Genomic DNA, 144,179 nt, shown 5'->3' with positions numbered 1-144,179 from the left:
ACACAGTTACACTCAACATACTAATTTATTTTTATACAGATACACTCAACATAGTAGTTTGTTTACACGGACAGACTCAACAAGCTGGTTTATGTACACAGATGCGGTCAACACTTCAGATTCAATATTCATCTTTAGTCTTTCACATTACTGACTCATTAATTCACAATAATTCCCAACTGAGTTTTATCAGGTCCATTACCATTGCTAGGACTAATAGTACTAACAAGGAAACATAAAACAGTACTATAATATCATTATGATTATATCTTTTGAATACACAGACTGCAGTGTTATCTTTCAGTGTAATATGTTTTCTGTAGTCATGTCTGGCATTTGCAGGAGTACTTACCCAGGTGGTTTTTGACGGGTATATGTGTTCGAGTTTAGCGTAGACAGAGATGAGGCTCTGTATGTCTGCGATTCATGCGCGTGTGCCACTTCTATGAGTGTGTGAATGTGTGTGTGTGTGTGTGTGTGTGTGTGTGTGTGTGTGTGTGTGTGTGTGTGTAAGTAGAAACAGCCTCTTTGTTCATATGCGTAGGAGCAGAACAGCACTGGGCTGAATCATCTCATACATGTATGAAAACACAAATGCACACACACACTCACACACACACACACACACACATACACATGCAGGCATTTAAACATGCATATACAAACACACACATGTACACACATTTCCATGCACACACCATGACTGTAGGTGGCAGTGTGCACTTGTATTTTGCTTTAAAAAACACCACAGTGTAACTCACAAACCCAACAAAACAAACATTCTCTTTTAACTAGGACCATCCAGACTTCATACTGGACAAAGACCACTCAAAGACCCCAAGAATGAAGTGGTTTAGTATCAGAAGTAATTATTATTCAGCTGAGACTGATTTGACTTTAAGATCAAGACTGTTTATAGATAGCTCAAATTCTTTTATGATTATACAGGCCAGGAAGTAATAAAAGTTTTAGAAAAGTTATAGAAAACTATGATTTCAAGATATATATATATATATATATATATATATATATATATATATATATATATATATATATATATATATATATATATATATTAGTGGTGATATACATTTTATACATTGTCACGTAGGGCAACGCCCCCTCTTGTAGCTGTCACTCTGGGTTCCCTCATGTCTGTGTTCCCTGCCTGTTTGTCCCGCCCTGCTCGTTTATTTTGATGATTCCTCGTTTGTTACCACGCCCCTGTGTCATTGTAATCACCTGTCCCTAGTTTGGTTCTATGTATATAAGTCCCGTCATTCCCCAGTCGTGTCATCCGTGATTTTGTCTATCCATTTGTTCATGCTGTCGGTTTGTGCTTGCTGTTCGCTGTTTTCATCTTGCTCGTGAGTTTGTCTGTGTTCCCCGTCGTGTTCAGTATGCCTGTGTACCTTTGTTATTCGGACTGCCCTCCTGTGATCGACCCTGCCTGGCTTTCTGACGATGAGTATGGTATTCCCTTTAATAAATCTCGCTCCTCTCAGCGATTGTGTCCGTCTCCTCGCTCCGTAGCGCGAGCTACGTTACATACATATTATACATTTTATTGAGCATGTTTTTTTCCTTCAAGTATCAAAGTAGAACAGCTTTCTCGAGCAGTCATTGATGCATTTTGGAAACAGGAGATGAGCCCCTGGTCTAATGCACCCTCTGTATTAAGAAACCCTATCTCAAAGACTGACTTTTAGTCATTACTTGGGTAGCACGCATATGAGCCATTTTAATATAGATTAATCTAGATTAATTTCAAGATTTCAGTGAGATTAATCTAGATTTTAAAAATTATCTATGCCCACCCCTAATATATATATATATATATATATATATATGTCACATTGTGGGGGGGCCCCCTACCGGTCGCCCCCGGTTGCAGCGGTCCTGTTTTTGGTCACGTGATGTTCGTCCCTCAGGTGGGCGGGACCCGTGATCCGTCTCACCTGAGGGTCGTTTGTTCGTCTATATACGTCTTGTCTTTGTACCAGTTGACTGCTGGTTATTATTTCCTTAATCTGGAACCATGCACGGGTTTTTGGTTTGCACACTTCTATTAAACCATCCTATTTCCCTGAGACTTGGCGTGATCGCTTCCTTTTCAGTTGCTCACACCTGCACATCACTATATATATATATATATATATATATATATATATATATTAGGGGTGGGACGCGATTAAAAAAATTAGTCGAATTAATCGGAAGCTTTATAATTAATTAATCGAAATTAATCGCATTTCAGTATTTAACATGAGAAATATTAATTTAAGTTTGAATGATGAATGAATCAATGAACATAATCATAAACTTCAACATCTACTACACAGACCAATAGATGAGTGCAGAAAACAGTTCAGAACACTGGAAATTCTGACCAAAAATGTTGTTTAATTTTGGGAGTTTTGCTCAGGATATTGGAAGAATTGAAGTAAATCAGAAGATGTTTTTTAATACCATTTTAGATGGTATATTTTTCTTTAATTTCCCAGGCCTCTGCCACAGGCATCTCCATAGTGCCTAGAAGTGGTCTTCTGCATGCTCAAAGCAAATGACTGGATCTTCATCATCTATAGATTAATCATCTATAATTTGAGCTGTCATACCAAGATAATTCTTGTTGCTAACAGAGGTCCACTGATCCCCAGTCAGAGCCACATTTGTGGCGCTCTTCACAATAACCTGTTTTACTTCCCTTTCCTCATCATACAGCTGCTGGATTTTCTTCGACATTGTCTTTCTGGGGTGAGTTTCCCAAAACGTTCTTAGCGCTAAGTACTTCATAACCTCGTTCTTACGTACGAGGTTAAGAAGTACCTGGCGCTAAGAACGTTTTGGGAAACTCACCCCTGGACGGTAGTTCGTAACTTGCATCAGTTTACACAATGTGCAGCGCTTCTTGTAAGCCTTTATCTTCGACCACAGAGAGCGAACAACACTGTAAATAATGTGACGCGTCATTTATACCCAGTCAACATGTCCATGCGGGCCCCACATGGGTTTGAAATGGGCTGGCACATGGGCCCTTTTTGGGCAACCCAGCTGGGGCCCACAAAGATTTGTCCATCGGCTCCACATGGGCCCCATGTGTGTTAGCCCATGTGGGCCAATATTGGGGTCAATGTGGGCCTCAGGTGGGCCCCGTATGAGCAATGATTCACTGGCCCTACATGGGCCCCTTGTTTGTGTGGGATAATGACGGGGCCAGTGTGGGCAACAAGTAGGGCCCTTATGGTTAACTGCAGACACCCACTTCAGCCCCATTAGGGGCCCATGGGCAAATCTTCATAGGGCCCATATGGGTTATGCAAAGGGGGCCCAAATATCAGTCCATCACTCACTAGAATGTCAGCTTGCATCACACATTTGGAGCACAATTACTATAATGCTAACTTGTGTCATCCAATGTGGGTCCTTATGGAGTCATGGAGGGCTTCAGGTGAGGTCTCTGCTGTACATACCTAATGTAATATTCAGTTGCTTTTCTTACTTTGCAAAACTGTTGTATAAGAGCACAGCACTAAAGACTGTATTATCATAAGTAATTTCAATCAGAGATGAGCTGTTTATAATAATACTTACATTTAAATGACGACAAATGCTTGATCAATCCTAATAAAAATGTTTTATTGAAAACGACAACTCATTAACAATTTTAACCATAAATGTCCATAAAACATATGTTAAGAGTCTTTAGAATCCTTTACTGTGCGTTGCTGAGTTGTGTAGTTTCACATCTTGTAGAGAGAGAGAGAGAAGAGGGGAGGGAGAGACAGACAACAGTATTAATTAAAGCACACAACAGTAACACTGCAGATTATCTAAACCACTTTTAGCAATGATAAACATCCTTCTCTAGGAATCTAAAACATGGTAAAGCATAAAAATCCTGTTTGTACTATTGAATTAGCACACTAGGCCTGTATTTTCTGCACCACCTGGGTCCTGGCCATAATACACTGTACAGAACTCTATGAAGGCTCTTGCCAGCTTCTAGTTTGCACAGGATAATAAAATTCTGACCAGTACTCCTTCAAATATACTATACAATTCATTAATTTGAGCTGCTGCAGTTACTCAAAATTTCCAAAGACACTGATGTCTAACACTTTAATCACCTCTTGGGGGAGATTTTACAAAGGCCAAGTGATGTGTTTACAAGTTAGGTGAACATAAAACATTTAAAAACTCCAATATAGGAGCTGTCAGAGTTTTGGAAAGTAAAAATGACAATGATTTTCACATGCCTTCATAGTCACATTATCACAAACGTGTAACTCACTATTGATTACTTACATCTGTTCTGCATTCCTTTTTTGAAAGTCTCTCTGCGCTCTCAGTGCACGGTTTCCATCATGGTCACGAGCATTGGTAAACCACTTTGAGACAGCTCTCTCAACATCTTTAGTTAATTCTGAAGATAAGCATTTTGTTTTAGGGCACCTACAAAACAAAATTTAAAATTCAGATAGAATAAACTGAGGCAAAAACAACCACCACATGTTACTTTACAGAGCACCAAAACGAGAAAACCGCTATCTACAGTTGTGATCAAATTTATTCAACCCCCAATGCTGCGAAGGGTTTTATGGAATTCAGTGCACATTTGTAATTGTGTTCATAATGAAATCTTACAAGGACTTGTTAAAGAACTAAATGCAACTAAGATAGCATCAATTTTTTTTGTCATAAAGTATTAAATGGCCTTTTTGTGATTTCTTCATTGACACAATTATTCAACCCCTTTACGACTACCACTCCTAAGAACAGAGGTTCATTCCAGTGTTTTCCATCAGGTATTGAAAACATCTGTGGATGTCAACGAGCAGCAATCAAGCATGATAAGCACCAATTAGGCAGATTTAAAAGGACTGTGATACTCAGCTCCTTCTAGACATCTACTGGTGTGTTTCCAAGCATGGTGAAGGCAAGAGAATGGTCCCAGAAGACAAGAGAAGAGGTTATTGCTCTTCACAAGAATGGCAATGGATATAAAAAGATTGCGAAGTTGTTAAATATTCCAAGAGACACTATCGGAAGTATCATTCGCAAGTTCAAGTTAAAGGGCACAGTGGAAACGTTACCTGGTCGTGGCAGAAAGAAGATCCTGACCGCGACTGCTGTGCGCTACCTGAAGCGTAATGTGGAGAAAAATCCCCGCGTGACTGCTAAGGAACTGAAAAAAGACCTGTCAGATGTGGGCACTGAAGTTTCAGCTCAGACAATAAGGCGCGCACTGCATAACGAAGACCTCCATGCCAGAACGCCCAGACGCACCCCCTTGCTGACTCCAAAGAACAAGAAAAGTCGACTGCAGTATGCCAAAAGTCATGTGGACAAGCCACAAAGGTTTTGGAACAGTGTACTGTGGTCAGATGAAACTAAATTAGAACTGTTTGGGACAATGGACCAGCGCTATGTTTGGAGAAGGAAGAACCAGGCTTATGAACAAAAGAACACCTTGCCTACTGTGAAGCATGGCGGGGGGTCAATTATGCTTTGGGGCTGTTTTGCTTCTAATGGTACAGGAAAGCTTCAACGTGTGCAGGGTACCATGAATTCCCTTCAGTACCAGGAGATCTTGGAGGAAAATGTGATGGAGTCAGTCACAAACCTGCGGCTTGGGAGACGTTGGACCTTCCAACAGGACAATGATCCGAAGCACACATCCAAGTCCACTAGAGCATGGTTGAACATGAAAGGCTGGAACATTCTAGAGTGGCCATCGCAATCACCAGACTTAAATCCAATTGAGAACCTCTGGTAGGACCTAAAGAAGGCAGTTGCAGTGCGCAAGCCTAAGAATGTGACTGAACTGGAGGCTTTTGCCCATGAAGAATGGGCTAAGATACCCATAGGTCGCTGCAAGACACTTGTGTCAAGCTATGCTTCACGCTTGAAAGCTGTCATAACTGGAAAAGGATGTTGTACTAAAAAATAATGTCACTAGGGGGTTGAATAAAACTGATAATGATGTGAGCACAGTAAAGACATTTGTGGTTATTCCATCATAAATATTATGTTATGTTTGTCTAATTTATAAGTGCCTCTTTGATATATTTGTAAATAAGATGACTGAAATGATCAAAATCAATGTCAAACTGGCCAAAACACTTTATTTCAGTGGGGGTTGAATAAATTTGATCACAACTGTAAACTGTACGCGCTCTTGTCTTAGCCAAGTCATGCTAGACGACTGAGTCACGTAGTTAGCTATGCTGCACCCTACATGTCGGTTTGCTCTGTTTAGCGCAGTTTCATTAGTGTTATGCAGTTGCATCTTGTTCTGTTCACTAGTTCAATCAATTTCAGTTTTTCACGAGTATAGCCTGGGATTCCACTTCATTTCCTGTCAGGTTATATTCCTACCTATACAGCAACAATGATGGGGAAAATTTTAAATCAACTGATTTCAATTTTTTTTTCATGTATTTTCTATTTCGCGATCGGTGATACAATCGTCTACAGTTAAGCAAGATATGTTTATGATTAATATGTACAATTTCCATTATTTTTAACATGCAGTCATGCATGCATCAGCCTATGATAGTTATGAAGATAGATGCCTATGAAGATGAAGTTACAAAGTTGTGTACCAGGCCTAAGATGCTAGGGCCACGTCTTCTTTGTGAATGCATTCCAGGACTATGTTGATGCTGATGGTCACAGAATCCTGTCTGACTTGCAGCCATTGGTGAATTACACACATATTATTCCATGCAGCACAGCTGAATGTGAGCATGGCTTTAGCCACATGAACATAATTATTAGTGGCACACACAGTAAACTGCTCATCTCAAACATGTCATCACTGCTGTTCATTAACACTAGAAGCGCCGCGCCTCATTTACATAATTGTGCCGAGGGCCGGTCATCTGACCGCTTTCACCACCTACTACTAGCGCCGTGTTGTTTTCACCTACTTAAAGCGCACCTTTACACAGGGGAGCTGGTACTGACACATAATTAAGGCTAGATGGCGTTTTGCACAAAATGAAGAATGAGCCGCCCAAACAAAATATTCGTAATCGTGACATTTGCACGTAACGTCAATATGTTAACAAATTAATGTGACTAAACCTTTTAGAATCAGTGCCTTGTGACCTTGTTCTCAGTAGCTTTCCCATTGTCAGTTTTGTTTAGTTTCATATTGCATTTCCTGGTTTGTGCGAAAACGTAAATGCAAAATAATGTTTCAGTTTTGTTTCTTGGTTAGTGTAATAGTTTGCTTGGTTAGTGTAATAGTTTGCTTATTTGTCTGTGTGTTATTCTGTTGGCATATATGTCAGTAGATTATCATCTTCGTACAGCACACCACTATCCCACTGGCCCGCACTCCCCACTGTGAAGCGTTAGCGTCTTTTGTCTTGCTAATGCAACAGACTGCGCTGGAGCCTTCAACCCCCACATCCACAGAAAGCTTGTTCAATACTCAAAGTAGCAAAGTGATTAAATGATTAAATCTATTTCTGGTAATTCTCATTCAGGAGAGCTTCCCTCTAAGTTAGTAATTGATTCTAGTTTAGTGTCAGATAAAGAAGAGATGCTCAATTGTTTTAACAAACACTTTGTTGCTTCAAACTCCTTGGTTCATGACACTTTTGGAAAATCTATGTCTACCAGTTACTCCTCCAGTAATCCAATCTCTGGTCTGTCAGTGAGGTTTGTAGGCAGCTCAAATGTTTGGATATAAAAAAAAATCAGCTGGCCCAGATAATCTCCCTCCATACTTCTTACGTTTAGCTGCTGACATTATAGCTGAACCAGTGACATATATTTTTAACTTGTCTCTTCAAAAAACTCTATTCCCAGTATTTGGAAAACTGCCTTTGTTTTACCTCTGTTAAAACGTGGAGATCCTACAGTCCTACAAAATTACAGACCCATTTCAAAACTGTGTGTTCTAGCAAAGCTTTTCGAAAAGATCCTAAACGAACAGATTAAGCAATATTTGTATTCAAAGAACATTTTGTCACCCTATCAATCTGGCTTTAGAAAACAACACAGTACAGTGACTGCCTCATTAAAGGTCCTAAATGACGTTATTGAAGCTTTGGATGCCAAGGTTTATTGTGCTGCCCTTTTTATAGATCTGTCCAAAGCCTTTGATACAGTTGATCATACAACGCCAGGAAACAGCTGGTTTCTCCTACTTTTATTAGTCTGTTAGACTATGGGGTTATTGTGTATATGAAAGCCTCAGCCTGCTCATTGCGAATGTTGTATGCTGTCTACCATGGAGCTCTTAGATTTATCACAGGCACTAAAGCTTTCACACATCATTGTACGTTATACTCTTTAGTAAATTGGCCTTCCCTACACAATCGTAGACTTCTACATTGGTACACATTTATTTTACAAATCTATCTTGGATATTTGAGCCTTGTGTGCCCCATTCTCTTGATATTGCCTCGATTATGGCTCATGCTTCCACATCATCTATTTGCTCTGAGTGTATCAAACTGTCTCAGAGGGTGGCGGAACTTCAGGAAAGATTCCATACCTTACATTCTATAAGGGAGGATGAGGAATATCTGGACTCGATTCTTGCCACACAAGCTGCTGATAAAACCGTCCCTGTAACTGGCAAAGAAAGAGACGTTTCTCTGCATTGTCGCTGGGATGTACTGGGGGCAAAGCCTAAGCTCATCTTGGCCTCAACTCCTAATCCCATTAACAACAACAATGATAAGGGCTGGACTCTTGTTCGGGGGAAGGGACGTTGCAGAAACCAGCACAGCAGCGGGGGCAAGCCGCTATCTTCAGAACAGAACATTCCTTTAGATAACAGATATGAAGCTCTTGCCTCAACTGAAGTAGCAGGAATAGAGCAGTCTCACCACAACATACTGCCTCCCTCTCCAGGACATCAAGGACATCAAACACACCCCAATCAGCATCACAGAACCAACTCCAGTCTGGCTGCTAAGCAACAGCAACAGCATGCAAATAACTCTGGCCATTCGCGGACCAACCACCAGGCTGCCAACTGTGTTAGCCAGCAGCATGCTAACAAGCATGCTAAGAGTCGTCCCAACCACCAGCCTGCAATCCGTGCCAGTCGACGGCTAACTAATGAGCATGCTAATAGGGTTGGCCATCGGGATGCTAACCATGTTGGCCGCCGAGGCATTAACGGTGAAAGGAGACGAGGAACACCGCCACAGCCCAAAACGCTGCTAATTGGGGACTCAGTCATCAGAGATGTATGGAGCAACAGTATTAAGGCCATTTGCTTTTCTCGTGTTACTGTCTGTGAAGTGTAACCCATGATTCCACGCATATTGCAAGACCATCCAGCTACGGAAAGACTGATTGTGCATGTCGGCTCTAGCGATGTTTACAAACAACAGTCTGAAATTCTGAAACAGGATTTTAACCATCTGCTCTACATTCTGGAGTTTTCCCAGTGCGAAGTGTTCATTTCTGGACCGATACCTACTGCACGTCGAGGCAGTGGTCACTTTACCAGACTGCTGGCTCTAAACAGCTGGCTCACTACAGCCTGTGCACATCGGAAGGTAAACTTCATTGACAATTTCAACATCTTTTGGAGGCGTCCTGAGCTTTTTAAACCGGATCAGCTTCACCCTAACAGGGCTGGGACTCAAATGCTTGTGGATAATCTAATGCATGGAATCACTCACATGTGGAACCTGCACCCAACCGCCAGCAGTAACGTCAGTAATGTCAGTCAAGGAGCCAGGAGCCCACCATCTCCTGTCAGAGAATCTGTCCACAGTCTCAGAGGTAAACTCCAGGAGATTGATGAGGTTCCGCAACACTACAGTCTGCAGTCTTGTAGGAACTCACTTACTTCTCCTGCACACTCAGTGACTCAGGTCTGACACACTGGAACCCATGCTCCTAGTCAGTGCTACATTCCAGTTATTTTAAATAGCCGGTGGCATGGCTCTCAGAATCGAAATAAAAATGTAATCAGAAGAAAACACAAGGGCACAAAACATTGTAACAAACAAAATTTGATCCCAGTGAAATGCACAAGTGATGTAAGTGATGCCGATCAAACACATCAAGTCTTCAAAGTCTCCTTACTAAACGTCCGCTCACTCACAAACAAGTCTTTTATAATAGCTAAATTAATTGAAGATTATTGTCTGGACTTTCTTTTTCTAACAGAGACTTGGCTTGATAGCAATGGAGCAATAGTGCTAAATGAAGCTTCGCCTCCTGACTTTAACTATTTTAATGTCTCTAGAGTAAATAAGAGAGGTGGTGGTGTTGCATGTTTTTACCATAAAGCATTCCGCTGTAAGCAGATCTCATTAGGGGAACATCCTATGTTTGAATATCTGGCAGTACAACTCAACAGTACTTATTCAGTTCTTTTGATTGTTATCTATCATCCTCCCAGACTACATGCAGAATTTCTTGAAGATTTTGAAGAAATGCTCTCAAGGATTTTAATTGATTTTGATTATGTTTTAATTGCTGGGGATTTTAATATTCACATGGATATATCCACAAATCCAATCACTTCAGAGTTCATGAGGATGCTTAACTCTTTTGATCTCATACAGCATGTATCAGGCCCAACTCATAAGCATGGCCACATTTTAGATTTGATCATTTCTAAAAGCATAGAGGTTAATAACACTGAAATTATTGATGTTGCAATCTCTGACCATTTTGGTGTATTTTTCAATATGTCATTATCTACTAGAACACTCAGTGAAAAGCGCACAATAACCAAGCATTATCTCAGTGCTGGCAGTGCCGTGGCCTTCACAGACATGATACAGTCCCTTCTATTGTAAAATTTAGGCAAGATTGTAGGCAGGCTGAGAGACGTTGGCGAAGGTCAAAATTGCAAGTACATTTTGATATTTATAAAACAACATTGCACAATTACAACAGTGAAGTGAAATCAGCAAGGAAAAACTATTTCTCTACCTTAATCAATTCATCAAATAATAACTCGGCTGTCCTGTTCAGAAGTATTGATCAGCTAGTAAACCCCACCTCCTGTGTCTTCCCTGAGACTGTTTCAGTTGAAAAATGTGATGAGTTTGCAATATTTTTTAGGGACAAGATTACTAGTATAAGGCAGAACATAGCAACAAGCACTAATAGACTATCAAACCTTATATCAGTTACTCAGCCTAACTTTAATATGTCTTATTTCCAAGAAGTTGACATGGTAACACTACTTGATGTGATTTCATCACTAAAATCCTCTACTTGTGAACTGGACCCTTTACCTACATGCTTTTTCAAGCAGGTTCTGAGCTCATTAGCAAATGAAGTTCTAACGATTGTTAATCAGTCTCTGCAATTGGGTGAATTCCCTAACTTTTTTAAAACAGCAATGGTTAAACCACTATTAAAGAACAGAAATCTTGATCCCACAATTCTCAATAATTATCGACCTATATCTAACCTTTCCTTTCTTAGCAAAATCATTGAAAAAGCTGTGTCAATCCAGTTGAATGATTATGTAAAAGTAAATGACACTTTTCAATCTGGTTTCAGAGCTCTCCACAGCACTGAAACAGCCCTAGTTAAGGTAGTAAATTACTTGAGATTGAATAAGGATGCAGGCAAACTCTCAGTCCTTTGTCTGCTGGATTTAAGCGCCGCTTTTGACACGGTTGATCATGAAATTCTTCTTGATCGACTACAGAGTTGGGTAGGCCTTAGTGGCTTAGTCTTAGACTGGTTTAGATCGTACCTAACTGGGCGTGATTACTATGTACAGGGTACCCGCGGGTCCTTAAAAAGTCTTAAAATGTCTTAAATTTAGTTTTCCATATTCAAGGCCTAAAAATGTCTTAAAATGTCTGGAATTTTATGAGGGGAGGCATTAAATTATTATAAGTGTGTGTTGTTCAGTTGTTCTGGCGCGATGTGAACTTTGCCGAATCTAGCTCTAATGCAGAAAATAACCGCTCCAGGGTCCTAGTGCTAGATTCCTAGCGTTGGAGTATACGGCCTCAACAACGTCAACAATTTTCGTTCGCCAACCCCCCCCCCCCCCCCCCCCCGTCAACAATTCTCGTTCGCCACACACACACACCCCCCCCGTCAACGATGTGGAACACACCTGCATCCCCAGTACAAGTATTATTTTTTCTTGTGAGAGGTATTAAAAAGGTCTTAAAAGTCATTGAATTTGAGATTTAAAAATGTGCAGATACCCTGTATGTAGCATTAGGTACCTCTTCCTCCACACGTCAAAAAATAACTTGTGGCGTCCCCCAAGGATCAATTCTTGGGCCGTTACTATTCAACCTATATATGCTTCCGTTACCACATATCATTAATAAACATGGTATTAGTTATCATCAATATGCAGATGACACTCAACTTTACATTTCTCTAGAACCTAAGGCCCTAAAATCAATTTGCTCACTGTTTGACTGCATAGATGATATACAGACATGGATGTCTGACAATTTTCTGCAATTAAATAAACAGAAGACAGAGGTTCTTGTTCTTGGCAGTGATTCACAAAGGAATGATGTCCAGACCTATTTAAATCAAATGAATCTGAATGCCAGACAATGTGTTAAGAACTGTTGGAAATTATATATTTAAAATACATTAGCATTACAGTTAATCATACTGCTTAAGATCAATATTGTAATCCCTTTATATTTTGTTTACATTACAGTGTTAATCAAATTACCTTTTATCAAAAGTATCTGAGAATATGCTTGTCTGCCCTTTTTAAGTACGTGCAGGAGAAAGTTAGCTAAAAAAGAGAAAGCTTCAAAATAGCCTCTGTAGGTCCACTTGACATTTGCAAACCAAGAAGTGAAAACATCGCTTTCACTTCTAGAGAAGAAATGTATGTTGTGTTTGACGTCTGTAACTTAGGTGCAACCCCAAGTAGTGAAAGTTAAGTGGATTACAACCCCAAGACGTGGGGCCTCTTTCACCTTTGTGATCGCTAATTTGTGAAAAACATGTAGGATTTAGGGAACTAAGATGGGCTCATCTAATTCTGAAAGTGTTAGACAAACAACTTTTGGAGAACATGCAAAAACAGTTTTTGAGCAATAGGCAGACAAGTTATCAGACATAGGGAGACTCCATCGCTGAGTTGCAAAGGTGGGGGCTTATACCCAGACCACACTATATAGGACAGGAGGAAAAGTGTCTGAGTTAGAGAGACCTGCGCACAATGCTATAGGGTAGAGTAGATAGGGTTTTGCATACTCTCTCTCCAGAGATCTCTGTATTTTTACTTGCTTATAATAAAAGGTTAAAGACAAGACTGGTAATGTTTTCTCTTGCATCAACGAACATGCTGCGCTAAGGTGAAAGTGGAACCAAGCGCAACAGAACCTGGGCGTCACCTTTGATAATGAGCTCAGCTTCAAATCACACATCATGACTACATGCAAGACAGCTTACTTTCACCTTTGAAACATTGCTAAGGTCCGAGATATGCTCACTCCTGCTGACAGTGAAAAACTTGTCCATGGATTTATCACATCAAGGCTAGATTATTGTAACGCTGTTCTATCTGATCTTCCAAAGAGCTCTATTTCGCACCTACAGCGAGTTCAGAACGCGGCTGCAAGGGTTCTGACCCGCAGGAGAAATAGAGATCATATTACACCTGCACTCCACTCACTGCACTGGTTACCTGTCAGCTTTAGGATAGATTTTAAGGTTCTAGTCATGGTTTTTAAATGTCTTCATGGTCTTGCCCCTCTTCACCTCAGTGAAATGATGGTTAGATATGTTCCAGTCAGGTCTCTGAGGTCTTTAAACAGTAATCTACTGGTGATTCCTAGATGCCAATTAAAGATTGGCGAGGGTGCTTTTAGCCACTATGGCCCAAAGCTCTGGAATTCTCTTCCTGAAGAGCTCAGAGGCATTTCATCCCTGAATAGTTTCAAGAACAGTCTCAAAACTTTCCTGTTTAGATTTGCTTTTAGTTAAGAAACTCTAGTCTATTATTTTATAATTTGTCACTTTATTTAATTATTTCTTTTTATCTTTAATTTTAATATTTTATTTTTATCTTCTTATATTTACTTATCTTAATTAGTTTTACTTACTTTACTTTTTTATTATATTGTTTACTTTACTTTTTTACATTTTATGTTATTTTACTTTAATTTCTTCTAACATTTTCTTTTTGTCTTCTCCTTTTTATGTTTCTTTTATTTATACTGTAAAGCACTTTGAGTTGCATGTATGTATGAAAGGTGCTATACAAATAAAGATTATTATTATTATTATTATTATTATTATTATTATTATTATTCTGCGTCTGGTACCATCATATTTGTCATGTTATTTCTTATGTAAACAGCAACATCATAGCCTTCGCTCCCAAGACTTTATTACATTCAGTGTTCCGTCGGTTCATTCTGAACTTGGCAAAAAGGCATTTTCTTTCTCTGGTCCCTCCATCTGGAACATGTTTCAGCTGAATTAGAAGCTGTCCAGTTTGGTTACACTTGGCAAGTTTAAAGTTATATTGAAAGATCTGGAAAATACATTTATAGGCACTTGCTTTAAATGAAAGTTTATTCCTTGACGATACTGCATGTAAATTGTAATGATTTGTATGTATATGTATTTTGTATAACTTTTTATATTGTTGTTTTAAAAAAAAATAGGTCTCTCTTGTAAATGAGTCTGTAAGCCTCAAGAGACTATCCTGTCTAAATAAAGGAATAATTAAAAAATGAAGCCCGTAGACTGAGCCAAAGCAAGTTTATTTGTACACTCAATGTTACGCCGTTTCAAGTTTTCATGTCTAAAAGTTGTGTATGTTAGTGAATTGTAGGCTATGGTGAACATAACAAATCTACACATAAATGTCTATAATGTTTTGTGTTAGACAAAGAACAAAAAGCACAAATAGGCAAAATTAATTACAAAAATATCATTATAAAAGGTAGGCTATGTGCCTTTTTAGGTTTTGCCTGGCTCCATCAGCAACACAATATTTTCAGACAACCGTTGACCAGCCGGCCTGCTTTCATCTTTCCCTAGATAGGGAATTGCATTCAATATATATTTTGTTATATATATATTTGTGTGTGTGTGTGTGTGTTTGTAAAATAGAAACATCAGAACAGTTCCAACATGAATCTTACTGTGTGAAGATTCCACTGGCATAATATTTCTGAACTCTAAAAATGTTTACAAGACAAAAGGAGGCTTTTTGGGGATGTGGGTGGTTGCACATGTGTGCGTGTGTGTGTGTATGTGTAAGTGTGTGTGTTCTAGGTGCACCCTGAGAATGAGAACTGGACATGTTTTGAGCAATCTGCCTCCTTAGACATCAAATCCTTCTTTGGTTTTGAGAGCATGGTGGAGAAAATTGCCATGAGACAGTACACAGCCAACATTCAGAGGGTCAGTACACCTGTCAGTCTTGTAATGGCGGTGGGCATGTCTGCTCTGTATTATGGCCGTGTCCTGGCTGTAGCATGGGTATGTCCTGGCTGTAGTATGGGTGTTCATGAATTTGTGAGGTAAGAGAGAAAAACAGAAATAGAAAAAATGGATAGACAGACAGGTACGCATAGTCAGCCCCGTCGACAGGGGGGGACAACCGGGTCTGTTGTCCCAGGGCCAGGGGGGCCCATCAAAGAGCTCAGCAATTTATTTTTTATTTAAAGTCTTGTTACGACCCTGCGTGGTCGTTTGTGGGTTATGTGTGTTTTGCAGGTTTGGCTCCGCCCCTGATCATCTGTCAAGTCGGTCCACCTGGGTTACGAGTTGGCTACGTATGCAAGTTGTTCCTGATTGGCCTTTGGCCTGTATAAAGCCACCAGAGCCCTGGATGATGGTGGCGCTTATCCCGCCCCTTGGCCAGACTTGCTTTATGCTGGGAGTTTGTTTATATTGTCTTGGTTGCCCTTGATACAATTAGATACACAACTATATTTATATCTATATCCATTTCCATCTAGTTATAATTATAGAGTGTATTAGGAGAAGGGGGGGAGTCGGTGCTCTCTTTGACGTTTGTTTTATTGTTGTATTGTTGTAGGTAGGTAGTTAGGTGGGTTTTGTGTTTTTTTGTGTGTGTGTGTAGGTAAGGTATTTTGCATTGACGGGAAGGTTTTGTTGTTTTTGTTCTTTTGGAGCTGCCGATTTCCAACGCCACAACCCCAGTTGTATGTACGCAATAAACATCCCTTTTATTCATTTCATTACCCGTTTTTCTTTGCCGTTATTTACAATGTACTCCCTCAGTACCTAGATGGTGGGGGACCGTAACAGTTCTATAATTTTTTTATAATCTTGAAGTCTTTCATTAATATAAAATTCTGTACTCATAATAAGCTCAATGTCTAAAATATATATGTTTTTTACCTATCTGCATATTTTCCATTAAGTGCATACACCCCCGCCTCCCTCTGAAAAATGGTTTGATCCAGCACCGACCGTAACCGGCTGGTACCCGCCCAACAGTGGGAAATACAGTGGTGGATAGTTAAAGTAAACAGGAATCTGTAGTGCAGAAAAGAAAGGAAAACATTTACCTGACGAATTTTCAAGTTGCATTGTGTTCCAGGTTTGAAAAGTGCTGGAATTTAGGCTAAAGTACTTGAAAATGCTTGAAATTGTAACTACTTCGTTTCACAACAAATAGCTGTCTGACTGAACAGTTCTCGTGAAGACGTTAAGATTGGGCGTTTTGAAAATAAACAACCATTAAATAATGTGATAAAAAGCAAATTATTTCGAATCATTTCGAGTATATGTATAAATATTTAACTTAATTAAGTTTAACATGCTGGGAAATATTGAACTGGACCTTGAAAGTGACGTACAAGTGCTTTTAATTCCACCTTATAAAGGTGTATGAACCCTGCAAACACGACTTTGTTCCTAGCGCGGCGCGCGAAGTTACAAAATTCGAGAGGTGCACGACCTCGCGAATCGACAGCGCGTGAGGTCCTCGCACACGGGCGGTGCCACTGCGATTACGTCATTTTCGCGCGAACCTTCGCGCCGCTCGCGACGCGTCAAGTATAAACCAGTCAGCTGTCAGAAACAGCTTTGATGTGTGGCTATATTATATACTATATGCCCTAACCATTGACTGTATATATACAGTCAATGGACCTAACACAATGATTGTCTGCTACAGAGGAAATTCAAATGACGTGCGGGGGGGGGGCACATGAAACTTTCTTGTCCCGGGCCCCAGCAAGACTGTCAACGGGCCTGCGCATAGTCCTCGTATACTGGTACATACACGTGTGTACACACACACACACACACACACACACACACTGTGGATCAATATCAAATCAATGAGTGCTTACAAAACACAGTCATATGCTACAATTAAGACATACACAAGACACACGACATACATACAAACACACATGTACTTGTGGAAATGTTAAGGAAAAGAAAAGGCTCTATTAGAGTGAGTGTGAGTGTGGGTGTGCGTTTGTGTGTGTGGAGGTGTTTGTTTGCAGTCACTGGCGAGACCGTGGTAAAACTCTAAAGAGCTCTGTGTTTACTTGCTCTGTGCTGCAGGTAGACTACATTCTGGAGACATTCTAGCTGCCTGCAAGAGTACTACACTGGGGGCTGGCACCACCAGGACAGAGAGGGTAGACCACTGTACATTAGGGGTGTATTCAACTAAGGATTTTCATAGTCGAATCTGATTTGTCAGCTTTTCCCTTTAGTCGACTAATAGTCAAATCTGATTTATTTTTATATTTTTTATTTAGAGCACCTTAAACGGGATCCCGTTCTCATTCAGGACTTTTTTCCTCTTCGAAGTAAAAACCTAAAACACTCAGATAAATGAATAAACACGGTAGGTTGGCTTTTTTCAGCTTTTATTAATTTACTTACTTTATAAATTTTTTAATGAAACGTTAGAGAACATTAACCGTCAGTGCGCATTGCGTATATCGAACTGTCAGACAGGCACTGTGCAAAATGTCAAATATATTTTAAATAAAATATGCCTGCCTGAAAATATTTAAAAAATTGCCACACAACAGCAAAAATATATAAGGAAAGGTTAAAGTAACGGGGTATAAACAAAAAATTTTTATAGGCCTACTTGCCGAGACGCACCGCGATGAGACAAGATGACACGACTGAAACACTGTCACTGACCGAAACAACAAACTGCTGAACTGTTTTTTTTCGCCTTACGTGTTTTAAATGGTATGCCATGTTGGTTGTTGTTGTGCGAAATGAAAGACGTTGATGACATAACTTGCACTGTAATTTATTTGATTCATCTTTATCTTTTTCAAAATACTTTAGAAGTTTTTTAGTAGCCGTTATAAACTCAGCAGATGCTGCGTACTCTGTAGCGTGTTCAGCTCCGCTCATTTGGATTGTGCAACTGCAGGGTGTGATTTATTAATGTGTAGTAAGGAAGATGCCTATTGTTAATGCGCAAACATCATTTAAAATTATTTATTAACAGAAATTTGGATGATTTAATTTGACAAAAGGCTATATATAATGAAAACAAAGACATGTCAGGTAACAACTAATGCTTAGCTGCATCCTTGGGCACACCCATGCAGTTAGAATGGTACATTCCACTATGACGTTCATAGTCGACTAGGGGGTATAGTTGACTATAGTCGAATCAGCGACTATTGCAGGTCACCCCTACTGTACATACTGCGACTCGGACACATGGACACGAAAGGACTGTTAAAATCTCTGGGGGAGGAGGACCTGCTCAGACATGTGAGACACTGACACACACATACACACACACACACACACACACACACACACACACACACACACACACACAAACATTGTCCACTTTCAATCATGTCCTCAAAACCTTAGCCATCAAAAAATGTACGATAACATTACATTTACATTTATAGCATTTACCATTATTTGCTTTGTAGGCCAGCACCAGGGTTTTATATTTGATGCGGGCAGCTACCGGAAGCCAGTGGAGGGAGTACAGCAAGGGAGTGACATGGCTGAACTTGGGAAGGTTGAAGACAAGCCGAGCTGCAGCGTTCTGGATCAGTTGCAGGGGTTTGATGGCATGCATAGGAAGACCAGCCAGGAGGGAGTTGCAGTTGTCCAGTCTTGAGATAACAAGGGACTGGACAAGGACCTGAGTGGCCTCCCTAGAGAGAAATGGCTGAATTCTCCGAATGTTGTGAAGGGCGAATCTGCATGATCGTGTTGTGTTAGCAACGTGGGCCGTGAAGGAGAGTTGATTGTCGACAACTACACCAAGGCTACGCGCTTCCATGGATGGAGTGATCACGGTGTTGTCGAATGGGATAGAAAGATCACGATGAGGACTGGCTCTTCCAGGGATGTACAGCATCTCCGTCTTGCTTGGGTTAAGCTTTAGGTGGTGAGCTGCCATCCAAGAGGCAATGTCTTTTAGACATGCAGAGATTCGAGCTGAAACCTGTGTGTCAGAGGGTGGGAAGGAAAAGAAGAGCTGGGTGTCATCCGCATAACAGTGATAAGAGAAGCCATGTGCAGAAACTGTCTCACCCAGTGAGCGGGTATAAAGGGAAAAAAGAAGTGGACCCAGCACTGAGCCTTGTGGAACACCGGTGGAGAGTTTGCATGGCGTGGATGTTGATCCTCCCCATGTTACTTGGTAGGAATATCCCTCCAGGTAGGATGCAAACCACGTCCATGCATTGCCAGTGATACCAAGGCCTGAAAGGATGGACAGAAGGATCTCGTGATTGACTGTGACAAAGGCCGCCGAAAGGTCAAGCAGAATCAGAACTGATGATAGTCCAGTTGCTCTAGCCGCATGGAGTTTCTCATTTACAGCAATGAGTGCAGTTTCCGTAGAATGTGCTGGCTTGAAGCCAGATTGGTTGGGGTCCTGAAGCTGGTTCTGTGAGAGAAAAGAGGATAGCTGGTTGTGTACAGCCCGTTCAAGGATCTTAGAAAGGAATGAGAGGAGAGATACCGGTCTGTAGTTGCTGATGTTGGTGGCGTCAAGGTTGGGTTTCTTTAGGATTGGCACCACCCTAGCCGCCTTGAATGATGATGGCACAATTCCTGAAGATAAGGAGTTGTTGATGATGGTCGAGATGAAAGGGAGGAGATCGTGGGAGATTGTCTGGAGGAGTGTGGATGGGATGGGTCCAGAGGGCATGTGGTGGGACTGCTGGATGTCAGCTGAAGCTGAAGCCCCATCTCAGCTGAGAGAGGAGAGAAGGAGGTTAGAGAAAAGGGAGGAGTAGGAGGGGACACAGTGAGCACAGGGAATAGGGAAAAGGTGCTGTGAATCCTATTGACCTTCTCTTCAAAGAAGGTGACAATCATCTGCAGTAAGAGAAGTGGGAGTTGGAGGGGGGAGGGTTTGAGGAGAGAAGATTTTGAACATCTTGCGTGGATCTGATGTAGATGCCTCCAGCTTCTCTGTGTAGAATGATGTCTTGGCAGCAGTTGGTTCCATGGAGAATAGCGACAGGAGAGACTGATACAAGTGAAGATCAGACGATCAGAAGATAACATGGCTAATGTTTGTAATCAAAGACACAAGGGCTTGTCATTCAGAGGACACTGACATGTCGTTCTGATGACATTAATACTTACTTTTGGGACATGAATGAGGGATCAATTGTTTTGATGAATGCACTTACTATTATGCAAATGTTCATGGTGATTCGAGTCCTGCGCCAAAGCGAATGAGAAAATCTGTAATTGTAAATTTGTACAAATCTGTGCATGTTATCTTCCTACAAATCAACTGTATGACTGATGTGAAAATTGTGCTCCTTGGCAAAACTGGATCAGGAAAAAGATAAAAGACAGTTCAACTGTTCTTTGCTTTGTAGTACTAACCAAGTGAAACTGAATTTGTTTGTCTTGTATGAAAAGTAAACGTAATATAATCAGGTCTAGCTTACCTACATAGCATTTTCCTCTAGCAATACTGAAGCTTAACAATTTAAAGCACGTGTAACCATTGCCTTATGCTTCTCTCTCTCTCTCTCTCTCTCTCTCTCTCTCTCTCTCTCTGCATGTATGTATGTACAGCCAAAAACTCACATCTCAGACACACTGACTGAATCTATCAGCAAATTGTGATGGTTAAGTGAATCTTTATTCTCCGTTCTCCCTAACTGTTCAAGTCGAGTGTAAATGAACACAAAAGCTGACAATGCAGCCGTATTAACTCAACCCGTTAAATTGAGTGCAGCACCGATGAGCTGAGCAGCACAGCTGCTTGGCACAGGACAACTGGTAATGTGCAGCAGGGATGGTGGGTACATGTGGGCTTAAATAATACAAATTTAACGCCGAAGGTGTGGAGCAATTACAAGGTGGTCACATTCATGCAGGACAGCAAGATTTTTAAGGGCAAATCCATAAACAGTATCAATAGAACTGTCCAGAGTCATTGAATGAGGGGATTCAGAGACAGACATATCAAACATTGTCACAAGACATAGACATCGTAGGTGAATGGTTAGTCTGAAAAAAAACTTGTGGTTGCAGAAACAAGTGTGTGACCTTTTCTTCACCTGAACATCCTCTTTTCTTACATACAGTTCCTCTCTCATAACTACAGAAATGACTTAGTTTAATATAATTAAATCAACACAATTATAGCTAAAGAAACACATTATTTTGAATAATTTCCTAACATTTCCCCCATTTATACTAAATATGGAGGTATTTATTAATGTCACATAAAAGTAATTAAAAAGCATGGCATCAGAGAGATGAAAGGCAACAACCTACAGACTGGTACAAACTCTCCCTATCCTCCCTCACTGACCAAAGGAGCTCACCTGAGCCCTCACTGTTATTTGTACAGTGCACATACAGGACATCCTCAGAATTCAGCATCAGTACTCCGGCATAAGCCAAAATGACCATCCCTCTAAATCAGGCATGTCAAACTCAGTTTAGCTGTGGGGCCGGATCCAGACTTTCTGTTCTCAGGTGAGCCGGATCAGTAAAAGAACGTCAACTCCAAATATTTAGCTTTGTTTTTCAGTACTATGCTTTATCGTTCAGCCTATATTTTTAGCCTACCCTACATATTATAATCATGGATGAAAAGGGATCTTTTCTAAGCACAACACATTAAAACAATGAAAAAAAAAAGATTTGAAAAGAATGCAGTTTTACACATGAAGCAACTCACCACATTAACAAACTCAAGTGGGAGCTATGAAAAAAAAAATATTTTCACCTTAATTGTCATACTGCTTTGAAATAAATAAAAAAAGAAATACAAAATAAAAGTTATAGCAGTGCAGTCAAACTACTAGGCTGGGCCTACTGAAGCTGAGAACATACTGCACAGTATTAATTATCTTTAATATGAAACCAGATGAATCTTATTATTAATTATCTGTATTCATGAGTGCAAACAAATTTCGTGTCATCACACTTTTTTTCTCTCTCTCTCACTGCATTGCTGCAGTCTACTTGCTGCTGCTGGCTCCTGTAACTTGGCATCTTTTTGCCTTCACAAGTGCATCGATATTAGGTGTCAAATCCTGAGTAGCAGCACATTTAACAATGTCATTTAAGTGTTTATTTGTTAACCTTGAGCGCTGCTTTGTTTTATTATTGTTCATTACGGAGAACACATGTTCACAAAGATAAGTAGTCCCAAACATGGATAGAACTTATGCAGCCATGACTGTTAATTTGGGGTAACCTGGCACGAGATATTGATAAAACGTATTCAATTTCACGGACCCAAATTTATCCTTCGTAGCGGAATCGCATCCTGTGACTGAAGCCTTAACTCGTGTCAGTGCTGCATGCTGTCATTTACTGCCCTCTAGCGACTGGAGAGAGCATTTGATTTGTATTCATTTTTTTTGAATCACAACTTTTGATAGAAATGAGCTAGAGACTCGCTTCTTTTTTTGACATACTCAGAAATTTATGCCGGGCCGTATTAAATCATCCAATGGGCCGGGTCCGGCCCGCGGGCCGTATGTTTGACATGCCTGCTCTAAATTATTTTGTATATTATACATTTGACTCAACGTGGGTTTTCACATGTATCAATCTTAGTCGTAACTATATCTTGACGAGTCATTAGCTTGGACTTGACTGCAGCACTTCTTAAACAATAGAAAAGTTAGGCGTATGTGGACACTTCACCCTCCTTCACTACCATGTTAGGTCTCACTGTTTGTGTCAGCAAATATACATTCACCAAAACCAAATGTGCTACTGGTGTACAACTGCTGGACAGTTTTCAAAATGCTCTTCCCCATTCTCACAGCTTTATTGAGCATGTCTGATCTTCTTTCTAAAGACAGGAAGATGTTTTGCTGTGTTCTCATGAACAAATAGAAACAACCTACACCAATGTGTGACACAGGAAACCCTGTGGTTAGGTATGTAGTAGCTTACCTAGCAACAAAGTTCTTTGCAGAATAAAAAGATTCTCCCCTGCTCTTGGACGCCACTTTTGAAGTTCACTCAAAGACTGCATGCCTGTCTTAACTGTAACTGTCATAAATTTTTTCATATTTGGTTTATAATTGAAAATGTCTTCAAACACACTGAACGATACTGGTAAGTACTTTGATGTAAATTAGAATAATAAATTGATTTGCTGGGTGTGATCTCTGAATACGTGACGGTAAATGATCTTTTAATAACATTCAAATGAAAAGAATTGAAAGAGTTGAAATGTTATATATGTGTATAATTTATACAAAATCTCTTGTAAGAAAAAAAAAGCTTTGTCATCCTACACAGCAACCCCACCACATTATGGTGTGAACTGAAAGTGTACTAAAAGTCTTTATCTAACTTCTGTTTTAAATTTAATTCTTTATTCATTGGAGTGTTGTAGTATATGTGTAGTATAGAGTGTGTGATTGGTTGTGTAAGACTTGCACCTGTGTTAAAATTGTAAAAGCGGCCTTGGGTATCTTGAAAGGTGCTATGTAAATTGAACATTCATTCATTTATATACTATATAATAAAAAAATAAAAAATAATAAATAATTTTCAGTTTATTTTATTAAACAGATGCTGTCCAAAGAATGTTAAACTATATACAGTAGTAAGGAGCTACTCAATATTGTGACGCGAGGATTGAGGCGGCAGCAGGCTGCATATCTAACTCTTTATTGTCCAAGAGGTAACATAAACTGTATTCAGAGCTCTATATGTGTCCAAGTCCGTAGATCCGAATGCAGTAATGACAACAGGGAGAGAGCAGGTCCAGAGATGCGAAGCAATGTCTCCATTCAATGTGCAGCACTGGACTGCAAGGCCTGTGGGCATAAGAAGGTGAAAACAGAATAGGCTACAGGTGTCAGTACTGCGGTGATTGGGACCTGGGGAGTGGTTTGGTGCTGGGGGGCGTGTGTAGTGTGGGTGTACGTGTGGGTTCATGCGCCCTTTGATGGTGGCCCGGCCTCCCCACCATGACAAATATGAATAATTATTTACAAATTAATTCGTTAATCAAATTAATTAATCAAAGTCATATATATGTATATAGATTCAATAATTTGGTTAATTTATTAACCAAAGAGATGCAACATATTTGGTTAATTTGTTGAAATGTGAGTGTGTTGATGAAACAATGGAAAATAAAATGTAGAAAATAAATACTATGATACTATAAATAAAAAACATAGATACAGTACTATGTTTCATATATTGCTCACCACTGGGACCAAGCTATTCTTGTAAACATTTTTGTACACAGCACATGACTAGAGCACTCCAATAAATAAATAACAAAATTAAAAACAAGATTGATTTTCACGGTACAGGACCTGACTCCTCCCTCAAACATTTCTGTGTGTGTTTACATCTGTCCGTGTCCACGTCTGTCCATCATTATGTGTGCACTTTTGCACATTTGTGGGTTCATTTTCGTCATTCGTATCACCTGTTCCTTGCCTTGTTAATGGGATTTTAGGTTTGGGTTCATGTATTTAGGTGTGCAACTTGCAACTAGCATCTTTGTCTTGTTTTTTGACTGTGGTCACGCTACGTTGCATTTGTATGTGCATTAGCATAACTTTGCTAATGAATACTCGATATAGCCTGCACTCGCCTTTGATTCCTGCTTCACCTCACTCGATATTAATTCACTGAATGAATACTTACAAATATACACTTTTAGCGGAAGGTGTTTAAGACAGTAGGCTATCTTACAAAAATTGCAGAATAAGGTGGGCATTAATTGATTTTCTCCAAATCATGATTTCACCAAATCTCTAAAAAAAAAAAAAAAATTGCATGTGTACTTACAAAATGACTATTGGAAACACTTGGAATATTGTGCAACAGCCCATTGTTGAAGTTTGGTGTATTCCTTTTTCCCCACTTTTTTCTATGTGCACATGTACACAATAGCTTTGATATTTCCTTGTCAGCAATAGGAGAATCTGGTAGTGCAGGTTAGGCACAGGAAATATAGAAGTACATAGCAAAAAGTAAACTATGCAGCAGGTTGGGAAATACAGTGTAAGCCAACAACTGCAAATGGGAAGAGGGAGGAACTCAGAATACAGGCAAACTGAGCAATGCAGGGAGAGACAGAGTAATTAAACAGTGGAACACGGACCCGAGCCAGAGAAACAGAATCATAACTGAATCATAAATAAAGCATAACTATTATGATCAAAGCATCACAACCAATTACCAATATGAACCAACAATGAACAGGTAGAACAGAATGTAATGGAGGACAGGTAATATGTTAAAATAGCCTGACACACTGCCACACTGACAGAGTGATACACTGACTCACAAACATACTGCAGCACTGATACACTGACACATGGACACACTGCCACGCTGATACACGGACACTCTGATACACTGCCACACTCACACAGTGAGACACTGACACAATATTACATTGATTCACTAACACACTGATGCATTGCTACACTGACATACCGATACACTGTCACACTGATACACTGCTTGTAATGTCTATGGCGTCTGGGAGCGATAGGGTGGACACAAACACTGAGAAGAATGAGATTTATTGTACGACATTCTAAAATCCGGGTCATTTAAACAGGCTTGGGTCAAATTCGTAAGAGAGTCAGAACAAGAAACGAAACCAACACGCAAATACATAATGCACACAAAAAGCAAACCGTATATAAACTTACAACACACAAACACAAGAAGCTGTACCAGTACACATTCCACATTCGACAATGACCAGTAACAGACAAGACCAAACAGAATATAAATAGAACAGACTAAATATGAAACCTGAATACGATAATGAGGGGGCCGGGTAACAAAACACAAGGAGGGACTGGAACGCGCACATGGCTTCCAAAACAAAACATATATGAATGACAGTGTAAGTGTGGCAGTGTGTTTGTTGGTCAGTGTATCAGTGTGTTTGCCACACTGATACACTGACACACTGCTTGTGGGTTTCTTTCTCTCTTTCTTTCTGTCTTCTAAATCCACAAGGCTGAATTTTTAAAATACAGTTTTGGTTTTCTTGCAGAATATTTGCTTCAAAATGATGAGAATTCAGAGGCCTCATCCGGTGAGTATTCAATAAAATATGGATCAAATTCCATATCAAATTATTTAAGATTTAAGATGCCTGATTACCTGTGGCTATGGGAGGCAGGATGTAAGCACAAATCAAAATCAAGAACAAATCAAGATGTTTAAACAAAAGGCTTTTGATAATACAAATGTAAAAGCTGAAAAAGCTGAAAACACAGCTCAAACACCTAACATATTCACAAACAACAAGTCCACGAACAAAAGGGTCCATAAACAATAACCAACAAGGTCTAAGACTAGCACAGGGATAATTATACTGAGGAAGGAAGATGCAGGTATGCACTAGAGCTCACCTGTTTCCCATTATTACTTCCCTATTATATACCATATCTTGTCATCTCCACTTTGTGAAGTATTGCCTAAATTGTTGTAAGCATACCGAGCATTTTCTATTGCAATGCTTTTTATGGTTAAGCCTGGTTTGTTTGTTTCACCTTTTTGAATTTGCAATTTTGGACCTGACCTGGACCTTTTTTAAGTCGGCTTGACAAAGCCAACTTGCTGTTCTTATTCTTCTACTTATTATTCCGACTCCAAAAAATTTGTCCTGCTATTTCATCCACAGCTTTTAAGACAGAACCACCAAACTTTGTAGGAACCTCCGGCCTATATCAGAATAGTGTGCTTGTGATTTTTAGAAAGATACACCACCTGCATGCACTCTTTTTATGCCTCCAATCGAGCTACTTTTCCCATAGACTTTCATGGGGTCAATTTTCAAACTGCCCTCGTTTTGTCAGATTTCAAGGTAAATCCACCAAACTTGATATGCATGGTCCAGTGATGGATAGAAATAATGCAACCACTTTTCACAACTATATCCCTCTTTTATCCTTTTTTATCCCTCGTTTTTCCACCCATTTTCACTGCCTTCTAGCTTGTATGATTTATATGATATTACCCCCAAAATCACTATACAACTGGTCTGATATCAATAAAGGTCCAAATATTTTTTCACCATTCATTCTTTATTCATCCTTTTCATCCCTCCATCCTCCCATAGGAATACATTGACTTTATACCTACTGTGTATATCAGCTGTAATGATTCAGTTGTATATGCTAAACATGGTGTTATATGGTCTTACATGGTCTAAAAGAGCATTTTATTTTCTTCTATTCATTCTTTTTTCATCCTTTCATCCCTCCGTCCTCCCATAGAAATCCATTGATTTTCTAATTGCCTTAATTTTCAAGATACAGTGATCAAACTTGGTGAAATGACTCAGTAGATGATGCCTAGCACTACACTGAATATCATATTGATGCCATTTGTCTATTCCCCCTTCTGCCATTTCATTCATCCCTCTATCCTCTCATGGGAATCAATTAATTTCATAAATCCCTTAATTTTCAAGACACAGTGATCAAACCTGGTGACATGACTCAGTAGCTAATCCCTAGCCCTGCACTGAATATCATATTTATGCCATTTGTCTATCCTCCCCTTTTATTTTCATTCATCCCTCCATCCTCCCATAAATACCCATTGATTTCATCAATACCTTAATTTTCAAGATACGGTGATCAAACTTTGTGACATAACTCAGTAGCCGATATCGAGCACTGCACTGAATATCATATTGATGCAATTTGTCTATCGTCTCCTTCTATCATTTCATTCATCCTTCCATCCTCCCATAAGATCCCATTGATTTTATAACTCCATCAGATGGGTAGACAGAAAAACTAAATCTGCTGTACTGACTCAACTGTAAATATACTATACATCAGCCCCGGTTCTGGACTGCTTTGCTTGGGGGGGGGGGGGGGGGGGGGGGGGGCAGTAAAACATAATGAGGGGGCATGTTGATAGTCATGTTTATGAAGCCAGAAATATATTCAAGGCCTGATTTGTGCATGAATGATGACTATTGATGCTGGCTTAAAGTGATGTATTAGGTAAAGAAATAAAAATGCACATTTTCGAACTTAAAACCTAAAACACAATGATAAAAAAATACATGTTGATTATGTAAATGGAGAACAAAGATTATCTAATTGTATTTCATTTCAATATGCCCCCTTAATTAAATTGCCATTACTAATAGAACTCAAATTTGTATTAAAGCCTTTCAAGAAATAAAGTCAAAGCTGACAAACGTACCTACACACAGACTGAGAATATTCAAACATGGAAATAGGAATGAAAGAGAATATTTACATTATTGAGAAATTAAAATATAAAGAAAACAAAAGAATACAAATTCTGTTTAAAAAGGGGGTGGGTATTCATCACATTTCTATTTTGAAAAAAAAAAAAAATGAAAGTACATAAAATAGGAAATCTATCTACTGCACATTAATGGTAAAAAATTTGGTAAAGTATTGAAGTTTTTATTGATGTTATGAAACGTACTGGTACAATGCGGTATTTATGCACAGTATAACAATACTGGCTGTGATGGCGAGGAATCGTTTAAACCAGGGATGTCAAAGTCAAATACACCGAGGGCCAAAAAAACAAATTTGCTACAAGCCGAGGGCCGGACTGGTTCAATGTTTATTAAAACATATTGAAATGATTGCACATAGCTTATTGAACCAAGACCTAACACAGTGTATATTATTTAATGTTTAAATGAATAAAGCAATATTTTCTTATGGATCTGTCAGTAATTTCAAGTGAAAACAGGCAAACAGATAAAAGCAAACTTCCTTCAAAGAAAAATCACATGTCCTGTACATTAAATGAATAATGCCTGAAATTGTAACTACCTTATTTCACAACAAATATCTGTCTGACTGAACAGTTCTCTTGTATTACATTAGCCTCTTGTAATTCCAGGACGAAGCATGAGAGAACGTGAAGACGTTAAGATTGGGTGTTTTGGAAAAAAAAAAAAAAACAACCATTAAATAATGTGATAAAAAGCAGATTTTTCCGAACCATTTCGAGTATATGTATAAATATTTAACTTAATTAAGTTTAATGTGCTGGGAAATATTGAAATGGACCTTTAAAGTGACGTACAAGTGCTTTAATTCCACCTTATAAACGTGTATGAATCCTGCAAACATTACTTTGTTTATTGCACTGAGGTGCAAAATTCGAGAGGTGCACCATTGATCTATATTAATATAGATCAGTGAGGTGCACGACCTCGAGAACCGACAGCGCGCGAGACCCTCGCACACGCGCGGAGCCACTGCGATTACGTTATTTTCGCCACGTGGACCCTCGCGACGCGTTGCACTGCAGTGACTTCGTGGGCTACCGTTGCATTGTGGGGAACGTAGTGCGTGCAAAACACCATCGGGCGGCTGTGGCCTGCGAGCCGGTTCTAATTGTAATTAAATATCATCCAGGGGGCCATAGATAATCAATTCACGGGCCGGATCTGGCTCGCGGGCTTTGACTTTGACATATGTGGTTTAAACCATGAGCCGCGACAGCTTGCTACAAAAGAGCACAGTCAGTTAAAGAGGGTTTTGCGCGCTGTCGATTCGCGAGGTCGTGCACCTCTCGAATTTTGTAACTTCGCGCGCACCGCGCCTCAGCGCGATGAGAACAGTCACGTTTGCCGGGTTCATACACCTTTACAAGGTGCAATTAAAGCACTTGTACATCACTTTCAAGGTCCATTTCAATATTTCTCAGCACGTTAAACTTAAGTTAAATATTTATTAGTGGTGGGCCGTTAACGGCGTTAACGGCGGTCGTTAATTTGATACTCTTATCGGGCGATATAAAAATTATCGCCGTTAATCTATTCTTAAAGTTGGGTTGGGAACTGGGTCAAAATGGGTAAGCAAACTATGATGACTTTCAACTTGATAGTTTAGCTCGGTTGTATTCCTAACCAAATTGCACAGTAGGGGCGAGGGCCGAGTTTTTAAACCTGTGAATTACAAATCGTACGTGTTTTTACATGGATGCAGCCACGAAGTCGCCAGGTTTGCTTCATGGAAAATTCCTTTTTAGGAACGTAAAGTGTTACTGGAGCGGAGCTCGGAGCGGTCGTTTTCTGCATGGTCCTAGCGCTAGATTCATCGCTATTTAAATAGTTCTTTTTAACCGTTAAAACTACAGAGGACCAAAACTGACTTTGAAAATTACGTCCATGAGGTTAAATGTACTAAATGTTGGCTTACATTTCAAATATCATGTTTAGCTGAATAAACATGTTATTTAATGTACAGTATGTAGGCTTACAAATTCATGTTTAACTGAATAAACTGTTGAACACGAGTAGCCTACATTTTATTGAGCATGTTTTTTTTTCTTCAAGTATCAAAGTAGAACAGCTTCCTCAAGCAGTCATTGATGCATTTTGGAAACAGGAGATGAGCCCCTGGTCAAATGCACCCTCTGTATTAAGAAACCCTATCTCAAAAACTGACTTTTAGTCATTACTTGGGTAGCACGCATATGAGCCATTTTAATAATAATCTTTAATAATAATAATCTTTATTTGTATAGCACCTTTCATACATACATGTAACTCAAAGTGCTTTACAGTATAAATAAAAGAAACATTAAAAGGAGATAAGACAAAGACAAAAAGAAAATGTTAAAAGAAATTAAAGATAAAAATATTAAAATAACAAAAAGTAAAAAGTGAAGTAAGATAATAAAAAGTAAAGTAAATAAGATAAAACTATTAAGATAGAGTTTCTTAACTAAAAGCGGATCTAAACAGGAATGTTTTGAGACTGCTCTTAAAACTATGCAGGGATGAAAATATATAGATTAATCTAGATTAATTTCAAGATTTCAGTGAGATTAATCCCACCGTTCTTCCACCACAAAACTTCCACCGTTCGCGCAGGTTTAGGAGAACCAAGTTAGCCTAATCGCTAACGGCTAATAAAATAATTTAAGCAACACCTATGTAAGAGGTAAGTAACATTACAACAACGAAAAACCACAGTTAAGCAAATATTACCATGTGGAAGTCAGTTTAAACTCAGAAGAGTGTTTACCAGTATACCTGCTGTTATGGGCTGACCTTTCCTACCACCTTAGCCCAAGCGTGTTCGTTTAGCTGAGAGAGAGAACAAGAGCCAATAATCAAACAGTTCAATGCTATAACAAGGCTTTTATTAGATCAAAGATATATATATCTTGGGAAGTCTCCAAGGCACAAGTGAATTGTCTGTGCGCCAGAGAGTTCCGAAGTTACAATGGTTCCAGGCAGGGTTTATATACTGTTTTCCCCGCCTCTAAACAGCTTGCTCTTCTCCAAAACGTCTGTTCATGGTATTGCGGTTTCTGTACCCAATGCTTCCCCCTTTATGTCATCTATCATGCATGTGGTTCTCTTCGCTGGATGCTCCGGTCAACAGGAGGTCACCATACATTACTTCTCTGTCCCCCACCTTTGGGTTGCACAATCATCTTCCCTTTCTCAGTTCAGACAAAGAGGTTTCGCAAGGCCTCTTATGGAATTCATACACGTACACATTTGAACAGTGGTTACATACAAGTCTTAGATTATATTTAGATTATGCTATAAATGTGAGTAAAATACTTTTATTGCTAATGCTATAGGTAAGCAAAAACCCCAAATCACAACACTGCCTTTCACTCAGAGGTGGGGACTCGAGTCACATGACTTGGACTCGAGTCAGACTCGAGTCATTAATATTAAGACTTTTGACTTGACTTGAAAAAATATTCAGAGACTTAGACTTGACTTGGACTTTTACACCAATAACTTGGGACTTGAATTGGACTTGAACCTGTTTACTTGCAAAGACTTGATTTTTTTTACCCCAAATCTAAATTTTAAAACGCATATTAATATTTATAAAGTGCGCCCCATTAATTTCATTTCCGTCCTTCTGACGCAGACCAGTCCTCTGCTTTTCCACACTCTGTACGTGTGTGTGTGCATGAGCTGCAGCACAACCAATCAAATGGGGGGTTGGCGAACGTAAATTTTTACCGGGCGGGGTGTAAAATGGACACAAATTAAGTATTATATCGCGATCGATCGATCGCCAGTGGTTGGTGCCAGAGCGAACTAGTAACTCATTGAATCATAGATGTGGATCAGAGGTAAATAAACTAGATTTTTTTCCGTCGTGAGAAATCGGATGTGTGGTGTGAGAGCGTGTGAAGACGATCAAATGCGTGTGTCTCACGCTCAATGCGTGAGAGTTGGCAACCCTGGGTTCTGTATCTGAACTCGAAGAAGAGAGTCTCTCTCTGTCACCATCATAATATCCAGTTCTATCTCAGCATGGATTGTGTATTTGAAGACATCTACGTCGAGAAAAAAATATATTGACAAAAGTGGAGCGAGTTTTCAGCTATGGGGACATCATTCATCGTGCACAAATGACATACAGACTTTTGGCCAGCAAATGCAATGCAGAATAGTTTACTGAAATGTCTAAAGTTGCAGATTCCTGTTAATTGTTCAGTTCTTATATTTGTTTGTCTTGTGTCACTCACACATGTTCTCCAAGAAACCAGATAAGAGAAGAGAGGGAAAATGCTGTTATGGTTCTTTGTATTGTACTGTGAAAATATCAGCACTTTTTATTTGAACATGGAGTTCTACTTATGACTTTTTCACAGAATATTTATTTCTGGAAAATTGTAGTTTAAAAGTATGAATATTTTTGCAGCTAAGTTTAACAAATTGAACTGTGCAATAAAGAGGTGTAATTTTAATTTTTTTTTATACTTCGTGTTTTCAGTTGCACATGTTTTATCAAGATTTGAGGAGAATACAGATTTAAAAAAGAACGCATGTCTATTATTTACATTTAACAACATTGGTAAAAAAAAAAAAGACTCGAAAGGACTTGAAATTCCAAGTTTCAGACTTGGGACTTGACTTGACTGTTGCCTGTCTTGACTCGAGACTTGACTTGACTTGAGTGTCTTTGCTTGAGACTTGACTCGGGACTTGAGGTATAAAGACTTGGACTTACTTGAGACTTGCAAAACACTGACTTGGTCCCACCTCTGCTTTCACTCATACTAACAAAACACATACTACAGAACTGAACCGTTTGGGGCGGTCTGCCGATTTTTATATGACTCAAAGAGCCAATCAGGAATAAGCAAGGAAATATCTTCACACTGTAAAGCAAAATGCATTTTTGTGATTGGTTCAGAGATAATTAAAAAAAGCCGTTGCTTGTATTGTGCTTGGGGGGGCAAAGACACAATTTGCCTCCCATAGAGTTAATTTTAACAGTTTTTGAGGGTTTATATAGCTCAATATATACACAATATATCAAAGTTTAACTAAAACATTGTGAAAGAAGGTACACTGTACAAACTTTCATCTCTAACACTACATGAACTTTGAATATTAAAACCATTGTAGAAATTAATCTCAGATGTGATCAGTAATGGTGCGCAAGTAAAAGAAGGACGTGATCACACAGTCTCATTGAAAATGTAGGAGTTAATGAATAAAGTGAACCAGCACAAAACCCGTGACATAATCCAAGTAAAGGATACAATAACCAGAAGTCAACTGGTACATGCTATTTAACACAACTAGTCCCCGAACATAACATAAGTTGAACATTCATTCATTCATTCATAAGGGGAGCCCTCACCTCTCATGGGGGCTCTTCAAGACCTGCTCACCCAGATCCATAAAGGTCCAGAAATACTGCTTTCCATCTGTGGGGAGAAACACCTGCAAAAATGGCGCCGACTTCCTCCAGCTGAAGTGAAATGCGTGGGCGGAGTTTAATTATGTCTTTGTGGGAGTCATTTAGTTGAATTAACACTGATTTGATCAACTCTGTCAGATAACCCGCGACACTGAACATCATTTAAATCTAACAGTGTTAAAATTACTCTTTGGGAGTGAAAATCAACTCGGAAATCAACTGAAAATTTAACACTCCAGTTTTTGCTGTGTATAACAATGAAGTGGAGAGCAAACAAATGACAGTGGTTGATACTCCAGTACTATTTGATACATCAATGACAAAAGAAGAACTGAAATCTGAAATAGAGCAATGTGTGTACTTGTCTGTTCCTGGTCCTTGTGTGTTCCTGGTTGTGATCCGTGTGGGAGTGAGATTTACAGAGGAGAGGAACACTGTGTTGTGCATTCAGGAAACTTTGGTGAAAATGCCTTACACTATACCAGTGGTTCCCAAACTTTTTCTGCCGTGCCCCCCTTTAGTAGATGAGAATATTCGTTTCAACAATAAGGATATGGGGAATCACACTCAGATCAAAGAGCTGCTGCAGAAGATAGACAAAATGATGAAGAGTAATGGAGGGAAGTACTACACTAATGAGATGTATAAAAAAAGTGCAGCGCAAAATCAAAATGAAACAAACAGCAAAAGATGTAGTTATTGGTGCAGGAGCGGTGCTAGGTGGAGTAGGAGCTGTGGCAGGAGGGGTGGTGCTGGTCGCCACAGAAACTGTCATACTGCCTGCAGCAGCAGTGGCAGCTGGGGTGACAGCAGTGACAAAGCTAGTTTATAATAAATGTATAAAGGAAAATGAGACCTTCACTAAAGGAAAATGTATAAGTGTATGTATGTGAACAACAGCTGGTGCACTAACTCTAGGACTATAAGCAGCCATTGTTCTCCGGACCTGGAGTATGTGACTGTCAGGTGCAGGCCCTTTTATTTGCAGCGGGAATTTAATGCTGTGATAATATCGAGGATATAAATTTCACCAGATGCTAATGCCAGCTTGGCCCTGGGACTCTTACATTTCATTGTTAGTAGTCAACAGCGTAAGCAGTTCATATCATGGCAGGAGATTTTTATCATGCTGATTTAAAAACAGTTCTTCCCAGATTTCATCAGCATGTAAAATGTGCTACAAGAGGAGGAAATACGCTGGACAAGGTATATTCCAATATAAAGCTAGGATATAAGGCTAAGCCACTGCCACATCTGGGCCAGTCAGACCACATGTCCCTGCACCAGCATATGCTCCTCTCAGGAAAACTGCCCCTACCACATTAAGAACAGTTAAGTCCTGGCCTGTAGGTTCCTCTCAGCAGCTGCAGGACTGCTTCCAGTCTACAAACTGGGACATTTTTGAGCATCAAGATCTAGAGCAGTACACATCAGCTGTCTTGGGGTACATAAAGTTCTGTACGGATATTGCAACAGTGGATAAGAGCATTCAGGTATATCCAAACAAAAAACCCTGGATGACCAAGGAAGTGCAAAGCCTGCTCAGGTACAGGAACACCGTCTTCAAGTCTGGGGATGGAGAATTGTACAGCACTTCTAGAGCCAACCTGAACAAGGGCATCAGAAAGGCAAAGGCTGCATACAAGAGGAAGACTGAGGACTGTTTCCAGAGCAACAACCACAGGGAAGTATGGCAAGGGGTCCAGCACATCACCAATTATAAACCCAGCAATCTGGTAGCCAAGGAAGTGGGGGTGCCTCACTGGCAGAGGAGCCGAATAAATTCTTTGCTCGCTTTGAGGTACAGGTTCCGGAGACGACCCTGCATCCTCCACCTCTGGGCAGCCATACCTTCATGGTGGCTGAGCACCAGGTGAGACACACGCTGAGGAGGGTGAACCCAAGGAAAGGGTTCATTTTTGTGTTTTTGCCACTGTGTGTGTGTGTGTGTGCTTTAACATTGCACTTACTAAGTATCTCGCATCTTATTGTGCCAGACTGAGCCGGCACTTGGGTCTGCCTCTCGGTATATTCACGCAGTGGTTACGTCACCATACCCGCCGCGTTACACATTTCCTCTTCAGCATATGGCAGCATGACTTCTTTTAATATCCTGTATGTACTCAATTGATCCATGATCCCTGGTGTGTGATAAATAGGACCAACACCGTAGTAGGAGAAACATCCCCATATCATGATGCTTCCACCACCATGCTTAACCGTCTTCACTGGGTACTGTGGCTTGTATTCTGTGTTTGCAGGACGTCTGACGTACTGTCTGAGACCCTTGGACCCAAAAAGAACCTTTCTTTCATCAGTCCACAAAATGTTATGCCCTTTCTTCTCAGGCCACTCAATGTGTTCTTTGACAAATTCTAACCACTTCTGCACATATCTTTTATTTAACAGTGGGACTTTGCGGGGGCTTCTTGCTGGTAGGTTGATTTCAACAAGACGTCTGCTGATCGTACCTGTACTCACAGTCAACTGAAGGTCTTCCTTCGTCCTCTTGGAGCCGATCATTGGCTGAGCCTTTACCAGTTTGGCTATTCTCCTATCCATTCGAGGAGTTGTTTTTCTTTTTCTTCCACATTTTTCTGGTTTTTCTTCCCATTTCAAAGCATTGGAGATCATTTTAGCTGAACAGCCAATCACTTTCTGTACTTCTTTATAGGTTTTCCCCTCTTGATTAGTTTCTTGTTTTTTTTCAGGACAAATGCACAGCTAGCATGTCAGTTGCCTTGCTTCTTAAATAAGGATCACCTGTTAACACCCTTTTTCCCCAGAATGCCCTCCCTAATTGAACTCACCACTGCTATTGAACACACCCTTTTCAGTTAATCATTCAATTTCACAGAATCTGCAGTATGCATGGGTGGCCTGTTGGGTTTGTTGCTTTTCTATACCCTTATTATACCCTCCAAAAACTTACTTGTGGTGTAGAGGTTGAAATTTTAACAAAAACATTGATTTATCTTGCTGCTGTTGGGGCACTGCTATTATTTTGAGCACAACTGTATTACTGTATGTAACACTGTACTACTGAAATTGATATGTGCAGCCTTGTCCATTTTCAAGCATGTCCTCAAAACCTTAGTCATCAGAAAATGTTTACAGAGATATGACAACATGGCTAAATATTTAAACTGCCATGTTTGTAAACAATGACACAGGGGCTTGTCATTCTGATGACACAGACATGGTCATTGACAAATACTTAGTTTTGGGACATGAACGAGCATTTTGTGTGTAAAGCAGTGGACTTCACAAAGAATTCGGGTATTTCGATGAACAAAAAACCCAGGTGCCTATTCACGCAGGCAGGTAAAGTAATAAACTCACCAACAAGCAAGAAATAAGAAACATCGCAAAGGACAGTGAAGGGAGGGAGAGAAAAAAAGAAAAGAAAAAGAAACTCAACCGTGGAGAAAATGCATGGGAGATAAATGTGCAAAAGAAAAAAGCAAAAATGCATAAAAAGAAAGGGAAAAAACCTAAAACCAAACCAACAATGGACACCAGAGGAAGTCGCTGGATGCAGGCAAACGCAGAACAACAAAAAAAACCCCTTTCCAAAATAAAACCAGAAACATAAAGGAATAATAACAGTGGGAGGAAAACTTGAGATTGGCTAAGAAGCAGCGCAGGAGGTAAGTACTCAAATAGCAAAGAGAAAATCAGAAGCAGAGTGGTGGCGAAACACCAAACATGACTGGAGACACAGAGAAAATGGCTGGGAACGAGCGGCATGGAAACCAAAAGATTCAGCAGTGACCTGCTACAACTCTCTCCCTAAAGTAGGGATGGAATCAGCTGCAGCAAATCACTGCTGATTGCAAGGACTCCACTTGGCCCCGACCCATGGGCTCCTCCTAGCGGCGGCCGGAGGAACCACACTGGAGTCAGGCCTGACATTTTGAGCAAGTTATCAGCTTTTGCTTGTAATCCACTGTGTGGTGCTGTTTGTACTGTTTTCAGAAGTGCACTTACTATTATTCAAATGTTTATAGTGATTCAAGATCTGCAAAATAGTGACTGAGAAAATCTATAATGATTGTAAATCTGTACAAATCTGTGTATGTTATTTTCCTACAGGTCAACTGTATGACTCTGATGTGAAGATTGTTCTCCTGGGCAAAACAGGATCAGGAAAAAGTTCAACAGGAAACACAATCCTTGGCAGAGAACTGTTTGAGAAGTCTTGTTCCCCAGAGTCTGTTACCACAAAGTGCAAGCAGTGGTTTTTGGAAATAGGGAGAAAACGGTTCTCAGTCATTGACACTCCTGGTATATTTCATACAACCATGTCTGAGGAAGAACTGAAAACTGAAGTAAAGAAGTGTGTAAGCATGTGTGGTCCTGGACCCTGTGTCTTCCTGTTAGTCATCAGTTTGGCCACAAAATTCACAGAGCAAGAGAGGAATGCTATGAAGTGGATTCTGGAGAATTTTGGAGAATATGCTTCTCTCTTCTCCATCGTTCTCTTCACCAGTCCTGATCTGTTAAAAGGCAAGACAGTAAATGGTTACATTAAAGATAGTATAGAAATTTTTGGAATCATAAATAACTGTGGGGGCAGATTTCATGTGTTAAATAACAGGAACAGGGCAGATAGCTCTCAGGTCACAGAGCTACTAAAGAATATTCAACAGCTGGTGAAGAGAAATATGAATCATTGCTATGACAGAGAGCTCTACGACCAAGCACAAAACAATCTAAAAGAGAAAATGAAGAAGGAAAAAGAAAAAAGTTTCACTGACCGTTTGAGAGAAGTAATGGAGAATCAGTTGCATTTTCTTCAAGAGAGAGCAGTTTCAGCTTTCAGTGGAGTAGGATTAGGGACTGTGGGAGCACTCATGGGTGGTCTAGTACTTACTGGAACTGTAGGGTATGCTCTGTTTTTAGCAGCAATAGTTTCATGTGCTGTAAGAATTTACTGGCATATGGGGAGACAATAAAAGCTATCTAACCTGTTCTTTAATTCAATGTTTAATGTAGACATATTTTGGCTTTCATTTCTCATGGGAGGAATACTAATAAAAAACAATTTATTTATTTAATGATGTTGCTCCACAAATTTTATTCATTGCTTTGAATTGCTTTGAAACTAAATGTCCTCATTTTTCATGAATGTTCAAGAGGTTCTTAAGCTTGCTAGCTTTCTAACTGTGTTGCTTTATTTAATATCTTAAATAATTTTTTTAATAAATGATTAATATCAAATATTACAGATTTTATCCAATATGATTTAACTAAACTTGGTATGTGGGTAGTTTTTACTGATTTTGGTTAAGATAGGACTGCAGGAAGTCTAGGTCTGGAGATGTAGAGCTTTCAGAGAAGAGTTGGAGTGAAACTGAGAGAGGAGCTTGGAAAACTCTCTATCGCCCTCAATTCATATAGTATTTTGTATGTTGCATTTGTATTATTTGTAATGTCACGTTCCTTTTATTTGGCAATAGTTAAAAAATATTCAAACTAATTCAGCAATTGTAATCTATGGCATTTACTGCACTAATAAATGTGTTACCTTGAACTCACATGAAGCTCATTTTTACAGTGGCCAAGAAAACCCATCATGCTGCAAATGAAAAGGTGCTGCAAATAAACAAAGCAAATTCATTGTGTATGCTACATGTCGGAAACGCGCTGCAAATTTAAAAACGCTGCAAATCCAGCCACAACATAATGGAAGTGTTTCTGGATGAATTATTATAAGTAGAGACTCTGTAGGTTTTTAGCTAGAAGCAAGAGATACAGTATGCCATTACATTGAAGGGGACTTAGGTAGTAAAGCTCTTTACATGTAGCTAGCTAGCTAGCTCTTTAGACAGAAATTAAGTTGTATTCTTAGGATTTTTAAACATTAGTTTCCAAATACCTAGCTAGTTACATTGAAAGAGTATTTACGTGATATCCATTTAGCACAGATCCATGATATAAGCAGCGACTACCAAGTGAAAAGTAGGTGATTTATCACAGGTAAGATAAATGATGCAGTATGTCTCAAACACTCTGTGGGGTTTTAGCTAGAAACAAAAGTTTCTCTCTGGGGTTTATAAAGTAATCTATGATGTTGAACAGGATTGAATGAGTAAAGCTCTTTTAACACTAAAAGCGCCAAAGCGCCGGTCACATTTAACGGCATTTAACCGCTGTGACGTCTACTACAAACGCCATCTCAGTTCGACCTACTTATACCTAGAAGTGCAGAGCACCGGTTACTGTGACGTTCGTGGGTCGGTGAAGGACGAGACAGAATTCCTCTCCAGGATGAACGTTACATTTTATTAACACACACAAATAGCACAGACAGCGCATGTATAACAATGAACGTGTTGAAATACGTAGACTCAGACAACGACGAGCATAGGACACTGCGCGAATGCACATTAAATAGACAAACCACATAAACCACATGTGATGACGAGACGAGCCACAGGTGAGACAAATCAGCACAAGACGCAACCGCACCCACGGAGATCCACTGACGTAGACGACGTAAACACACGCCCAAAGGGAGGGGTCGGGGACCTCAACGTGACAGACGCCCCCACCAAGGGCACTACCCGTCCCGGGGTGCCAACAGGACCAAGTGCCCTGAACCCACATCGATGGGCAGATCCGACGCGCTCAGTCCTGCGTCGGGGAGGTGACCGCCCTCGGTGGAGAGTCCGCCACGAACAGCCTAGAACACCCTCCCTGGGAAGACAGGGGAAAACACATTAGACACACTCAACGGAACGTTCACAAACACACAAACAGGTACACTGACACATAGAGGCACGAAAGGGAAAAAGGGATTCGGCAGACAGACGGGAATACATACGAACACCGGAACAGGCGCCAGGCTTCGCGCCAGGAGGAGAGCGGCTAGTGGGGAGAACACAGGAGCTGCGGGAGCTGCAGGAGCTGCGGGAGCTGCAGGCGCTGCGGTGGGCGGTCCTCCTCCCGCCCTCGCCGCAAACCCTCCACCGGGTGCAGCGCGGCTGGCGGACGCGTCAGGTGCAGCGTGGCTGGTTTCTCCCGAAGCCCACGAGGGGCGCGCTGCAGGATGACTCTGCCCGCGCTCTCTCTCTCTTTTTGGGCGGGCCTGCTGGAAAGATTCCCTCCGGGTGTGAACCTTCCTAGCCTGGCAGTGGGAGCGCTGTTGGTGACCTCCATCTCCTCTTCCTCCTCACTGCCCAGGCTCCAGCTCAGTCTCTGCCGGGCTCTCACCCCGGGAGCAGTCCATACGTTGTTCAGAGATCCCCCTTCGCCAGGGGTGTAGTGGGGGGGAGGGGCGCGGGGGAGCCCGGCAGAGACTATGAGAAAATTTTGATTTTATACCACCTGAGATCAAAAGATTTCAGCCGACCAGCGGTACCATCATCATCCCGCACCAGCGACGCCGGAGACGGAGAAGAGAACGTAAACAAAAACCAGGCAAGAGAAGCGGCCTACGTGCTAAGCTACAGGCTAAACCACACAGACCGGCTCTACCGAGTTTGTTTCTCTCAAACTCCTGGTCACTCGTAAATAAGATGGATGAGGAAGATAGATACTTCCAAAGCTGCGGGGCCGGACAAGGTTTCAGGCAAAGCACTAAAATTACGTGCGGACCAATTAGCAGGTGTATTTCTGGACATTTTTAACATCTCCTTACAGCAGGCTGTGTCCATTTTAAACCCCTCCGGTAACGTTTTACATTCGCCACCCCCCCAAACCTCCCCCGCTCAACAACTTATGTTCGCCACCTCCCGTCAACAGATTACACTCGCCACCCTGTGTCAGTATGACAGTGTCCTTGTTTTTTGTCAGACCTAGGTGGAAACCCTAGACGTAACATTTTCGCTCGCTTCTGTTCCACCATTCATAATAAGTTTTGGGTACAAAACAAGTAGCAAATAGAAGAGCAGCAAACTGCAGAGTGTGTGGCATAAAAATACAGGACGCTGGTTCCACCACATCTACTTTTATTCGCCACCTGAAAACCCAGCCGGAAAGATTAGTCACTGCCTGAAAGGTTATTAGCAATATTGCAATATTGGTATTGACTTGCCACTAGTGCACCAGTAGAGAGGGTGTTCAGTCATGGAGGCCTCAAAATGTGGCTTGACTTGGACTTGAGAACAAAGACTTGAGACTTGACTTGGACTTGAGGTCAAAGACTTGAGACTTGACTTGGACTTGCAAAAAATGACTTGTGAGCATCTCTGTTGGAAGGCCTCCAAACACGGGAGTTGGGCCGCCCGACTGGGACACACACTTGATAAATGAGCCACTGCTGCAGTACTGTGTGATTCTGCACAAGTCTCTTTCTGATGTGTCTAAGCAGGTGAAGGTGGTGCTTAATTAACAGACCCATATGCGAGATTGATAGGTTAACAGGTCAATTATACAACATGTCTCACGCTATCATTCACAGTGGTAAGGTTCCTGATTGGGTAGGTGATAATGTTGCAAGTCATAGAAATGACAACTGTGAACCGAATGATGAGGTGTCACGAGTCGGCATTCGCAACATGACATTTGACACCACCCCTGTTGAGGGAGAGTGGTGCCTCTGCTCAGAGGGGGCTTTGAAAGGTGATCCATGAATAGGACACACCAAGTGTCAGGTTGATTTTGTAGCGACATCCAGAGATGGATCAATATGCACCATTAGATTAAATAACTCGTAATATAATCAAATAGCATCGTAAACCCAGTAACAGAAGGGGCGATGATGTGGGCATGCGGAGAGAAGACCTATTCTGCTCTACCTGAGAAAAGAAATCATACAGGGGTCAGTTTTCAGTTCGCCTGGGGAGGGTGTTGTACTCCGGTTTTCCTCACTCCCCAGTGTTAATTTATAGCATGCCAAATCGTGTCCCACGGGAGGCCTCAGTGGAGGGGATCCCGAGTAAGTTCAAAGGTTACGCGTTGGCAGACCCCTGGTCTACCCCAGCAGTTGCTGTGGGATGGTCACTGTTCCTTGGAGAAAGACCTGCAACAACTATAAATAGGATTAACGGACTTGCATGGCAAGTTCTGAATTTGGTTTCTCGTACTGAGACTGCCCTGGACCTATTAAACAAAGAGGTGAAAGAAATTAGACAGGTAGTGGTCCAGAATAGATTAGCTTTAGATCTCCTTGCAAAGGAAGGAGGTGTGTGCTGTTACACTTTTAACCTTTCCTTACCTTAGCGCAGCATGTTCGTTGATTGCAAAAGAAAACATTACCAGTCTTGTATTTAACCTTTTATTTACAGAGATCTCTGGAGAGCTCACAAAGCCTATTCGTGTCACCCCATGTGCAGCTCTGAACCTGTCTGGTTCTCTTCCATTATATGTGCTTCCCTGCTAAACGTAGGAGCTGCACATTCCATATGTTAAACATACACCTGTCCCTCATATTTTGGAAGCGAAGTCTCTCCTCCTAACCTTACCACATAAGGCCACAGTGAGCCTTCTCTTACACATCCCATTTTAGCCTACTGCACACGCATAGAGTATTGGAAGTGGCACACAAGCGCTTACACTGCCATTCTTACTAACAAGCAACTTGATCATTAATATAATGTAAGCAAAACATATAGTGATTAATATTAGAAATTTGATTAATACTTTAAGACTAGTTAAATTATATATGGATTATGATAAGCTGTTAATTTAATACTGTAATGTAAACAATACATGAAGGGATTAAAATGTAAATCTCAACAATTCCCCCTTTTTGATCTCTAAATAGATCAAACTTTAGATTAATCCAAAACTACCTTCTCATCTTCTGACTCCAACTATGACATCATACCCAAACATCTTTGTGGTTCCTGCTTCTCAATCTTACTGCTGATTAAGCTTCCCACTAAGCTTCTTCTGCATTGGAATACAACAACATTCACATGTAATCATAATAGCCAAAAGTATGCGAGTTAATTCAATTATCTGCTGTCGCTTCCATTTAGTATAATCTGATACATGAATGCCTTATATCTTAATTTCTGATGTATTGTCCAGTGTTGGTCCCAGTGTTGGGGCAGGTCTAAACCATGCTATGTTTATCCTATTTAGGCCTAAGGGGTCTTAGCCCGATTGGCCCACTCCTATTACTAGATATACGGTACGTGACCTGTACTAGGGATGTGCTAGTACTCCAGATGAAACATACCAATTCTATTGATAGAGTAACTAGGTTCTTGGTAAGATGTGTGTCTCTCTGAAAAATAGTGCTGACCTTTGAATTTTATTCTTGCTAAATGGCAGTTCCAGCCAGCCAGTAGTAGGATTATCAACTCCTAAAGCTTTATGTGAAACTCTCCAAGTGATCTCAATTACGCAGCTACTATTAAAACAATATTGGCCTTGACCCACCATGGACCCACATGCACAGGGGGCAGTCCCCTGTAAGGTCCTGGTGACCCATCACACTGCTACTACTTTCAATGATAATACAAAAATATATAGTCAAATATACAATGTTACACAAGGCCTGTAAAACAACATTATAAAATATTAAGTTCTCTCGGTGTCTTTGAATGGACTGGTCCACCTGGGCTCCGACCACTTCCTTTGATGACCTTGAGCAGGACCCATTTGGTGACGGGCAGGTCTGCTCATGACGTTGGTCCTGACTCCTCTCCTTGTACCTGGACAAAATAAGCTTCACAAATTGCTTTTTTAGTTCATTGTAACCTTCCTTGTACGACCCCAAGTGTACCTGTCAGGTTTCGCAAGCGCATTGTGGGACCCCCGAAAACTTCTCACTGTCATGAGCTCAAACGAAGTGAATCCTGTAACAAAATTCACTGAAGATCTTCTGGCCAACCATATAAATACCTTTGTGCACATACCTTTACCATTATACTTACCATTTATAATCTCCATTTTAGCCTGAGATTGAGAATGATAAACCAACCCATATTTGTGTCTCAAACCCAAATTTTGTTCCACAAATTTTAGCTCCTAGCTAGTGAAGTGCATCCCATTATCTGAGCATACTTAATTTAGTAAACAATGGTGCAGTATCCAGTAATTTTATCAACATTCTGCAGACTGACCTCGAGTCATCTGCCCTGGTGGAAATGCTTCTACCCAACCTGAGAATTTATCCTCAGCCACTAACAAATACCTTAATCCCCGTATTGGTATTACCATATCCATGTAGTCAATCTGAACTTCATCTCCTATATTTATTGCATTTGTACATAATCTTACACAAGTGTATTTCCTTACACTATTCTCTGCTGCTGTACCGATGCAAATTTCCCCACTGAGTGATTAATGAAGAATTATCATATCCTATCTTAGCTCGCACGTTGGAGTTTTATTTATTGAAATATCTTCTCAGGGCAGCATGACATACGATTGGCTCTGGGAAACAGCCAATCGGAACATAGGGGGGCGTGGCTATCAGCAATTTGTATTTTGCGCCAAACGGCCGTTGCTACGGAGCAGCGAAGCAGAGAGGACCACGAGAATTCAAGACAGTGAAAGAAAATCCTTCAAATAAAGTGGTAAGTGCAGGCGTAATGGCAAGTTGACATGTTTTCCTCTTGGTTATTTTAAACAGGAGAACGCATAGCGGTTGAGAAGATATTCCACTGAGCTAGCTAGCACAGCTGATAGCTGACTGCCTGCTTAACTTTACCTTGAAATTAACCACAACGTGCTAACATGCTAATCTAACTTGCCTACTAATAGTTAGCTCCTAAAGCAGCTTGTGTTGGTTATGTTTATATTCTGTTCTTGGAGCAGCTTATAGTGGAGCTCCTCTACATTCTGCTCCTAAAGCAGCTTGTGGTGGTTATGTTTATATTCTGTTCTTAGAGCAGCTTACAGTACAGCTCCTCTACATTCTGCTCCTAAAGCAGCTTGTGTTGGTTATGTTTATATTCTGTTCTTAGAGCAGCTTGTAGTGGAGCTCCTCTACATTCTGCTCCTTAAGCAGCTTGTGGTGGTTATGTTTATATTCTGTTCTTAGAGCAGCTTACAGTACAGCTCCTCTACAACCTGCTCCTAAAGCAGCTTGTAGTGGTTATGTTTATATTCTGTTCTTAGAGCAGCTTACAGTACAGTTCCTCTACATTCTTCTCCTAAAGCAGCTTGTAGTGGTTATGTTTATATTCTGTTCTTAGAGCAGCTACAGTTCCTCTACATTCTGCTCCTAAAGCAGCTTGTAGTGGTTATGTTTATATTCTGTTCTTAGAGCAGCTTACAGTACAGCTCCTCTACATTCTGCTCCTAAAGCAGCTTGTAGTGGTTATGTTTATATTCTGTTCTTAGAGCAGCTTACTGTACAGCTCCTCTACATTCTGCTCCTAAATATTCTATAAGCATTTTTTATTCATTACATCCCTTTCCTATGTTAAGAATATTCTAATGTGTATGCAGTCGACATGACGTACATTTGCTTTTTCCTGCACATTCATAATATTCATTGTTTTGTATATCATTTTATTTTATAATATGTTTAGATATATTAAAATCTAGATTTAGTTCATTTAAAATTTCATTATGGCAAGTTATTAATATCTCTAATTGTGTTTCTTGTAGACAATGCAGAAGGTGTGGCTTGAAGGAATAGCAAAAAATCTGAGGAAGTCCAAAGATTCCAAAGTAAATACAGAAGTCCAACTCATTAATGGAAATGAGAAGGAATTTATGGACTCTTACATCACCAAGATCCAAGAGGAAAGGAATTATTTTTTCCATGCACCCAAGTCCACCTGCAAAGACTATTATTTTTATGCCTGTGAAAGATCAAATAAGGCAAAAGGACAAAGCAAAGGGGAGTCCAGTAAAACAAGAGCCAATTCATGCCAGGCTTATGTTTCTTTTAAAATGGTCAGGGAGGCTGGATACAACGCTGTAATAATTCGACACATGTTGGAACATACTGGACACAATGTATCCAATCCTGAAGAGCTAACGAAGAACCCAATTGATCCTGAACTATTAGGGTTACTTTGGACTGAGATGGTTTAAAAACTCCAGCAAGTGTATATTTGGATGTTGATTCTTGATATGAATGTTATAAATGTAAATAAATTGTTGATTATTTTGTTTTTCAAGCTTTGTTTATAAAGTCCTACAAGGAGTGACAAATTATATCTGCCAGTGTGATTAATCATATCTAACTAAATCAAGTATTCAATTAATTTCAACTTCATCATTATACCAATCAGGCTGTTCAGTATGACGCCACAGTTGGACTACTTTCAAATGCAGTGATAGAAATATATAAACAAACAACAAAGGAAAGAAACAAGATATTCAAGAGTATGTATATTATTCAAATTTACAACATTTAGCAGATGTTCTTATCTAGAGCAACTTATACAAATGCTTAGTGTTCTGTCAGAGAATGTCTAGTTCAAATTGGTCAAAAACTCCAGTTGAGATACTGCCAGAGCAAATGATAAAAAAATTATAAAAGGAACACCTGGAAAGATAAAAACAGAATTACACAAGTGCTATGCCAATGAATACCTAGCAAGTACTGAGACCTAGAAAGAAGATACACATCCTGATTTGTGGTACTCCCCCTAGCTGTTTAATAGAAGTGAACTGAACAGAAACCAACAGCTACACTGGCCTACTACAGATAAATTTGATCACCTGCATCCAGAACGTTCAGACATTTGCATTGACAACCCATTGGGCATAAAAGCTATCCCGTCATAGAATTGACTTCAGTTTGTGCCAAGCAAGGACAGCCAGATGACACAAATTTTGAATAAATTTCAAACTTTTTAGCATATGCATTATATATTTGAACAATGTGCAAACAACCAACCAAGCTGATCAGCTTCTGTTAATCTCTTCTAGAGCAGTCATTTTTGCAGTTAGGCACTGTTTTATCAAACTGAACATCACATGGCTGACACTGGGCCCAAGCGTGTGCGTGACCTTGTTGTAGGTCTCAAAGTGTTCGTTAAGGGTTTTCTCCACTTCTTGTAGTTCAGCACTGCAAACATACAAAAATACTTCTTGTTGAACAAGTCATCATTTGCATAGTGTGAAACATGTACTCAAAAAATTCAATTCACACTGTTTTCTGCCTGTATATATAAATGCAGTGGTACTTTTTGCCGCATGTGTGCGTAACATATGGAAGACATAAGGAAACTAGAAGTATAAGAAATTTATCTCAATTCTTCAACTTTTACAATAGCAGATGGTATATTTTTGTTGCCCTCAGCCAGTTTTTTCCCAGTGTCCTCTGCCAGACTTTTGCAATCATCTGCGATGTACAACAACAATTAAAAACTGTCTATCCATTTACTGAAACACTAAAATATCCTAAACATCTAAAATATTCTAAACAATTATGTCCTTGACCTAAATGTTTTCCCTGACAAATATATTACTTCAACATTACGTGAAGAAGGAACTATGTACTCAGAACAGAAGCACAGTTTTTACGATCTCAGAAAGTACTGCCTAAGCCTAAATGTTACCTTCTACCAGCCGGGAGCACATAGTAGTGTTTGCTGCATATTTAGAAGGTTGCACTCCTGCCTGTCTCAACTGCCCTTCTAACTCCTTTTTCTTATGTTTTGCCTTCCTCAAGTATGTGACCATAAGGTTGGCAGAGTAGTTTTCTGGGGCTGAGCATCTCCTCTGTAGCTCTGCAACTGTTACAAAGTGCCTGCACAATCAAATCAGCACAATCATTCCTTAAATTATCGGAGTTGCAGAATGTGGTAAGTTTTAAGACACTTTTTTGCCTGCATTTCCTGGATGATAATTATCAGGAAAATGTATCCGTTACATATACAAATTTATCTTTATTACTTATGCAAGACCAAGTTGATGTATAAGCACTCTGTATGTACCTTTTAACTTTCTTGGAGCTTGCAACTTTGAGAAGGCTCTCAACATAGAACCCATCTGCAATGTCAGTAAATTTACACATTCAAACAGAGTACGATGGCAAGGTACAATGAGTTATTACAATTTAACATGACCTGTGCAAGAACCACAAAAACAACAGATGTAAAGTCATGTGTAAATGTTTCATATCCATGAATTATAAGCAGTTTACACAGACACTGCATCTGTATTTTGTATTATTACTTTATAAATACCTTTTCTTTCCTCCTCAGGTGGCTCCTCCTCAGGTGGCTCCTCCTCAGGTGAACAATGATCCTCCTCAGTTTCACAGCTGACTGTATAGAACAGACAGACATGTAAAATGGTGAGATTAACATTTGTTTTGGCAAACCTTCCAAAAATGCAAACCTATACTGGTTTAAGCTGCTCTAAGAACAGAATATAAACATAACCTGTGAGAGAAATTATTGATTATTGATTAATCATCATTGATTAGATCATGTTTAGTTATTATAAGAGATCATTATGAACTTTATGATTTAGTATTTGTCCATTCTGACTAAGCAGAAGGACTACAATAATGAAGTAGTGTGATTCAGTGTAACCATGTATAGTTCATATTATGCATGTGTGCTATACTGTGACCCAGGTCAGGGAGAGTGCTGAGGGTAAGAGCACTCTGTTAACTGGTAGTCACTAGGCTACTAGTCTTGGGTCATTTAGCTTTCTCTGTGTTCAACTGATACATCAGTTGCTTCTGCTAACTCTAGGGAAGTCCATATTAGGAGATACACACATGTGAGACAAAGTAGCCTGCTGGACGCTTATGTTTTGGAACATGCTGTGCTAAAGATAACCTGCTGTTAGAACTGCTGAATTGTGTTTAAGATTGTATATAAGCAGGGGGAGCGCCCCCCTGCCTTCAGAGTTGTCATGCTTGAATGAGACTCTCATGTCTGTGTCTGTCTTGTGTCTGTCTTTGTCCTATTTATATATATTTATATTTTTGTAATAAATTAATCATTTAACCACGTCTGAGTCCTCATCCATTTATTAGAAAATTTCCACGACATAAGCTGCTCTAAGAACAGAATATAAACATAACCACTACAAGCTGCTTTAGGAGCAGAATGTAGAGGAGCTGTACTGTAAGCTGCTCTAAGAACAGAATATAAACATAACCACCACAAGCTGCTTTAGGAGCAGAATGTAGAGGAGCTCCACTATAAGCTGCTCCAAGAACAGAATATAAACATAACCAACACAAGCTGCTTTAGGAGCTAACTATTAGTAGGCAAGTAAGATTAGCATGTTAGCACGTTGTGGTTAATTTCAAGGTAGAGTTAAGCAGGCAGTCAGCTATCAGCCGTGCTAGCTAGCTCAGTGGAATAACTTCTCAACCGCTATGCGTTCTCCTGTTTAAAATAACCAAGAGGAAAACATGTCAACTTGCCATTACGCCTGCACTTACCACTTTATTTGAAGGATTTTCTTTCACTGTCTTGAATTCTCGTGGTCCTCTCTGCTTCGCTGCTCCGTAGCAACGGCCGTTTGGCGCAAAATACAAATTGCTGATAACCACGCCCCCCTATGTTCCGATTGGCTGTTTCCCAGAGCCAATTGTATGTCATGCTGCCCTGAGAAGATATTTCAATAAATAAAACTCCAACGTGCTCTTAGCTCCTTTGGTCCAGGGAGCCTGCTTAGACCTTTTCTTAAAGCATGACAGCTGTTCTGCACAATTCAAATGTCACATTACTCTGTCCAGTCTGCTATTACGTCAGTATAGGTGCCATCAGTTAACCAAAATTTTGCTTCATTTATTTTTACCCACGTGCTACCCCGTGTGCCTCAGTTAACACTGGTTTGATCAATAGATTCTGTAAAATTAGTTTCCCATTTGGTCCTTTCTGTGACGATACGGGGTGAGCGAAGGACGAGACACCGGATCCTTGCTGTAGACGTCACTTTATTATGAAGACACAGAGATTGCGCAATAGCGCACGAAAAACATACGACGCTTACACAGAAACGTGTAGACTCTAGACAACGACGAGCACAGGACACTGCGCGAACGCACATTAAGTAGACAAACCACGTTAGCCCCACGTGATGAGACGAGGCACAGGTGAGACGGATAATCACTAGACGTAACCACCACCACGAATCTCCACAGACGCAGACAATGACACGTAGACTACGTAAACACATGCCCAAAGGGGAGGGGCCGGGGTCCTCAACGTGACACTTTCCAGACTTCCTTATTTCTTACCATATTTACTCAGCAATGCTATTTTATTTTAATAATAAAAATTTTATTTAAGTAATCCTGTGGTCTGCCCTGCAAACCATCTAATGGGCTCCTACTTGCTACTGTCTCTCAGCTTACCTCCTTTTGTTATCATGTGTTCATGCTGTGTGTATGGTGTTATCTAACAGGTGTATCTCGCCCTTTACTGAAACACCATTCAGGAATGTATTTCAGAAACTTCTAAGAAGAATGATAAGTTTTAATCAGTAACTGCTAAGTCCACTGCCTGTGCCAATGTCTGTTTTTGTTTAATGAATTGTCTTTCTTTGTGATGGAAAATACTAGTCAAATGAAGTTATTTTAATACACTAGTTATTACAAGATTTAAATTTGCTCACACTCAGAAAGTTAGTTGTTACCCGATGCCTTGTTGTACTGGTCTTCCTTATCATGCTTACCTACTCCTTACCCATGTGACCAGGGTGTGAAGATAATTAGATTTGTGGAGTGGCTGAATCTCCCATTATCTACCAGCACTGTTGCGCATGTCTCAGCTTTGCAGGATTGCCGCCCCCCAGGCTCCAGTACATAACCTAGTTTACCTGATCCAGGCCCTAGTACATAACCTAGTTTACCTGATCCAGGCCCCAGTACATAACCTAGTTTACCTGATCCAGGCCCCAGTACATAACCTAGTTTACCTGATCCAGGCCCCAGTACATAACCTAGTTTACCTGATCCAGGCCCCAGTACATAACCTAGTTTACCTGATCCAGGCCCCAGTACATAACCTAGTTTACCGCAGAGTCTCTTTTACTTTCTCCTTCGTTCGTGGTCATGTCTCGTGGTAAGTGTTTGTCTGCGTGGTGTTTTGTGAAGAGTTCCGCCGTGCTTTTGTGTTGTGTTTGTGGCACGGCGTGGACCAGGGCTGTCTGCCCTGGGAAAACTCTTCGTGTCTGTTGTTTCTTTGCTTGTTTGAAGAGCTCCGCCGTGTCTGTGTTTGTGGCACGGCGAGGACCAGGGCGTCTTCCCTGGTAGGCTCTTCATGTTTCGTGTTTGTTAAAACGTGTGTTTGTCGACGGATGTGTGGATCAGTGTGCGTGCTCGTTATGTTTAATGTTGCGTGTTTTGTGTGTGTCGCGGTCGCCGCTCGTCACCGTCGCCTCGCTCCCCGTCGCCTCGCTCCCCGTGTGTCTTGTGTTAAATGTGGGGAGCGACTGCGACTCTGAGCGGCGCGCGTCACTGTGTGTTTATGTCGAGCGCGCATGTGTAGGTCCCGTCTGTCGGTCTGTGCACCGTTTTTGTTTGCTTGTCTAGTCTTTGCGTGTGTGTTTTGTCCTAGCGTGATGTCAACTGTTACATGTAATTCCACGCATGCTCCTCCCCTTAAATGTGTGTTTGGGGGGGAGACCGGCTGTGGTCCCGTGCCATGGGGTGTGGCACGGAGGGCGTCTTTCCCAAGGGAGGCCCTGAATAGGGTAAGGCGCGTTTGTGTTTCCGGTTTGTATATGTGTGTGGTGTGTGTGTGTGTGTGTGTGTGTGTGAGGTTGTGTTCTTTGTGCAGGTGCTTCTCCTTGGCAGTGTTCCTGGACCTTGTGGGGGTCTCCACCTGGCAGGAGCCCCCTTGTGTTGTGGGGTGACCGGAGCCCGGTCGTGAAGAGCCCCTCCCTAGAGGGCTGGGGCCCCCGGATGTTTGGGGACCATGGGGCTCCGGTCTGAAAAGCTCCTGCTGGGGATGGAGATCCTCCCTCCTGCCCGGGGTGACCAGGAGGCCCTTGGGGCTGCTCCCTAGCCCGCGTCGGGGGTGCTCTGGGCCTCGGTCTCTGGCGCTCCTGGGTTGGGTGGAGGAGTCCACCTTGAGATGAGAGGCCCCGGGAGGGGTTGGCTCCCCAGGAGGCTGGGGTGACCCCTAGCAGAAGGCAGGGGTCAGCTCTGGGAGGAGGTAGGTCCAGGAGGTGAAGTAGCTATGCCTTGGAGAGGTAGCCTGCACACCCACACACACACACGAGGGACGAGAGGAGCCGTAGGCCCTCGTCCTCACACCCGTGGGGCTTACCGGCTGAATGCCGGTTAGGGCGTGAGGGCCCTGTGACCGACTGGGGCGTGGTTTTGTGTTGTTAACGGCCCGGTCGGTCCAGGGTCCCGCCCGGGGAGGTGAGCTGCCTAATGTTTTGTGTTTTATGTTTCAGCTCCCGGACGGAGTTGTGTTCCTGCCTGTCTCTGCCTTCCTGCCCCTTCATGTTTTGTGTGCAGCCGCTGTGTGCCACACACCCAGTGGAGGGGAGTGCGGCTTGGTGGGGGGGTCTGTCACGGTGAGGCTGCCCCCTACCGGCCGCCTCTGTCCACAGCGGCTGTTGTTGTTGTTGTCTGGTGACGTCATGTGCGTCCCTCAGGTGGGCGGAGCCCGTGATCCGTCTCACCTGAGGGTCGTTTGTTTGCCTATATATGTCTTGTCTTTGTACCAGTTGACCGCTGGTCATTATATCCTTAATTTGGAGATAGTGCACAGGTTTTAGGTTTGCACACTTTCTATTAAACCATCATTTTTCCCTGAGACTTGGCGTGATCGCTTCCTTTTCGTTGCTCACCCCTGCCCGTCACAATTATTATTATTTCCTAGTGACTTTAACTGGCATCAGGTTCCTCATATTAAACTGACAACACACAGACCCATTCCAAAATTAGGAAAACTTGGAAACGTTGATTATTATTCAAAAAGTTACTTTCCTGGATTATTTTTTCAGGTCCCACAGTGTAAACGATTTCAAGTATTTATTTTTATTTATTATTATGATAATTACCACCACTCCTCTAAGTCTGCCAGAGGCAAGCTCTCTCCTGCTGTCAGCTTGTCCAGTTTTAGCTATCCAAATACCTCATCGTTTCACTCTGACATTTCCAACTCACTCACTCGCTTCACTTACTCCGGTGTGTGTGTGCTATTTATAACTATCTCCATACAAGTCTCTTTTAAAACGCAGTTAAAACTTCACCCCACGGCCTGAGTTCCCTTTTTTAACCTTAAGTACTAATATCCAGTGTCGAGGGTAACTCGCGCGTTTTAAACTCCACGTCGTAGATTTTATCTATTTGTATGGTTCCTGCTTTTTACATTAATTCCTGGATAACTTAGTGGGCGTTACCGAGTTTAACTCATAAGCTAAATTTTTTCCACGTTTGATAATTTTGTGAGTTAAACGTGCACACTTTAGCCAGTTGGTCTATTTTGCGATGATGTAAGGATACTCGGTTAAGAGGCGGAGGCAATTACACGAATGAAATTTAACTTTTAGAGCGGCGGAATGCTTGTCTAGGCACACTGTCCCTACGCGACAGGTGCACATGCTGAGGCATTTCTCAAGACGTTCAACTAAGATTGATTACTTATACTAAATAGAGAGGAAGGACAAAACCAATACAATGTACAAACAATGCTAATTTCAATATTAAATGACATAACCTAGCGTTAAGAAATAAGAAATTATGAGGAAATTAAATAACCCCACTTACAATCAAAACTAGAACACCTCAGACAAAGCACAGACTACGCTATTTATTAAACTATGAGGGAAGAAATTGAACAAAATAAATATAAAATAGGCCTATAAACATTTTTTGTTGTTGTTTGCTTTTTAAACCCCCTTACTTGAACCTTTACTTATATATTTTTTTGCTGTTGTGTGGCAATTTTTTTTTTTTTCAGGCATATAAACATAGGCATATTGGCATATGCGCACTGCGATCTGATGGTGACTTTTTTTTGTTAATGTTCTCTAATGTTTCATTAAAAATAAGTAAATAAATATGATAAGTAAATAAAATTTGGTTGAATAAAGCCAACCTACCACGTTTATTCATTTATCTGAGTGTTTTAGGTTTTTACTTTGAAGTGAAAAAAAGTCCTGAATGAGAACCGGATCCCGTTTAAAGGGAACTCTAAATTATTAAGACACGTTGTAAAAAATCACAAAAAGTAGCAGATTTATTAGATTTTCTGTAAAATCCCGCTGCACGTAGGTCGCCATTTTTATAACTGCTGACAGGCGCAGCAGGTAGTGACGTCAAATGGTTGTGTAACGTATTGAACAGGCAGAGAGGGATCCAAATGCGGAAAAACACCGCTTTTATTGAAATGAGACGCTGGTACAAACACAGGCAGGTGTATCACGAGCACTATGACTAGTAGCAACTGCGTTCTCTTGGCGTGGTCAGGACGGTCCAGGGTCATACCGGGGGAGCAGAAGTCAGGAGGTACAGAGGGACTAGGCAGGAGACAAGGTCGGGGATGTAAGCGAGGGTCGGAACACAGGAAAGCAGACAGGTAATAGAAAGGCTTGGTACGCGGCATGAGTCGGCAATACTTCGCGACTAGGAAGTGGAATGTGGGCATTTAAGTAGAGATATAGGGGGTGTGGTGATGAGCGTCAGGTGAGGCTGGTTAGGTGTAGATCAGGTGGCATTCCTTACAGTACCCCCCCTCAAAGGAGCGGCTCCTGACGCTCTACGACGAGCCGGGGGTCTACCGCGGCGCCTGGGAGCGGGAAAGTTGGGGTGCATTGCGTGGAAATCTGCTATCATGGTAGGGCAGAGGACATCCCTCGCCGGAATCCAGGCCCGCTCCTCGGGGCCATATCCTTCCCAGTCCACGAGGTACTGGAGTCCGTTCCTTCGGCGCCGAGACTCCAGAAGCTCTCGGACGATGTATGCCGGTCGACCGTCGATTTCCAGGGGATCCGGAGGGCCAGTGGGCACAGGGGGAGTGGTGAACGGACTATAGTGAACTGGCTTAAGGAGAGAGACATGGAAGACAGGATTGACACGATAATGAGCAGGCATAAGGAGCTTATACGAGACAGCGTTGACTCTGCTGAGTATCTTGAATGGCCCGATGTACCGTGGGCTAAGCTTTTTACTACGCTGTTTCAAACGCAGGTTTTGTGTCGATAGCCATACCCTCTGTCCCGGATGATAGATTAGAGCAGGAAGACGACGGCGATCCGCGTTGAGCCGGCGTGTGTGCAGGGCGCGGCGTAAATGGACATGTGCCATCTCCCAGGTGCGGGCACTGCGCTTGAGCCACTCGTCCAGGGCCGGGACGTCAGCAGGTGTCTTGTCCCACGGGAAGAATGCAGGTTGATAACCATAGACACATTGGAAGGGTGTGAGTTTAGTTGCGGAGTGTATGATGGAGTTGCGGGCATATTCTGCCCACGGGAGGTATTTGTGCCAGTCATGTTGGGAGGCACAATACTGACGGAGAAACCTCCCTAATTCTTGATTGTATCATTCTACCTCTCCGTTAGATTGGGGGTGGTAACCCGAAGTCAGACTAACTGTTATGCCTAGAAGCTTGCAGAACTGCCTCCAGACCCGAGATGTGAATTGTGCTCCTCTGTCTGAGACGATATCTTCAGGTAAGCCGTATATGCGAAAGACATAATTAAACAAATCCAGCGCGGATTCCATAGCAGTAGGTAGTTTGGGGCGAGGAATCAAGCGGCACATTTTAGAAAATCGGTCTACGATAACCATAACAACTGTGTTACCTCCAGAAGTGGGTAGATCTGTGACGAAATCCACAGCGAGGTGAGTCCAGGGCCGGAGAGGAACAGGTAGAGGAAGGAGTTTTCTTGCTGGGAGAGTACGGGGAGTGCGGGATTGGGCGCAGACCGAGCACGCTAACACGTAATCCCTGATGTCATCTTCCCAGGACTGCCACCAATAACGTTGTGAGATGAGGTGTCGTGTACGTGTAATACCTGGGTGACCCGTGCCTGCCGTGTCGTGAGCGAGTTGGAGGACACGCCCCCTAAGGGGTACGGGGACGTACTGTTTGCCCTTGGGGCATTCCACGGGACCTGGATCGGTACGCAGGGCTTCATCCAACTCCTCCTGAATCTACCATCTGATGACTGCAAGGAAACAGGAATCCTGTAGAATATAATCGGGTTCCTTAACAACAGTGTCCTTTTCATACAGTCGGGAAAGGGCATCCGCTTTGACGTTCTTAGATCCGGGTCGGTAAGTTACAGTGATGCGAAACCGAGAGAAGAATAACGCCCATCTGGCTTGCCGCGGGTTCAGTCGCTTGGCAGATTTCAGATATTCTAAATTCTTGTGGTCTGTATAGACTAAGAAGGGGTGTGTCGCTCCCTCCAACCAATGACGCCACTGTTCGAGGGCGAGTTTAATGGCTAGGAGCTCTCGGTCACCAACGTCGTAATTCATCTCGGCGGCTGACAGTTTCTTTGAGTAATAGGCACAGGGATATAACTTCGGCGGGTTTCCCTGACGCTGCGAGAGAACAGCGCCCACTCCCACCTCCGAGGCGTCGACCTCCACGATGAACTGGAGCAGGGGGTCAGGGAGATGTAGTACAGGAGCCGACGTGAAAGCCCGTTTAAGGAGTGAAAACGCTCGGTCTTCCTCGGCAGCCCAGATGAATTCCCGTGACTTTCCCCCTTTAAGGAGATTGGTAAGAGGAGCTGCCAACTCACCAAAGCCGCGGATGAATCGGCGACAGAAGTTGGCGAAACCCAGGAATCGCAGCAGTTCTTTAGTAGAACGGGGGGTTGGCCAGTCCGTGACTGCCTTGACTTTATCTGTATCCATGGAGACCTGACCAGGAGAGAGCGTACATCCGAGGAAGGTCACTGTGGAACGATGAAACTCACATTTCTCAGCCTTTACATACAGGTGGTGTTCCCGCAGGCGCTGCAACACTGCTGAGACGTGCCGGACATGTTCAGAGACAGACGGGGAATAAATTAGGATATCGTCAATATAGACAAACACGAAATCATCAATCATATCACGGAAGATGTCATCCATAAACGCCTGGAACACGGAGGGACTATTCGTCAGTCCATATGGCATTACGAGGTACTCATAGTGCCCCCTGGCAGTGATAAAGGCGGTTTTCCACTCATCGCCCTCTCGGATTCGAATCAAGTTGTACGCACTCCGTAGATCCAACTTCGTAAAGAGGTTCGCCCCCATCAGACGTTCTTGTGAGTCGGTGATAAAGGGAAGAGGGTAAGCGTACTTCGATGTGACTGCGTTAAGGGCACGGTAATCAATACAAGGACGTAATCCCCCTCCTTTCTTTTCGATGAAGAAGAAGCCAGCTGCGACAGGAGAAGTGGATGGTCGGATAAATCCCTTCTGTAGGGCTTCGGTGATGTAGGACTCCATCGCCTGATCCTCGGGACGTGAGAGAGGGTAAGGTTTCGTCCTACGAGGTAAGGGGGCTCCTGGGAGGAGGTCGATTGCGCAATCACATGGCCGATGGGGAGGCAGACGACAGGCACTGTCTTTGTCGAACACGTCAGCGAATCCACGATACTGTACGGGGATGACATCAGACAGGGGTGTATCAGGACTTTCTACTGAGGAGGACCGGAGTGGTAAGTGAATACAATTTTCGAGACAACGGGTTTTCCACCGTACTAGCTCTCGTCTCTTCCAGGAGATTTCCGGGTCGTGAGCCGATAGCCAGGGAAAGCCTAGTATGAGAGGATCCCGGGGCGTGGATATCAAGAAAAACTCCCGCATCTCGCTGTGGAACAGACCTACTCGTAGCTCCACGGGGCAGGTACGAAGTGAAATTACACCCTCGCCCAAAGGCTGTCCATTTAGCGAGTTAATTTTCAAGGGAGGATCCATAGGGACGGTGGGAAGGTGGAGGTGATAGGCTAGGTCCCGGTCTATGAAATCGCCAGCCGCTCCTGAATCCACTAAAGCTGACAGGTTCGTGTCTATGCCCCCCCAAGATACTAGTACTGGTAGGTTAACTTGGTTTTTCCTCTGGGTAACCAGTAAGGGTTGGTAAGTGAGTGGGGACCTGCCTAGCCGCATGGACTCATCAGATTCATGGGGGTTCTGTTCACATACACGGGGAGATGGTGCACAGGACATGAGAATGGGAGTGTCATCTATTTCGGAACGGTAGGGCCTCAACAACTTGTCTACTCTTATCGCTGCCTGAACGAATTCAGTTAAAGAGAGTGCTTCTCCCCGACAGGCGAGTTCGACCTGCACGTCGGTCCTCAGACCCTGACGAAACACGGTTCTCAAGGCTGAGTCGCTCCAACCGCTCCCTGCTGCCAGTGTGCGGAACTCCCTATCATAATCTGCTGTGCTCCGTTGTCCTTGCTGGATGTCGTAGAGTCGGTCTCCGATGTCGCGACCGTCAGCAGGGTGATCGAAGACTGCTCGGAGCAGCGCTGTGAACTGGTTCTCTGACTGGAGGGCTGGGTCTTTGGTGTCCCACAAAGCGGTGCCCCAAGTACCTGCTGTACCAGTGAGAAACGAGAGAATGAAGTGGACCCTTGGCAACTCTGCTTGGAATCGAGCGTGGTGGTACGTGAAGTATATTGAACACTGCATGAGGAAGTTACGGCATCGTTCGGGAGACCTGTCGTAACGTTCGGGTATGGCTACGGGGACGCTCACGGGTGTGGAGGTTGTCGTTGTGACGAGACGAACGGCTTCCTGGAGTGCTGCCACTTGGAGACCTTGATCTCGAACTATTCCCACGAGTTGTTGGACCGTCTCGGTGAGTGTCTTTAGTGTATCTTCTGCTGGATCCATGGTTTGGCGAAGTATTTCTGTAACGTATTGAACAGGCAGAGAGGGATCCAAATGCGGAAGAACACCGCTTTTATTGAAATGAGACGCTGGTACAAACACAGGCAGGTGTATCACGAGCACTATGACTAGTAGCAACTGCGTTCTCTTGGCGTGGTCAGGACGGTCCAGGGTCATACCGGGGGAGCAGAAGTCAGGAGGTACAGAGGGACTAGGCAGGAGACAAGGTCGGGGACGTAAGCGAGGGTCGGAACACAGGAAAGCAGACAGGTAATAGAAAGGCTTGGTACGCGGCATGAGTCGGCAATACTTCGCGACTAGGAAGTGGAATGTGGGCGTTTAAGTAGAGATATAGGGGGTGTGGTGATGAGCGTCAGGTGAGGCTGGTTAGGTGTAGATCAGGTGGCATTCCTTACAGGTTGCAGTGACTGGCCATCGCGCTTGAGCACAGCTAGCTAGACCTGGCTACTGTTCAGCCTTTACAGTTTGAGCCAGAATCTAGCCAGAATCGTATCTAGTAGATCGTCAGATTTATCAATGACCGCTAATGCTGTACCTTCAAGTTCAGGATCCGCAAACGAGGGAGAAGCAGTAAACTTTACATTCTTTTTATAGTCTTTTCAAAGGCTTATATATTATATTATATTATATTACATGATATAATATTACGTTACTATATTAAACTTTGAAAGGTTTAAACGGTAAAAGGTCCAGCGCATGTTTATGTTCACGTTTCTTTGTGCGGTTCTCGCTCCACATTCTGGGACTTTTGGACTTTGTGTGGGAAACCTGTGGGCACTGCATTGTGTTTTAGTCTACGTTTAAAACCAACAGCATCCGTCAACTCTCTCACCAGTCGGGCTCTACTGAATGACTCAAACGCACCGGGACTAGTGTTGCCATATGTCATATTTTGTTGTCATATGACTTCACAATCCAATCGGTACAGGCGGCTCCTACAATTAGTGAATCAGTGGCTCTGCTATAGCGTCGTTTGAGAAGTTTAAGAAACAATACAGCGGTTGAGATGGGTGGTGAAACAGAGGATGAGTCTGTGCCTAGTAACTAACCTCTACTTATCATGGTGTGCGACATGGCCACAGCTACCTGTCCACTGACTGTGGGAACAAGGTCAGTGCGAAAATATTCAGTGATTCTAATATTGCAACCACAGGGTTGCCAACTCTCACGCATTGAGCGTGAGACACACGCATTTGACCGTTTTCACACGCTCTCACGCCACACTTCCGATATCTCACGCCGAAAAAAAATATCCAGTTTATTTACCTCAGATCCACATATATGATTCAATACGTTACTAGTTCGCTAGCTCTGGCGCCATCCACTGGCGATATAACACTGAATCTGTGTCCATTTTACGTTCGCCCCCCCGCTCAACAAAATACACTCGCCACCAGCTCCAGGTTAAAATCTCACTCCAAGCAAACGTCAAAAGTTGGCAACCCTGCAACCAAGATGTCATGTGGCAGAACTAAGAGTGAGGCCTTAGTTGAGAATGTGTTAGCACCATTTAGTCACGATAGATTAGCTGCTGAATTGAAGAAAGCACACTATTTTGCAGTGTGTTCTGATGCATCCAATTCTGGCCACACAAAGCTGTTCCCATACCCAGTCCAGTACTTCTGTACATCCGAGGGTGTGAAATGTGGATTGCTAGATTTTTATGAAGACCCAGATGAATCCAGTGAAGCCATATTTAAACAGATAGTGTCCATCACTGAAAAAAGCGGACTTTCAGTCAACCAGATTAGTGCATTTAGTGCAGATAACGCATCAGTTATAATTCTGGTCGACACAATTCGGTTTTTCAAAAACTGGACATTTGTGGGCAGTGCTTCTGACACAGAACATGTGGATCATATTATGGCTGAATGCATCCTGGCATTTATGCACAATGTGATGCAGGAATTTGATTCCTCTATCAGGAAGCTAGAGAGTGACAATGCTACTGTCATAGATGTTTACTCAGTGATGAACCGATGAACCAACCAGCTGAACGCAAGGCGCACCGACAGATTCTATGGAAGTAAAGCAAAACAAATAATGAGGAGTCTTTCACCACAGCAACAATATCTCTTCAGAAGCCTGGTAGACAGATTCTATGAGAAAGCAGTACAGTATATCGAGGACAAATTTGACTTCACCGACCAGCTTCTTGCACATGCTGGCTGTCTCAGACTTGATGAAGGTCAGTCACTCCAGTGGTCTGAGCTGAATCATTTACTGGACAAACTAGCCCTGGATGTTGATGAAGACAAGCTATATGGTGATGTGGTCATCCTGAATGAATTATCAGGCACCATTCCAAAAGACCTTACTCTAGACAAAAAATGGGCCTATTTTTTCAGCAATGCAACTGAATCCACTGAGCTGATGAAAGTAGTTGCTTTTGTTTTTTCCATACCAGTCAGCAATGCCTACACAGAGCGAGTGTTCGGTCACATGGAGGATATTTGGTCTGACAAAAGAAACAGACTGTCGGTTTCAATGGTCAAGTCTGAGCTTCAAGTCCGTCTGAATCTTAACTTGTCATGCACCGAGTTTAAGTCATTAATTGAAGAACAGAAACAGCTGGTAGCTGCAGCAAAGGGGAATGCCAAATATAAATGGAAAACTAGGTAAGGAGAGGCTTGCTTATGTGCAAAGAGGATGCTTATGTGCACTTTCTTATCTTCAATCTCTAAAGGTTATGTTGAGTCTGATGTGCTCTCCCTCCTTAATCTTTTAGCCAAGAGGGTGCAAAAGCAAGCACAAGCAAAGCTCACACCAGTACTTAGATAAGCAGGTAAGCAACAATTCTTTCTCATACTCAATGTATTGAGAAAGTACATTTAGTATAACTTACGTTCGCCACCCCCCCCCCCCCCCCCCCCGCTCAACAGATTACACTCGCCAACAGTGTCCTTGTTTTTTGTCAGACCTAGGTGGCAACCCTAATCGGGACTGAAGTGAAGAGAGCAGAGCTGCCGGTCTTTTGGTAGCTGTGTTCGTCCACACGTTGCTTCCCAAATTTTTCTCCTCTTTTTATCTTTGGGAAAAATGTGAAGACTAATATCAGTCTTCCCACTGCCTTTCGACTGGAAATAACATCCAACGGCAACACAGTGTGGCCTGGTTTTCTTTAAGGTAGCTCAGCTAACTAACATTAACTCCTTCCAACCGCAGTCAAGTTTAGCGCGCTGCGACCATTTGACGTCATCTACCCAGCAGGCATTGCGCGTCAGAAAACATGGCTGCGCCCATATGTCAAATATTTTGAATAAAAGCGTTGATTTGTAAATAAATCTGCTGCTTTTGTGATTTTTTTACAACATGTCTTAATAATTTACATTAATTACAGCATATTAAGTGTTACCAGCCGGGGTTCCCTTTAAAGTGCTCTAGTTAAAAAAAAAAAACCCCGAATCGACTATTAGTTGACTAAAGGGAAAATCTGACAAATCATATTCGACTATGAAAATCCTTAGTTGAAGACACCTCTAGTAATCATAGAAACACTTTCTAATATTGTCCAGCAGCCAGTTGTTGAACATTTTGCTGTATGTCCACATGTACACTTTAGCTTTCATTTTCCTTGTCAGCACCACTGACTTCTGTATTCAGATCTGAGGTTGAATGATTGCACAGGCGAACAGGGCAGTGCAGGGGAAATAAACATGTACATGTCACACAGTAAACTACATAGCAGGGAGGGAAATACAGTGTAGTCAGGCAGATAAATACAGTGTAGTCATGCAGGGAAATACAGTGTAGTCAGGCAGGAAAATAGTGTACACACATAGACATACAGCACAATCTCACACTAACACACAGGAGACACACACACACGACCAATTCATGCAGGCACAGACACACACACACAGACATATAGCGCAGACACATACACAAAACATACAACACAGGCATACAACACAGATGTGCAACACACACACCTTTAGCAACCATCCAACAATCAAACAAGTAGTCTTAACATTAATTCACTGAAGTTCGTAACATGGAATGTACATGGAACTGGTTCGAGGGAAAAGAGATTGAAAATTTTTAATAGGCTAAACGACTTACAAGCAGATATTGTCTTTCTACAGGAAACACATATGTCCAAAACACCTACATACACACTGACCTGTCCTCAGTTTCCACACCTGTACTCAGCCTGTTACAACTCAAAACAAAGGGGGGTGGCCATATTAATTACCCAAAGGATAAGCTTTTCCATTAGCAACAATATAACAGATCCAGATGGTAGATACATAATACTTAACCTGTCCATTCTAAATATGCGTTTATGTATTGCTAACATATATGGACCAAATGTTGACGACCCCTCCTTTTTTCACAGTATTTTCACTGCACTCTCTGATCACTCTGACACCAAACTAATAATAGGAGGAGACTTCAACTTGGTACTTGATCCAGATATCGACAGGCTCAGTACAGCAGTGAGTCAAAGGAACTGGCAGTCTATAGACACCCTAAAACAATATATGAACGATTTTGGGCTCTCTGATGCGTGGCGTTCACAACACCCCACTCTCCGGGACTACTCCTTCTTTTCGGCAGTACACCACTCACATTCTCGTTTAGACAACTTCTTAGATAGCAATTCTATTATGACAGATGTCACAAACACCCATATTCATCCTATCACTATCAGTGATCATGCACCGGTCTCTCTCTCTTTGACACAGAAAAGGACCACACCAGCAACTAGGAACTGTTATTTATTCTCACTAATCCCAAATAAACCCTCTGCCGCTTGGTTTAAATCCTTAGACTCAAGCATATCAAAATTCCTATGGAAAAACAAGCCATCAAGAATAAGTCTGAAAACCTTGCAAAAGCAAAAACTCAATGGTGGCTTAGAACTACCAAATTTTTATCAATATTTCTTAGCCAATAGATTACAGTACATTTTAAAATGGAACAAATACGACTTAATAGACAGCCCATGGTTGGACCTAGAACAAGCATTCTGCGGGAAATTAAAACTCTCAGACCTCCTTTACATTAGCCCTAATATTAAGCGTCAGGACTGTTTTAAAAGCCTCAGTATAAATACTTCACTGACAGCCTGGTGGGAATTCCTTAAATTAACTCGGTCTCCACTCACCCCATGCAAACTAACACCCATTTGGAACAATCCAGACATCTGTCAGAACAAGAAAGTATTACATTTCACATCATGGCATGATAAGGGAATAAAAAATTTAGAATATATTATTAAAAATGAAAACTTTGTCACATTTCAGGAACTTATATCAGAGTATGGTATAAATAACAGTAGATTTCTTGAATATCAACAATTAAAATCCATCATTCAACAGAGATTTAACCGCAATCAACTGAATTTACAAATATCAGCATGGGTAACTGAATTTTTAAATCTAGATACTCCTAAATTATTATCAAAACTGTATAAATTATTGTTAAAATTTGATGATTCAATAGCCAAATGGGAACGAGATCTATCTATTAATCCAGATCAACATTTTTGGACAGACGTATGCACAAACATTTTCAAAATAAGTAAAAGCCCCAACTTACAACTTATACAATACAAAGTCCTTCATAGAACACATTATACAGGACAAAGGATGTTCCAAATGGGCCTAGCACAGTCAAACATATGCACCCACTGTACAGGCAATGTAGCCAATAACTATATGCATGCTATATGGGACTGTAGGCCTGTCCAGGAATTCTGGCAGAAGGTATGTGTAGACTTGTCCATGTGGTTTAAATGCTACATCCCAACGTCACCCAGACTGTGCATCCTAGGAGACGTCAGTGAACTGGCTATAGAGGCAAACACATCACACATAGTTCTTACTGCCCTATGCATCGCCAAGAAAACCATTCTTATCAATTGGAAAGCAAAAAAGGACCTGCATATTACTCATTACAAAAATTTATTACTCGATCACATCTGTCTGGAGAGAATGTCTGCTTCCTCTAAAGACCAGTTGGAAGAATTTAACTCTCTTTGGTTCCCACTGATCAGTTCCATTAGCTAGTCGGGGAGGCTGGCTGGGGCCACGACTCCCGGATGGCCGGTTGGTGGCTGGGGGTCGACTCTGGGGGGACTGCTCGTGCCGGCCACTTTCTGGGCTGGGGGGCCGGGGCTGCCGACCTGGGATGTTTGTGTGTTTGTCCTGGCGGGCGGTGGGGGGGGGGGGGGGGGTCCTTGGATTGCGCTGCCTCTGGGCTCTGGGGTGCGGGAGGAGCAGGTGCTGGACCCAAGGGGGGTGGCTGGCCTCCCCTGCGGGGCCAGGTGGCGGGGCCCGGTGCCTGGGGCCACCCGACCCCGTGCTGGGGCCCTGCCCGCACGGGGTGGCCTGTGCCACTGCGGGCGCACCGCTGGGGGGGGTGGGTCGGTAGGCCTTGTGTTGGGGCGTCGGGTCTGGGCCTTGGGGCTCTGAGGGGCCTGGCTAGTGGGGGTGGGGCGGTGGCTGTCGGGGGTGTCTGGGGCGGGCCGGGGGCGCTGGGTTCCGGACTCAGACCAGCTTGTCTTCAATCCTGTGGATGTCTGCTGTCATTTGATGTGCGATTGGTATGGCTGTGGGTGCTTATAGGTGTGTTGTGAATATGGGACAAGGTGTGTGGGTGTATATGTGGGTGGAGATATATATAAGAGATGAATGTGTGGGTGTATACGTATGCGATAGAGAATATGTGTTTAGGTGTATGTGGATGTCCAGACCGGCTGTCCTCTGTGGTGGGGGCGGTGGGGATCTGGGCTTGGATGCGGTGACGGAGGGAGCTGCCTGCCCGGTCTCCCCGGGTCGACCGCTCCCTGCCTCGAGTCGGTGGGGCAGTGAAGCTCGGTGCTCAATGAGCCAGCTAGCTGGCTCTCCTTTTCCAGAGGACCATTTCCTGTGGACCTACGCATTTCCACCCACCCACTCCCCACACATATACACGCACGCACACACGCACACAGTCCTTGTACATTTAGGATCCTGGGGGGCAGGCGTGTAACCAGAGGTTGACGAGGTGGGCCTGCTGCCATGGTTCACCCGTCTCCTCACCACTGTCTGTCCCTCAGTTTTTACTGCACCTTAGACATTGAGGGCCTTTGAGGGGACGGTGTGGACGAACACTGGCCAGTGGGCCGGGGCTTTGTACACGTTGGTCCCAACACCTGTCCCCTCAGTGTTAACTGCACCAAAGTATCACACACTACCACACATGCATATACACCAATACCTACACACAACACAGCACTGGGGGTGGAGGGGTGGGAAGGCCTTCCTTCACCTGTTTCCTGCTCCCTGCCGGGGCGGGGGTGGGTCGCAGGCGCGGGGCCGGGCTGGTGGCGTCCTGGAAACTACTACCGATCCTTGCTGGTCCAGCCATTTGCCCCCGCCGCGGAGGGTGTGTTGGTTTGGAGGCATGTGTGTCTTTGTCCTATCTTTTTATACAGGTAGGTGAATGAGTACATGTTGGGGGGAACATATGGGTATGTGTGTATATATTGGGGTGTGGGCACATTTGGGGGTAGGTCCATGTGTGCAAGAGTGTATATGGGAGTGGTCGGATGTGTGGAAGAAGTCATGTTGGGATGAATGTGCATGTGCGTGTAGGTGTATATGTGTGAGGGTCTACATGTGAAGGTGAGTTTGGGGGCGCGTGTGTGTATGTGTATGGGGATGGGTCAGGGTGTGTGCAGGGTAGGGGGGTATATAAGGTGTATAGGGGCAAATGCATATATGAGTTGAGTGTAGGAGTGAGGACGGCTGGTTCTGGGTCGGGGGCTAGTCGTGCCCGGTCCACTTCCGGCTGCTACCGGCCCACGGCGGGGGAGGCTCTGTTTCCTCTGGTTCCCCGGGACCTGCACTCCTTGGCTGTGGGGGCGCGGTCCGGGGTTCTCACTCTCCCGCCTGTGGGGGCGGGCATGCGAAGGTCACTGGGAAGTGCTGCCCTGGGGCTCCACAGCTCCTGGGGGGGCCGAGGGCGGGTGGGATTCCCGGGTCTTTCTCTGCCTACCTCTGACCTCTGGGGGAATGTTGTCGCAGCTTTCTATCCTTGCTGGTAAGTACATTCCGTACATTTATCCTATGTTGCACAACTAGGTTACACATAAACACACACTCACACATACATCACGTCATTTGTGCTAAATGTCTATGGTACACTTTCTGCTTTACTTTGCTGTGGTCAGCTGGTTGGTGTGGTGGAAATTTGGTGATTTCCATTTATGTCAGGCTTTCTTAGTATACATTAAACACATTAGGGATAGGTGTTAGAGATCTTTTACATATAAGTGTGTTGATCATGGCACTGAAGCCATTCTCGTGACTTCAGTAGGCCTCTGTGCGTGTGTTCTCTGGCCTCGGCTGAGGCCTAATCTGATGTTCCTCTGGTGTTCCTAAACTGACCTCGCTGGAGACGCCTAATCTCTACTTGGAAGGGACTACGGCGACACTCAGTCTGCCGTGACATCACGAGGATGCTGAGCGTGGAGGGGACATGCGTCATACGCATCTGTCAAATCAGTGTTAATTATTTCATGTATTGTCCAACCACATTTGGTTGATCACCTTGTGTTCACCTCGTGGACACCGTGTGTATTGATAATTAAAAGTATAAAAGATGAGAGCTCAGAAGGGGGAATTAGCTCTCTCTGTGACAGATACCTGGTGTGTTTGTAACGGAGATCTCAGGGGTTAATCCATGCTTTGTTGAAATAAATCATTGTACTTTATTATCTAACCCAACTGCTTCTGACTTTCATTGTGCTCACCATTTAAGGGTTTCAGAATTTCTAACACATTTTGGCACCCCAGATGGGACTCCACGACTGAGGACGGCACACCTGAGGGGGAGAGTAAGCGCTTAGTTCCTGAAGACCTTACTTCAGTCAACCAACGACAAATTTCGTGGGGCAGGACTCGCAGGTGTTTGCCTCCTCGGCGTCGGAGTTTTCCCGGAAACAGACGAACAGTTAAGTTAACTAAACCCTGGTGAGTACAAAGTGTTAGGTAAACTTATTGCAGAGTTGTTACTTCTCTCCTGGTACGTGTATACACGGTGACGGTTATCGGGTGGGGTAACTAAGCAATTGAGTGTTTCACCCTCGGCTGAGAGTCGAGGACCAGAGTATCAGGGAGAGTGAGAGTCAGGTTCTGCGTGAGTGTGTTGTCTTCAGAAGCAGCAAAATGGGTGGATGTAATAGTAGTCGTACTGGCGGCGAGGTCAGTGAGATACTGTGTGAACATCCTAGAATAAGGTACATGAACGAACGGTATGGGTCCGAAAGTCTAAAACAATTTCACATGTGGGTTACTAAATGTGATTTCCCAGAGGGAGGGAGTTTTAACATGAACCGAATTGCAGCATTAAAACGAAACCTAGTAAAAGAACAATATGATGGGTTTAAGGTCAACTGGGAAGCTTTTGACTTGTGGGAGAGGTAGGCGAAACGGCGGGATTATAGGTTGCAAACAAAAACTAAACTTGAGGTTCGAAAGGAACTTTAGAATCTCCAGTCTGTTAAGTGTGTTGCAGATCCAGACCTGGACGGATGTCCCAGGCGACCCCCAACCGCCCAGACGGCCCCACCCAACCCCATCGACGTCAAGCCCCAGAAACCAGTCAGAGGGAACAAGCCTTCTCCAACACGTCCAATCAGCTCAGTGGCTCTGCACACGAGATCGCGAGACGGGCAAGACGCAACAGCCGGACCAAGCCAAGGACGCATGGTCCACGTCAGCGAGCCGGACCAAGCCAAGGACGCATGGTCCACGTCAGCGAGCCGCCCCTGCCCCCACCTCCAGAGGAGAAGTGGATTCCAGAAACGACCAACAATCAGGTGATGTGCCCGATGGTGGAAGTGGCGGGTCAGGATGAACCTATGCTTGTTATGAGAACATGGACTGTTGCAGATTTACAGGAAGTCGTCAAGCAGCTCAAGCACCCTGGTGACATTGGGGGGCGTAAGTTTGCAGATGAACTGGACATGATTTGCCATGAGTTCAGGCCGACGTCACATGAGTTGCACCGACTCCTGGGCCTGAAACTGGGAGTAGAGGTTGCAAGGATCCAGATGGACTGGTCAGTCAAGAACATTCAGCTGGTGAACAGCAAGTGGTCACATGAAGGTAACGAACCGTATTGGACAATGTTACATGACTTGTGTTCAGCAATACGGGATGCTTTTCTCCTTGTGATGGATTTAACCAAGATAGCTAACTGCAAGCAGGATGACAGAGAGACTGTGCAGGAGTACCTGTGTCGGCTCACCCAGGTGCATGATGCTCACTGCGGCATGGACAAGCCCGACAGGATGGACAATGGGCCAGTCACACCTTATGAGGCTCATTTGCGGAATGCTTTCATCAATGGTCTGAGATATCCGAGAAGCTGAAGGACACCTGCATCACTTGGGAGACAGCCAAGATGGAGGTGATTGTGCAACATGCTATCCATGCGGAAAAGCGATGGAAGAAGGTGAGTGCCTGGAAGCAAGACAAAGAACCGCGACAAACACAACTTTCCATGGTTCGAGTGGTGAGGGGCGATGGAAAAGGCAAAGACTGGAAAGGGCAGAAGAGGACTAAGAAGGTGAAGAACCGCAGGAGAGATGATGACGACAACGCTTGTTACATCTGTGGAGAAGAAGGGCACTGGTCAAGGGAGTGTCCACAAAGGCGAGATAAGCGGGAGAAGCAAGGTCAGCATGGTGGGGACTGACGGTCGGAGGGGTCGACTGGTGATGTTCCGGAAGGGTCAGGTAAGACACAAACTTTTCCAATGCTTTGCAATGAAGAAACGCTTCCGCTAACGCATACTGATGCTGTTTTAAGTGATATCATTGATAGTGATGAAATGCTTTGCAATGAAGAAATGCTTTTGCCTTTAAACGTTAATGAGAGAAGTGAACTGTCATGTGGGGGGACATATGCTGTTTATGAGACAACTGCTGCTGCAGATTTGCCTACGTTAAATGTTATGGTGGGGGGCACTGAGATGACATTTTTGGTGGATTCTGGCGCTGGCCATTCTGTTATTAAAGCTTCTGAGTTTAGCAGGCAGCCACGCATGAGTGGCAGGTATCTCCAGTCGGTTGGTGCGTCAGGTGTTGTGACAGCTGAACAGTTTTCTGCACCCCTCTCTTGTACATTGCAGGAGACAGGGACTAAATTTAGGTTTAGTTTCCTGATATCTAGGGTGTGTCCAATAAATCTGCTTGGTAGAGATTTAATGTGTCAGCTAGGTATTCAGATAAAAAGCAGGCCGGACGGCCTGAAAGTTGAACTACCTGATTCGGTGCAAGCTGTATGGCTTGCTTTAGGGCCGCTCTGTTATGGGTACGAGTGGCAGCTGGGCACCTGTCCCACTGGGGATATTAAGACAGAACTGATAACAATTGCACAGAATGCTATTAACCCCACGGGCACTGTGTTTATGGACCCGTGTATGTTGCATTGCACAGCTCACACACATGAGGGAGGACCAGATGTAGGTTATGAGAAAAAATGGTTCAGAAAGCGTGAGCAGGGTGAAATGCTGGTGCTAAAGCGGATGTTTTGGGGTCAACACATAAGCGCGGTGGAGGTTGATTTGAGCAGAGCAGAGCAGGCTATGTTTCAAATGGTAAACAGTGTGGCACATGTTCCTTTGGCCAAACCCACTGATTGGCAGTGGGATGATTTGGGGGCATGGCTGGAGCGAGTGTTGTGTGCGCATGACTGGGAGCGTGGGTGTGATGGTGTGCGGTACAGTCCGTCAATGGACGTTTTTTCTAAACCACTGAATTGGGTAGTCAGGGTAGGGAGAGGAGTACAGCTGCATCTGGGCAAGCTGCCAACATTCCATTGTCCAAAGATAGAGGGTGTGTGTGTGGGACTGGAGCAGGTCCCTGAGTCTCTGTGGTCCAAGGGCAAGTGTGATGTGGGCTTGATCAAGGGATGTGAGCCTGTGAGAATCACACCTAAGTCGGACTTCAGGCCTCGTAAACCACAGTATCCCTTGAAGCGGGAAGTGGTCAAGGGGATACGACCAGTCTTTGAGGCATTGTTGAAGGCGGGGGTAATTGTTTCATGTGCTAATTCACCAGTGAGATCTCCTATTTTTCCTGTGAGGAAATCTCGGGGGCCTGGCGAACCGGAGGAGTGGAGATTTGTACAAGATCTCCAGGCGGTAAATTTAGCTGTGGTAGCGAGAGCCCCGTTGGTTCCGAATCCCTATACGATTCTTTCACAAGTTCCACCTGACAGTAAGTGGTTTTCAGTTGTTGATTTGGCTAATGCCTTCTTTTCTGTACCGGTACATGCAGACTCACAATTTTGGTTTGCTTTTGAGTTTGATGGTCGACCATACACTTTCACTCGCCTATGCCAGGGCTACTGCGAGTCGCCAACCATTTACAATGAAGCACTGTGACACAGCCTAGAGTCGTTAGAACTGTCTCCAGGTACGGTTTTGCTCCAGTACGTGGATGACTGCGCCCTCTGTTGTCCAACAGAGGAGCAGTGCACACGTGACATTAACCCTCCTATCGTCCTTGGGGTCAATTTGACCCCATTCAATGTTTATCATTGAAAAAATAGTAGTTGACTTTTTTTCTTTTACTTCATATTTCATGACATTTCCTAATTTGATGGGGACAAGTGATAAAGCATAAAATTTTCATGATGACTTTTTTTCAATGTGCTGAACACATATTGCACCCATCGGTGGTCCTCAGGGGTCAATTTGACCCCAAGCTGTTTTAACTAGATTTGTATGAAAAATTCAAGATAAATTCATTCTAATTGAAAAGTTTGGCCTGATGGTGGCGCTAGAGGACAGGTCAACTCACAGATTTTCAAGGGGCTATTTATGTATTCAACAAATAAATAAAGTGCCTGTCCAGGGCCGGTGTCAGGACATAGGCTATACAGTGGGGGGGGGCGTCAGAAAATTTTGGGGGTGGCGAATGTAAATGGTTGACCTGGAGGGGGGGGGGGGGGGCAATGTAAGTTGTTGACCGTGGGGGGGGGGGGGGGGTGGGTGGGGGTGGTGAACATAAGTTGTTGACCGGTGGGGGGGGGGGGGGGGGTAGCAGGTGAGGGGGCGCCATATAGCGATTATTGTAAAATAAATGGGTCTTATTATTTACATTGAGGGGACGGAACACATCGCCTGGGGGTGGGTGGGGTCAGGGAACGTAAGTTTTTGACCGAGGGGGGGGCCGAGGGGGCGCCGTGTAGCGATTGTTGTAAAATAAATGGGTCTTATTATTTACATTGAGGGGGCGGGGCACATCACCTGGGGGGGGGTTATAAATTGTTGACCGAGGGGGGGAACGTAAGTTGTTGACCGAAAGGGGGGGGGGGGGGGGGGGTGGCGAACGTAAGTTGTTGACCAGGGGGTACCGGGCAGGTGAGGGGGGTGCCGTATAGCGATAAATAAAATAAGTAAAACAAATGGGTCTTATTATTTACATTGAGGGGGTGGGACACATCGCCTGAGGGGGCAACGCCCCCATTTGCTCCCCCACCCCCACCCCCCCTGTGGGGCCGGCCCTGTGCCTGTCCCAAAAATGTGGTCAACAATATTCTGTAAATCATTTTCTAGAGTCAAATATCCCTGGGGTCAAATTGACCCCAAGGACGAATCGTGTAGTAGTATATTTGAGGATAATAGGACAGTTAAGCTATTACAACACCTCGCAGCCGAAGGGCATCGGGTCAACAGGTCCAAATTACAATTTGTACAGTCAGAGGTCAAATTCCTGGGTCACCTGATATCTAGCGCAGGTAAAAGGTTGGAGAGCAGCAGGACTGCTGCTATTCAGAATATTCCAAAACCCAGGACCAAGAAACAGTTGATGTCATTTTTGGGGATGTGTTCTTATTGCAGAACTTTTATTCGGGACTATGCGTGTCTCGAAGCTCCATTGAGTGCCATAGCTCATGGACAGGGCCTACAGGCCCACGGTGTACTTAGCTGGACACCGGTTGCTGAACAGGCCTTCAATGCATTAAAACAAGCGCTACAATCATCCCCAACATTGGGCTTGCCTAACTCTGAACTTCCGTTTGTCCAAACAGCAGATGAGAAGCAGGGGTGTATGACCTCAGTGCTGCTACAGCCGCACGGAGGGAAACTGCGGCCAGTAGCCTACTACTCTGCCAAGCTGGACCCTGTGGCTGCAGGGCTTCCTCTCTGCCTTAGGGCAGTGGCAGCTGCTGAGAAAGCAGTGAACGCCTCGCGTGACATCGTAGGTCACAGGTTTTATATATTTTTTATTTTATTTTTATTTTTTTCTTTATATATAATAATTATTATTATTATTTATTTATTTATTTATTTTTCCCCCTGCCCTTCTGTCTTTTCCCTTTTTATTCTTTCTCTCCCCCTCTTTTCTTGGTCCACCTAACACCAATAATTATCACTTTGCATATTGTTATAATTGTTATAATTGTCATTTGATCTGTACATAAAAACAAAGTTGTCCTCCAAAGATGGGGGGGTGGAGGTGGGCCATTAAAAAAAAAAAGAGAATTACTCTGCCATTGTCAGACCCCTCACTGATCTCACTAAGGGCTATGCTCCTACACGGCTTGGGCGAGAGCGGTCTACAGAAAAGGCCAATGCCTATCGAAAAGAGTCAGAGCAGTTCGGTGAAAGGTGGGACTCCGCTTGCACTGAGGCCTTTCAGTGTATAATTCGTTGTCTCACCGAAGCCCCTGTGCTAGCATTTGCTGATGCCAGTAAGCCATATTTCCTTTACGTTGATGCAAGCTTAACAGGGCTCGGAGCTGTTCTGTACCAGGATCACCCGGAAGGGTTAAGACCAGTGGCCTTTGCGAGCAGGAAGTTGAACCAATCAGAGCGGAATTACACCATTCACCAGCTTGAGTTTCTAGCATTAAAGTGGGCTGTTGTAGACAAGTTCCACGACTACCTTTATGGGGCCCATTTTACTGTGCGCACTGACAATAACCCGCTTACCTATGTCTTGACCACGGCCAAACTAAATGCCACTGGGCACCGTTGGCTTGCTGCCCTTGCTAACTATGAATTTGACATTCAGTACAGGCCCGGGAAAGCTAATGTCGATGCTGATATGCTGTCCCGTAAACTGCCCTGTGACGAGGTCAGTGAGGAATGGGAGAGTATCCCACCCACAGGGGTGAGGGCTTTATGCCAGCGAGTGGTCACTGGAGATCTACAGGATCCACACCCTAGACTGGTGGAGCAGCTTGGTGCTACACCCCAGTGTATACCGGATGTCTATGCTTACCCGACCCACCTGGACAGACACCCTGCAGAGATGATCACCAAAGATGAATTGGTTCAAGCCCAGAAAGAGGATGTTGTCATTGGCCGAGTGTTGGAGTTCCTAGCTGATGGAGTATGGACCGCATGCAAATCTAACCCTGAACTGCTGTTGTGGAAGCGAGAGAGGGAGAGGCTGGTCATGAGAGAGGGACTGCTTTATCGGACGACTAAAAACCCCTCTGGTAAGGAGAGACTTCAACTGGCATTGCCTACTAAGTTCCGAAAGACAGTCTTACATGCCCTGCATGATCAGATGGGTCATCTAGGAGTAGACCGGTCCAGTGATCTGTTGTGAAGCCAGTTCTATTGGCCCAGAATGGGCATAGATGCAGAACGCTATATACGTAATTGTGGAGCATGTGTGATCCGTAGGACACCCGCTAAAAGAGCAGCTCCCCTACACCATATCACTAGTGATGGACCAATGGACCTGGTCTGCATCGACTTCCTCTCTATGGAGCCCGACTCAAGAGGAGTCAGCAATGTCTTGGTGGTCACTGACCATTTTTCCCGCTATGCGCAAGCTTTTCCCACCAGGAACCAGACAGCCCTCACTGTCGCTAAAACTTTGGTGGAGAAGTACTTTGTTCATTATGGCCTCCCAGCAAGAATTCACTCCGATCAGGGGAGGGATTTTGAGAGCCGCCTAATAAGAGAGCTACTGAAATTGCTAGGGGTGAACAAGTCCCGCACTACCCCTTATCACCCCCAGGGGGACCCCCAGCCTGAGCGGTTTAACCGTACACTGCTCTCCACAACCTCAAATAAAAAAACAAGCTCATAATCCACCAAATAGACAGCTCCGCTCGCGAGCTCATCACCAGCAGGAGCTCCACCCACCCTCCACCACCGTAAAGGAAAATTGATATCTTTTGGGTCCGTGCTGCTACAGTGTTGATATCAGCGGTACATATTTTCAAAACAAGCATGGACCCTGTGTCCCAATTATCTCTCCCATTCCAGTTCTTATCAGAAGCAGAAAGAACAAGGAGTTTAGGTCAGATACTGTGAATACATCCAACCTACAGTATGTTAGAAGTATCCCACAGGCTTTGAAACAAAATGCACAGGTTATTAAGTTAGCTCTACTAAATATCAGATCTATTACAAATAAGTCTTATCTAATTAATGATTTAACTACATCTTATGGGCTTGATTTCATGCTTTTAACAGAGACATGGTTAAATTCATATAGTGCTGATATTGTGCTAACTGAGTCGGCTCCACCAAACTTTAACTTTTTAAATGTTTCTCGCAATGGCAAGAAAGGTGGAGGTGTAGCAATGTTGTTTAATGATACTTTCCAATGCAAGCAGTTGTCACTTGGTGATTTCACATCTTTTGAATATTTGAGTGCAATTTTAAAAGGGGTACAAAGAATATTACTAGTCACTGTCTACAGGCCTCCTAGGTACAATGCTAATTTTACTGATGATTTCACAGATATGTTATCTTTTATTTCTACTGGATTTGATTATTTTGTCATAGCTGGTGATTTTAACATTCATATTGACAATCCCAATGATAGTTATGCCAAAGAATTCTATGATGTACTTGAATCTTTTGAACTTTCTCAGCATGTGACTGGAAGCACGCACTGCCATGGTCACACTTTGGATGTGGTTATCTCAAAGGGTCTTAACATTTCAGCCTGTATTAAGGATGTTGCATTGTCTGATCACTACTGTGTATTTTTTGAAATGTGGATTTCAATCCATAGCAATGCCAGGCAGGTTAGGTTAAAGAAAAGACAGATAAATGACAGGACTGCTGCACTTTTTGTTACCAAAGTGTGCTCTGCACCTTGCCAACTATCAGGCTCTGTTGATACTCTGCTGGATAGTTTCAACTCAAAAACTGCCAGTATCTTGGATCAGATTGCACCAGTTAGAGTTAAAACCATGCAATGTAAGCAGAAAGCTCCATGGAGAAATGATCCTTCAGTTCAGCACCAAAAAAGAGAATGCAGAAAGGCTGAGCGCAGATGGCGTAAAACCAACCTTCACGTACATAAAGAGATTTTCAAAGATAGGCTGCGTGATTACAATATAATAATGTGTAAAGCTAGACAATCCTTCTTCTCTAGCATTATTAACAATAATGTTAACAATAGCAAAGTGCCTTTCACTATGGTTGACAGACTAACAAACCCACCTACATATATGACCCCTGAGCTAGTTTCAATTGAGAGATGTAATGAGTTTGCAAAATTTTTTAATACTAAAATCCACAATATCAGACAAGCCATCTGTACGCCTACGTCCACTAACGAGCCGATTTTCTCTCCAAAACCACGCAAAATGTTCAACATGTCCCAGTTCAGTACTATTAATGAAGAAGGTTTAATTGATACAGTGAGTCATCTCAAATCATCCACTTGCAGCCTTGATACATTACCAACCAAGTTTTTAAAGAATGTCTTTCCTGCAATATCTGTGAACATTCTTCAAATAGTAAATTCCTCACTCATGTCAGGTGTATTTCCGAGTGCATTAAAAACTGCAGTTGTGAAGCCTCTCTTGAAAAAGAAAACCCTAGATACAAGCTTGTTGAATAATTATAGACCAATTTCTAATCTACCATTCATTGGAAAAATAATAGAAAAAATAGTCTTCAAGCTAATTATGCACTTTCTGTCCACAAATAGCTGTCTAGAGCAATTTCAGTCTGGCTTCAGACCTAATCATAGTACTGAGACTGCACTAATTAGGGTTATCAATGACATTCGGCTAAATACAGACTCAGGAAACATGTCTGTTCTTCTACTGCTCGATCTCAGCGCTGCCTTTGACACCATTGACTACAAAATTCTCATAAATAGACTTGAAAACTGGGTTGGACTCTCAGGAACTGTCCTAAAATGGTTCAGTTCATACCTTAAAGGAAGGAACTTCTTTGTGGAAATGGAGGGTAATGTTTCTGAGACTGTGCCAGTGACCTGTGGTGTACCCCAGGGTTCAATTCTTGGGCCACTCTTATTTAATTTATATATGATTCCTCTGGGTGAAATCATGCATACTTATGGGATATCTTACCACAGCTATGCAGATGACACTCAGATCTACATGGCTCTCTGCCCAAACGACTACGGTCCCCTAGACTCACTGTGTAAATGCCTTGAGCACATAAACAAGTGGATGAAACACAACTTTCTGCAGTTAAATAAAGATAAAACGGAGATTATTTTATTTGGGAACAGCAATGAAAGACACAGACTAGCTGCCTATCTAGATTCGAGAGGCCTAAAATCTAAAGAACTAGTACGTAACCTTGGTGTACTAATGGACTCTGATCTCACCTTTAGCAGTCATGTCAAAGCTGTCACCAAATCAGCTTTCTATCACCTCAAAAACATCAACAAAATCAGAGATTGTATGGCTAAAGCAGACCTGGAGAAACTCATCCACGCCTTTGTTTCTAGTAGGATTGATTACTGTAATGGGCTCCTAACTGGACTCCCAAAAAAGACAATTAAACAGCTTCAGCTGATTCAAAATGCAGCTGCCAGAGTTCTCACTAGGAGTAAAAGAAGGGAGCACATCACTCCCATCTTTAAATCCTTACACTGGATACCCGTATGTTACAGGATAGACTTTAAGGTACTATTACTGGTCTATAAATGTCTTAATGGTGTAGGACCAGTATATTTATTGGATGTGCTCCAACAATATGAGCCGAGCAGAACTCTCAGATCATTAGGAACTGGTCAGTTAGTGCAGCCTAAGGTAAAAACTAAACATGGAGAGGCGGCGTTTAGCTACTACGCCGTTCAGAAATGGAACCGGTTGTCAGAGAGCATTAGAAGAGCCCCAACACTAGATACCTTTAAATCCAGACTGAAAACCTTCATGTTTGAGCAGGCCTTCAGCTCAGTTTAATTACCTTTACTCTGTAACGGCACTTTTATCTTCATTAATTTAACTTCCTTTAAATCTACTGTTTTAATCATGCTTCCTATTTTAGATTTTATTGTGTTTGTTTCTTTTTTTTATGTTTAAGTCTAACATTTTTTTTTACTGTTCTTATCTTTGCTCCCCCCCCTTTAGATCTTATTTACTTTTTATTATTTTATTTACTGTACTTTTTACATTCTATGTTATTTTATTATATATTTTTCTTTATATATGTGATTAATTTCTTAAATCTATTGTTTTACACTTTTCTGTGTTTTCTTTTCATTTGTAAAGCACTTTGAATGACCGTTGTGTATGAAAGGTGCTATATAAATAAACTTGCCTTGCCTTGCCTTGCCTCTATGCTCGGTACCCTGGGACTGGAAAAAAGGAGAACCTGGAGTCAACATGTGGCGTATCTAGTGCACGCCTATAACAGTACTAGGGCAGTCATGGCCTAGCGGTTAGGGAACTGGTCTTGTGACCGGAGGGTCGCAGGTTCGATCCCCAGGCCATGACTGAGGTGCCCCTGAGCAAGGCCCTTAACCCTCAATTGCTCACTTGTATAAAAAATGAGATAAAAATGTAAGTCGCTCTGGATAAGGGCGTCTGCCAAATGCCGTAAATGTACTAAGAGCGATGCCACTGGATACTCCCCATACTATTTGATGTTCGGGCGAGAAGCAAGACTGCCTGTGGACCTTCGCTTTGGGATCCCACTTGATGGAGTTGCAGTGAAAGATCATGTACAGTATGTAAAGAAGCTCAAGAAAGACCTGCAGGAAGCCTATCAGTTGGCTACTGAGGCTGCAAACAAGGTGCATCAGCGCAACAAGAAGGCTTATGATGGCCAAGTTGTAGGTCAAGTCTTGGCTGAGGGGGACCGTGTACTACTGAGGAATTTGGGCTTGCAAGGGAAGCACAAGCTTCAGAGTCGCTGGAAACCCATACCCCATATAGTGGTGAGGAAACTGCCCAACTTGCCAGTCTATCGGGTGAGACCAGAGGGGCATTGTGGTCATGAGCAGACACTTCACCGTGACCATCTTTTGCCTGTTGAGTCCACTGTGAGGCTAACTGAGCTGGAAATGTCAGACAGGTCCCCTGTGCGTCAGGAAATAAGGGCCAGACCTAAAAGACTCAAAGGTGTCCGAAAGGTGACCCAGCCAAGGGAAAAGTCTCAAGAGTCCACAGTCTTCCTCTGATATAGATGGTGGTCAGCTGCGCAGTCCATATAAAGCCTACCGAGAACACCTACGAAAGCTGTCAAGTTACAGACGGGATGATGACTCCAGTGAGGGGGAGGATGGTACAGAGGAGCATCCGGCCCAGAGTAGTGTGTTATGCCGAGACAGTAGTGACCGCCAAAAAGTCAACAGTGAATCCGAGTCTGACCATCAATTGGAAGTGGACCTGTGCATAGAGCATAACCATAATGGGAGGTCTGACTCCCAGCCAAGCCCATTAAGAGCAGATGGAGACCCAGTTGTCCTAAAAAGACTAGTGAAACCAGTTAGAAGGCTTACTTATGATGAGAAGGGTAGGTCATATGATCAGCCCCTTACCATAGTACACAGAGGGATAACTATTCAGTTGGGAACCAATCGGGACAACCTTAAGTACTCTAAGGTTTAGGTAGTGATCTTAGCTCTTAGCTAAGTAGTTATAGAGTTCAATATGGTTATTTGTGTGTCCCTAAAAGCGTCTGATGAGGACATCTAGACATTTAGCGGGGGGAGGATGTAGCCCTGGGGAAATTGTTGATGTTTATTTATTTATTTTATTCATACTGTTTGTGTTTAAAATGTATAACCTTGTTATAAACTGTTTAATATGATTTGCAGTTTAATATTGGGCGTAGGAAAAGGTTAAACGTTGTGAGTGTAAGAGGTTAATGTAAAAAAAAAAAAAAAAAAAAAAAAAGCATTCTGTTTGGCCCGGGGTGAGTGTTTTTTAGTTAGAGAGGGAGACTCGAAAAAGAGAGAACATGGTGAGGAGGGAGTGAGTAAGAGAGCTATGAGACAGAAGCTTGAAATATAATGCACAACGCATTGTATTGTGTGCCGGTGTAGAATAATAAAAGTGCGGGGTTGTCAATTAAGAGAACCCGATAGTGAACTGTTTAGCCCTGAGTGGGGTTGCGAGGGAGTGTCTCCATGGCAACGTTTACGGTGGACCTGGAGTGTTGCTGCGGCTAGCGCGATGCTCGGTTAGCTTAGCCCAAACGGCTGACATCCCCAAGTTTAGTTTAAGTTTGCTTCCTCGGTGAACCGAATCTGAGGGACTTGGCAGAGGGATCTTCTGCACTTTCTTTGTCTGCACCAGATAGCGGTCTGAGCTGCCGTGAGGCTCAGACTTCCTCTGGCAACGCGGGATTCTCCATCGCCGACGCAAGATAGCGTCTCTGCACACCCGTCCTCCACACCAGGGAGTGAGTCTACATTATTATTTTTTGTTTGTTTGCGCCGATGAGCGCGAAACGGCCAGTTTAGTTTGTGGCCTCTACATTACCAAGCAGCGAATCAGGCCTGCACCAAAACACACACACACACACACACACACACACACATACACACAAAAACACACTGACAGAGCGGTTAACATTCAGTACGAAAGTCGGTACTGTAAAGAGTTATACTTGTCATCTGGGTTTTCTTTTTATATTTTTTATTTTCTCATTTTATGCACTTGTTGCTGGAGTGTAATGTCTTTAGTTGAGAGACTGAGTTGAGGGAAAGCCTTTCTAGGTTTTTATGGTTGAATAAACACCTGTTATAAATTCAGACATTTCTGGAAATTTATATATTTTAATTAATATATAATGATTCATTATTGCTATTAATAGGTATTTTATTATTCTTATGTCTATGATAAGGGGATAGTTCTTCAAGATTAAAACCCCTTTGCTAACAGCTCATAAATTACTTAAGATAGCCCGAACTCACCTAACTCATATCATCTTGAGTATAGGGGGCGCTACATGTTAGTTATTAATTAAGTGATAAACCTTTACAGTTAATAGTAAGTCATGTCCTGAACAGAACAGGCATTAAATATACCAAATACAAATGACTGCATTTCTAAGGTAGAGCTGTGTAGTATTAATCCCAGTATGAGGGGAAAAACAAATGATCGTAGTCCTAATCTACCATAGAAAACCTTGTGTATAGCAGAAAAGAGTATTGTCTTACGGATAAACAGCTACTAATCATTCTTGTAATGGGTCTAAGTTACAGTTGTGATCAAATTTATTCAACCCCCACTGAAATAAAGTGTTTTGGCCAGTTTGACATTGATTTTGATCATTTCAGTCATCTTATTTACAAATATATCAAAGAGGCACTTATAAATTAGACAAACATAACATAATATTTATGATGGAATAACCACAAATGTCTTTACTGTGCTCACATCATTATCAGTTTTATTCAACCCCCTAGTGACATTATTTTTTAGTACTTAGTACAACATCCTTTTCCAGTTATGACAGCTTTCAAGCGTGAAGCATAGCTTGACACAAGTGTCTTGCAGCGACCTATGGGTATCTTAGCCCATTCTTCATGGGCAAAAGCCTCCAGTTCAGTCACATTCTTAGGCTTGCGCACTGCAACTGCCTTCTTTAGGTCCTACCAGAGGTTCTCAATTGGATTTAAGTCTGGTGATTGCGATGGCCACTCTAGAATGTTCCAGCCTTTCATGTTCAACCATGCTCTAGTGGACTTGGATGTGTGCTTCGGATCATTGTCCTGTTGGAAGGTCCAACGTCTCCCAAGCCGCAGGTTTGTGACTGACTCCATCACATTTTCCTCCAAGATCTCCTGGTACTGAAGGGAATTCATGGTACCCTGCACACGTTGAAGCTTTCCTGTACCATTAGAAGCAAAACAGCCCCAAAGCATAATTGACCCCCCGCCATGCTTCACAGTAGGCAAGGTGTTCTTTTGTTCATAAGCCTGGTTCTTCCTTCTCCAAACATAGCGCTGGTCCATTGTCCCAAACAGTTCTAATTTAGTTTCATCTGACCACAGTACACTGTTCCAAAACCTTTGTGGCTTGTCCACATGACTTTTGGCATACTGCAGTCGACTTTTCTTGTTCTTTGGAGTCAGCAAGGGGGTGCGTCTGGGCGTTCTGGCATGGAGGTCTTCGTTATGCAGTGCGCGCCTTATTGTCTGAGCTGAAACTTCAGTGCCCACATCTGACAGGTCTTTTTTCAGTTCCTTAGCAGTCACGCGGGGATTTTTCTCCACATTACGCTTCAGGTAGCGCACAGCAGTCGCGGTCAGGATCTTCTTTCTGCCACGACCAGGTAACGTTTCCACTGTGCCCTTTAACTTGAACTTGCGAATGATACTTCCGATAGTGTCTCTTGGAATATTTAACAACTTCGCAATCTTTTTATATCCATTGCCATTCTTGTGAAGAGCAATAACCTCTTCTCTTGTCTTCTGGGACCATTCTCTTGCCTTCACCATGCTTGGAAACACACCAGTAGATGTCTAGAAGGAGCTGAGTATCACAGTCCTTTTAAATCTGCCTAATTGGTGCTTATCATGCTTGATTGCTGCTCGTTGACATCCACAGATGTTTTCAATACCTGATGGAAAACACTGGAATGAACCTCTGTTCTTAGGAGTGGTAGTCGTAAAGGGGTTGAATAATTGTGTCAATGAAGAAATCACAAAAAGGCCATTTAATACTTTATGACAAAAAAAATTGATGCTATCTTAGTTGCATTTAGTTCTTTAACAAGTCCTTGTAAGATTTCATTATGAACACAATTACAAATGTGCACTGAATTCCATAAAACCCTTCGCAGCATTGGGGGTTGAATAAATTTGATCACAACTGTAGGTAGTTTTTCCTTGTCATTGTCGCCTTTGGCTTGCTCATTAGGGAGTTGGACCCATAGTATTATTAACCTTGTAAATCCTGTAAAGTGCTTTGTGACAACATGTGTTGTGAAAAGCGCTATACAAATAAATTTTGATTGATTGATTGACTTTAGATGCCCTGGGCCCTGGCTAAGCTAACTAGTCAAGCTACTGCAGTCCAGTCCTGACTCAGGACTCCTGGGATGAGAGTATAGTGTATAAATTACAGGAGAAAATAAGCTTCATGCTACTTACTTGTTGGTAACACAGAAATTTGAAATGGAGCATAAACTTCACGTCTGACCATAGCGCGCGACTCCACACACTGGGCACAAACCTGAGCGAACGGCAGAAGCGTTTATACTCGGTGCATCGGCACATCTTTGCAGTGTTCTCCGACACGATTTGTGGTAGTATAAAGAAATACCCCTCAAAAACAAGGGAAGTGTAGGAAAAAAGAAACTTAAAGGTGAAGCAAAACTTAATGTTTTCCTGAAAGACTTTGGAAGAGCAGAAGTGAAGAGGTCACAGTGGCCTTGATAAGAACAGGATGAGCTCATTCAGTACAAGATGGAAGGTAAGCAGTGTTTAGATAAGCAGGCAGGCAATTAGAGAGGAGCAGGTGGGTTTAGATGGAGAGCAGCGAAGGTGGGGGAGTTATCGGAACTTAGAGAAAAAGAGTATGAAAGGGAGCACATGGCCCAGGACGGAAGGCTTCTTCGCTCGGACGCTGCTGAGATCCACTTGAGTTTGGTAGACTTCTAGGCAACTAGCACCAGTGCACTGAATAATTTGTACCACGTATACTTTGGCTATTTTGTACTCACTTTTATTCTATATAAATTGATCTGAAAATAACTTTTGGTGTCAAACTTTGCTTGGGTCACTCAGTCAAAACCAATCGGTTCATCGGGGCAGTGTTGGGGCCTATCTGGGTCAGGAGAAGAAATCACAACAGAAGGAACACTTACCTGATGAATTTTAATGTTACATTGTGTTCCAGGTTTAAAAAGTTCTGGAATTTTGGTTCAAGTACTTGAAACTGTAACCATTTAGTTTCACAACAAATAGCTATCTGACTGAATCGATCGATTATTTTACGTTAACAAATACAAGCCTCTTGTAAATCCAGGGCGAAACATGAGAGAACGTGAAGACGTTAAGATTGGGCGTTTCGAGTATGTGTATTTGTATAAATATGTAACTTAATTAAGCTGAAGGTGCTGGAAAATATTGAAAATGGACCTTCAAAGTGATGTACAAGTGCTTGAATTTCACCTTGTAAAAGGTGTAGGAACCCTGCAAACAGGACTTTGTTCACTGCGCAGAAGCGCGGCACACACAAAGTTACAAAAATCGAGAGGTGCACGAGCTCCCGACGCGATGGCATGGGCGGATCCACCGCGATTGCGTAATTTTTGCCGCACGGACCCTCGCGCCGGAAATGCCAAATGCTTTTATTTAAATGCTTTAAATTTGTTGCTTACCAAGAAGCCACCCATCACGCACTCTGCTAGCTGGTAATCTTAACCTAACCATGCTGTTTGTATGAATGTACAAATCATTTGGTTGATCCAGGCCAACGTGCCACTACATTAGCCACTACATTTTTGCATCACAGATTATTTGCACGTTTATGAAATTAAAGTGCTTTCTATTCACATAAGCAAATTCCTCCTCAGACGGTGCCTTTATAGAAATGTGTGTGCAGTCGATCACGCTGATTACATTTGGGAAAGTGGCTATCGCTGCATTTGCACTTTAATGTTTACCTAGTTCATATGGCAACTTTATATACCTAGCTGACAGGTGATCCCATCCAAAACAGCTGGCATGGGACGGCTCAAAGATGACTGGAATATCCCAGACTGGTCTGCCAGTTCTCTTTGAAACGAGCCAGTCGCCAGGAAGCTGACCGTTGTCAGACCTGTAAAGGAACTGGCAATATGCGACTCCTCGCCGTTTCTCCAAAACTGGACCCAACACAGCACAGAAGTCAGCTCTTGGAAATCTGAAACGGCTTATAAGCCAGTCATCATCATAGGCCAAAAAATCATTATGGTCACGGAAAACGTGCTCTCTGCGAATTCGGCCATTAGCAATATCTTCCAGTAATGCCAGCGCTGCATCTCCCAAGAACTCCAGTGCAACATTTCATGCATGTTTATATAATCTAGGCTAAGTGGAAACACGTTGAATTATTATTTCAGTAAGGCAATGAAATTGTCTGATTAATTTACTGTTTAATTGTCTGATCAATTTACTTTATTTTACACAATAAGGGCTTACTACAATGTGTGTCAAGTTGTAATTTCATTGCATCACCTCTAAGTGTCTCTAAATGACGAAAACACATTAGATGCATACGCCTGAAGTGAAAGTCAATCAAAGTCAATCAAAGTTTATTTGTATAGCGCTTTTAACAACTCAAGTTGTCGCAAAGCAGCTTTACAGGGTTTACAAGGTTAACAATACTATGGGTCCAGAACCCTAATGAGCAAGCCAAAGGCGACAGTGGCGAGGAAAAACTCCCTATGATGGTGGGGAATAGGAAGAAACCTCGGGAGAACCAAGACTCAAAAGGGAACCCATCCTCCATTGGGCGGCCCGTTAACACACAAATACACAAGTCACACATAATTCACACAATCAGACTAGGTAAAAGGTAGAATTGAAAGTTCTGGGTTTTGATATTGTCACTGTAAATGTCTGTTGATGAATGCCAGGCTTTCATTCCGTGTCGGAGCAGTGATGCTGGTATTGTAGGCTCTGACTGCAGTGTTACTCCCCAGGTGAACCCCGGTATCAGCACATCCACCGGCAGCCAGACCATCCCCCAGGTGCCTGCAGGTGCCTGTATCCAATCGTCTTGGGTAGAGCCATGCAAGAAGATAGATAATACAGACTGAGTGGACATGAATTTAAACCACCGTTGATTTAAATGTACGTAGCTCACGTGCCAGTGATCAGTATGTGGCTCCGGCAGACTAATCTATAGCAGCATAACTAAAGAGAGAGGTTCAGAGGTGACCACAGGCATGAGGGCTCACTGAGACATTGCTTTCCAGTCAAGTCATAGTCACAAATAGAGTGATGCCAAGACACAGCTGGATGACAGCATCAACATCTCAGATCACCAGAAATCTCAATGTCTGGGGGCCCCCAAGCCCCTACACCTTACAAGGGGAATTTTAGCTGAAGGCTTGACTAAACAGGTGAGTCTTAAGTCTAGATTTAAAGATTGGAACTGTGTCAGAGTCTCGGATTGGAGCTGGAAGGCTATTCCATAATTGAGGGGCTTTAAAAGAGAAAGCTCTGCCTCCGGCTGTAGTTTTACTAATTTTTGGAACTACGAGAAATCCAGCATTTTGGGAGCGCAAAGGGCGAGATGGGTTGTAGTAATCAATGAGTTCACTCAGATATTGTGGGGCAAGACCATTTAACGCCTTATAGGTTAACAGGAGAACTTTAAATTCAATGCGATATTTAATCGGCAGCCAGTGTAGTGCGGCGAGAGTGGGACTAATATGATCGAATTTCCTAGCCTTGGTTAGGACTCTAGCTGCGGCATTTTGTACAAGTTGTAGCTTCTTTATGGACTGTTTAGAGCATCCAATTAGAAGACTATTACAGTAGTCCAATCTCGACGAGACAAAAGCATGAACTAGCTTCTCTGCATCAGCTAATGAAAGTAAGTGTCTCAGCTTGGCAATATTACGTAAATAGAAAAAGGCAGCCTTAGTGACATTGCATACATGTGTGTCAAATGAAAGATCAGAATCAATAGTGACACCTAAACTTTTTGCAGTAGATTTTGGTGTTACTGAAAAACCATCTAGGGTAAGGGGAATATCAGCCCAATTGCTTCTAACAGCTTTAGGCCCAAGAATCAGTACCTCAGTCTTGTCAGAATTTAGTTTAAGAAAATTAAACGCCATCCAGTTTTTAATATCCTGGACGCAGTTCTCAATCTTGAGAGTTGTGGTGGTATCATCTGGATTAGAAGATATATACAACTGAGTATCATCTGCGTAGCAATGGAAGCTAATACCATGCCTACGAATGATAGTGCCCAGTGGTAGCATATATAATGAGAATAATATGGGGCCCAGTACAGATCCTTGTGGGACACCATACTTTACTTTAGAATGCTCAGAGCATTCGTTATTTACTAGCACAAATTGGTAACGATCTGTCAGGTAGGACCTGAACCAGGAGAGTGCTTGACCTCTTATGCCAATGAGTGTCTCCAGTCTATTAAGTAGAATATTATGATCAATGGTGTCAAAAGCAGCACTGAGGTCTAGCAGTATGAGAAACGAAATGTGTCCTTTATCAGAAAGTGTCATGGGGGTACACACTTTCTCACGTTCAAATCACATTTAGTACATCTGACCATTTGCGTGAAACATAGCGTACGCAATGTTTTTGTACGTACGCACCATTCGTACATGAGGCCCCTGGTGTGTAAGTTGTTCCCTTTCTCTCCAGGGAACTCCTCCTTTGCTCCTCTTTCCTTGGTTTCTCCCCTCTTGTGTACACTGTTATATCAGTTCTGTCTACCATAGCTCTCTGTTGGACTCTATCTCTATTCCCCACATTTGCCTTTGTTTCTTCTGAGCTTAGTTATTTGTGTTATGTCTTATTTCTAGAAATTATATGGTTGTCTGTTTCATGTGTTGTCTAGTCTTTAAAAAGTAGTTAGAAATTGTTTCATGGTGTTGGTATCCGGTAATGTTTGTAGTAATGTTACTCAGTGTTCTCTGGTTGTCTTTATTTTCAGTTACATGTGTTGTCTACTTGACTTAAGTTATTTAAGTATTGTCTGCCTGTGTGTCCTTGTGGCCTGTCTTTTGCTTTCCTTGTTGAATCTCTAGTTGGGTCTCATTAGATTAGTCTTTCTACAGTTTTTATGTTAATATGCCTTATTGATTCAGCAAACCTGTGTTGAGTATTTTGGTTGGTTGTTTATCTCTCTATCCTTCTCCCAAATGTGTTTTCCCAAGTTTACCTTAAAGTTTACCTTAAAGTTGCTGTCTCTCAGCGATTCTGTCCACCCCCTTACAATATTGCTGTTGCAATGCACCATATTATTGTAATCAAAATGGTATTGCATTTACATTTGTTAATGTAGTACTGTTAAAACGTGTTATTCACACTCATTAAAATGTAATACTTAAGCCACACAGAAATTGGCGCGATTAATCTCACACACGTTGCACACACACATGCTCGTTTGATTAATAAAGGCTAAAATGTTTGATCATTACCCAGCACTAGTTTATACAGGCCTGGACTGGCCCGTTCAGCTAAATTATGTTCCAGCCATAGGCGTGACTTGGCTGTCACGCCTTCAATCAAAATGCTCTTAGTACCCCATGGAAATTCTCTCTGACCAACTATATTTTGTCTCTCTTTCTAAAGACCACAAATGAGATAAATCAACAAATTATAGTAACCAAAGACAACTATAAATACTGGCATGAATACTGATGACGATTATCTATGTCATGATGTGGCATTGTAAAATAAATCTTGAAGTGACTGCTAAATGAAATATTCTATGAAAACCTCAGGGAGTGTAGAATGTTTATAAGGATGTAGAGACACAATGTTGAATTGATTTTTGATTTAATTGCTTTTTACTGATATTAGTAAATACCTCCATATTTACTATAAACAGCAGGGAAATGTTAGGAAATTATTGAAAAATAATACTGTGGTCCTTTAGCCATAATTGTTTTAATTTCATTATATTAAACTAACTCATTTGTGTACTTATGAGAGAGAAACTGTCTGTAAGAAAAGAGGATGTTCAGGTGAAGAAAAGGTCACACACTCTTGTTTGTGGAACCACAAGTGTTTTTTTCAGACTAACCACACACCTACGATGTCTGTGTCTTGTGACCAGTGATGGCTAAGTTACCTTGAGAAAGTAATCCGATTACTGATTACTGATTACTCCTTTTAAAAGTAACTTAGTTACGTTACATATTACTTGATTTTAAAAGTAACTACGTTAGATTACAAGTTACTTTAGTAGTTACATTCAGCAGCAAAATAAAATTTTCCAATACTCACTTTATTGGAAGTGCATTTTTAACAGTAACAATGTATTGAAGCAGGTTCGGTAACTGAGGCAGAAACTGCTTAATCCAAAAATCCAGAGGAGGGAAACTTTATTGATAACGCAACCCTGCCCCCCCCCCCCCCCCCCGCCCCCCCCAGTGTCACTTAAAGGGCAAGACTCTCCTGACATTACGTTTGTGTAGCTGCGCGGTATTATTTGTAAATTTATTTGTAAACGTAATACAAGCGAACTGGGTGGGTTTCCCGAAACGTTCGTATGAAACGTACGAGGTTAAAAAGTACTTAGCGCTACGAACGTTTCGGGAAACCCACCCCTGGTCAGACAGCTTGTGAAACGAAATACCATTACAACTTCAAGCATTTTAAAGTAGGCGACGTTAGTCAAAATTCCAGCACTTTTCAAACGTGGAACACAGTGCAACATTAAAATTCTTCAGGTAAATGTTCCTTCCCCTGTTTTTGAGGGGTGTTTCTTTATACTACCTACCACATATCGTTACGGGAGGACACTGGAAAAAATGACTTGTAAAACGCGCTCGTGCTCTCACAGGGTCGCGTGCAGCGTGCGGAGTCGAGCGCTACGGTCAGACGCTAAAGTAGAACTGAGCCAAGAAGAAAGCAAAAATATATATTTTTACTAGGGAAAATAAAAATAGTAACGCACAGTTATTTGGATAAGTAACTTTAATCTGATTACTGGACTGGAAATAGTAGCGCATTATATTACTCGTTACCGAAAAAAGTGATAAGATTAGAGTAACGCGTTACTAAGTAACGCGTTACTGACATCACTGCTTGTGACAATGTTTCATACAGTTTTATTGGCTTGTATGTTCCTCAGTATTATTAGCATTTGCACTGGGGTTCTATCTCTGTACAACTGCTTGCTTGCAAGAATAAAGAACTTTGTTGAGAGAACAGCCTGTTGTCCTTAGCGTATTTTTTATGAGAGGACTTTTCTATCATATGTCTGTCTCTGATTGCCTTCATTCACTGAATCTGGACTGGTCTAATGATTCTGTTTATGGATTTTCCCTTGAAAATCTCTCTCTTCAATGCAAATGTGTCCACCACATAATTGCTCCACACCTTCGCTGTTAAATTTGTATTTATTGTTAAATCTGCACTTCCCTGATGAACATTACCAGTTGTCCTGTGTCAAGCAGCTGTTTCCAGTATCTGATCAGTATCTGGTCATCGGTGCTGCACTCAACGCTATTAAAGATATTATGGCTATGAAGTTATTAGGGCTGCATTTCACAAAGGATAGATAAAATATTTTAAAATCACTCTGTCAGTTCACACCATAATGTGATTTTGCTGTCTAAGTTGACAACCAGCCTTTTTTTATAAGTGATTTTGTATAAATGATACATGTATAAAACAGATCAGTATTTTACTTTTCACCACACCTCCAAGCTAATCAATTTAAAATGATAATTTCAGTTTTTGATATTGTGTTTGAAACATATTCAATAATTTTAAAAAGATGAAACATTAAATGACAGGCCCGAAGTCTCACAAGGAAATCTCAAAAGTGATCACTAAGAGCATGAGAAATTTTTTACTGCTGCAAAGACATTTGTTGCTAGGTAGGCTACAGCATATCCAACCACAGGGTTTCCTGTGTCGCACTTGTGTAGGTTTTGTTTCTATTTGTTCAGAACACAGCAAAATATCTTCTAACAGACTTTCTAATGGTGGCAGCTGTCTCTTTACCAAAATGATGAGACATGCTCAATGAAGCAGTGAGAATGGGGGAGAGCATTTTGAACTGTCTAGCAGTCATACACAGTTGCACAAGTGGTCAACATTTGGGTTTGTTGGTTTTGCTGAATTTAGATTTACTGAGACCTTCAGATAATGTGCAGAACAGTGAGACCTAACATGGTAGTGAAGGAGGGTAAATTGTCTGTGTACACCTAACGTTTATATGGTTTAACACTGGGCAGACTTTTGCCACGAAAAAAGTCGCATGGAAAATCAGCCTCCGAATAGCCACACTTCCCCGCTGTGAAGAGATTAGTGCCCTTTGTCTTGCTAATGACATGGTGCGTGTTTGAAGCGCCGACCCCCGCTCTCCTTTCCAAGGAAATACAGCCTGGTCAGCTCCTGTATATCACAGCTCCAAGAAGCAATTCAAAAGTTACAATCTATCTTTCTTTATAGCGCGAATATAATTATTCCTATGCAGAATAGGAATGAATCCTTTGGTTTGAATCGCGCTAAACAATCTAACTGAAATAAATCCTCATGTTGTTTTTGTATTAGGCGTATGTCCTGTGCGGTTTTCTCAAGGCAAAACCAGACACAAGACTAGCCCGTTTTATATGTTTCATTCACATTTCATGCTTACTTTTCTGGACAACTTATTTAAAAAAGCACTTGACCTTCCACCCGATCGCGACCTGGGGATTGAACGGGCACATCGAGCATTGACACAAAGGCAGGACAACGCTCAGGTGAAGCCACGTTCTACCATATTAAAGAGGAGATTCTTCGGAAAGCATGGCAGAAAAAAGAAGTGTACTGTGATGAAACGCGTTTCTTTGTTGACCATGATTTCCCAACTGAAGTGCTTAAGAAACTAAATGAATACGCAGATGCCAAAAAAGTGCTGAAAATGAACGCATTAGGTTTCAGACTCCGTATCCAGCAAAGATGCGGGTTTTTTACGACGGTGACACGCAGCTCTATCAGGATGCAGCAGAGGCGACAAGAGATATGGCTGCTCGCGGACTTTCTGTAACAGTGGTACCATCTGCAGCATCCTCGGACCATGAAGAGATTCGGCTCTTATCCTCCTGGCAGACAGCAAGACAGCTAAGGCAGAACGGCGGCCTTGAATCCACCGCAACAAGTGACAACATACAGAAAAGCCGTCACGCGCAAATCAAGGAAAAGCTTCAGGGATTCAGAAGATTATCTGTGAGTGAGAATTGATGCTCCATGGTCAAGCCACAAAGCATATGTTAAGTTTTACTAGAAGAAAGAATGATATCCCCCACCCCCTCCCTTTTTATACACCTTTGTAGTGATTGAGTAGAGCCACTATAACTTCTTTGCTTACTTTAATTTAAGGGATCCTACTTTATTTTAGTTATTCTAATTAAAGGTAGAGAGAACCACATTAGTGGTATGCTTATATTTTCTTCAACATACAACCTTGCTAGTGTGTGGACACTGTATAGGGCCCCACCATTGCAACGAGGTGGGATATTTCCCTATTGGGACCTGGACTACACAAGGCCCCACAGGGCTCTTTTGATACGAGCCTCAACCTTGGAAACACATGCTCCATTTTGTTCTCATGAAGACAATGTTAACACTGTTCACGATTTATTTCTGTTTAGTATTTGTTCTCTGGGAGAGATTTTGTTCGTGCATAACCTTAACGAAACTGGATTTAGTGGGAGAGTTGTCGGGGGCATCCACCAGGGTAAAATATTATGAATATACAGGACATTAAAATAATATCACTTAATGTGAAAGGCATTTCAAACCCAGTCAAGAGGAGTAAAATATTAACTAAAGTGAAACGGGAAAATGCTCAGATTGTCCTCTTACAAAAGATGCATCTTTCTTTAGCGAAACATGAAAAAATGAGGAGGATGGGATACACAAGGGTTTATTATTCATCTTACAAATCTGGTCGAAGGAGGGGGGTTATTATATTAATCTCACAAAAAATACCTTTTGAGTACATATCTGAGATGTCTGATAAAGAAGGGCAGTATGTATCGGTTACTGGAAAGATAAATAATGTAATATTGACAATATGTAATATCTATGTACCACCTGATAGTAGTTTTGGCCTGTACAGGAAAATTTTGATTTAACACTAGGTACCCAACGGCCACGAAAATTTTCACAAGGCTTAGTAAGGTCCATGTAGCCCACTCCCCTGCTGTGAAGGGATTAACGCCCATTGTCTTGGTAATGCGGTGGAAGCGTCTCACCCCCAAGCTCATACGACTGACTGCCAAAGCACCAAACGTGATACAACTTCACGAAAAACTTGGTTACAAGCAGACTGTATATGTTACCAATCCTACAACAAACAGCGGAAAATTTGTAGACTCTTGTTTCAAAAGGTACAATTCAAGCACACGTAGAGACACCAGTTTCTCAAATGAGTCCCGTCAAACAATAAAAATAAATAAAATTGTTTGAATCTCTTTGTATATTGTTTGAAGCTCTTTGTATATTTACTACACTATATAATATTTGTTACACTTTCTGTTTCCGCGTTTGAAAAGCTAAGAAATTATATGGCACAATTATATATATGGCTGATAAATGTTGTGATCTAAACAGCAGACTGGAAAAGGAGAGGAAAAGACAGGAAGAACAAATTCATGTGCTGTAAAACAACTTTATTTTGATCAAACATGGATGTCTATTCCAGGTTTCTTGAAGTGGAATGTCAAGAAAGTTGAGGGTGTCTTGAAGTTGAGGGTGTACTCGCCAGATGCACTTGCCGCATGCAACACACGCGTTGATGCTGTGGAGAACAATTCAAAGTACACCTTACATTTTGAATAAAATCTTTCAGAAGACAAAAATACGTAACATATGTGGTGTTACGTATGTAGGCCTACTTATCAACATACCTTCATGTAGTTGTAGCCAACAGTTGCTACACAGCCAGGGTGTACTCGCCGCATGCAACGGGCCACCGGCGTGTTCCTGCGTGCACTGTGTATGCACGCACCTTCATGATGTCTGTCAACGGCGCACTGCAAAGAACAAAGTACATGTTATATTTTGAACGAATTCATTCATGTGTACCAGCCAGGGACCCTCTTTCTTACATTTGCGGCAGGTTCATCGTTCATCGCTGCCAAGGTCAACGGGCCACCGGCGTGTTCTTGCGCGCACTGTGTATACACGCACACAAGTACATGTTATATTTAGAACGAATTCATTCATGTATAAATTGATTCTGATTCCAACACATATGCATACCTTCATCCGCAGAGGCAGAATACGGACACAAGCGCTGAAGAGAGCGATGAGCGATAGAGAAGGGCAAACCAGATTCATAGTCAATATCACAGGCATGGGTCATAACAGAACGGGAATCCAATTCCAGCAACCATGAGAAAAATAACCAGCAACCACCACGAAAAATAAACAGAGGACTAACACGGAAACAGACATGAAATGGCAGGAGATGCGGGTGCAGACCGTGACACTGGGTTTCATGATGTGCGACTGTGCAACAGAAAGAGAAGAGATTTTTGGTTTTGTTCAAATAATAGTGTGTGTGTGTATATGTATATGTATATATATATATATATATATATATATATATATATATATTAGGGGTGGGCATAGATTAATTTTTTAAATCTAGATTAATCTTACTGAAATCTTGAAATTAATCTAGATTGATCTAGATTAATCTATATTAAAATGGCTCATATGCGTGCTACCCAAGTAATGACTAAAAGTCCGTTTTTGAGATAGGATTTCTTAATTCAGAGGGTGCATTAGACCAGGGGCTCATCTCCTGTTTCCAAAATGCATCAATGACTGCTTGAAGAAGCTGTTCTACTTTGATACTTGAAGAAAAAAAACATGTTCAATAAAATGTAGGCTACTCGTGTTCAACGGTTTATTCAGTTAAACATGAATTTGTAAGCCTACATACTACATTAAATAACATGTTTATTCAGCTAAACATAATATTTGAAATGTAAGCCAACATTTAGTACATTTAACCTCACGGACATAATTTTTAAAAGTCAGTTTTGGTCCTCTGTTTTAACTGTTAAAAATAAATATTTAAATAGCGACGAATCTAGCGCTAGGACCATGCAGAAAACGACCGCTCCGAGCTCCGCTCCGGTAACACTTTACGTTCCTAAAAAATGAATTTTCCATGAAGCAAACCTGGCGACTTCGTGGCTGCATCCATGTAAAAACACGTACGATTTGTAATTCACAGGTTTAAAAACTCGTTCTCGCCCCTACTGTGCAATTTGGTTAGGAATACAGCCGAGCTAAACTATCAAGTTGAAAGTCATCATAGTTTGCTTATCCATTTTGACCCAGTTCCCAACCCAACTTTAAGAATAGATTAATGGCGATAATTTTTATATCGCCCGATAAGAGTATCAAATTACCGACCGCCGGTAACGGCCCACCACTAATATATATACTTATCAACGTACCTTCATGTACTTTTAGGTACACATTTGCCACACAGCCAGGGACACTCTGCCTACACTTGCGACAGGTGTACTTGCCGCATGCAACGCACGTGGTTATGCTGTGGTTCCGGTTGCAGTTTGTCTGCACCTAACACGTAGTCTTCTTTCCAGGAGCAGGCGGAGGACGTGGCGTTCTCTTCAACTCCTCAGCAAGAGCACACATAAGGCACGCGCCTTCTGGTCCATGATGTCAACGGCGTGCTGCAAAGAACAAATACAAAGAAGTACATGTTATATTTTGAATAAATTCATTCATGTATGATAAATTGATTTATCAATACATGCATACCTTCGTCCGGTTGTAGTCCGTCACGGTGTTTGGCTTCCTTTTGCGGTCGTTGGCAATCTCCACGTGCGTGTGCATAGTGCTCAGAACGCAAACTTTTTTGGGCTTGGAGCATGGGTTAAAGCAAGAAATTTTCATTTGACTGAAAATTTTTCCTGGCAAAAGACAATGCCAGTAATTATCATGGCCTGGCGGTTAGGGAACTGGTCTTATGACTGGAGGGTTGTGGGTTCGATTCCCAGACCTGTGGCCATGAATGAGGTGCCCCTGAGCAAGACCCTTAACCCTCAATTGCTCACTTGTATAAAAATGTAAGTTGCTCTGGATAAGGGCGTCTGCCAAGTGCCATAAATGTAAATGTAAATTACTGACAATGTGGTGTAGTTGGGACAAGGCCTCTTTTGCCTAATTCTACATAATAAACACATTTATAAAGTATATTTATCTAAACAGCCTGTGTAAGGACAGAAGAGAGAATCTATGAAGCAACAAAATGCAACACCTGAGCAATAAATGTATAAAAATGTTTATATAATGGAGTTATCTGGGGGTCCTCCTCCAGTAAATTATTTAAAAATCAAGTCAAATTTAAATAATCCTGGTGAGTTTTAAAAGGTATGAAGCTCTCTTGGTTTTATCAGATTCACTATAGCAAAAACATAAGCTGTAAGATTACCTGCTTTATGTAGATATGTTACAAAAAAATTAAATATCCAAAAATGGCAAATTAAATCACACCACTGGATAGAGCTTTTAAATACAAACAGAACAACACCATCCATGTTAAATTGGTTTAGAAATAAAAAGTTGACATTTTAAATGGAAGAAATGCGCCTATTTTCTCCGACTGTATTAAAGCTAAATGAAGAAAAGTCTGTGATCGGTGGAGAGATTCTCCAGTATAAATAACCATAACTTCTATATGTCACTACAAATTCAAATAAAAATTGAAATGTAGTCACTTTATAGTATGGACATGACATTATAATATTCAAAATGAATGAACAAATGAATATTTAATGATTAGTACATTGGGCTGAAGCGTGGCGCGTGCGAAGTTACAAAATTCAAGAGGTGCACGACCTCGCGAATCGCCAGCGCGCGAGGCTCTCGCGCACGGGTGGAGCCACCGCGATTACGTCATTTTCGGCGCGCGGACCCTCGATTATATACATATATATATATATACATCCAGTGCTGAAGAGCACCAGTGAGATAATCATATTTTGGCCACAAAACAGATAGCACGCGCGTGTGTGGTTTATTATGATTTGACGGAATTTTCCCCCCAAAAAATCAAATGACGGAAATCCGTCGTAGTGACGGAGAACTTTAACCCATGGCTTGGAGGCATACACCGTCAGAAGCGCATCATCGGATCTGTACACCTCCGTTGACAACTTCTCACGTCCCTTGGCGTTTTTGGCTTCCAAAGGAACTTCTCGGCGAATCTTGTTCATCGTCCCAAGCAGAGTCGTATTGCATTCCAGCAGCTTCTTAGCCAGGGAAAGAGATGTGAAAAAATTGTCTGTGGCTACAGTTCTGCCCTTGCCCAGGTATGGCTTCATAAGCTTCATCACCACATTCTCGGACACTCTTTCCCCCTTGGGACGATCGGGGTCCTTTCCATGGTATGGAATGGCGTTGCACATGTACTTTGTGTTCAACTCAGAAGCAACCCAAAACTTTATTCCAAACTTGTCCGGCTTTGAGGCAATGTACTGGGTGAATGGACAGCGAACCTTGGTAGGAAACAGCTGCTCGTCAAGCTATATATATGAAGCTGTCTGGTTCTGTCACCATTATATATGCTTTCCTCTAAACATAGGAGCTGCACGTTTCTACAGCTGTCACTATTCTGGAAGCGAGGTCTTACTACCTGGCCTCACCACATAAGGTCACAGTGAGCCTTCTCTTACACATCCCATTTTAGCCTACTGCAAACGCATGGTGTATTGGAAGTGGCACACAAGCGCTTACACCGTCATTCTTACTAACAAGCAACTTGTTCCTTAATATAATGTAAGCAAAACATATAGTGATTAATATCAGAAATTTAATTAATACTTTATGACTATTCAAAATATATAAATTATGATAAGCTGTTGATTTAATACTGTAATGTAAACAAACTATGAAGGGATTAAAATGAAAACCACAACAATTCCCCCTTTTTGATCTCAAAATAGATCAAACTTTAAGTTAATCCAAAACTACCTTCTCATCTTCTGACTCCAACTATGACATCATACCCAAATGTCTATAGTTCCTGCTTCTCAATCTTACTGCTGATTAAGCTTCCCACTAAGCTTCTTCTACATTAGACAACAACATTCACCTGTAATCATAAGTCAAAAACATATCCACAGAAGTTAACACAGACATAATTATCTGCTGTCGTGTCCATTTAGTATAATCTGAACCACGAATGCCTTATATCTTAATTTCTGACGTATAGTCCAGTGATGGTCCCAGTGTTGGGGCAGGTCTAAACCATGCTATGTTTATCCTAATTAGGCCTAAGGGGTCTTAACCCGATTGGCCCACTCCTATTACTAGATATACGGTACACGACCTGTACTAGAGATGTGCCAGTACTCCAGATGAAAACATCCCAATTCTATTGATAGAATAACTAGGTCCTTGGTAGGATGTGCGTCTCTCTGAAAAATAATGCTTACCTTTGATTATTACTTACTTTATTATTGCTAAATGGCCGTCCCAGCCGGCCAGTAGTATGATTATCAACTCCTAAAGCTTTATGTGAAACTCTCCAAGCGATCTCAGTTATGCAGCTACTATTACAACAATATTGGCCTTGACCCACCATGGATCCACATGCACAGGGGGCAGTCCCCTGTAAGGTCCTTTAAGATGTTGTTAAATACTAACAATCACAATGCTACTACTTTCAATGATAATACAAAAACATATAGACAAATACACAATGTTACACAAGGCCTGTAAAACAACATTAGACAATATTACTAAACATCCAAATACATCACAAAACTTTTACTCCATTTCTGCCAGCATCATCTATTCTTCTGCCCTTTTGGAGGCAAGATTATCTTCTTATCCCACGTAGGAGGTCAGGGTGGACTACCTGATTGTCGAACCTCCGCTCTCGGGTAAATTATTATGACCCGTTGTTTGAGAGCTCCGTATCTCGGCGCGCTGGTTCTGATGCTCAGCACCGGCTGAGGTGGTACCACGTTTCTCCTTTGCCCTTGAGTCAGACAGTGTGATGTTCTCTTTAGTGACCTCACATGAACTGGTCCACCTGGGCTCTGACCATTTTCTTTTGATGACCTTGAGCAGGACCCATTTGGTGACGGGCAGGTCTGCTCATGAGTTGGTCCTGATTCCTCTCCTTGTACCTGGACAGAATAAGCTTCACAAATTACATTTTTAGTTCATTGTAACCTTCTTTGTACGACCCCGAGTGTACCTGTCAGGTTTCGCAAGCGCATTGGGGGACCCCCGAAAACTTCTCACTGTCATGAGCTCAAACGAAATGAATCCTGTAACAAAATTCACTGAAGATCTTCTGGCCAACCATACAAATACATTTATGCACATACCTTTACCTTTATACTTACCATTTATCCTTTCCAATTTACACTGAGATTGAGAATGATAAACCAACCCACATTTGTGTCTTAAACCCAAATTTTGTTCCACAAATTTTAGCTCCTAGCTAGTAAAGTGCATATCATTATCTGAGCATACTTAATTTAGTACACAATGGTTCTAAATTAAGCCACTAACAAATACCTTAATCCCCATATTGGTATTTCCATACCCATGTAGTCAATCTGAACTTCATCTCCTATATTCATTGCATTTGTACATAATCTTACACAAGTGTATTTCCTGACACTATTCTCTGCTGCTGTAACAATGCAAATTTCCCCACTGAGTGATTAATGAAGAATTATCATATCCTATCTTAGCTCCTTTGGTCCAGGGAGCCTGCTTAGACCTTTCCTTAAAGCATGACAGCTGTTATGCATATTTCAAATATCACATTACTCTGTCCAGTCTGCTATTACGTCAGTATAGGTGCCATCAGTTAACCAAAAATTTAATGGGCTCCTACTTGCCACTGTCTCTCAGCTTACCCCCTTTTGTTATCGTGTCACTCTGTATGTACGACTTCTGCTTCATGCTGTGTGCATGGTGTTGTCTAACAGGTGTATCTCCCCTTTACTGAAATATCATTCAGGAATGTGTTTCAGAAACTTCTAAAAAGAATTATAAGTTTTAATCAGTAACTGCTAAGTCCACAGCCTATGCCAATGTCTGTTTTAGTTTAATAAATTAAATTCAAAATAAGTCTTTCTTTGTGATGGAAAATACTAGTCAAATGAAGTTATTTTAATACACCAGTTATTACAAGATTTAAATTAGCTCACACTCAGAAAGTTAGCTGTTACCGATGCCTTGTTGTACTGGCTTTCCTTATCATGCTTACCTACTCCTTACCCATGTGACCAGGGTACAGTACATAACCCTAGTTTACCTGATCCAGACCCCAGTACATAACCTAGTTTACCTGATCCAGGCCCCAGTACATAACCTGGTTTACCTGATCCAGGCCCCAGTACATAACCTGGTTTACCTGATCCAGGCCCCAGTACATAACCTGGTTTAACTGATCCAGGCCCCAGTACATAACCTGGTTTACCTGATCCAGGCCCCAGTACATAACCTAGTTTACCTGATCCAGGCCCCAGTACATAACCTAGTTTACCTGATCCAGGCCCCAGTACATAACCTAGTTTACCTGATCCAGGCCCCAGTACATAACCTAGTTTACCTGATCCAGGCCCCAGTACATAACCTAGTTTACCTGATCCAGGCCCCAGTACATAACCTAGTTTACCTGATCCAGGCCCCAGTACATAACCTAGTTCACCTGATCCAGGCCCCAGTACATAACCTAGTTCACCTGATCCAGGCCCCAGTACATAACCTAGTTCACCTGATCCAGGCCCCAGTACATAACCTAGTTTACCTGATCCAGGCCCCAGTACATAACCTAGTTTACCTGATCCAGGCCCCAGTACATAACCTAGTTTACCTGATCCAGACCCCAGTACATAACCTAGTTTACCTGATCCAGGCCCCAGTACATAACCTAGTTTACCTGATCCAGGCCCCAGTACATAACCTGGTTTACCTGATCCAGGCCCCAGTACATAACCTAGTTTACCTGATCCAGGCCCCAGTAAATAACCTGGTTTACCTGATCCAGGCCCCAGTACATAACCTAGTTTACCTGATCCAGGCCCCAGTACATAACCTAGTTTACCTGATCCAGGCCCCAGTACATAACCTAGTTTACCTGATCCAAGCCCCAGTACATAACCTAGTTTACCTGATCCAGGCCCCAGTACATAACCTAGTTTACCTGATCCAGGCCCCAGTACATAACCTAGGTTACCTGATCCAGTAGCTGTTCCTCAAATTCCTCCCATGAATTGGATCCCCTCCTATGTCATACAACAATATAACATGAAGTGGGTCGGGTGGCAGGACAAAGGTTCAATCAAAGTGATCTGGCCCCTAGTAAATGAACTGGGAGTGGACGCCCCTCGCGGCTCATGAGTGAGACTTCAGGAAACCCCTGTAGATAGTGATGCTGGTATTGTAGGCTCCGACTGCAGTGTTACTCCCCAGGTGAACCCCGGTATCAGCACATCCACCGGCAGCCAGACCATCCCCCAGGTGCCTGCAGGTGCCTGTATCCAATCGTCTTGGGTAGAGCCATGCAAGAAGATAGATAATACAGACTGAGTGGACATGAATTTAAACCACCGTTGATTTAAATGTACGTAGCTCACGTGCCAGTGATCAGCATGTGGCTCCGGCAGACTAATCTATAGCAGCATAACTAAAGGGAGAGGTTCAGAGGTGACCACAGGCATGAGGGCTCACTGAGACATTGCTTTCCAGTCAAGTCATAGTCACAAATAGAGTGATGCCAAGACACAGCTGGATGACAGCATCAACATCTCAGATCACCAGAAATCTCAACGTCTGGGGGCCCCCAAGCCCCTACACCTTACAAGGGGAATTTTAGCTGAAGGCTTGACTAAACAGGTGAGTCTTAAGTCTAGATTTAAAGATTGGAACTGTGTCAGAGTCTCGGATTGGAGCTGGAAGGCTATTCCATAATTGAGGGGCTTTAAAAGAGAAAGCTCTGCCTCCGGCTGTAGTTTTACTAATTTTTGGAACTACGAGAAATCCAGCATTTTGGGAGCGCAAAGGGCGAGATGGGTTGTAGTAATCAATGAGTTCACTCAGATATTGTGGGGCAAGACCATTTAACGCCTTATAGGTTAACAGGAGAACTTTAAATTCAATGCGATATTTAATCGGCAGCCAGTGTAGTGCGGCGAGAGTGGGACTAATATGATCGAATTTCCTAGCCTTGGTTAGGACTCTAGCTGCGGCATTTTGTACAAGTTGTAGCTTCTTTATGGACTGTTTAGAGCATCCAATTAGAAGACTATTACAGTAGTCCAATCTCGACGAGACAAAAGCATGAACTAGCTTCTCTGCATCAGCTAATGAAAGTAAGTGTCTCAGCTTGGCAATATTACGTAAATGGAAAAAGGCAGCCTTAGTGACATTGCATACATGTGTGTCAAATGAAAGATCAGAATCAATAGTGACACCTAAACTTTTTGCAGTAGATTTTGGTGTTACTGAAAAACCATCTAGGGTAAGGGGAATATCAGCCCAATTGCTTCTAACAGCTTTAGGCCCAAGAATCAGTACCTCAGTCTTGTCAGAATTTAGTTTAAGAAAATTAGACGCCATCCAGTTTTTAATATCCTGGACGCAGTTCTCAATCTTGAGAGTTGTGGTGGTATCATCTGGATTAGAAGATATATACAACTGAGTATCATCTGCGTAGCAATGGAAGCTAATACCATGCCTACGAATGATAGTGCCCAGTGGTAGCATATATAATGAGAATAATATGGGGCCCAGTACAGATCCTTGTGGGACACCATACTTTACTTTAGAATGCTCAGAGCATTCGTTATTTACTAGCACAAATTGGTAACGATCTGTCAGGTAGGACCTGAACCAGGAGAGTGCTTGACCTCTTATGCCAATAAGTGTCTCCAGTCTATTAAGTAGAATATTATGATCAATGGTGTCAAAAGCAGCACTGAGGTCTAGCAGTATGAGAAACGAAATGTGTCCTTTATCAGAGGATATTAAGAGATCATTCAGTACTTTAGTTAGTGCTGTTTCAGTGCTGTGATGAGCTCTAAATCCAGACTGAAATAACTCTAAGACATGTTCTGTCTGTAAGAAGGAAGAGAGTTGTGAAGAAACTACTTTCTCTAAAATTTTGGATATGAATGACAGATTAGAAATTGGCCTATAGTTGGACAGTTCTTTGGGGTTAAGACCAGGTTTTTTAATTAGCGGCTTGATGACTGCAAGTTTAAATGAACTGGGAACGTAGCCCAGGCTCAGAGAATAATTTATTATAGTAAGCAACGGTTCTACATTGCTGTGCAGTAATTCTTTAAGTAGATGGGTTGGTACAGCATCTAGTATGCATGTGGAGGGTTTAGCAGATTTCACCAGTGAAATAAGCTCCTCACGACCAATTGGGGAGAAGGACTCGAACAGGGCATCAGAGCTGACCAGACAGCTGTCAAGGTGCATTGGCATGTTGACAGGCTCTGAGATAGCACTACTAATGTTTTCCCTAATTTTATCAATCTTATCATTAAAGAATTTCATAAAATTGTTACTGCTACACTCTAGTGGAATAAGAGAATTGTTTTGTTCATGACTCCTCGTAAGGCTGGAAACAGTTTTAAAAAGGAGTCCTGAATTGTTTTTATGTTTTTCTATTAAGGCCGATAAGTATAAGGACTTTGCCATATGGAGGGCATGCTTATATTCAATAATGCTGCTTTTCCATGATAGTCTATACACTTCTAACTTCATATTTCGCCATTTACGTTCCAGGATCCGCGCGGCTCGTTTGAGGCTACGCGTGTGCTCATTGTACCATGGCGCTATTCTTCTCTCCGTGGCTCTCTTATATCGTAGTGGTGCAACTTTGTCTAAAGCTGTACGAAGGGAAGTCTCGACGTGCTCGGTGAAACGCTCTAGTCCTTCCGGAGCTACAAGTGGATCAGTGTTTGTCAGACCCGGTAAAATATCAGTGAGCGCGGCTATGGTGCTGGGTGTTATAGCTCGTTTAATTTGATAGCGGGGTGGCCGATGAACACAGTCAGTTAAACACAACTCGTACGTTATGAGGCTGTGGTCAGAAACAGCCTCACTCTGAGGAAGAATTGCTAAACTGGATATGTCAATACCAAATGACAAGACCAAGTCTAAAGTATGACTACAGTTATGCGTAGGACCCACCACATTCTGAGTGATACCCATTGAATCAAGAATTGCTTGAAAATGAATGCTAAAAGAGTCACACCGATTTTCAAAATGGATATTAAAATCACCCACTATAATCACCTTATCGGCTGATAGCACTACATGAGACAGGAAGTCTGAAAACTCCTGCAAGAACTCAGAGTATGAACCAGGGGGGCGGTAAATAGTAATCAACATAAACGACTGTGACACTTTGTTGCTTGTTAAATTTGAAACATTTGATACAGTGAGGATGAGGTGTTCAAAAGAATTAAACTTGAAGCCAAATTTTTGAGAAATGCCTATATCAGAGTCATATATTGTGGCGACCCCACCTCCTCGACCATTTGGACGGGGGTTATGGACATATCTATAGCCAGAGGGAGAAGCTTCATTTAGGGCCATATAGTCGTCAGGTCGGGTCCAGGTTTCCGTCAAGCAAAGCATGCATAGATCATGATCGGTAATCATTTCATTAACAAGCAATGCTTTAGATGACAGGGATCTAATATTTAGTAGTCCTAGTTTCAGATTTAAACTGCTCTCTGAGGGAGCATAGTTGAATTTAACATTGATTAAATTTTGTCTACTAACTTTACGAGAATTATTTTTTGGTACTCGAGGAACAGACACAGTTTCAATCTGGTGTGACCTAGGTGACGTCTCTTTGCAGCTCGCAGACAGTCGGATTAGCCTGTTTGTCTGCTGCCTGGCCTCGGCTCTGGTTTGTCAATCCCCATTAACTACACCTACACTACCACTATTAAGCCTAGCAGATATGCTATGAGAAATGAGAGCAGCACCCTCCCAAGAGGGGTGAATGCCGTCTCGCTTCAAAAGGCCAGGCCTGCCCTCAAAACGTGTCCAATTATCTATATAGCCCACTTTGTTATCTGAGCACCATTTAGACATCCAGCGGTGTAACGCCCATAACCTGCTATAGGTTTCAGCGCCACGCCGAACTGGAATGGGACCAGAGCATATTACGGCATCTGACATCGTCCCCGCTAACTCGCACACCTCTTTAACATTATCCTTGGTGATCTCAGACTGTCTCAATCCCACATCATTGGTGCCGACGTGTATAACTATCTTAGAATATTTACGTTTAGCCAGCACCTTTAAATTAGCCCTGATGTCAGGCGCTCTAGCCCCCGGGATACACTTGACTATGGCCGCTGGTGTCTCTAAACTAGTCGCTACGTTCACGTGTCTGAGCTGTGAATCTCCTATCACCAGAGCTCTTTTAACAGGTCGCTCAGTCGGTGTATTACTGAGTGGGGCAAACCTGTTTGACACGGGAACCTGAGAAGGACGGTGCTCAGCCCTACGGTTATGCTGCCGAGACGTCACCCATTCGCCCCGCTGCGAGGGCTCTAATGCCGGAGCTGAGGGCTCGCTAGCTACAGCTGTGCAACCCGGGCCTGCTACGCTAGCCGCTACGCTAGCTGCTACAAACTTTCTAGGACTTTATAAAGCCCGGATGCGTTCCTCTAAAAGCGAAATCTTCTCCGTCATACTAATAACTAACCTACACTTCACACAAATATAATTATTATTATCACTACTGACGGAAGAAGAGTAGCTATACATGCCACACTCAACACAAGCAACAAGGGACTCAGTTCAACAAGTTCATACACAGTCCAGCAATTACAGTGGAATATTTTATTAAATGGACTTTCCAAATACAAATTGTTATTGGCAAAAGATTAACAAATAGGTTAACAGTGTCATTAACTAAAGAATTAGAATTGTAAAATTAGATTCATGAAAGCTTTAAACAATATAATTAATAATAGTTTTTTTCAAAGAAAAAAAATTATTAAAGACCAGTATAAGTGTAAAAAAATAGGATGACATGATTACAGACTTTCTAGAATGGTAGGAAGCTGTGTCTGCTGTGCATGATTCAGACTTTTTGTTTTGAAAAGCACAAATAAACATCAGCAAAACTGTAACTTTCAGACAATGAATGCTCATGGTTCATTTGGTGGAGTCTTTACTCTGCTTTTTCACCTTATCACATAGAAGCTTCACCCCTGCTCCAGCAGCAAGAGCGCCACCAGCTGCAACTGCCACAGATCCCATTACTACAGCCTCTGCCAACCCAATCGCCACTCCTCCTGCCACGATTGCTCCTGCCCCCACCGCTGATCCCACTCCTAGTGCCACGTCTTTGCACTTTTCCTTCCACTTTTCTCTCTTAATCTCATTCTGAGCCTGTTTAAACATCTCGTTGGTGTAATACTCTCCCCCGTTCTTCTTCACCATTTTATCTATCCTACACAGGAGCTTTGTGGTTTGAATCCTGTCTTCCACATTTTCATTGTTGAATGCAAGAAATCTGCCTTCACAGCTGCTGATCAACTCCATAAGGTATTTACTTTCACTTAGAAACACATTCAAATTTTTTCCTTTCAGCTGATCGAGATGGGTGAACAGAATTGTGGTGTACTTTAAGGCCTCTTCTCCAAAGTACTTCTGAATCCATTTCACAGCATTTTGGCCCTCCTGTGTGAACCTCCCCAGATTGATCACCAACAGGAATGCATGAGGACCAGGAACAGACATGTACACACAGTCCTTTATTTGAGCAGATATTTTTTCTTCTGTTAATGATCCAAAGACGCCAGGTGTATCCACTACTGTGACTGTTCTACCCATATGGTTCACAGACTCTTTGCAGCACTTCTGTGTAACTGATGCAGGAGAAGGTAATGCTTGAAAGGCATTCCTGCCCAGGATGGTGTTTCCTGATGCACTCTTTCCCGCTCCAGTTTTACCCACCAGAACAATCCTCACTTCAAAATCTGTGAACCAGTAAATATCAAATGAACATGCATAGGTGATTTCAAATAATCAATACTCAATGATAATGTATTATAAGCCTATACCAGTTGCTGACTACACAATTTATTTAATGTTACAAAAGTGTTTTGATTGTCTTTGAATATCTCAAAATGCTTTGTTTTATAATTAGCGATACCTTCTATATCTTTATTTTGGAGTATGTTTTGTTTATTTGTATGCATTACTCCAGTATGTATAATTTTAGCTGACAGCTGAATTTATAAAGGTGATTTGTGTTGACCATAATAAATGTTTTCTTGAAGCTGTAATTGCTGCCATGGTAATTGTGACGGGCAGGGAGTGTGAACCAAAAGGAAGCGATCACACCAAGTCTCAGGGAAAAAGGATGGTTTAATTGAAAGTGCGCAAACCAAAAACCCGTGAGTAGATCCGAATTAAGGATATAATGACCAGCGGTCAACTGGTACAAAGACAAGACATATATAGGCAAACAAATGACCCTCAGGTGAGACGGATTACGGGCTCCGCCCACCTGAGGGACGCACACGACTTAACAAAACAACAACAACAACAGCTGCTGTGGACGGAGGCGACCGGTAGGGGGCCGCCTCACCGTGACAGACCCCCCCCCACCAAGCCGCACTCCCCTCCACTGGGTGTGTGGCACACAGCGGCTGCACACAAAACATGAAGGGGCAGGAAGGCAGGGACACACCCCCTGCAGTCCTGGAGCTGAAACACAAAACACAAAACATTAGCTCACCTCCCTGGGCAGGACCCTGGACCGACTGGGCCGTTAACAACACAAAACCACGCCCCGGTCGATCATAGGGCCCTCACGCCCTAACCGGCCTTCAGCCGGTGAGCCCCACCGGTGTGAGGACCAGGAGCTACGGCTCCTTTATCGTCCCTAGTGTGTGTGTGTGTGCAGGTTACCTCCCCGAGGCGTGGCTACTTCTCCTCCTGGACCTACCTCCTCCCAGAGCTGACCCCTGCTTTCTGCAAGGGGTCACCCCAGCCTCCTGGGGAGCCAACCCCTCCCGGGGCCCCTCATCGCAAGGTGGACTCCTCCACCCAACCCAGGAGCGCCAGAGACCAAGGCCCAGAGCACCCCCGTCGCGGGCTGGGGAGCATCCCCAAGGGCCTCCTGGTCACCCTGGGCAGGAGGGAGGATCTCCATCCTCAGCAGGAGCTTCTCAGACCGGAGCCCCATGGTCCCCAAACATCCGGGGGCCCCAGCCCTCTAGGGAGGGGCTCTTTACGACCGGGCTCCGGTCACCCCACAACATAAGGGGGCTCCTGCCAGGTGGAGACCCCCAACAGGTCCAGGAACTCCATGACACCGCCAGGGAGAAGCACCTGCACAGAAAACACACACAAACACACCCAACCACATACCAACATAAAACACAAACGCGCCCCACCGACGCCCTCCGTGCCATACCCTGTGGCACGGGACCACAGCTGGTCCCCCCACCAAACACACATTTAAGGGGAGGAGCATGCGTGGAATTACACGCAACATGTCACATGCACACGAGGACAAAACACACACGCAAATACTAAACAAACAGAAATTAGTGCGACAACAGAAAACGAATGAGACCGATACATACGTGCTCTACATGTAAACTATAGTGATGCATCACTCAGAGTCGCAGTCGCTCCCCACATAAAACACACGACACACAGGGAGCGAGGCGACAGTGACGAGTGGCGACTGCGTCACACACACAAAACACTTAACAGAACAAACGAGCACGCACACGGATCCTCGAGTTCGTTCACTTGGACACACTCATGACACACAACAAGAGAGTTTTCCCAGGCAGACACCCTGGTCCTCGCCGTGTCACACACAAAACAAAAGCACGGCGGAACTCTCCCAACAAATAACGAACATGAAGAGCTTTCCCAGGGCAGACTGCCCTGGTCCTCGCCGTGCCACACACACACACACAAAACACAAAAGCACGGCGGAGCTCTTCACACAAAACCAGGCATGAAAATGGATCAGGGGTTCAAAAGGTGAGAAAACCGGGGGGCGGGCATGTGACGTCATGGGGATACGGCGACGGGGCGTTGACATGTGGGGGGGGCGTTGACATGTGACGTCATGGGGATACAGCGACGGGGGGGTGACTGCTGGTGTACAGGGGTACAGTGACAGGTGATGCCAAATATTACGGAGCCCGTAAGGTTTACATTATTTTTCATGTAAAAAATAAAATAACGTGTGGCCACGACTTACTAACGCGTGCGAACGAGATAATTAACGCGTGCGAACAAGATAATTAAGTATTACTTTATATAAAGCCAGGTTTACCTTCCTTGGGCAGTCAGTTCGCGAACATCCCTGGCATCTGCTTGCTCTGCTGTGAAAAAATAAACTTTGTTGCCGCGTGTGAAAGGCGACATTAGTATCTCGTTCCCATGCGTTAATAAGTCGTGGCCCCCCCCCCCCCCCCCCCCCCAAAAAAAAACTCATCGGATCTACACGATTCACGTAGGTCACCCTTTTCAACTTCAAAATGGCGAAAGGTGACAGATTTTCATGCCTGCAAAACACCACGCAGACAAACACTTACCACGAGACATGACCACGAACGAAGGAGAAAGTAAAGGAGACTGGCGGCTTCCGAAAGTGGCTGGTCATTCTCTGACGGGCAGGGAGTGCAAACCAAAAGGAAGCGATCACGCCAAGTCTCAGGGAAAAAGGATGGTTTAATGAAGAAGTGCGCAAACCAAAAACCCGTGAGTAGATCCGAATTAAGGATATAATGACCAGCGGTCAACTGGTACAAAGACAAGACATATACAGGCAAACAAACGACCCTCAGGTGAGACGGATCACGGGCTCCGCCCACCTGAGGGACGCACATGACGTAACAAAACAACAACAACAACAGCCGCTGTGGACGGAGGTAGGGGCCGCCTCACCGTGACAGTAATATGCATTTACTGCCACTGATGTCAATATCACAGCATGCTACATGAAATGCAGTTTGAGATTGTAGCATGTCCTGTATTCAGTTAATTTATTTGTAATTTGATATATATATGAAAGTATACTCACCAGATGAGTGCTCTGAACTCTCATCATTATTTAAAGTTGCTGCAAGAAAAACTGTATTTCAAAAATTCTGTCTTTTGGATTTAGAAGACACACAACCATAAACCTAACCCACAAGCAATGTGCCAGTGTATCAATGTTTCAGTGTGTTTGTGTGTCAGTGTGCCCATGTGTCATTGTGCGCATGTGTCACTGTCAGTATGTCAGTGTGTTGCCCTCACCACCAGTTCCGCATTACAGGTTGTTTTAATAGATTACCTGTTCTCCATTAGAGTCTGTTCAAAAGGATTACCTGTTCCTTCCACTTCACTGGTTCTAAGCTGTGCTGCTTGGTTCACTCTTCAATTATGATTCAGTTATGATTCACATTTCTGTTTCTCTGCCTTGGGTCTGTTTCTCTGTCCCCACATTGCTCGGTTTCCCTGTGTACTAATTTCCTGCAGCTGCCTGAATACACTGTATTTCCCTGCCTGCTGTGTAGTTAACATTTTGCCATGTACATGTTTATTTCTTCTGCCTAACCTGCACTTCCCTGTTCGCCAGTGCAATCCTTCAACCTCGGATCTGAATACAGAAGTCAGTGGTGCTGACAAGGAAAATGAAAGCTAAAGTGTATATATGGACATACTGTATGGAAAAATGTTCAACAACTGGTGGCTGAACAATATTCCATGTGTTTCTATTATTACATACACAAATATTATCTTTTAATTTAGAGATTTTGAGAAAACATTTTAGCAATTTTGAAGAATTGAATTGTGAAGTAGGTATTAAATGTGACTAGAGGTGACCTGCAATAGTTGCTGATTCGACTATAGTCGACTATACCCCCTAGTCGACTATGATGTTCATGTACCATTCTAACTGCATGGAGGTGCCCAAGGATGCAGCTAAGCATTAGTTGTTACATTAAATGTCTTTGTTTTCGTTATATATAGTCTTTTGTCAAATAAAATCATCCTAATTTCTGTTAATAAATATAGAAATTGATATGGATCAGAGGTAAATAAACTAGATTTTTTTTTCGGCGTGAGATATCGGAAGTGTGGTGTGAGAGCGTGTGAAAACGGTCAAATGCGTGAGTTGGCAACCCTTAAAACAAACTCTCTGCAACCATCTCCCGGCCAACATAACACAAAAAAAGTAATTATTAAGACAAAGAGCACATAAATGTGCTCCGGTCTGAAATGAGTCAGTGGGAAACCTTAGTGATGGGACATCTGAAGCTACGCTTCGAAGCGTGTACCGAGTAAAAAGGGGCGTGTCCGATGAAGCCCCGCTTCGGAGCTTGTGTTAGATTGAGCAAAATCACGTGATCAGCAACAAACGAGGCCTCGCATTACATCGGCCACGTCATTGCTTCATTTTGCGTATCGTTTTTCAAAATAAAAGCGCTACGAACCCTGTTGCTTCGTGTTGTAGAAGGTGGTTAAATTTAAAATCTGGAACGTTCTAAATTCTTTTTGTTTGATCAGGATGTACATTAGATTCACACATCAAAAACAGACTAAAAACCATTGGAAGAGGCAAACCTTATTTGTAATGTTAAAAACATTTTACATTTGGCAGACGCCCTTATCCAGAGCGACTTACATTTTATCTCATTTTTATATAAGTGAACAATTGAGGGTTAAGGGGCGCCTCAGTCATGGCCTCAGGTCTGGGAATCGAACCCACGACCCTCCGGTTACAAGACCAGTTCCCTAACCACTTCCCTTCCCTAACCACCAGGCCATGACTACCAAACCAGATCTAGAACCCCCAAGAAGCAATTATTTTAAACACATTTTGTTTTTTTTTAAATCAGTTTCTAACTCAAAATATTCAGTCTGCCTCAACAACCACTCAATTCCCAATATAGTAAAGTACAACATATCTTCATTGTCAAATACGTTCATGACATACAAGAAAACCCAACACAACCACTAATGGTCAAGGATTAGATTGGCTACAAATCATTTTAATAATTAAAACATGACAATTAAGTATGATTTAATTGATTTTCCTGTTACTAAACATGAGTTTGATGGAAACTTTGTGACAATATTGCATTTACAAATTGTTGAAAGTATGATCCAACTGAATGACGAGGCTGTTACAGTTTCACCAGCAGATGTCACTAGTGAGTGATGAATGAAGCCTCGAGTAATGAACCTTTTTGCAAAGCAAAGGGTTGGAAAGCTTCATTGCTTCAAGAGGCTTCATTTGCCCATCACTAGGAAACCTGCGTAATCACGTGCTGACCTTGTTAAGGGTCATATGCAGGTCATATGCACGCTTTGAACGTGGGACTCACGCATTTTAGCGATTTCACACGCTCTCACGCAACACATGGAATTTCTCACGCTTGAATATTATTATTATTAATTAATTTTTTAAATAATCTAATCGCCGCACACCACAGCATATTCAGCCAATCCATCGGTTGTATATTATAACAGGTTGAACCAATCAGAATATAGATCGCGCTGTTGCTTGGTAAACTTTAGCCAGCCCGCTCCCCAACCACACACACACACACACACACACACAGCCGCTACACTAACCATCGCGACAGATTCCAATCCACCCGCCTGAAAAAAAGCTCACGCCCACCAAACTTGAGAGATCTGGTCATATGAAATAAATTTTAATGATTTTTAAAGCGTATAATAACGTAAATTTTTTAAACTATAGTTTTTTATTTCACATCAGAATATTTTGACGGCACCCCCGATGAAGACAGACGGCACCCTGGTTGAGAAACGCTGCTCTAACGTTTCATAAAAAATAAGTAAGTAAATAAATAAAAGCTGAATAAAGCCAACCTACTATATTTGTTCATTTATCTGAGTGTTTTAGGTTTTTACTTTGAAGAGGAAAAAAGTCCTGAATGAGAACGGGATCCCGTTTAAGATGTTCTAAATAAAAAAAAACTAAAAATAAACCCGATTCGACTATTAGTCGACTAAAGGGAAAAGCTGACGAATCAGATTCAACTATAAAAATCCTTAGTTGAATACACCCCTAAATGTGACATTGCATGCTTTTGACCTTTAAAAGTTTTGCATGTGTTTTTATACATGACATACATCAGCATTTTAAATAAAATACTTATTGTCTCTCTATTGAGGATGAGACATTTTGACACATCACTTTCCTGCTTGTTTAGGGATTATTTAGAGGGGGATACTTTTTAAATATGTAATTTATATACCCAAGTTCTAATGAAACATAACTGAATCACTTTCAGTCTGTTTTAGAAATGCAGCTTATAATTCTAAATGTTAAAGAAAAACTCACCATATCCAGTCCCTTTGTTGATCATGGTTGGAGGCTAATTCACTGTTCACGGCCCACTAAAAATGGAGATTAACATTACCCTACAGTGTAAACCTTGTGCTGTGTTGTTAGTGTAGTTGTCAGTTTCAGTTCACATATTAATGCATATGTAGCTTCCTTTTTTATTTGTTCCCATGACAAACCTCCAATAAACATGAACCATTTTAACCATAGGAGGTCTTTGGGCATTTTTGCTGTTTAAGCATGGTTACATAAATGTGTCTCTAAACATACTTAATTATAGCATTTTAAGAAAAGATAAGATAAGATAATAAGATAAGATAAGATAAGATAAGATAATCCTTTATTAATCCCTCAGCGGGGAAATTTGCATTGTTACAGCAGTAGAGAATAGTGTCAGGAAATACACATATATAAGATACAGATATACAAGAGAAATAAATAAAGAGTATAAATATATATGCAATGTATGTAGTTGTAAACAGTTATGGTTATTATACATGGTAGATTTAAATATTGTACATGGTAGAGCAGTAAGAGCAGTAAAGTACAGTATGCAGTTTGTTGTACAGTATGAGCTATGGAGAGCAGTGTCTGTTGTACAGTACAGGTGAACTATGGAGAGCAGTGTCTGTTGTACAGTATAGGTGAGCTATGGAGAGCAGTGTCTGTTGTACAGTACAGGTGAACTATGGAGAGCAGTGTCTGTTGTACAGTACAGGTGAACTATGGAGAGCAGTGTCTGTTGTACAGTACAGGTGAACTATGGAGAGCAGTGGCTGTTGTACAGTACAGGTGAGCTATGGAGAGCAGTGTCTGTTGTACAGTACAGGTGAGCTATGGAGAGCAGTGTCTGTTGTACAGTACAGGTGAACTATGGAGAGCAGTGTCTGTTGTACAGTACAGGTGAACTATGGAGAGCAGTGTCTGTTGTACAGTACAGTATGAACTATGGAGAGCAGTGTCTGTTGTACAGTACAGGTGAACTATGGAGAGCAGTGGCTGTTGTACAGTACAGGTGAACTATGGAGAGCAGTGGCTGTTGTACAGTACAGGTGAACTATGGAGAGCAGTGGCTGTTGTACAGTACAGGTGAACTATGGAGAGCGGTGGCTGTTGTACAGTACAGGTGAACTATGGAGAGCAGTGGCTGTAGTACAGTACAGGTGAACTATGGAGAGCAGTGGTTGTTGTACAGTACAGGTGAACTATGGAGAGCAGTGGCTGTTGTACAGTACAGGTGAGCTATGGAGAGCAGTGGCTGTTGTACAGTACAGGTGAACTATGGAGAGCAGTGGCTGTAGTACAGTACAGGTGAACTATGGAGAGCGGTGGCTGTTGTACAGTACAGGTGAACTATGGAGAGCAGTGGCTGTAGTACAGTACAGGTGAACTATGGAGAGCAGTGGTTGTTGTACAGTACAGGTGAACTATGGAGAGCAGTGGCTGTAGTACAGTACAGGTGAACTATGGAGAGTGGTGGCTGTAGTACAGTACAGGTGAACTATGGAGAGCAGTGGTTGTTGTACAGTACAGGTGAACTATGGAGAGCAGTGGCTGTTGTACAGTACAGGTGAACTATGGAGAGCAGTGGTTGTTGTACAGTACAGGTGAACTATGGAGAGCAGTGGCTGTAGTACAGTACAGGTGAACTATGGAGAGCGGTGGCTGTTGTACAGTACAGGTGAACTATGGAGAGCAGTGGCTGTAGTACAGTACAGGTGAACTATGGAGAGCGGTGGCTGTTGTACAGTACAGGTGAACTATGGAGAGCAGTGGCTGTAGTACAGTACAGGTGAACTATGGAGAGCAGTGGTTGTTGTACAGTACAGGTAAACTATGGAGAGCAGTGGCTGTAGTACAGTACAGGTGAACTATGGAGAGCGGTGGCTGTTGTACAGTACAGGTGAACTATGGAGAGCAGTGGCTGTAGTACAGTACAGGTGAACTATGGAGAGCAGTGGTTGTTGTACAGTACAGGTGAACTATGGAGAGCAGTGGCTGTTGTACAGTACAGGTGAGCTATGGAGAGCAGTGGCTGTTGTACAGTATGACAGCGTGTGGAAGGAAGGACCTGCGGTATCTCTCCTTCACACACCGCGGGTGCAGCAGCCGGGCACTGAAGGAGCTGCTCAGTGCGGTCAGAGAGTGATGCATGGGGTGGGACAGGTTCTTCAGCATGTGCTTGAATTTGGTCCTGGTCCTCCTGTCTCCCACCACCTCCACCGGGTCAAGATGGCCCCCCAGGACAGAGCTGGACTTCTTAATGATTTTGTTCAGTCTCTTCCTGTCAGCCGCGGAGATGCTGCTGCCCCAGCAGACCACTCCATAAAAGATGGCTGATGCCACCACAGCATCGAAGAAGGTCCTCAGGAGCGCGCGCTCCACTCCAAAGGACCTGAGTCTCCTCAGGAGATACAGTCTGCTCTGACCCTTCTGGTAAAGTGCAGCTGTGTTGTCAGACCAGTCCAGCTTGTTGTTGAGGTGAACACCCAGGTACTTGTAGGACCTCACAATCTCAATGTCCATTCCCTGGATGTTCACTGGTACAGGGGAAGAGTGTTTGGCCCTGCGGAAGTCCACTACCAGTTCTTTCATTTTACTGGTGTTAATCTGCAGGCAGTTCCTCTGGCACCAATCCACAAAGTCCTGCGTCAGTCCTCTGTACTCCCTGTCGTCTCCCTCACTGATGAGGCCGACAATAGCAGAGTCGTCTGAGAACTTCTGCAGGTGGCAGCTGGCAGAGCTGTACTTGAAGTCAGCAGTGTAGAGAGTGAAGAGAAAGGGAGCAAAGACTGTTCCCTGTGGAGCCCCCGTACTGCAGACAGCTACGTCAGACTGGCAGTCTTGTGTCCTCACATACTGAGGTCGGTTTGTGAGGTAGTCCAAGATCCAGGTGGCGAGGTGATGGTCCAAACCAGCACACTCCAGCTTGTCCTTCAGTAGTGTGGGTTGGATTGTGTTGAAAGCACTAGAGAAATAAAAAAACATGATTCTCACGATGCTCCCAGCATTCTCCAGGTGAGAGAGAGACCTGTGTAGAAGGTGGATGATGGCATCCTCCACTCCAATGCCAGGTTGGTAGGCAAACTGAAGTGGGTCCATAGCTGGACTCACCAGGGGGCAGAGGTGGACAAGAAGCAGTCTCTCCAGGGTCTTCATCAGGTGTGAGGTCAGTGCCACACGCCTATAGCTATTAAAGTCTTTCGGGTGTGGGGTCTTTGGCACTGGTACCACGCAAGATGTTTTCCACAGCTGTGGAACTCTCCCTAATCTCAGACTGAGATTAAAGATGTGTCCGGCCACACCACACAACTGGTAGGCACAGAACTTGAGAAGCCTTGAGCTGATTCCATCTGGGCCTGCAGCCTTCCTGATCTTGATCCTCCTGAGCTTACCTCTCACCTTGGACGTGGTAAATGCCAGACTGAAGTGGGGGGGCTGACTGCTGGAGTGTGTGTCAGCAGGAGAGCTGTTTGGTGGGGGGGCTGGCTGCTGGAGTGTGTGTCAGCAGGGGAGTCATTTGGTGGAGGCTGTGAGTTGAAAGGGAGGGGGTTGGGTGTAAAAGAGGGTGTGGGGCAGTATGCTGATGCTGCCAGACAGGGAGATCCCGGCAGTGGTGTCTGTGAAGTGGAGGGGGCAGGTGAGTGATCAAACCTATTAAAGAACAGGTTGAGTTCATTCACCCACTTCTGGTCCCGTCCAGCCTGGGAGTCAGGCTTCTTGTGGCTGGAAGTAGTTTTAAGGCTATTCCAGACTCCTCTGACATTATTTTGCTGCAGCTGGACCTCCATCTTCCTCCTGTAGCTGGCCTTGCCCTCTCGGATCTTTCTCCTCAGTTCTCTCTGCACACCCCTCATCTCCTCTTTGTCACCTGATCTAAAAGCTCTCTTTTTCTCCTTCAGGAGAGCCTTTATATTGGGGTTAATCTAGGGTTTGTTGTTGGAGAAACACCGAACAGTCTTGGTGGGTACGGTGTTCTCCACACAGAAGTTCACATAGTCTGTTATGCAGTGTGTGAGACCATCGATATCCTCCCCATGTGGATCACACAGTTCCTTGTGCTGAAACAGTCTTTCAAAGCCTCTTCAGACTTCACAGTCCATTTCTTTACTGTGCGGGTCACGGCTGGTTCTCTGTGTACAAGAGGTTTGTACACAGGGAGAAGATGAACCAGGTTGTGATCAGATCTTCCTAGGGGAGGGAGGGGTGATGAGTTATATGCTCCCTTTGTGTTGGCATAAAACAGATCCAGTATCTTATTGTCTCTGTTTTTGCAGGTAACGTACTGGGTGAACGTAGACAGGGTCGATGATGGAGAACAGTTGTTAAAATCTCCAGAAATCAGAAGGAGGGCTTGGGGGTGCTGGGTCTGAATCCTGCTCACAGCTGAGTGCAGGACGTCACAGGCAGTGTCGGCGTTAGCAGACGGGTGAACATACGCAGCTATCGCGATAGCGTGTGAGAACTCCCGCGGTAGATAGTAGGGTCTCATGCTAACTGCTAACAGTTCAATGTCCTTACAACAACTCTGCTCCTTAACAGTGATGTGCCCAGCGTTACACCATCTACTGTTCACGAACACTGCCAGTCCTCCTCCTTTCTTCTTACCACTCTCTTCTGTCCTATCCGCTCGGGTGAGGTGAAAGCCTTCCAGGGAGACGAGAGAGTCCGGAGTTAGCGCCGTTAGCCACATCTCCGTAAACACCATGACGCTAAATTCGTGGAATTCCCTCTCGTGCCGGGTCAGCGCCGTTAACTCGTCCATCTTGTTAGAGAGAGATCGTATATTGCCCATGATAACGGAAGGGAGAACTGGTTTGTAACATCTTCTTGCCCGGCGCAGAGCCCCCGCGCGATTCCCCCGTCGTCTCCTCCTCAGCTCGCGGGGGATCTCAGCTCGTTCCCCTGGGGCGCCCGCTGAGTCACGTAGCGCCAGAAGCTGCTCCCGAGTGTAAACAATGGGGTCCTGCATGCTGTGCACTGGATCCCCGGTCGTGTATATAATACGCGAGAAATAACAAAGAAAGAAAAAGTGCAAACTTCACAAATTTACTGCCACGGTGTGCGGACAGAGTAAAGAAGTGCGTAAACTTAAACTGTTATAAAAAAGAGCTAAAAAGTAAGAGAAAAACGCTCACAATGAGCGGGAGCTGCTGTAACAGGCAGCCACTCGAGCGGCGCCGGAGAGATCAGTCATTTTACCCACATGTCTCATATCAAAATGTTCAGAACAATCTCAGCTCTCTTCCTAATGAGGTTACATTGACTTAAAGTATTGCATAAATAAATAATATGGTCCTAAACCTGGAAATATGAGGCATATTTTCAAAAATTCTTTCATATTTTATATGAAATTACACATTTACTGAAAGAGATCAATAATATTGTTGCTTGAAATGTTTGCTCAAGTGTTTGCTTCACAAAAAATAGTGAAACATGTAATATATATAGTAGTATACAAGTAGAAATGTGTACACCAAACTACAAAACTACCAAACTTCCAAGCTAAATCAGCTTAGCCAAAACATATCCACTCAACTAGATTATTCTATACTATACTTTCACATCTACAAAGCAAACATCTAGGCAAAAGACAAAAACGAAATAATAAAAAAATAAGTAATGATTTTATAAAGAATAAATGACAAATTTTGCACAGAAGCAGTTTCTAGCTAGCCAGCCAGCTAGTGTTGGAAATTATATTTAAAATACATTAGCATTACAGTTAATCATACTGCTTAAGATCAATATTGTAATCCCTTTATATTTTGTTTACATTACAGTGTTAATCAAATTACTTTTTATCAAAAGTATCTGAGAATATGCTTGTCTGCCTTTTTTAAGTACGTGCAGGAGAAAGTTAGCTAAAAAAGAGAAAGCTTCAAAATAGCCTCTGTAGGTCCACTTGACATTTGCAAACCAAGAAATGAAAACATCGCTTTCACTTCTAGAGAAGAAATGTATGTTGTGTTTGACGTCTGTAACTTAGGTGCAACCCCAAGTAGTGAAAGTTAAGTGGATTACAACCCCAAGACGTGGGGCCTCTTTCACCTTTGTGATCGCTAATTTGTCAAAACATGTTGTAGGATTTAGGGAACTAAGATGGGCTCATCTAATTCTGAAAGTGTTAGACAAACAACTTTTGGAGAACATGCAAAAACAGTTTTTGAGCAATAGGCAGACAAGTTACCAGACATAGGGAGACTCCATCGCTGAGTAGCAAAGGTGGGGGCTTATACCCAGACCACACTATATAGGACAGGAGGAAAAGTGTCTGAGTTAGAGAGACCTGCGCACAATGCTATAGGGTAGAGTAGATAGGGTTTTGCATACTCTCTCTCCAGAGATCTCTGTATTTTTACTTGCTTATAATAAAAGGTTAAAGACAAGACTGGTAATGTTTTCTCTTGCATCAACGAACATGCTGCGCTAAGGTGAAAGTGGAACCAAGCGCAACATTTTTGGTGACTCCCGACGTGATGCGAGACGTTTTGGAATTCTTCGTCTAAAGGCTGTTAGTTCATCCGTGCCGGCACAAAAACTAGGGGTAAGCAGAAAACCTGTTGCAACAAATTTCTGCAAATTGTGCATAACTAAATTGTGATGAACTAATGGCACTTGGGCGATACCAAATTAAATCCAGTCTTTGGTTTAAAAAAATAAATAAAATAAAATAAATCAATAATTTTTTTACTAAGGAAATAGGGTTTCAGTCCCTAAAAGGAAAAGGGTTTCAGTCCCAAAAAGGAAAATATAGGGTTAGAGTCCCTATGGAAAAAGGGTTAGAGTCCCTACCGGCATAATAAGTGGTTTTGTTTTCGTGGTGTGGCGAGCCGAACCGTTCGTCTGACGGGGCGAACGGATACGCAGGGGTTAAAGTCCCCGCGCGCTAGGTTTTGGTAGACCTTTGGACCGGAGGAATCCATAAATACCCAAATTGGACAAGCAAAAAGCCGGACAAGGAACCTGAATTGATTGAGGGTGGTAAACCTTACGGTGTCAACAGAACCCTCAGTCTAGTAAGTAAGGTTGAAGACAATTTCAGGTGAGTATCTGTTTTTTATCAACATGGTGAGGAAATGCAGAAGTCATACAAACAGTTTGATGTAGAATGGAATGTTGGTTCATGGGAATGAAATACTTTAGAGAAACAGATGAATATGACCAGTAAAGTAATTTATGCTATTGAAGAAAATTGTAAGAAGTGGAACTAAATAAGGGCTGGCTGTTATGCTGAATTAGACGTATGGGTGTCCAAGGCAGGAAGGCAGGTGACGACCGTGTGTCTTGAGGTGACATCATTGACCATAAATCATCACAGTCTCTCTGCAAATTAGAACAACTGAAAGAGCAACAAATTATCAATCGTGAAAGAGAACTAGCATTGCGATGCAAAATATAAGTGTTGTTGGCTTGGGCTATCGGAGAACAGGCCAGGAAGATAGCGGAGAGTAAGAAAAATATGCCACCCTCACAGGAGAGTGCCACCAACACTACAAAAGGAATCTATGCAGTGGTTAATGTAAAAACAGGAACCCTGCAAATAGTTAAAACTCCCAATAAAGAGTGTAAAAACCAATGCAAATTGAGCCGTTCGACAAGATGAGAGAGGGGGGGAGAACTGCGACAGTTCACAGGAAGCCAGATCAGGAAGAGAGTCTGAGTACTCTGAATAGACTGACAGAGAGGAAGTGGTGAACAACATTAGAACACGCTGCACACAGAAGACAGGCAGGCGAGCAGAGGTAGAGAAGCGTGCTAGTCCTGTTAAAGGATTTAAACTAGGAAAGACCAAGAAGGGAGTTAAGGGAGCAAGAAAAAGGGAAATAGACAATAAAAGTAAGTCAGGTCGCGCGGTAAGGATTAACTGCAAATTAAAAGGGACTTGGGTGGAGTCAGATGTTGAGAGCGCACACGTGGGGGTGAGTGAAGAGAGTGAAGATAACATGTCAGAGGGAGAAACAGTGGGGGGCGATGGTTTGAAGTCAGGAAGTGTCTCCCTAGTAGAGGAACTGATAGAAGCCAGAGAAGAATGATGTAATGTCACAAAACAGCTTCTCTCGCCCCAGCATTTAGCCCCAGAGTGTTGTGAGTTGGATGAGTCTGTAGGCCCGTACCAGGGCACTAGATCTAGGAAAAGTGAGTCAAAATTACAGGGAGTTTTAAACATGCCATTTGTGCACAGGCCCACTGGCCTTGGTGAATATTAGTCTCTGCCATTGACTGACTTCACTGCCCAGTGAGGGAGGAGGCATTTGGTTAGTTAAACTGGATAAGCTGACAGCAGGAAAGAGCTTGGCTCTGGGAGACTTAGAGGAGTGGTAGTAATAATAATAATAACAAATAAAAATAATAAAAATAAATACTTGAAATTGTTTACACTGCTGGCCCTGAATACATAATCCATGAAAGTAGCTTTTTTGGATATTGATCAACATTTCCATGTTTTTCAAATTTTGGGAATGGGTCTGTATGTTGTCAGTTCAATATGGGGAACCTGACGCCAGTTAAAGTGACTGGGAAATGTTTAATAATAATAACAACAATAATAATAATGATAATAATAATAATAATCTGTATTTGTATAGCACCTTTCATACATACATGCAACTCAAAGTGCTTTACAGGATAAATAATAATAAAAAAAGAAAACATTAAAAGGAAGTAAAGAGAAAGGGAAAAGAATGTTAAAAGAAATTAAACATGGAAAACAATAAAAGAATGTAATAAAGTGACAAATTGTGAAATAATGGAAAAATAATGCAATAAAGTAAATAAGATGGCATTTAGAACAGAGTTGGAGTTTCTTAATTAAAAGCAGATCTAAATAGGAAGGTTTTGAGACTCTTCTTGAAGCTGGGCAGAGATGAAATGTCTCTGAGCATGTTGTTGCACTGCAACAGTCCTCAGAGCGGGGGTCCGCCCCAGAGACCTCAATATGTCCCCTAAGTGTATTATTTTATGAAGTAGTATCCACAGTTTGGGTTTAACCTAAATTTTAGAGGAAGGGGATGGTCACAGTGATCCTGGCAACTTCGTTGTGGCAGGTGGGGTGGATGTTCTCTTTCTGTTCAGGAGAGTCATTGGGCGAAAGAGAGTCCCCACAGAACCGTAGGATGAAGGAGGGCCAGAGGTCAGAGGTCCAGCACCAAACCCTTCAGCAGCACCAGGGCAATGGCGGGGCCCTGATGAGAACTCGGACAGCAAAACCACGGCAAAACCTATGTTGTCCCTCACTGGCGGTACTCAAAGACTATCATTTCTGGCTGGAGAATATCAAAGTCTGCACAAAGCTGTTCTAATGACTGTACATTGCGGCCAGCAGGCCATTAAACACAGGTTCAAACACTGCACCTGTTAACCTGTGTGGAAGAGACATTACAAATGCACTGTTCACAGACAGCAGACACCTGATGCACCTGATGTCCACAGACTGCCCTCCACGGTTGCTATCTACAGCGGTTTCCTGAAGCCTCACTCATGAGCCGCGAGGGGCGTCCACTCCCAGTTCATGACCTTGAAGCCGGATCACTTTGATTTAATCTTTGTCCCACCACCCGACATAGGACATAGGAAGGGATCCAATTCATGGGAGGAATTTGAGGAACAGCTACAGGATCAAGTATGGGAAATTGAAACTAGGGGTCTGTGAGGCCTAAGGGTGCGGCGACCCCTGTAAAGCTGAGACATGCCCAGCAGTGCTGGTATATGATGGGAGATTCAGCCACTCCACAGATCTCGTTAGCTTCACACCCTGGTCACATGGGAAAGGAGTAGGGAAGCATGACAAGGAGAGCCAGTACACTGAAAAATTTGGAGTATGGTTTACAAAAAAAATAAATAAATAAAAGAAAAAAAACTTAGGAAAGTTTTTCCATGTAGAAACAGCAAGTAAATTTAACAAAGCATATATTCAAGTAATATGTACTCATAATTTTCAGTGTATTTAACTACAAAATGTTTCAGTAAATGTTACTTTGCAACACAATATATGCAATTAGATTTTACTCGGTGTACTTTAGTAGATTTTACTACAACAATGTAGCACCACATTCTCCCATGGCTTTTATTATTTACGTAATAGTTGTGACGTTCGGGCTGTCACGAAGGACGAGACACGGAATCCTTTGGACTGACGTCACTTCGTTTATTTTAACAGATATTGCGCAATAGCGCATGAGCAACAAACAACTTTCATACACACAGCAACGTGTAAACCTAGACAACGACGAGCACAGGACACTGCACGAGCGCACATTAAATAGACAAACTACATTAGCCCCACGTGATCACGAGATGATTCACAGGTGAGACTTATTAATCACACGACAAAACCCTAACCACGTATATACACTAACGCAGACAAAGCACGTGGACAACGTTGACACACGCCCAAAAGGGAGGGGCCGGGGTCCTCAACGTGACAATAGTAGTAATTTTTTAAGTTCTTTAGTAATGTTTAACTGATAAATATTTTTATTAACAGTATTAATTTCTGATATAAAACCAGCATTAAAATGTTACAAAGCATTGTGCAACATTTTGTGAAGCAAAAAAAAAAATAGCTTCTTTTAGTGCAGCAACAGTAACAAAATCTCAGCTGCACTCCGTTGAAAAACGTTTGACTTGCTGATATCACTGCGCATGCGTGGATTCTGCAAGTGACCTTTTACTTGCTGTTTTCAGTTTAGCTTCTCACAAAAAGAAAATTACAAAAGCATTGTAAATTTTACTTTGCTATTTAGACTAAAATATACAAATGTATTTGAAGACAAACTATTACAGAGAAACACCAAGTATTGCATGTAATTTTCTGTGAGATTCTTACTAGATTATTCTTTTAGATAGTACTTAAAAAAACTTAATTATATTTACAATGTCAAAAAAAATGTCATTTTTTATAGAGTACAGCAAGGCATCGGTAACAACTAACATTCTGAGTGTGAGCTAATTTAAATCTTGTAATACCTAGTTTATTAAAACAACTTCATTTGACTAGTATTTCCCCATTACAGAGAAAGACAATTCATTAAACTAAAACAGGTATTGGCACAGGCCGTGGACTTAGGCAGTTGATGATTATAACCTACCATTTTACTTAGATGTGTCTGAAACACACTCCTGCAGGATCGGAGTGGGTTTCAGAATAAGGGGGAAGAGGAAGTTGCTGATACACCTCAACTTCCTGTTAGACAGCACACAGCATGAAGCAGAAGTCGCACACACACAGTTACAGGATATCAAAAGGGGGGGCGAGCTGAGAGACAGAGGCAAGCAGGCTATGTCACAGGAGCCCATCAGATGGTTTGCAGGGCAGACGAGGAGTGATCTCTTCTACCACAGGGCCCAGAGCTACTTAAACTACAGGAAAAATCTACCCCAAAGAAAAAATTAAATTAATTAATTAATTAATGAAATAAAATAAAATAGCATTGTTGAACAAAGATGGTAAAAGAGATAAGGAAGTAAGGAAGTCTGGGAAGGACCAAACGGGGTACAGAGTCTATTGATCAAACCAATGTGAACTGAGGCACACAGGGTAGCACGTGGGTAAAAATACATGAAGGAAAATTTTAGTTACTGATGGCACCCATACTGACATAAAAGCAGACTGGACAGAGTAATGTGATTTTTGAAATGTGCCGAACAGCTGTCATGCTTTAAGACCAGGTCTAAGTAGGCTCCCTGGCCCACAGGAGCTAAGATAAGATAGTGAGGAAATTTGCATTGTTACAGCAGCAGAGAATAGTGTAAGGAACTACACATATGTAAGATTCAGATATACAAGAGAAATAAATAAAGAGTATAAATATATGCAATGTATGTAGGAGAAGAAATTCAGATTGACTACATGGACATGTTAATACCAATACAAGGACTACCCAACCAAGGTTGGGTAGAAGCATTTCCCACCAGGGCAGAAGACTCTTAAGTCAATCTGCAAAATGTTGATAAAATTACTGGATACTGCACCATTGTTTACTAAGTTAGTGTGCTCAGATAATGGGATGCACTTCACTAGCTAGAAGCAAAAATTTGTGGAAAAAAATTTGGGTTTGAGACACAAATATGGGTTGGTTTATCATTCTCAATCTCAGGCTAAATTGGAAATTATAAATGGTAAGGATAAAGGTAAAGGTATGTGCACAAATGTATTTGTATTGTTGGCCAGAAGATGTTTAGTGAATTTTGTTACAGGATTCATGCCGTTTGAGCTCATGACAGTGAGAAGTTTTCGGGGGTCCCCCAACGCGCTTGCGAAACCTGACAGATGTACTCAGGGTTGTACAAAGAAGGTTACAATGCACTAAAAAGCAATATGTGAAGCTTATTCTGTCCAGGTACAAGGAGAGGAGTCAGAACCAACTCATGAGCAGACTTGCCCGTCACTAAATGGGTCCTGCTCAAGGTCATCAAAAGAAAGTGGTCAGAGCCCAGGTGGACCAGTCCATTCAAGGTCACTAAAGAGAACATCACACTCCGTCCGACTGAAGGGCAAAGGAGAAACGTGGTACCACCTCAGCCGGTGCTGAGCATCAGAACCAGCGTGCCGAGATACGGAGCTCTCAAACAACGGGTCAGAATAATTTACCCGAGAGCGGAGGTTCGACAATCAGGTAGTCCACCCTGACCTCCTACGTGGGATAAGAAGATAATCTCACCTCCAAGAAGAATAGAGGACGCTGGCAGAGATTAAGTAAAAGTTTTGTGATGTATTTGGATTTTTGGTAATATTATCTAATTTTGTTTTACAGGCCTTGTTTAACATTGTTTATTTGACTACATGTTTTTGCATTATCATTAAAACTAGCAGCAGTGTGATTATTATAACTCAACAGCATGTTGGCCATACACTGTTTGGGTCACCAGGACCTTCCAGGGGACTGCCCCCTGTGTATGTGGGTCCATGGTGGGTCGAGGCCATTATTGTCTTAATAGTAACTGTAAAATTGAGTTTGCTTGGAGAGTTTCACATAAAGCTTTAGGGGTTGATAATTATACTACTGGCCGGCTGGAATGGCCATCTTGCAAGCATAAAGTTCTTATGACAGCATTAACATCCATTGCTGCATTTTGAGTATTGCGATTATATGAGGATGTTGTTGTATTCCATGCATAAGAAGCTTAGTGGAACGTTTCATCAGCAGAAAGACTGAAAGGAACCACAAGGATGATAGGGTATGATGTCATTGTTGGAGTCAGAAGATGAGATGGTAGTTTTGGAAGAAACCAAGTTGTGATATCTTAAGATATCAAAAGGGGGAATTGTTGGAAATTATATTTAAAATACATTAGCATTACAGTTAATCATACTGCTTAAGATCAATATTGTAATCCCTTTATATTTTGTTTACATTACAGTGTTAATCAAATTACTTTTTATCAAAAGTATCTGAGAATATGCTTGTCTGCCCTTTTTAAGTACGTGCAGGAGAAAGTTAGCTAAAAAAGAGAAAGCTTCAAAATAGCCTCTGTAGGTCCACTTGACATTTGCAAACCAAGAAGTGAAAACATCGCTTTCACTTCTAGAGAAGAAATGTATGTTGTGTTTGACGTCTGTAACTTAGGTGCAACCCCAAGTAGTGAAAGTTAAGTGGATTACAACCCCAAGACGTGGGGCCTCTTTCACCTTTGTGATCGCTAATTTGTCAAAACATGTTGTAGGATTTAGGGAACTAAGATGGGCTCATCTAATTCTGAAAGTGTTAGACAAACAACTTTTGGAGAACATGCAAAAACAGTTTTTGAGCAATAGGCAGACAAGTTATCAGACATAGGGAGACTCCATCGCTGAGTAGCAAAGGTGGGGGCTTATACCCAGACCACACTATATAGGACAGGAGGAAAAGTGTCTGAGTTAGAGAGACCTGCGCACAATGCTATAGGGTAGAGTAGATAGGGTTTTGCATACTCTCTCTCCAGAGATCTCTGTATTTTTACTTGCTTATAATAAAAGGTTAAAGACAAGACTGGTAATGTTTTCTCTTGCATCAACGAACATGCTGCGCTAAGGTGAAAGTGGAACCAAGCGCAACACTAGCCAGCTAGCCAGGAGGCTTGCTAGCCAGCTAGTAACACATTGCGAGCCTATCTGTGATCGTCCGCTATTATAGTGAGCGATATTGCAAAATAACATTCATTTAGCCTTCGATCTGTTATACTTTTCATAAAACCCTTCAGGAAATCAACATAGGTTCATAACCGCTATGTAGATCACTAGGGCTAGTAGTAGTTGAAGGTGAACCACTGAAGCAAAACTGGTTTGTTTACTCGTTTACCGCAGGCTACGGAAAGAGTCTAAAGCTTCTACCGCAAAGGGCGATATGTTTCCTAAGGTCATCGGTCGTCGGGTCATCGGTCATGAGTCTCTTCTCAGGACTACAATATAGCTTCATCAGTAGACACTAGCTAGCTAGATGCTACATAGAACTACAAACGAACTACAACACACCATCGCACAAATCGTGAGCCTATCTGTGATTGTCCGCTATTATAGTGAGCAATATTGCAAAATAACATTCATTCAGCCTTCAATATGTTATACTTTTCATAAAACCCCTCAGGAAATCAACTGAGGTTCATCAGTAGACGCTAGCTAGCTAGATGCTAGCTAGCAAACGAACTACAACACACCATCGCAAAAATCGCGAGCCTATCTGTGATCGCCCGCTACTATAGTGAGCAATATTGCAAAATAACATTCATTTAGTCATCGATCATCAACATACCTTCATCATCGCCATGTAGATCACTAGACGCTAGCTCGCTAGCTAGCAGACGTCAATGTTTGGATTTCCATTTGTCCGCAGGTAAATGGATCTAAAGTCCTCCTACTTCCGTGAAGGGCGATGTGAGTGAGGTCAGCAATCATGTAATGACTGACACTTGAATCTGCCAGTAACAGGAGTCACAGGCAGTCACACCGGGGGAGCAATAAACCCCCCCTTGTGCAAGCCATAAAAGGATTAGCCAAATATGGGCGTGCTTCAACTCGCTCATGTATTGGCTCCTTGCGGCCAGTCTGCTCAAGAATGAATTAACATTTAAAAGGACAGCTTCCAGTTTCAAAAACGTTTGAACCATGTGTTTATGATGTTGTATCGCTGAGATAATAATACAATTAATAGAAATACTTGCACAGTGGCCATCTTGGACTCACCGGGGAGTCAAAGGACCTAAGAGCTTAATAGTGACTGTTAGAAAAAGAACAGCTCTGGTCTACTGGACCTAAAAATCTTAATAAATAATATGGAATAAATCTTAGTTTTTGGACCTTAATGTTTACAATATTCAGAACTATGTTCATAAATGTTTTTGTTACATGTAAAAAAAAACTTAATTTGCACATTAAAAGGCTGTTCAAAACTGCTTTCAATGCCTTTTCTGGTAAAGGAGCTATGTGGAAGAGTGTGCATTAATTGATATTAAAAAAAGAATGTAACTGTTGTTCACAGTATAAACACTAATATCTTAATACATTTTAGTTTGAGTGTTCCTTGTATCATTACAACATTTCATTTGTTCTTTCTAACTGTAGAATCCATGGTGATCTTCCTCTTCAGGAGCTGCTGTCCAAGTTCATAAGAGCTGAAGAAATTGTCACATGTCACATTGTGACCCCTCATTTTTGAAAGCAAAGTCTCTCTTGCAGCTTCAGCTTACATGGAAATGTGAATAAAAGCAAAATTTCACTTTTTCTACTGTTGGGACCAATCTAGGCAAAGTCATAAAATTTCAAGTAAAAAAAAAAGCATTTTGTGGATTCTTTGGGGGGTTTTAACACAGTGGCGGGTCATTTTGACCCGAGGAAGGCAGGAGGTTAACTGATCACCCCAGCCAAGTGGCGGTGCTCGAGAAAAAAAGGATGATCTCACGAGACGTTAAAACGGTAGGCATATGCGGGAAAAATTGGCTAATTCTAAAGATTGATCTCAGGTTTTATATATTGATATCGAAACATTCAAATGAAGATCGATTTGAATTGAAAGATTGATTTTTTAAACACACCCCTAATTGTCACATTGGCCAGGACAACCATAACCTTACAAAGTGCTGGTGCAGGTGCTCTACGGGAGCAACCAGACACGCACAAAGCTGTGCAAAAAAACAGGCAATCAAGCTTGAGCGGAATGTCAGGCACATCCCGCCCTCCCTTATCCTTACCGAGGTACATAACTTCCCTCTTCACATACTCATACTTGCCCCCCCAGACGAGATTGAAAACGTCCTTTGTCAGGCTTCTCCTCATATGAGGAGGCATGGGGTACACATGAGCTAAGAAGAGTGTAGAGGGAAGCACATCCGCTTTTAATGCCAACACCTTACCTAGGAAGGAAAGAGACCTGGCTTTCCACAGCCCTATCTTACGCCTGGCCAAGACCAATCTTTCTTCCCAGTTAACCCGGGCAGCCCCTTCAGGTGTGAAGTGGACCCCCAATACCATGACGTCCCTCCTGACACTCCAGCTGCCGAAGTACTTGACCACTGACTTGCCGAGATTCAATGCCGCACCAAAGGCAACCCCGAACCTTGTCTAAGGCGTGTCTGAGTGACTGGTCCGAGCATACAAACAACGTTGTGTCATCTGTATACTGGGCCAGCTTACCTACCTCACCACTGCTCCCGGGGAGGGGGAGACCGTCTATTCCCGGGTGAGCCCTGATGGCTGCCGCGAGTGGCTCTATATAGAGTGCATAGAGTAGGGGCGAAAGAGGGCACCCCTGCCTCACTCCACTCACCTGCGGCACCAAATCACTGAGGTGGCCGTTGATGGACACACGACTACCCACCCCAGTATACATCGGATACATCGCCATCTAAGAAAATAGGGCCCAAACCCTAGCTTTATCAACACCCTCTCCAGGAAACAGACCAAGAGAAGGCATTTGACCGAGTGGACCACTAAGCTCACCAGTGCCAGGGGGATATTTCTATCCCCTACCCAGGAGATGGCATCCCTGATTAAATGGAGGTTCCAGGTCGCCGACCTCCCTGGGACCCCGCAGGTCTGGTCACTGTGAACCAAGAGTGACATGGTCTTTTTCAGACGCTCTGTTAGGGCCTTGGCGAAGATTTTTAAATCAATGCACAACATGGTCAGGGGTTTCCAATTGGCGAGATCCATAGGATCTTTCTTTTTATACAACAATGACAGAGTCCCTTCCCGCATGCTTTGTGGTAATAGGCCCTGCCGGTGCACTTCCTCGGATACCTCCACCAGCTCCACGCCTAGGACATCCCAGAAAGTGGAATAAAATTCCACTGACAGTCCATCCAGGCCCGGAACCTTACACCAAGTTAAAGGGGGTCTCTAAGCTGTCCCGGGAAGCACTCGGAAGGGACACTTTTAAGTGGCCCAAAAACTGCTTCCCAACAACCAGATTCGTGTCCTGTTTGCTAAATAAATTAGAATAAAACTTAAAAGCTACCCCAGTCATCCGGGCTGGGTCCGTACAGGCCTGGCCTTCCGAGTCTTTGAGAGATGTAAAACATCTCTCTTCCCTAGCCTGCCGGACCCTTCTAAAAAAAGGAGGAAGAGCAGGTTTTATTCTCCTCCTCAAACCTTAACCTGGCATTAAAGAGAAGGGCTGCCGCTGACCGCTCGTGCAGGGACCTGAGCTTAGCTCCAAGGTCCCACACCCTAACGTGGTCAAGTTTTCCTCTGGCATTAGAAACAGCGTGTTCGTTTGCAAGTTGCTTCTCCAAATCTCGAATGCACACACGCTTTGCAGCATTGTGCCTACCGCAATAGTGGATTGCTAGAGCACGAGACCTCTCTTTAATGTGTTCCCACCATGCGGCTGGAGAAGCAAAATCCCCTCTGCCGCCTCGCCAGGCAGCAAAGTGATCTCTAAAGAGAGTCTGAAACTCACTCTCTTCTAATATCTCCACGTTCAGCTTCCAGTAGCTTCTACCCAAACGGGGAGCATCCATGGAAGCTGTGGCCTCTACCGACATACCACCGTGGAGTAAGGGAAACTCCCTTGAATATGACAGGAAGACGCTAGAATATAATCTAGGTGGCTACTTTCCCCCCTACTATTATGCCAGGTGTGGCCCGGACTCCCAGGGTTGCACACCTTAAAACCATCAGTAAGGCCAGAATCGCCGATCAGCTTTTTAATGGTCTTTTCCTAACTAACCATCTAAAGGAAAATCTAGGCCCTTTAAAACCCTATCTGAAAACTCAGGTTAAAAACCTTGGGGTCATCTTTGATTCGGAATTCAAATTTGAGAAGCAAATTAATGCAATAGTCAAGGGCTGCTTTTTCCAGCTAAGAACAATCTCCAAATTAAAGTTGTTCCTTAGTACTTCAGATCTTGAAAAGGTCATTCATGCTTTTACTACATCTAGATTGGATTACTGCAATGCACTGTATTTTGGTATTAATGGAGCAACTCTGTCACGCTTACAGTTGGTTCAGAATAGTGCAGCCAGATTATTAACTGGTACCAAAAAAAGAGAACACATCAACCCAATTTTGGCATCCCTGCATTGGCTCCCAGTGCATTACAGAATCCAGTTCAAAATAGCATTGATGGTTTTTAAAGCCTTAAATGGACTTGCACCAGCATATATTGTGGACATGCTCTGTATGTATGTGCCCTCAAGAGCTTTAACATGAGAAATATTAATTTAAGTTTGAATGATAAATGAATCAATGAACATAAGCATAAACTTCAACATCTTGTTTATTTTTCCACCAGTCTATTACACAGACCAATAGATGAGTGCAGAAAACAGTGTTTTCAGAACACTGGAAATTCTGACCAAAAATGTTGTTTAACCTTTACAAGGTTGAATTCAAGCACATGTACGGCACTTTCAAGGTCCATTTTCAATATTGTCCAGCACCTTCAGCTTAATTAAGTTAAGGACGTAGTTGTCTGTAACTGCACAGTAACAGTGTTTAAATCAATCTCGTGATCATTATATTTAAAGGAGACATTTATGTCTGAAATACCGTACGGTGAAAAGCAATACCTCTGTGCCGTGATTACATTTCGAGCTGTATTATATTCAATTCTGGCACAAATTCAGTGTCATGGTTTTGAATGCAAATTCTTGTGTATTGATTTGACAGTGTCGACACTCAACACTCGACCACATGTCGGGGTTCAAATTAAGAAACAAAATGTCAAAGTCCACGTCAGACAAATTGACCAATTCACTGGCGAGATGGATTGCTGTGGACTGTAGACGCTCTCTGTGGTCGAAGGCTTAAGTAAGACGCGGCGAGTTTAAACGCCTCCGCCGCTCGCGGAGTCGAGCGCTACGGTTTATGTAGGAGTGCTGCAAATTGCGTCAACTGATGCAAGTTACGAACTGCTGTCCAGAAAGACAATGTCGAAGAAAATCCAGCAGCTGTATGATGAGGAAAGGGAAGTAAAACAGGTTATTGTGAAGAGCACCACAAATGTGGCTCTGACTGGGGATCAGTGGACTTCTGTTAGCAATAAGAATTATCTTGGTATTGACAGCTCATATTATAGATGATGAATGGAAGATCCACTCATTTGCTTTGAGCATGCAGAAGACACTTCTAGGCACTATGGAGATGCCTGTGTAGAGGACTTTATCGCTGTGGCAGAGGCCTGGGAAATTTAAAAAATCTAAAATGGTATTAAAAACATCTTCTGATTTACTTCTTATTCTTCCAATATCCTCAGCAAAACTCCCAAAATTAATGAACCCTGCAAACAGCGCTGAAGAGCGGAACGCGACCGCGACACACCACAGCGGAGCAACGATTGCTACCCGTATTTTCCAGATTATAAACTGGAAACAGCTACTTATTCCCTCACGCTTTGAATCATGCGACTTATAATGAGGTGTGGCTTTTCTGTAGATGTTTCTTCATCCGTCAGGGGTGGAACAGAAAGTTAATCAGGTGGTAGGACAAAGTTGTAAATCAAATAAGAAAGTGCTCATTTTCATTTAACACATGCAAGCAGCAGGCACGACAGAGAATTTTTTTCAAACGAACGTGTTGTGCCGAATTCCAACTCCCCTCGTTTGCACACGCATAAAAACGCTACAGATGATATTCGGGAGTTACAGTTATTTTAACTTAGTTCATTGAGCACTCTAGTTTTGTCCTAACTAGATATTTAGACAAAATACTGCTGTAATACTGCAAAGTCGTGGTCAGAGGTGAACTTCGTATAGCCAGTGTGTATTTTATTTAAAATAATTAACATCCTTGAGCCAGTGTGGCTTTGGACATAGATAATTCCGTGCCTTATTTATGCATAGAAACATGGCCGGAGTGGGCCACTTTTTCAGCCCGGGAGTTTCATGCGCAAATCTGGCCCAAAATTATTTTTCCATCCCAATCGGCCCAAACTAGAGATTGACATGAGTCGGCCCATCGGGAATCCTCCCGAATCTCCCGATTAGCCACTCCGGCTCTGCATAGAAACATAAATCGACAATATAATCTGTAGCGTCTTTATGCGCAGATAAACGAGTGGAGTCTGTCAGGCACCGTTCAGTAACTGATTAGTTCAGTTAAATGTAGAATGAGTCCCCGCTTAACGATGGGTTTAGAGACTGAAATGTCCATCGTAAAGCAGCTTTCGTCGTTAAGCGTTACCCTAGATTTAGATACGCTTTGATCATAAATGCAGTATAGAAAAAACTAACAATGTTCTCGTGCATACAGCGTGAGAAAGAGCGATCTGTTGCCGAGATGGGCTTATCGTACACAACGCTCCACTACAGTCCACTACAGTCTACACTCCACAATCTTCGCTGTTTGAGATTCGTTTGGTTACTTATTCGCAGCTCCTTATTTGGCGGCTGAAGTTGGTTCCTTATTCAAAAAGGTTGTGTTCACGATGCGTGTTTGCTGCGCACTTTAATTAGTGGGTGTGTATAAAAAGAACTCCAGCACCCCAGACCATCACTTGCACTGCAACTTGACAACATGCCTCTGACAACATGCCAAAAATCCATCCTGTGACCAAAGCCTTGATTATCAAGATGCTGAAGACCAAATCCACTGCAGAGGTGGCTGGCACCTTTAATGTGTCTCAGCATCAAGTACAAAGAATTAAAAAAAGATTAGAAGAGACTGGAGATGCTTTTGACAAGCCCAGGTCCGGCAGACCCCACAAGCAACTGCTCAGGAGGAACGTTTGTTGGTTAGAAAATCCAAAGCCAGTCCCTCTTCCACTGCAGCAGAGCTCCACCAGGCCTGGTCACCTCAAGTCCCTGTGTCAACTAGAACAGTTTGTAGGATTCTGTCTCGAAATGGCCTCCATGGTCGAATCAGTGCCCAGAAGCCAGCACTAAACAAAAGGCAGGTAAAGGCCCACAGCCTGCTTAACAGATGGACGCTGGAAAAGTGGCAGAAGGTGGATTTCTCAGATAAATCTTCAGTTGAATTACACCACACCCGTGGCAAATACTGCAGGAGACCTACTGGAGCCTGTATGGATCCAAGATTCACCCAGAAAACAGTCAAGTTTGGTGGTGGAAAGATCATGGTCTGGGGTTACATTCAATATGGGGGTGTGCAAAACTGTTGCAAGGTAGAAGGCAATATCAATAGTAGGGGTGGGCATAGATTAATTTTTTTAATCTAGATTAATCTCACTGAAATCTTGAAATTAATCTAGATTAATCTATATTAAAATGGCTCATATGTGTGCTACCCAAGTAATGACTAAAAGTCAGTCATTGAGATAGGGTTTCTTATACAGGGGATGCTATCACGGTGAGCACACCATGCTCCATCCACAGCGGCTGTTGTTGTTGTTGTTTGGTGACGTCATGTGCGTCCCTCAGGTGGGCGGAGCCCGTGATCCGTCTCACCTGAAGGTCGTTTGTTTGCCTATATATGTCTTGTCTTTGTAACAGTTGACCGCTGGTCATTATATCCTTAATTTGGATCTATTGCACGGGTTTTGGTTTGCACACTTTCTATTAAACCATCCTTTTTCCCTGAGACTTGGCGTGATCGCTTCCTTTTTAGTTCGCACACCCTGCCTGTCACAGATGCATTAGATCAGGGGCTCATCTCCTGTTTCCAAAATGCATCAATGACTGCTTGAGAAAGCTGTTCTACTTTGATACTTGAAGAAAAAAAACATGCTCAATAAAATGTAGGCTACTCGTGTTCAACGGTTTATTCATTTAAACATGAATTTGTAAGCCTACATACCGTACATTAAAAGGGGTTGATAACATGTTTATTCAGCTAAACATGATATTTGAAATGTAAGCCAACATTTAGTACATTTCACCTCACGGACGTAATTGGGGGGGGGGGGGGGGGACATAAACTTTAAACTGAGAAAGTGCGAGTGGGGTGAGAGAGGTGAGCGTCTTTTTCAAAAGCCGGTTTTGGTCCTCTGCAGTTTTAACTGAAATATTTAAATAGCGACAAATCTAGCGCTAGGACCATGCAGAAAACGACCACTCCGAGCTCCGCTCCGGTAACACTTTACGTTCCTAAAAATGAATTTTCCATGAAGCAAACCTGGCGACTTCGTGGCTGCATCCATGTAAACACACGAACGATTTGTAATTCACAGGTTTGAAAACTCGTTCTCGCCCCTACTGTGCAATTTGGTTAGGAATACAGCCGAGCTAAACTATCAAGTTGAAAGTCATCATAGTTTGCTTACCCATTTTGACCCAGTTCCCAACCCAACTTTAAGAATAGATTAACGGTGATAATTTTTATATCGCCCGATAAGAGTATCAAATTAACGAACGCCGTCAACAGCCCACCACTAATCAATAGCCTAAAATATCAAGAAGTATTAGCTACATCTTACATTCCCAATCATAAAAGGGGTCAAATTTTGCTGCAGGATGGTGTTTCATCTCATACATCAAGGCAAAGAAGATCAAGGTGCTCCAGGACTGGCCAGCCCAGTCACCAGACATGAACATAATTGAGCATGTTTGGGGTAGGATGAAAGAGGAAGCTTGGAAGACAAAACCAAAGAATTTTGATGAACTCTGGGAGGCATGTAAGACTGCATTCTTTGCTATTCCTGATGACTTCATCAATAAATTGTATGAATCATTGTTGAACCACAAGAATGCAGTCCTTCAAGCTCGTGGAAGTCACACAAAATATTAAATATGGCTCTAATAGCACCACAACGTCATTCACCAGTGTTATGAAGCATATATTTGTATATGAAGTGAATTATTTGTTTGATTTTCACCTTACTTTCTGTGGGTGACAAAACTTTTGTCTTGCCAAAATCTGACCCTTCTGTGTTCATTAAATGATCAATATTTCTGCAGTAAAGCAAATTTATTTTCGTAAATTAAATTTCATTTGGGAGGGTTTCAGTTTTCATATGAGTCATTTCTAAAACCAGTCAGGTTATAAGCTTTTGTTTCCACAACATGGATAAGCAACAGAACCTATGTCAGGGACTGTAGGCCAGGATCCAAAAACACCAAACCGGATGCTCTGTCAAGGTAGTGGGAACCTAGGTCGGAACCCCATGTCCCTAAAACTGTACTTTCCCCTGACATTGCCGTGGCTCCTATCCAGTGGGAGATCGAGGGGGTCGTGAGAAAAGCCCTCAGCCAGGAACCCGATCCTGGCGGAGGTCCTGTCAGTTGTCTTTATGTCCTCTCTAGTGATCGGTGCAAGGTCATTGATTGGGGTCACTTCCCAAATTGTGGCTCATCCCGGGGCACGAGAAACCCTGGAGTTTAATAAGAGGCAGTTTTGGTGGCCCGGCATGGACCAGGAGGTAGGAAGCTTTGTCACGACCTGTGAGGTTTGTGCCCACAGCAAAACTCCCCGATCCAAGCCCAGTGGGCTGCTCCACCCACTTCCTATGCCTTCTAGACCATAGACTTACATTTCCATGGACTTTATCACTGGCCTACCTCTTTCTTGAGGTCAAATGGCCATCTTAGTGATTGTGGACTGCTTTACTATGTTTAGCAATTTTATTGCTTTACCCAAACTCCTCTTAGCCCGTGAGACCACCTCCCTGGTCTTGACAAATGTCATAAGGAACTATGGGTTTCCCCAGGTTGTGGTTTCTGATTGTGGTCCCCAGTTCACGAGTAGGTGTTAGTGGGCGTTTCTCTATCATCTTGGTGCCAGGACTCGTCTTGTGCCACGTGTTTTTAGTTCCACACTCATTTTCAATTTACTTGTTCTTTTCCTTTGTCTGTCATGCCCTGGTACTCTATGTCCCTACCTCCTTTTTGGTTTTCAGCTGTGTCTAATTTGTTACTTGTCTAGTCATGCATTTAAACAATTTGATATGCAATTTGGTCCATGTTTTAATGAATACTCACCGGCTGAGTCCTCTGAATTTTCATAATTTTGAAGCAAATATTCTGCAAGAAAAACAAATGTATTTCAAAAATTCAGTTTTCTGGTTCTGTAACCACCAGACCATGACTACTATATATAGGAGATAGGAGGATTACTGCTAGGGGTGTGACGATACACGATATTGGGTTCACGAGAACGAGACGTGACGAGATTTTAAGGAAACTAAAATGACAAATTATATGACTGGACAACATACTTTTATTTAACATGCATTTTGAAATGTTTTATTAGAACTCTTAACATGCATGATGCAAGCATGAACTTAATAAACATGTCCTACAAATTGAAATTAAAATAAAATTTCATAAAAGTTAAAATAAAATAAATAAAAATATTACTCCTTTTTTCAAGCGCAAACAATACAGCGAGTCCCCGCTTAACGACGGTGTTAGACCGAAAAGTTCGTCGTTATGCACGACCCCAGATTTAGATACGCTTTGATCGTAAATACAGTATAGGAAAAAACGAACAATGTTCTCGTGCACAACACTCCACTGTGCTGCCACTGCTCCTCCGCGCACCACACAAAATAACATAAAAAGTTGGTCGTAACTCCGGTCCATCAACCAGACCCGTCGTTAAGCGGGGACTCACTTTATTATGTGCAAAACAAAAGGTTTTTCTCTGTCAATAGGCTACAGAGTGCAAATAGTGCAAACAGAGCCTGACCAAGTATGTCACTGAATTTGCTGCAACTACACTGCCATGTTCATTTTTAAGAATATTAACATCGCCACACTGCTCCCGATATCCTGCTGTCTCAACTTGCCAAAGCGCCGTTCTGTCCCTGCTACCAAGTGAGATATGTTGATCTGAGTACTGAGCACGAGGCTGAAGTTGGTTACTTATTCGCAGTTTGAGATTCGTTTGGTTACTTATTCGCAGCTCCGTATTCGGCGGCTGAAGTTGGTTACTTATTCAAAAAGGGTATGTTCACGATGCGTGTTTGCTGCGCACTTTGTTTAAAAGCGATAGATTAAACGTTACATTAAACAAGCGTAGGAGCAAACATTTAAGAGGTTATTGTTTCCCATACTAATTTTGTGAATGTAAAAAATAAAAATATAATGAAAGCATTTCATTTGTAAAATGGTTTCTATTTCAAGTCGTTTCAATTGTATGCAGTTTGTACATGATGATTGAATTCGTCAACATTTCTAACGTAAGGAAACATGTTCTTAGATTTGAAAACTAAAAACACAGAAATGCTGTTCTAGAACACAAATAATCGGAAGAAGTAATACCAGCACACAACATCGCATATTGAGCAGTGGGCAGATAGGTGAACGCATTTTAAAGGGGCAGTTTCAGAGGATTATTGAAAGCCTTATTTATGGTGGGCCAGATAAATAACAAATGCATCATGAAGAACAGGTCACTCCCTAAGAGAGGAACCTGATTTTAGCCTGATCCAACATCATTTTATACCTTAAATCTATCTGGAAACACGGCATATTGAGTAGTTAAGTGCACAGATAGCGCACAGAAATGGTTCAGAGGGGCAATTTCAGAGGTGTGCTGTATGCCTATAAGGCGTAGAGCCAGACAAATAACACATGCATCATACATAACTAGTTCCTATATGTATGAGGAACCTGTTTTTAGCCTGGCCCAGAATCATTTTATGCCTCAAATCTAACTGGAAACACGGCATATTGAGTAAAGCACACAGCTGAAATGGGTCAGACGGCCAAGTTCAGAGGCCTGCTGTATGCCTGTAATGTCTTGGGCCAGGCAAAACTCAATTGTATCATACATAACTAGTTCCCATATGTATGAGGAACCTGTTTTTAGCCTGGCCCAGAATCATTTTATGCCTCAAATCTAACTGGAAACATGGCATATTGAGTAAAGCGCACAGGTGAAATAGTTCTGATGGCCAAGTTCAGAGGCCTGCTGTATGCCTGTAATGTCTTGGGCCAGGCAAAACTCAAATGCATCATGCATAACTAGTTCCTATATGTATGAGGAACCTCATTTTAGCCTGGCCCAGAATCATTTTAGCCCTCAAATCTAACTGCGAACATGGCATATTGAGTAAAGCGCACAGGTGAAATAGTTCTGATGGCCAAGTTCAGAGGCCTGCTGTATGCCTGTAATGTCTTGGGCCAGGCAAAACTCAATTGTATCATACATAACTAGTTCCCATATGTTTGAGGAACCTGGTTTTGGCCTGGCCCAGAATCATTTTATGCCTCAAATCTAACTGCGGACATGGCATATTGAGTAGTTAAGCACACAGGTGAAATGGATCAGAGGGGCAAGTTCAGAGGCCTGCTGTATGCCTGTAATGTCTTGGGCCAGGCAAAACTCAATTGTATCATACATAACTAGTTCCCATATGTATGAGGAACCTGTTTTTAGCCTGGCCCAGAATCACTTTATGTGTCAAATCTAACTGCAAACATGGCATATTGGGTAGTTAAGCACACAGGTGAAATGGTTCACAGGGCCAAGTTCAGAGGCCTGCTGTATGCCTGTAATGTCTTGGGCCAGGCAAAACTCAATTGTATCATACATAACTAGTTCCCATATGTATGAGGAACCTGGTTTTGGCCTGGCCCAGAATCATTTTAGCCCTCAAATCTAACTGGAAACACGGCATATTGAGTAAAGCGCACAGGTGAAATAGTTCAGAGGGGCAATTTCAGAGGCCTGCTGTATGCCTGTAATGTCTTGGGCCAGGCAAACCTCAATTGTATCATACACAAGTCATTCCTATATGTATGATGAACCTGTTTTTGGCCTGGCCCAGAATTATTTTATGCCTCAAATCTAACTGGAAACATGACATATTGAGTAGTTAAGCACACAGGTGAAATGGTTCACAGGTTCAAGTTCAGAGGCCTGCTGTATGCCTGTAATGTCTTGGACCAGGCAAAACTCAATTGTATCATACATAACTAGTTCCTATATGTATGAGTAACCTGTTTTTAGCCTGGCCCAGAATCATTTTATGCCTCAAATCTAACTGCGAACATGGCATATTGAGTAGTTAAGCACACAGGTGAAATGGATCAGAGGGGCAAGTTCAGAGGCCTGCTGTATGCCTGTAATGTCTTGGGCCAGGCAAAACTCAAATGCACCATGCATAACTAGTTCTAACTATAGTTAACTCATCCATTACAATAGGTCACATGCCCAAATCATGTAAGTTAGCAATTATCAAACCTCTGATCAAGAAACCAAATCTTGATCCGACTGTGCTATCTAATTATAGACCCATTTCAAACACATCATTTATATCTAAGATCATAGAAAAAGTTGTTGCCCAGCAATTATGCCTATATCTGCATAGGAATAACATATTTGAAAAGTTCCAATCTGGTTTTAGGCCCCATCACAGTACTGAAACAGCATTAGTTAAAGTAACAAATGATCTCCTCCTTGCATCAGATCAAGGCTATGTATCACTGTTAGTGCTTCTTGATCTTAGTGCAGCTTTCGACACAATTGATCATAGGATCTTGCTAGAAAGGTTAGAACGCTGGGTTGGAGTCTCAGGCACAGCCCTTTCATGGTTTCAGTCTTACTTAACAAATCGCTATCAGTTTGTAGAGCTCAATAATATTTCATCCAAACGTACAATGGTTAAATATGGGGTCCCGCAAGGCTCCATCTTAGGACCACTATTATTTACATTATATATGCTACCATTGGGCACAGTTATAAACAAACATGGTGTCAATTTTCACTGCTATGCAGATGACACTCAACTTTACATATCAGCCAAACCCGATGACAAACTCAGTTTAGGAAAAATTGAGGCCTGTGTAAGAGATATTAAATGCTGGATGTCTCTAAACTTCCTACAATTAAATGAGGACAAAACAGAAGTTCTCCTTGTGGGCCCTAAGGCCGCAAGACAGAAAATTCCAAATTTAATGCTTAATCTTGCAGACTATCCCATTACACCTGGCACAGTAGCCAAAAACCTAGGCATCATACTCGACTCTGACCTATCATTTGATAAATATATAGATAATACTACTAGGATAGCTTTTCTACATCTCCGCAATATTGCCAAATTAAGAAATGCATTATCACAGGATGATGCAGAAAAATTGGTGCACGCCTTTGTTAGCTCTAGACTAGACTACTGCAATTCACTACTGTCAGGATGTTCAAATAGGAATCTAAATAAACTTCAAATAGTTCAAAATGCCGCAGCTAGAGTTCTGACCAGAACTAGAAAATTTCAGCATATTAGACCAGTCCTATCAGCCCTGCATTGGCTCCCAGTTAAATTTCGTATTGATTTTAAAATTCTATTATTAGCATATAAAGCACTACACGGGCTTGCTCCTGAATACCTCCAGGAACTTATTTCCTACTATGAACCCCCACGTCAACTAAGATCACAGGGTGCTGGTCTGTTATTAGTTCCACAAAATAACAAGGTAACAGCAGGGGGAAGAGCCTTTTCTTATAAGGCCCCCCAGCTTTGGAATAATCTTCCTAAATGTGTCCGGGACTCTGACACAGTCACAATCTTTAAATTTAGGTTGAAAACCCACTTATTTAGTCTAGCGTTTGATAATTAATATCCCCCTTAGATAAAGGTACAGATCCAGGGGTTCATAGACGAAGGGTTTTATGGTAGACTGGGGTGCTGGTGCTGTCATCCTGTCACTGCTCGTGGCCACTCAAGTTTGTTGACAGTGCAGTGGACGGATGCCATTGTCTCAGAATGCCCCCAAGCCTATGTTACCTTCTGGTTCTGCCTTTTTTAGCTAGGCTGTAATAATTTAACTTAGTGCCGGAGTTGCTGCCACACTCCAGAAATGTTTATAATTTTACCTGTCCTGTACATGTCCTCATACAGAGCTAATTTTCCCTGTTTCATTTCTCCACATGGCTGCCCGCCTGCTTGAGGAATAATGAGATGAGGAGAGACAAGCGATCCATCCTGGGCCGGCCACCTCCTGCCTAACCGGATGCCTACACCATGATGGACATTATTACATCTTTTATATTCTGTCTAAATGGACATTATTGCATCTTTTACATTCTGTCTACATTCTGTCTATATTGTTGTTGTTGTCATGGTGACCGGTGTCGGCCAGAGGAGGATGGGCTCCCCCCCTGAGTCTTGGTTCCTCTCAAGGTTTCTTCCTCATGCAAAAAACTAGGGAGTTTTTCCTTGCCACTGTCGCCTTTGGCTTGCTCACTGGGGGCTAGGACTCGGCACTTGTAAAGCTGCTTTGTGACAACAACTGTTGTAAAAAGCGCTATATAAATAAAATTTTATTTGATTTGATTTGATTCCTATATGTATGAGGAACCTCATTTTGGCCTGGCCCAGAATCATTTTAGCCCTCAAATCTAACTGCGAACATGGCATATTGAGTAAAGCGCATAGGTGAAATGGTTCAGAGGGGCAAGTTCAGAGGCCTGCTGTATGCCTGTAAGGTCTTGGGCCAGGCAAATCTCAATTAAATCATACACAACTACTTCCTATATGTATGAGGAACCTGTTTATAGCCTGGCCTGATAACATTTTACCTCTCAAATCTAACTGAAAACGTGACACATGCAGTGGTGCGCACATGAAATTGTTCAGGTTGATTTCAGAGGCTTCCTGTATACCTTTAAGGCGCTGGACCAGGCAAATAACATATGCATCATACATAACAGGTTCCTATGTGTAAGAGAAACCGGGCCAGGCCAAAATCAGGTTTCTCGTACATAGAGTAACGTGTTATTTATGAAGCATTTGAGTTTTGCCTGACCCAAGACCTTACAGGCATACAGCAGGCCTCTTAAATTGCTGCTCTGCATCATTTGACCTGTGCGCACCACTCCATGTGTCATGTTTCCAGTTGGATTTGAAGCATAAAATTATGCTGGGCCAGGCCAAAATCAGGTTTCTCTTACATATAGTAAA

General features: G+C 42.5%; 3 protein-coding genes and 2 long non-coding RNA genes across 8 annotated transcripts in view; 2 read left to right on the top strand and 3 right to left on the bottom strand.

The window, feature by feature from the left end:
• Positions 1–456, bottom strand: part of cldn31 (claudin 31) — a 2,080-nt gene extending 1,624 nt beyond the window's left edge. Inside the window, exon 1 of the mRNA XM_076989363.1 lies at positions 353–456. The gene's annotated coding sequence lies outside the window, so the exon portion shown is untranslated. The remainder of the gene's footprint in view (positions 1–352) is intronic.
• A 3,102-nt stretch (positions 457–3,558) lies between these two features.
• LOC143490878 (uncharacterized) lies at positions 3,559–6,060 on the bottom strand. The gene is made up of 3 exons (XR_013125019.1): positions 5,097–6,060; positions 4,309–4,455; positions 3,559–3,749 (listed from the first exon to the last, which is right to left on the bottom strand). It is a non-coding gene; the product is annotated as an uncharacterized LOC143490878 (long non-coding RNA).
• A 17,292-nt stretch (positions 6,061–23,352) lies between these two features.
• Positions 23,353–39,573, top strand: LOC143490871 (GTPase IMAP family member 4-like). Its single transcript, XM_076989400.1, has 3 exons — positions 23,353–23,499; positions 26,429–26,470; positions 38,178–39,573. The coding sequence occupies exons 1-3, from the start codon at positions 23,472–23,474 to the stop codon at positions 39,038–39,040; spliced, it is 933 nt and encodes a 310-aa protein (XP_076845515.1). The 5' UTR covers positions 23,353–23,471; the 3' UTR covers positions 39,041–39,573.
• Positions 39,574–51,138: 11,565 nt separating this feature from the next.
• LOC143490890 (GTPase IMAP family member 9-like) lies at positions 51,139–114,082 on the bottom strand. 4 transcript variants are annotated; one of them, XM_076989438.1, is made up of 7 exons: positions 113,961–114,082; positions 110,682–110,720; positions 106,811–107,604; positions 96,377–102,134; positions 94,684–96,288; positions 94,483–94,608; positions 94,244–94,373 (listed from the first exon to the last, which is right to left on the bottom strand). In XM_076989438.1, exons 1-4 carry the CDS (start codon positions 113,983–113,985, stop codon positions 102,072–102,074), a joined length of 921 nt encoding a protein of 306 aa, XP_076845553.1. In that variant the 5' UTR covers positions 113,986–114,082; the 3' UTR covers positions 94,244–94,373; positions 94,483–94,608; positions 94,684–96,288; positions 96,377–102,071. The 4 variants fall into 4 exon arrangements, with proteins under 4 accessions (XP_076845554.1, XP_076845553.1, XP_076845551.1 ...); XM_076989436.1 differs by having other exon boundaries at positions 94,684–102,134; XM_076989439.1 differs by lacking the exons at positions 94,244–94,373; positions 94,483–94,608; positions 94,684–96,288 and adding an exon at positions 51,139–51,270 and having other exon boundaries at positions 100,498–102,134.
• A 5,594-nt stretch (positions 114,083–119,676) lies between these two features.
• On the top strand, positions 119,677–127,931 carry LOC143490892 (uncharacterized). The gene is made up of 2 exons (XR_013125022.1): positions 119,677–120,510; positions 126,305–127,931. It is a non-coding gene; the product is annotated as an uncharacterized LOC143490892 (long non-coding RNA).
• Positions 127,932–144,179: the final 16,248 nt, after the last annotated feature.

This window comes from Brachyhypopomus gauderio, unplaced genomic scaffold, assembly GCF_052324685.1.
Source record: "Brachyhypopomus gauderio isolate BG-103 unplaced genomic scaffold, BGAUD_0.2 sc67, whole genome shotgun sequence".
Taxonomy (NCBI): Eukaryota; Metazoa; Chordata; class Actinopteri; order Gymnotiformes; family Hypopomidae; genus Brachyhypopomus; species Brachyhypopomus gauderio.
This window is presented reverse-complemented; position numbering and strand designations above follow the sequence as displayed.

Coding starts and splice junctions, on each gene's coding strand:
- LOC143490871 (XM_076989400.1), top strand. CDS start 23,472: ATGTCTTCAAACACACTGAACGATACTG. Junction 23,500..26,428: donor AAACACACTGAACGATACTG/GTAAGTACTTTG, acceptor GTTTTCTTGCAG/AATATTTGCTTCAAAATGAT. Junction 26,471..38,177: donor GAATTCAGAGGCCTCATCCG/GTGAGTATTCAA, acceptor ATTTTCCTACAG/GTCAACTGTATGACTCTGAT.
- LOC143490890 (XM_076989439.1), bottom strand. CDS start 113,985: ATGATCAACAAAGGGACTGGATATG. Junction 110,721..113,960: donor CAACAAAGGGACTGGATATG/GTGAGTTTTTCT, acceptor TTTTTCTTGCAG/CAACTTTAAATAATGATGAG. Junction 102,135..106,810: donor TGAAGCTTCTATGTGATAAG/GTGAAAAAGCAG, acceptor GCTCTACCCAAG/ACGATTGGATACAGGCACCT.